The 127765-nt window shown below is 44.1% G+C and overlaps 3 protein-coding genes and 2 pseudogenes across 8 annotated transcripts; 4 read left to right on the forward strand and 1 right to left on the reverse strand.

The window, feature by feature from the left end:
* The first annotated feature begins 9701 nt into the window (after positions 1-9701).
* Positions 9702-62027, forward strand: LOC109867783 (receptor-type tyrosine-protein phosphatase beta). 3 transcript variants are annotated; one of them, XM_031801718.1, is made up of 37 exons: positions 9702-9800; positions 9897-9970; positions 15432-15836; positions 17857-19103; positions 20157-20433; positions 22349-22657; positions 22947-23207; positions 25058-25321; positions 30544-30819; positions 31064-31324; positions 32879-33145; positions 44607-44870; positions 45018-45281; positions 45540-45664; positions 45888-46026; positions 46308-46580; positions 46788-46929; positions 47429-47565; positions 47816-48079; positions 48879-49145; positions 49400-49699; positions 49890-50165; positions 50345-50494; positions 50653-50941; positions 52580-52686; positions 52827-52932; positions 53438-53518; positions 55271-55288; positions 55401-55482; positions 55958-56048; positions 56440-56516; positions 57752-57886; positions 58029-58151; positions 59832-59995; positions 60279-60414; positions 60535-60655; positions 61088-62027. In XM_031801718.1, exons 1-37 carry the CDS (start codon positions 9730-9732, stop codon positions 61108-61110), a joined length of 7866 nt encoding a protein of 2621 aa, XP_031657578.1. In that variant the 5' UTR covers positions 9702-9729; the 3' UTR covers positions 61111-62027. The 3 variants fall into 3 exon arrangements, with proteins under 3 accessions (XP_031657578.1, XP_031657579.1, XP_020312658.2); XM_031801719.1 differs by lacking the exons at positions 9702-9800; positions 9897-9970 and adding an exon at positions 14641-14793; XM_020457069.2 differs by lacking the exons at positions 9702-9800; positions 9897-9970; positions 15432-15836; positions 17857-19103 and adding an exon at positions 19519-20049.
* A 111-nt stretch (positions 62028-62138) lies between these two features.
* LOC109867344 (fibroblast growth factor receptor substrate 2) lies at positions 62139-75565 on the forward strand. Of its 3 annotated transcripts, none has more exons than XM_031801721.1 (7): positions 62139-62269; positions 63090-63189; positions 63335-63426; positions 63668-63854; positions 64214-65159; positions 65883-66046; positions 73925-75565. In XM_031801721.1, the coding sequence occupies exons 5-7, from the start codon at positions 65084-65086 to the stop codon at positions 75062-75064; spliced, it is 1380 nt and encodes a 459-aa protein (XP_031657581.1). In that variant the 5' UTR covers positions 62139-62269; positions 63090-63189; positions 63335-63426; positions 63668-63854; positions 64214-65083; the 3' UTR covers positions 75065-75565. The 3 variants fall into 3 exon arrangements, with proteins under 3 accessions (XP_031657581.1, XP_020312047.1, XP_020312046.1); XM_020456458.2 differs by having other exon boundaries at positions 65040-65159; XM_020456457.2 differs by having other exon boundaries at positions 62267-62827; positions 65040-65159.
* A 5126-nt stretch (positions 75566-80691) lies between these two features.
* Positions 80692-99227, reverse strand: LOC109867021 (nuclear pore complex protein Nup160-like; annotated as a pseudogene).
* Positions 93784-105145, forward strand: LOC109867836 (high choriolytic enzyme 2). Of its 2 annotated transcripts, XM_031801722.1 has the most exons (9): positions 93784-93789; positions 100274-100278; positions 100532-100610; positions 100798-100843; positions 101053-101205; positions 103161-103278; positions 104158-104336; positions 104522-104603; positions 104922-105145. In XM_031801722.1, exons 3-9 carry the CDS (start codon positions 100545-100547, stop codon positions 105046-105048), a joined length of 771 nt encoding a protein of 256 aa, XP_031657582.1. In that variant the 5' UTR covers positions 93784-93789; positions 100274-100278; positions 100532-100544; the 3' UTR covers positions 105049-105145. The 2 variants fall into 2 exon arrangements, with proteins under 2 accessions (XP_031657582.1, XP_020312756.1); XM_020457167.2 differs by lacking the exons at positions 93784-93789; positions 100274-100278 and adding an exon at positions 100123-100162.
* Positions 105146-114779: 9634 nt separating this feature from the next.
* LOC109867163 (cortactin-binding protein 2-like) overlaps positions 114780-127765 on the forward strand; it is a 108031-nt pseudogene continuing 95045 nt past the window's right edge.

A 127765-nucleotide genomic window follows, 5' to 3' on the forward strand; every position in this document is an offset into this window, starting at 1 on the left:
AATCATTTCGCTACACCCACAATAACATCTGCTAAATATGTGGATATGACCAATACATTTTGATTTGGTGTGTCATCATAATGGTCTGACTTGAGGTCAGACTCGCTCCGGTGGAACAGACCTAAACGTGGCCTTTTATACAGTGCTGAATTGAAAGTCATTGAAAAAAAACTAAAAGGTGTCATAATGCATTTTTTTTCTCGCAAACATGCTTTCTGAATTTAAAGTAGGCTAGAAGTACACATCTTGTTTTTCAAAAGTATCTGTAATCGGATAACAATATTTTAGCAGATAATGTAACTGATTATACTTAACTTTTTTAAAAATAATCCGATTGAAGTGCCTTTAGAAAGTATTCACACCCCTTGACTTTTCACACATTTTGTTGCATTACAGATAGAATTTTAAATTGATAAAATTGAGATTTTGTGTATCTGATCTACACACAATACCCCATAATGTCAAAGTTGAATTATGTTTTTTAGAATCTTTTTGAAAATAATAAAACATGAAAAGCTGAAATGCATCAATAAATATTCAACCCATTTGTTATGGCACGTCTAAATAAATTTAGGATTAAAAATGTGTTTAACAAGTCACATTATTATTTATTTTAATTTTTTATTTTACCTTTATTTAACTAGGCAAGTCAGTTAAGAACAAATTCTTATTTTCAACGACGGCCTAGGAACAGTGGGTTAACTGCCTGTAAGTGGCATGGACTCACTCTTTGTCCAATAATAGCATTTTAAATTATTTTTAAATTACTACCTCATCTCTGGACGCCACACATACAATTATCTGTAAGGCCCTTTAAGCACGGTGAAGTTATTAATTACACTTTGGATGGTGTATCAATACACCCAGTCACTACAAAGATACAGGCATCCTTCCTAACTCAGTTGCTGGTGAGGAAGGAACCTGCTCAGGGATTTCACCATGAGGCCAATGGTGACTTTAAAACAGTTATAGTTTAATGGCTGTGATAGGAGAGAACGGAGGATGGATCAACAATATTGTAGTTACTCCACAATACTAACCTAAATGACAGAGTGTAAAGAAGGAAGCCTCGACGCAATACAAATATTCCAAAACATGCACGCTGTTTGCAATAAGGCACTAAAGTAAAACTTAATGTAGCAAAGAAATTACCTTTATGTCCTGAATACAAAGTGTTACGTTTGGGGCAAATCCAACACAACACATCACTGAGTACCACTCTTCATATTTTCAAGCATGGTGGTGGCTTCATCTTGTTATGGGTATGCTTGTCATCGGCAAGGACTAGGTTGAAACTAAAATGTTTTGTTGTTTCTCTGTAATACTAACCACCTAGCACCTCTACAGTGTTGGCTTTAGCTAGCCAGCTAGCTAGGTTCCCAATTTCCCAGCATTTTAACCAGCTACCAAGCCATTTCCAGCTATCAATCAGGTTAGAGTAGCTTGTCTAACTATCTAGACAAAAACCAAAAGGTTGCTAGACTTCAGATCAAATCAAAGTTTATTTGTCACGTGCGCCGAATACAACAGGTGTAGAACCTACAGTGAAATGCTTACTTACAGGCTCTAACCAGTAGTGCGGGGGAAAAAAGGTGTGTGTGTGAGAGAGAGAGTAAAGAAAGAAATAAAAAAACGTTAAAATACATTTTAAAATAACAGTAGCAAGGCTACATACAGACACCGGTTAGTCAGGCTTATTGAGGTAGTATGTACATGTAGGTATGGTCAAAGTGACTATGCATATATGATGAACAGAGAGTAGCAGTAGCGTAAAAAGAGGGGTTGTCGGGTGGTGGGTGGGACACAATGCAGATAGCCTGGTTAGCCAATGTGCAGGAGCACTGGTTGGTCGGGCCAATTGAGGTAGTATGTACATGAACGTATAGTTAAAGTGACTATGCATATATGACAAACAGGGAGTAGCATCAGCGTAAAAGAGGGGGTGCACACAATGCAAATAGTCCAGGTAACCATTTGGTTACCTGTTCAGGAGTCTTATGGCTTGGGGGTAAAAACTGTTGAGAAGACATTTTGTCCTAGACTTGGCACTCCGGTACCGCTTGCCATGCAGGAGTAGAGAGAACAGTCTATGGCTGGGGTCTTTGACAATTTTTAGGGCCTTCCTCTGGCACCGCCTGGTGTAGAGGTCCTGGATGGCAGGCAGCTTTGCCCCAGTGATGTACTGGGCTGTACGCATTACCCTCTGAAGTACCTTGCGGTCGTAGGCCGAGCAATTGCCGTACCAGGCAGTGAAGCAACCAGTTGTTCATGCTCTCGATGTTGCAGCTGTAGAACCTTTTGAGGATCTCAGGACCCATGACAAATCTTTTTAGTTTCCTGAGGGGGAATAGGCTTTGTCATGCCCTCTTCACGACTTCCCCTAGAAATGACAAAATGTAATGAATAAGACTCACTTTCCTTTCAATCTTTTACCCAGATTTTTGCAGAGATGCAAAGAAGCATATTCAGATTCTTAAAAAAAAGAAACACCAGTCAGGAGGATACAGACAGCTCAATACGTCCTCATGTACTTCGTGCCACCTATAAATCAATTGGTGCATGATGCCCCGGAAGTGATGTTACAGCAGCTAATGCCACCCACCACCATAGCCGTGGGAAGTAGGGGTCCTGAAAAATCTGAATTAAAAAATATATATGAATAAAAAATATATTTATTTTTTGAAAATACAATCCTACAATGTGATTTTCTGGATTTTTCTTTCTCATTTTGTCTGTCATAGTTGAAGTGTACCTATGATGAAAATCACAGGCCTCTCTCATCTTTTTAAGTGGGAGAACTTGCACAATTGGTGGCTGACTAAATACTTTTTTGCCCCACTGTAAAAGGTATTTCACAAAAGTATTGCACTGGGCCTTTATTAGTATTAGCGGCCCGATATAGACTCTGTAGCGCAGCAAAAACATTTTTTTCCAGCATCTCCAAAAGGTTGTTGTAGAACTAAGAACAGTATCTTTCAGGATTCAATAGTTGGAGTTGTTGCCCTGCCCCTTTCTCTGAAATTGTCATTCTAATGGAGTCTAGAAAGAACAAAACCCTGTCCTCAAACATTTACGTCAAAATGTGCAAAGTTATGGGCAAAGATACAAAACATCCACATCAAATTAAATATTTTTCTTGATCAAATAACATAAAAAACAAGCTCTTTTTGTGCAATATTTATTTACCATCCTTACAAACCACTTAATGTAAATGTACATTACTGTAATGTACATAGGCTGGTCATCTAGGTTTGTACCTGTGACTTTCCATCGCCATTAATGAAAACAAAGCACAGTACAGTAGAGTACATTGAGACATCAAGTGGTTTGTGATAATGTGATGTGATGATGTACTGTAGCTCAGTTGGTAGAGCGTGGTGCTTGCAATGCTAGGGTTGTGCATTCGAATTCCCACGGGTGATAGTACAAAAAGTATGAAAATGTATGCACTCACTACTGTAAGTTGCTCTGGATAAGAGCGTCTATTACAATGGAAAAGGAATGAATAGACCATTTCAGTTTTCACATAGAAATAAGTTGCATTTGCAAGGTATTTCAAGAAACTGGAAAACATATCAAGCAAGTATTTTTATATTCCACAAGTATTATGAGATGATCTGTTTTGTACAGATAATTATTAGACGCATGTTACAAATGCTGGTAAACACTCAAATACATTGGGCCTTTACTATAGTCCTGTATTACTTTACTATAGTCCCCTGAACAGGCAGTTAACCCACTGTTCCTAGGTCGTCATTGAAAATAAGAATTTGTTCTTAACTGACTTGCCTAGTTAAATAAAGGTATAAAAAATAAATAATAATTAGCAGACCGATATAAACATCTTCAGTGCGGGCAAATATTTTTTCTGCATCCCCCTTCCCCAAATTGCAGCACCCCCACCCCAAACTACTTCCTGTGGTTATGCACACCACCCACCTGTCTGTAAACCACACAGTTGCTCTGGATGACCACTCTGTAAGGCACAAATCAAATCAAATGTATTTATATAGCCCTTCGTACATCAGCTGATATCTCAAAGTGCTGTACAGAAACCCAGCCTAAAACCCCAAACAGCAAGCAATGCAGGTGTAGAAGCACGGTGGCTAGGAAAAACTCCCTAGAAAGGCCAAAACCTAGGAAGAAACCTAGAGAGGAACCAGGCTATGTGGGGTGGCCAGTCCTCTTCTGGCTGTGCCGGGTGGAGATTATAACAGAACATGGCCAAGATGTTAAAATGTTCATAAATGACCAGCATGGTCGTATAATAATAAGGCAGAACAGTTGAAACTGGAGCAGCAGCACGGCCAGGTGGACTGGGGACAGCAAGGAGTCATCACAACTATTGCCCATTGTGAAAATGGGACCCCCTGTGGTAATATCTGTCAGGAACTTTCATCATTCAGTAAACTTCAACTGAATTTCCTCATTACCTCAGAGAGTTTCCTGAATAGTTGTGACCTTTGTGTCAGGATGGACGAGTGATGTCCATAGTTGGTCATGTGTCCTTGTGACTGTGTCCAGTGAGGAACTTGATCATTTAACTGGTACATAAAGTGCATCGTCTACTACCACAGCAACTTCATAGAAGTTGTCCAGGGTCATGTAGATTATATTTCTTTATGGTTAAGGTTAGGATTTGAGTAATTTGATCCTAAATCTGTGGTCTACCTCGGGCTGGTCTTTCCACTCAACTGTCTGAAGTTGTCCTCTCTGTCCTTGCATGCTAACAGTCTGGTATTCACAGCAAATTTTGAAAAGGTCTTTGATAAAGTAAGACTTCGGTGACTCTCTTTTAAAATGGGTCAAAGTAATGTTAAGCATAGTTTAAAAATGGCCTTTTTTCCTTTGTGCAGAACGCCATGTCTCATTTTCGAATTGAAAAGTTTTGTTGTCCTTGATGTCTTTTGTTTTTTGCATTATTGTTTTCTCTTTTCCTTTGTCTTTGTCTTTTTTTCTCTTTTGTTAATTATTTTGGTTGTTGGGGGGGTGGGGTCTTGGGTGGGTAATGGATTTATTTTACTTTATTACTTTTTTTCGGAGGGCGGGGCTGTGGAGCTAAGGTCTCGGATGGTTGAGAAGCAGCTCTCTGGGAACTGTGGGGTGGGGGAGATCTTGGAGGGCTGGTGGCCTGGAGGTTAAGTGCTTGTGCCTGTGGCTGATTGGTCGCTAATTCAGGTCCCCATTTTTGACCTTGTGGGAGATCTGTCAACGTGGCCTTGAGCAGGGCGTTGACCCTGGTTGCTTCCATGGGTCGCTCTGGATGGGAGTCTGTTAGATGACTGAATGGAATGTAAATGTTGAGCGGCTTTACTGCAAGAAGTAGATTGTATGTTTTAATATTTTATATATTTTTTAAAACCATTTAAGATAGACCTCAACCTTTCACATGAATGGTCAATAAGAGGAAGAAAATTTGGCCTGTGGATATGAACCAAGGGATGACCTGCATACTCACATGGATGTTATCAGGACCCCTAGACATGCTTGTGCAATTCTGCCTGATTATAAAAGGGGAAATGCTGGGACAGGAGTGCGTGTCAGGTTGTTTCCTGACGAGGATGTAAGGTGTGATCTGTGTGTTCTGTTTCAGTCATCAGTCTGGTTGGCCAGAGAAGAGGGGTCACCTCCTTTCCCAGTCGCCTCTCCCCACCTCCTCCCTCCTCCTCTCCCCTCCCTTCTTCTACCAACAGAGAATACCAGGAATGTTTTATTGACAAGTAATTAAGTTGTATTCTCACTTATAATGCAATATACACTACCTGTCAAAAGTTATACATTGTAGAATAATAGTTGAAGACATCAAAACTATGAAATAACACATGGAATCATGTAGTAACCAAAAAAGTGTTAAACAAATCAAAATATATTTTATATGTGAGATTCTTCAAATAGCACCCTTTGCCTTGATGACAGCTTTGCACACTCGTGGCATTCTCTCAACCAGCTTCATGATGTAGTCACCTGGAATGCATTTCAATTAACAGGTGTGCCTCCATAAAAGTTCATTTGTTTGAGCCGATGCATTGAACCGATCAGTTGTGTTGTGACAACGTAGGGGGGTTATACAGAAGATAGCCCTACTTGGTAAAAGACCAAGTCCATATTATGGCAAGAACAGCTTAAATAAGCAAAGAAAAACGTTGAAAGTTTCTTCAAGTGCAGTCGCAAAAACCATCAAGCGCTCTTATGAAACTGGCTCTCATTAGGAACGCCACAGGAAAGGAGTTACAAGCCTCAGAAATTGCAGCCCAAATAAATGCTTCAGAGTTCAAGTAACAGACACATCTCAACATCAACTGTTCAAAGGAGACTGTGTGAATTAGGCCTTCATGGTTGAATTGCTGCAAAGAAACCACTAGTAAAGGACACCAATAAGAAGAAGAGACTTGCTTGGGCCAAGAAACACGAGCAATGGACATTAGACAGGTAAAAATCTGTCCTTTGGTCTGATGAGTCCAAATTTGAGATTTTTGTTTCCAACCACCGTGTCTTTGTGAGATGCAGTGTGGGTGAATGGATGATCTCTGCATGTGTTTTTCCCAACATAAAGCATGGAGGAGGAGGTGTTATGGTGTGGGGGTGTTTTGCTGGTGACACTGTCAGTTATTTATTTAGAATTCAAGGCACACTTAATCAGCATGGCTACCAGAGCATTCTTCAGCGATACGCCATCCATCTGGTTTGGGCTTAATGGGACTATCATTTGTTTTTCAACAGGACAATGACCCAAAAACCTCCAGGCTGTGTAAGGGCTATTTGAACAAGAAAGAGTGATGGAGTGCTGCATCAGATGAACTGGCCTACCAAATTAAGATGGTTTGAGATGAGTCGGACCGCAGAGTGAAGGAAAAGTAGCCAACAAGTGCTCAGCATATGTGGGAACTCCTTCAAGACTATTGGGAAAGCATTTTAGGTAAAGCTGGTTGAGAGAATTGCAAGAGTGTGCAAAGCTGTCATCAAGGCAAAGGGTGGCTATTGGAAGAATCTCAAATATCAAATATTTTTTGATTTGTTTAATGCCTTTTTGGTTACTACATGAATCCATATGTGTTATTTCATAGTTTTGATGTCTTCACTATTATTCTACAATGTAGAAAATAAAGAAAAACCCTGGAATGAATCGGTGTCCAAACTTTTGGCAGGTAATGTACCTCAACAGCTCCTCAGCAGTGACAACATGTCAAATACTTCACAATATACACAATATCATTAGAACTAAGGCACATTTGTATCTCACATAGCAAGCTGCCTGTATAGCTGTACTATGTGGGATCTCTGCCCCACCATCACAGAAACAGACAGTTTGGTTCATCCATCTCTCTCCAGCCCCCCTCAGGGGTCATAGGTCAGGGTGTGTGCACAAGGTCACCAGGCTCTGATTGAACCAGGAAATGGCTAATTGCAGAGGAAAGGAGATTTCCTGAGCTGCTAGCATTAGCAGCCAAACCCTGCCTGGGCCAGACTGAATGACAAAGAGGAAGCACTTTATGACTCCCATTAAAGCAAATGTGTGTGTGTGTGTGTGTGTGTGTGTGTGTGTGTGTGTGTGTGTGTGTGTGTGTGTGTGGGTGTGTGGGTGGGTGGGTGGGAGCAAGTTGAAATAACATGGAGTGAGAAGGGACGGTCTGCCCAATCACAGGGCCCTGATAGCCTGATCACTTATGTAATCAGACAGCTGCAGACAGTTTTGTTATTGGACCACCATAGCATTGTATGTGGACAGTTTCCCATCCCAGTCCTTAGGGACCTCCAGTTGTTGTACATAATCACCAGGTTTCAACGGGTGAATAGAACAAATCATTCTGGCACACCTGGTAATACCTGATTCTACTAGTCCACTGAGCATCAAGCTGCTTCTCTCCCTGGCCTAGTGCTGGTATCATCTAGTCCACTGAGCAACAAGCTGCTTCTCTCCCTGGCCTAGTGCTGGTATCATCTAGTCCACTGAGCATCAAGCTGCTTCTCTTACTGGCCTAGTGCTGGTATCATCTAGTCCACTGAGCATCAAGCTGCTTCTCTTACTGGCCTAGTGCTGGTATCATCTAGTCCACTGAGCATCAAGCTGCTTCTCTCCCTGGCCTAGTGCTGGTATCATCTAGTCCACTGAGCATCAAGCTGCTTCTCTTACTGGCCTAGTGCTGGTATCATCTAGTCCACTGAGCATCAAGCTGCTTCTCTCCCTGGCCTAGTGCTGGTATCATCTAGTCCACTGAGCATCAAGCTGCTTCTCTCACTGGCCTAGTGCTGGTATCAACTATTCCACTGAGCATCAAGCTGCTTCTCTCACTGCCTCGTGCTGGTATCAACTAGTCCACTGAGCATCAAGCTGCTTCCCTCACTGGCCTAGTGCTGGTATCATCTAGTCCACTGAGCATCAAGCTGCTTCTCTCCCTGGCCTAGTGCTGGTATCATCTAGTCCACTGAGCATCAAGCTGCTTCTCTCACTGGCCTAGTGCTGGTATCATCTAGTCCACTGAGCATCAAGCTGCTTCTCTCCCTGGCCTAGTGCTGGTATCATCTAGTCCACTGAGCATCAAGCTGCTTCTCTCCCTGGCCTAGTGCTGGTATCATCTAGTCCACTGAGCATCAAGCTGCTTCTCTCCCTGGCCTAGTGCTGGTATCATCTAGTCCACTGAGCATCAAGCTGCTTCCCTCACTGGCCTAGTGCTGGTATCATCTAGTCCACTGAGCATCAAGCTGCTTCCCTCACTGGCCTAGTGCTGGTATCATCTAGTCCACTGAGCATCAAGCTGCTTCCCTCACTGGCCTAGTGCTGGTATCAACTAGTCCACTGAGCATCAAGCTGCTTCTCTCACTGCCTAGTGCTGGTATCATCTAGTCCACTGAGCATCAAGCTGCTTCCCTCACTGGCCTAGTGCTGGTATCATCTAGTCCACTGAGCATCAAGCTGCTTCCCTCACTGGCCTAGTGCTGGTATCAACTAGTCCACTGAGCATCAAGCTGCTTCTCTCACTGCCTAGTGCTGGTGTCGAACATGTACAACACCTGGGGGTTGAGGACCAAGTTGGGAAACTGTAGACACAACTTGAATAGTGTTGTCTGTCTGTCTGTCTGTCTGTCTGTCTGTCTGTCTGTCTGTCTGTCGGTCGGTCTGTCGGTCTGTCGGTCGGTCGGTCGGTCGCCGGGGGTCTGTGAGTCCAGAGCTCTGGGGTCTATGTAGACAGACCAGGGTTACACAGCATGTCTTCCTGTAGAGGGTGGAACTTCCGATCAATCAGCAGCAGGGTCATTTCTTGTGGGGTTAAGTATACAAGCTCACTCTACACGAAATGGTACTAAATCTTCCCATCCATCCATGTGTAGTGAAGGGCCCTAGCTAGAGAAGTAAGATGAATAGAAATTCTACTCATGCTTCAACACTGAGCAGGATAAAAGCATGTCATTTTAATCTAACTCATTGTGCTTATATCTTGCAGCCTTCTGGGCTCTGGAACAGCATGCTATTATCCAGCCCTATCTCTAGACCTTGGCACTAGAGTGGCAGGAACAGACTGGCAAGGCTGGGTACAAAAGAGAGGGGGAAATAAAGAGAAAGCGAGAGGGAGGGAGAAGGGGGGGCACCCAGGGACCGCCCTGGCTCAGCATAGGAGTGCACCAACACCCTTCCACCCCGTGGGACCGGGACCCACCACAGTCTCTTTGACCTCTTAGCTCTCTGCTCTCCCAGGCAGAACACAATGGGTGGACAGGGAGGAGACAAGTAGCATGAGACCTGGAGAGACCAGACCAGCCAATATCCCACACCAGCCACTATCAAGACGCACTTCAAGAAGTAGGTATGTTGCTTTATCTTACTTTTGGAAATCATTTGAAAATATGTTTTACAAAGGACTTTAGTTGTAAAAATAACCATATGATTTTATTTTTTACAGGTGCTTCTCCCTTTGCAGCATAAGGGATAGGCGGATAAGAGTACCTTACAAACGCATCACCATCATGAGTCAAGGTTTGCTATCGTACAACATTCTCTCTGTTACTGTACTGTCACATCCCTCTATTGAAACTAATACTACAGCCTAGCTCACTGTCATTAACAGCATGTTGTGATCGACTAAACTGAGCTGCATACCTGCCAGAAGGGTGATTTTGTGTCAGTCTGGACAAAGGGATGAGACACAAGCAGTGGTGGAATTAGGCATAGGCGACATAGGCAGCCGCCCAGGGCGGCATGGGGCGCCTGCACACAAAAAAAACATTTTTAAAAATTGAATGTAAAAAATATTCTGAATGGTGACATTTGCACGTCACGTCAATGATTTCATGTCACTGTGTGGGACTGTGGGTCAATTAACCTTTTTGGAGTGGTTGCCCTGATTCTAGTTTGTGAGCTAGACAGGCTACTGCCTGGGAAGGTCTCCCACTCAGAAGTACGAGATGAGGAAAGGGGGCGGGGGTAGGTTGACCTCAGGTCTCCCCACTGGAAGCCCGGGGTAGAGGGAGCGGGAGAATCTATCAAATAGCGCACCTCTAACTTTGTACAGTACTAATACAATTAGTTGTGGAATTTAGTTTGTGTGTTTCTTGTTTGAAGTGCAGTAGTGTAATAATCAGGTTCTCTTCTTTATAAATGTGTTATTATATTTGTGTATTGTGTGATATAGGATTTGTGCAATTTAGTTTTGTGTTTTTTTGTTAAAAATAAATAGAATAGAAATATATATACAAACATAATACTCATATGTATCAAAAAGAAGTAACAAATATAAACAAATTGTAGTGTATAAATAAAGTATACAAATAAAAATAAAGATAATTGAATTGTTACACTATTACCTAGTGCAATAATTAGATTCTCTTTATTTGTATGTATGTAATACAATTGGTTTCTATTTGTCTTTGTTATTTCTTTTTGATATGAATGACTCTTATTTCTGTATATATATTTCTATTTATATAGTTTTAAATGTTATGATTATTTATTTGGGTTGTTCCAAATGTCTGAATAAAAATTACAGTTAGTGCAGAATGGTGCTTTTTGTTGTGTGTTGGGGGGGACAGGGATGAGACAGGAAAATGAGTCACAGGGATGATACAGGAAAATGAGACACAGAGATGAGACACAGGGATGAGACACAGAGATGAGACACAGAGATGAGACACAGGGATGAGACAGGAAAATAAGACACAGAGATGAGACACAGGGATGAGACACAGGGATGAGACATAGAGATGAGACACAGGGATGAGACAGGGAGATGAGAAACAGAGATGAGACACAGGGATGAGACACGGGGATGAGACACAGAGATGAGACACAGAGATGAGACACAGAGATGAGACACAGGGATGAGACACAGGGATGAGATAAAGAGATGAGACACAGGGATGAGACAGGGAGATGAGACACAGAGATGAGACACAGGGATGAGACACAGGGAGATGAGACACAGGGATGAGACACAGGGATGAGACAGGGAGATGAGACACAGAGATGAGACACAGGGATGAGACACAGGGATGAGATAAAGAGATGAGACACAGGGATGAGACAGGGAGATGAGACACAGAGATGAGACACAGGGATGAGACAGGGAGATGAGATAAAGAGATGAGACACAGGGATGAGACACAGAGATGAGACAGGGAGATGAGACACAGGGATGAGACAGGGAGATGAGACAGGGAGATGAGATAAAGAGATGAGACACAGGGATGAGACAGGGAGATGAGACACAGAGATGAGACAGGGAGATGAGACACAGGGATGAGATAAAGAGATGAGACACAGAGATGAGACACAGGGATAAGACAGGGAGATGAGACACAGAGATGAGCAGGAAACCATAGTGGGACTTTAGGGACCCGACCAGAATATACCGGAAAAGTGAGGAGAGGACACACAAATAACTGGTAAAATCACAGACAGACAGAGGCCATGTAGGTCCAGATTTGTGACCTTGTGTTACAGTGAGTGTGAGTGAGATGGTAAGGGTAAAGATTTTCGGTTTGAAATTATGTCCGACTAGTTCGCTGAAACAATAGAAGCTGTCTTTGTATACTGGTTGGTTTGTGGATGTTGCTTTAGAGGAGTGACAGCCTTTAGACCTGGATTCAATCAGATTGAGCATTAACTAGCGCTAACCAGCGTTGGCCGGATCCATTTAGCTGATGTTTTGACGGTGTTTGAGGTGTAACTGTGGTATGAGCTGACGAATCGGGGAGCGGCTGCTGTTGTGTGTCACAAACCACTCCCTTACTTATTATCCCTCCTGCGTTAGTTCAAAATGGTACTAGATAGTGAAGGCTCTATCCATGGTAGAAATAATGACTCTCAAATGTCAAACCATTAATGTGAGGCTAATGCATGTTTTGATGTTAATTTCGATGAGGGGATTGTAGCCTGTCAGTCTAATTTAAGTGTTGAAACTTCATGGGATTGCATGGGATTTGTTGGATTATAGTCGGGATTGCTTGTGGATTTGACAGCTCTAAACACAGTTCCACCTCTGACACCACCACCGCTATGCAGATGTTGGCTAAAGCGGATCTGATTGAGATTCTGAGGTTCTTTTAAAAAGTTGTGAAGCAGAAATCGGCTCTGCAGTGCTGGGTGTCTGTGGGTTGTTGCGGTTTAGTTCAGATATTTAACAGCAGTATTTTCTGTAAGAATCACTGCTTACTAACTTTTTCTGTGTTGGAACCCTTAATAAGCAACAACAACAAAAAACTCTCACAGACTAACTGTTCACCTTTAAATTGGATACAAAATTAGATTTTTTTTAAATCAACAAACGTGAGCTTTCTAACAACGTGCCAATGAGTGAAGGTCCAGGACAAGTTAGTGCTTCATGTGTCGGTGACATTTGAAGGTTGAAGGTATGGTCGATGGAGGCTGACAGGAGGATGTAGAGGAAGGGTGGAGGAGATGTCCTGCTTAGAGAGAGAGAGAGAGAGAGAGAGAGAGAGAGAGATCTCTCCCCTGACTAGCACAGGATGTTAGGGAGGGGGGAGAGTGTTCCGCAGGGGAAAGAGATGGGGGGGTGGGGGTCAGAAAGAGGGGGTTGATTGAGGGCCCTGTCCCACAAAGGACCCACTCTTACTGGAGATAAGACCAGGAAAAAAGAGCAGAGCCTGAGCGAAGGCCCCAAAACTCTGCTGGCCCAGGAGATTCTCTGGGGCTCTCCAAGTGTTGTAACCCTTATTGTGAGTTTCTCATTATTTCGCTCTTTCTCTACCACTTCCCAGTCCATCCGTTTCTCTATTACCCTTTCACAATCAATGATTTTGTGCATGTAAACAAAATATGGAAGCATATGCAGTTTGGTTTCCTCAGTTTTGTGTTGTCACCCATAGAGATACCTTACCAATGTTTCAACTGCCTTGTATTTTAATGCTCATAGGCCAATGGTAATATGTATTTGTTTGTGTGTAGTGCTGGCATGATTTAAGTCAGCAGCATGCCAGCAGCATACCACCCTGCATACCACTGCTGGCTTGCTTCTGAAGCTAAGCAGGGTTGGTCCTGGTCAGTTCCTGGATGGGAGACCAGATGCTGCTGGAAGTGGTGTTGGAGTGCCAGTAGGGGGCACTCTTTCCTCTGGTCTAAAAAAAATATCCCAATGCCCCAGGGCAGTGATTGGGGACACTTCCCTGTGTAGGGTGCCGTCTTTCGGATGGGACGTTAAACGGTTGTCCTGACTCTCTGAGGTCATTAAAGTTCCCATGGTACTTATCGTAAGAGTAGGGTGTTAACCCCGGTCTCCTGGCTAAATTCCCAATCTGGTCCTCAAACCATCATGGTCACCTAATAATCCCCAGTTTACAATTGGCTCATTAATCCCCCTCCTCTCCCCTGTAACTATTCCCCAGATCGTTGCTGCAAATGAGAATGTGTTCTCAGTCAACTTACCTGGTAAAATAACAGATAAATAAAGTCTGTGAAGCCATGAGGTTCATCACTGTCTGTCAGCTGGAGGAGGCCAGAGGAACACTGTGGGCACATTGGGTTGAGCTAGTGATGGTGATCATTTGACATTGTCACTCATACCAGAAAAATAACTGGTACATTTGTTGTAAATAGCTGTATTATGTAATGATTTACTCTGTTAATTACTTTACCAGGTAAGTTGACTTCTAACACATCTGTTACAGCAACAATATTGCAATGCATTAAAAATAAAATAACTCCAATTGTCTTCCAGATTTGTTTTGAATTAGGTCTAAGTTTAGCATTTTTGGAAATTGTGACATTAACAAATAATTGACCTATATGAAATGAAATGGAATTTTGAATATGATAATAACTGGGTTTGGTGATGTGCTGTTGGCTTTACACTAAATAATAAAATGTCAACACTGAAAAATATAAAAGAATGTTCTTGTCATTTTTTCTTATGTTGTCAGTATTCCAAACTTGGGCAGCTACGCATCACGCCCATTGCATCGTATACCATCTATCCAGGGTATAGAAACATGTCCCCACATTGCATCGTATACCATCTATCCAGGGTATAGAAACATGTCCCCACATTGCATCTGTTTGCCTGCCATCTGAACACTTAAACATCTGCGATGTTCTTTGGTATTTCCGATAGAAGAGCAATTTCCCTGTCGATGTCCAGTACTGAAGGGTACTTTAATATGAAACCACAAAAACAATTGAATAGAAGGAAGCGCTGGTCACTGACTTTGTCCTTCCCAGAAGGCAACTTCCCTTCGACGCCTCAACTCATCTGAATCCAGCAGACGCGTTAAACCGTTACAACTTGTAGACTAAAATGGATACTTTGTTTTTCGTTATCTTTATACTTTTTCGATGCTCTTCGACAAGTAAGTAGTCTGTCTTTTAAAGTGTGAAGAGGTTGGTTAATTAACTTGCTGATTATTACAGTAGTCTAATAACCACATTTATTTTGCGTGAAGATAGTCAACAACGGAAACTTTAGTTCATCCTTGTCTATACAGGGAAGGGTCAGTCAGTGGACGAATTTTTTGATTGAGGTTATTCCAAATATTATGACCCAAGTAGGTTATCTCACTGTAACAATAAAGAGTTCATTCTTTGTCAAAGAAAATATTTATTTTATCTCATATTGACCATGATCGTATTTAACGGACAGCTTTAGCCTAATATATTCAGATGAGGAATTATTCGTTAATAACAATAACGTCAATTTTAACCAATTTTATTCAGCTACAACCAAAGAAAAGTACTAGTTGTAATCGAGTAAAACTGTTGCCTTTTGAGAACTGATTTAACATAATCATGGGAAATGTTTATAAACTATTTCTGTAAGCCTGTAGTTTTTTGTAGCCCGTAGGTATTTGAGAAATGTTGGGCATTATTCATTTCAAACATTACATTACTAAATTGCTTTCAAAATATTAATAATTTGGCATTAGTTCTTCATCCTTTCGATGATTGTTAGTCCCCGACTATTGACCAACTCTTTGTATCTCCCATTTAGACGGTTTCCTTATTGCGCACACACCAAAGAAACTGTGCCTGTCAACCCACAAAACGACTGTGATCCTCGGCAGATGCAATGTCACCAGTCCCTATCAACAATGGGAATGGACGAAAGATATGAAGTTGCATCACACACAATCAGCCAAGTGTCTCTGGGCCAACCCGAGCAGTGCAATACCTCGGCACGCGCGCCTGGCCACGATCAGCGACTGTGACAGCGCACCTGCTTGGAAATGCTACGACAAACGAGGAACTTTCGGGTTAGCGGAGAAGCCCATGTACCTGAAGAAACAAGGTATACGGGTTGTGATCCGAGGAGACCAGAGGTATTCCAACTGGACTAAGTATGATGAAATCTACTCTGGAGGGAGACAGGTGATTACCCATTTATGCCCGCTTAAAGGTGAGTGTTCTACTGAGGAATTGGGCTGCAAGTCTTCTGTTCGTTTTCATTCAGATAATAGTATATGTCTGTGCATTCAACTACCATACATCAATTATAAGTAGGCATGCCGATTTAGTAGCCTTGAACTTTATGGATATTTTGTCTTTCCTCATCTGATGTTTGAGAAGAGAACGTCTTGTAAAATGATAAGGCCCAACTACAGAATTAGTATCCAACAGTATCTCTACATAGACCCAACAAACTCGTTATGACATAATTTACCTAGTTTACAGTAATGCAACGAATTGTCATTTTTAAAAAGCAGAATTATCACACAGATAAGATCTGTATCTAAATGACTTGCACCATGTCAGCTTTGGACTTGTCTGACATTGGTATGGTGTGAATGCTTGAGGAAAGCAGAGGATGACACTCTTGGTACTGACTTTCCTGCACATTGTTGTCAAGTGTTTTATCAGCCCACTCACTCAGTCAGGAAGAACGTCAGCAGTGTTCTTCCTGTGAACTTAATGACCATACAGGGGACATAGAAGAGGCTATTAATTTCACACTTGAAAAAAAAACCTACACATGCTACAATGTAAGCCTAACTGGTATTGTTTAATGTTAATTTACACTAAATGTTTATTCAGGCCACCTGTTATCACATATAATAAAATGGTAACACTTAATTTTTTTTGATAGTCCATCTGTAGATGATCTACAGACAATCAGTAACATTTCAACTAACTATCTACTAGCCCTAACCCTTATCCTAACCCGAAACTTAACCCTTACCCTAAAGCTAGCCATAACTTAAACTTGAACCCTTACCCTAACGCTAGCCGTAACTTAAACTTGAACCCTTACCCTAACGCTAGCCGTAACTTAAACTTGAACCCTTATCCTAACGCTAGCCGTAACTTAAACTTGACCCCTTACCCTAACGCTAGCCGTAACTTAAACTTGAACCCTTACCCTAACGCTAGCCGTAACTTAAACTTGAACCCTTACCCTAACGCTAGCCGTAACTTAAACTTGAACCCTTACCCTAACGCTAGCCGTAACTTAAACTTGACCCCTTACCCTAACGCTAGCCGTAACTTAAACTTGAACCCTTACCCTAACGCTAGCCGTAACTTAAACTTGAACCCTTACCTTAACTCTAGCCACAACTTAAACTTGAACCCTTACACTAACGCTAGCCGTAACTTCAACTTGAACCCTTACCCTAACGCTAGCCATAACTTAAATTTGAACCCTTACCCTAACGCTAGCCGTAACTTCAACTTGAACCCTTACCCTAACGCTAGCCGTAACTTAAACTTGACCCCTTACCCTAACGCTAGCCGTAACTTAAACTTGAACCCTTACCCTAACGCTAGCCGGAACTTAAACTTTAACCCTTACCCTAACGCTAGCCACAACTTAAACTTGACCCTTACCCTAAAGCTAGCCGTAACTTAAACTTTAACCCTTACCCTAACGCTAGCCGTAACTTAAACTTGTGCTTTGATGTGGGTGTTTCCTCCTAGCGGGTGGTCCTACTAACTCTAGCCCTAGCCCTAACTCTAACCTTAACCCTTACCTTAACCATAACCTTAGCAAGCAGTTGCCTATAAACATAGTCAGTTGCTTATCAACAGATAGTTTGTCTGTACAGCATCTACAGATGGACTATCCAAGTAAAATGTGACCAATAAAACCAATACCTAGCTATTTATTTCACCTAATTTAACTTTTTTGTTAAAAAGATGAATAACATGACAATAAACCCTTTATTACCATGTTATTAACATATTGATAAGGCGTTGTGAGCATGCAGTGTGTTTCTTTTAGGAGGAAACACCCACATCAAAGTACAGCGTTGTCTGGAACTTACGGTCAAATTCTTTAATTTCCCATTTTAGAACACTTGGGCTGGGTTAGCGCTATTACTTATGGAACACATACAGTATCTTGAATTTATTTCAATGTTATCCAATAATATTACAACCATGTGTATACGTCTAGTCACAATAACCCCTCTTTCTTCTAGGTTCCACCACCATCTCAACCTCAACCCCCACAATGTGTTCATCCACACACCAACCTTTGGCATACACCCACGCCATCAGAACAGCCCCTATAACAATAATAAACACACACTCCTCGTCAAACACTATGAGGACCCATAGTAGGACCACCCGGCAGATCTCTAAATTAAGAGTCCCGGTTACATCGACCAATAGGATGGCGACAAATACGTCTGTGGTGGCGACTCACACTGATGACATCGTCAAGCCTCGGACAAGGACGGCCACAATGGGTCTCATTCCAAGTTCCATCCCAACGGCCGCCACAACATCACGGGCAGTTCTCAACCACAGCCATGATGTTCCCTCGTCCAGTCCTGCTTTGTCCACAACTGACTCTGCCATGGACCAAACGGTGAGTGCTGCCACCGAAAATGCCCTCCTCGACTCGAGGAACGAAGCCAAGACTACATCAGTAAACCAACCAACTTCCAGTTCCACCACACCTAATGTAGATGAGATGGTGTCAACTGCAGCTACCACTATGACTGTGGTTTCCTCTACAATTTCCTCAGTGCCCAACACAAGTTCTAAAACAGACTCAGCAGCTACTTCTACGGTATGGGTCGTTACCTCTGATGCTGAAGTCACAACTTCTGCTTTATCTATCTCGTCCTCTGTTTCAACCACTAACTCTGATTCTACCATCACACCTACCAGTACCACAGCTTTCCCCCAAACTAGGAAAGTACCCCCCAGAAAGTTTGTGGTTCCATCTACAACCAAAACCACAACTGTGCCGACTACAACAACCGCTGCCCCTACATCTCCTACTGTTGTCAGAACAACAAAGACTACAGCAAAATTCACAAGGAAAGTAGCCACACCCAATGCTGCCACAGCTTCACCCACAACATTTTCAACTCAGCTCACAACATCCTCAATTTCACCCACAACCTTTTCAACAGTAAAGACTATAGCAAAACCCACAATGAAAATAGCCCTGCCCACAACCTCTACAGCCCCACCTACTGCCTCTTCAACTCCACCCAATACCACTCCAATCACATCTACAACAGCCCCGCCGACAACATATCCCACACCACCCATAACTATAACAAACCCACCTACCACAACCACATCCACAACTACTACAGTTCCACCCAGAAGTACTACAACCACATCCACAACCACACCCACAGTAACTACAGCTCCAACAACAACTACTACAGTACCGACTACAACCACAGAGTTGACCTCCATCCCACAGGTGCGTGATGATGACAGTCACTTGAAATTAACATTTCAATCGATTTTGAATTTGTGAAATTCCATAAAGAACGCTCAAAATCATATTTGCATGCATATTTGTACAAGGAACGTTAAAGGCAGTGAAGCTTGGAACAGACCTTCTGAAAGAAGGGCTATAGTAATGGCAAATAGTAATATAGAATATATTAGTCATATTCAAATAGTCTTTCAACAGAGTAAATTCTGCAATCACAATAGTAGGCTATGAATTACACTCATGTCATGCCCTTTTAACCTACTGTATCCTATGGGTGTTAGTTTAAGTGGACCTAAAGTTCTTCAGACAGAGAAGGCAGAGAGATAGACAGGCAGGAAGGAAAGTAGGGTGGGGTATCACGGGGAGAGAAGGAGGCTACTCAAGGTGCTGCTGTCCAGACTCAAGTGAAGGTTAAGGCTGTGAGCAAGTAGACAGACTATTTGATAGGAACTTAGGCTACTGTAGGTGTTAGAAAAAGTGTATATAGAGGGCGGAAGTAGATGCTGATATGGAATACATTTCCCGAGCAGTCTGTCTACCTGACGCCGGTGATGGTGCAGCCTGAGCATTGAGGAAGGGTGTAGGAAAATAATGTGGACTAGAGATTGAAAGTGACGAGATGGTAGCGTGGGAAGAGACTGTGCGTGGTCTACATTGCACAGATTTTGGGCAACCACAAAATCACAACGAGATGCCATGCTTGGTTAGGCACGTGCCACCCCTGTAGCCGCCTCCAACATGCCATTGTGAAATTCAGAAAATAAATATACATTGTTATTTTATGGACCGATTATGACAACCAATGCTGGAATATATTTGATTTTTATTTATTTTTATTTATTGACCTAACGGATTTAAATCAACGACCGCAATGTTCAGATGTGCAACTATTATTTTGATCGTTTGTTTATGGTGGTGTTGTGTCGAGGTGAGTCATGGTTAAAGTCAATTTAACCTGGATTATTTTCCACTTGCTGCCTACTGTTGCTTAGCCTATCTTTTGGTTACATGTTGCCATTTCTGTGTTCCTTTCAGGCCGATACCACTAATGCTGTCAAATGTTCAGTCAACCTGACAGAGACCATCGCCAGGACGGATTCTATTGCACTCAAATTAATAACAACAGGAGAAGCTTGTAATTTCACCGTTTTTTATGAGAATAGTCGTTCCGATATCACGGATTGTGATCTATATGGGCAGTATAGTAATGTGTATATCTGCGATATAAGGGATTTAGAACCTGGGACGTTACACCACTTTGAAGTGATATCGAAGACTGATGGAGAGAGGAGAAACGTATCAGTGCGAACAGGTAAGCTAAGAGTTATAAACCAAAATTCGTTTCTGTTATATTTTAACCTATTTAATGGTATTCTATTCTAAATGTATTTTAGACTGTTAAATGTACTTTACTTTAATTCATCTTAAACGTCCTACAGTATCAGAACCCCCCCTCTCCCAGTATCATGCACTATATATGTTTTCTGTTGATTTTAGTCTATTTCTATTGTTGATCATGATATTCGAATGATTATATATTTCGTTAAAGATGAAGTTTTACACCTGATTAATTCAAAGATATCGAATTTGTCAGAACCACTTCAAACAGTTAGTAGTGGCATGACTCCTCTGATATCATAAACTCGCCATCATTAAATATATCTAACACATATGATATCATATTAGGACATCTTAGGTTCTAATGTATTGTAAACATCTAATTTATTCCAACAGCTCCTTTTGGTTGTCTTTCTGTTGGTGTTTTATTGCATAAACGTTGATACTTAAATTGTATGTAGGAACATTTAGAATTTAGCTTCCATATAATTTTACTGTAATATTTGATGTACTGTGAAATGGCTTGAAATTGTATATGTTCATTCATATCCTTTTGTATGATTTGATTTATGCTTACAGTAGTCAAGCCTTTGTTCTGCCCAGTATTGAACCATGTTGCACTGAATAGATTCTGTGCATCGCTTTGATAATGAAGAACATGGAGAATAGAGAACTATTGTGCCAACACCGCTGAAGTCCAGTACACTTTATCCTTTGTAAAATCCTTTGAACATTGTCAAGGCCACAACCTTAGAATGTCCTGCCAAGAACATGGAGCCAGCCCTCTGGTCATTGGTCTCACAGCTCTAGATTAGAACCAGGGAAGTTCTGGAACACACTGCTGCTCCAATCACCTAAGGTTGTAACAGTAGAGGTCAGTAACAATGCAGAGCATCTAATCTTAAGTGTTTGTTTCCAGACAGATCTCCTTCTCCCCAGAGCCACTTCCCGCCAAGCATTGTTTCTTTGTACTAACGGATACAGGAGGCCTCCATGTTTTGTTTTCACGGGACAAATAGATTAGACTACAGTGCACTCCAGAACTTTGCATTCAAAGTGTGGCCGAGACTTTTTTTCTTGGGTCTTTGTGTGTGGACTTTGAAATGTCCATTTTTGACAGTAGCCTACGAAGGATGAAATCCTCAAGATTAACAGTCCAAATCACTTGGACTTCCAAATCACTTGGACTTTATCCAGTACTGTTTTTATATTTACAGATACAATGTAGTTACTGTGTAATACAGTAGTGGTCTTGTAAAGTGCCCCAATGTGGCTCTAGGATTGGACGGACAATGTCCTTGCTGATTAGCCAATGTGATTCCTGGGGTTGCTCTGAAGAGCCCTCAGAGGGGAAGCATTATGAAGAAAGGGTCAAAGTTAATTGCTGAGCTGTGGGGGGCACCACTTACCCTGTTCTGCTCCTCTCTCTCCATTTGGTCTTTGTTTTTGTCGTTTCCTGTCAAGGCTCGCTCTCTCGCTCAAGACGCATGCAGGTCTCCCAGCGAATCGCCACATTCTTTAAAGAACCAAAACAATCTTATCGCTCTGCTCCATCGCAGGCAGCCACTACTGGCTTTCAGTGAAGCACAAAGACAGGATCCAGATATTCTTCATGACCTTTTCTCCTAGTTGTATAATATCAAGATGTTTAATTGAGGTTTATATAATATCGGCAAGATGCTGGCCCCTTGCTGGCCCCTTGTTTAAAGGATGTCTTTGTTGTCTATCATATTATTTATAGCAAAAATACTAACACATTCTCCCTCCCTCCCTCCCTCCCTCCCTCCCTCCCTCCCTCCCTCCCTCCCTCCCTCCCTCCCTCCCTCCCTCCCTCCCTCCCTCCCTCCCTCCCTCCCTCCCTCCCTCCCTCCCTCCCTCCTTCCCCCTAGATCCGGTTAGTCCGTCCAGGTTGGACGTCCTACCAGACCAGGTCCAGGCAGCTCAGTATAAGAGTCAGGGTCACGGTGGCTCCCCAGGCCTGCATGTATCCTGGCCTCGCTCTCGCGGGCTGGTCGACTGGTATGAGCTCACACTACAGGACACTAAAACAGGAGAGAGCCGCAATACTCGCATCATGGGCACTGCCGTCCCTCAGTTAGGCTTTACCGCCCTCACCCCTGGCACCCTCTATGGCCTCAGCCTGGTGGCAATAGCTGGGAATAAAACTGCCCCACCAGTGCTGGCCACTGCAACCACAGGTGAGGGACCATCTTGCTGTTGTTATGTGGTTTCACTGGTCCTCTATTTGCATGTAATTTTCAGGATTTCTACACCCAATGTGCTGATCACCTGATATTTATGATAAACAAATTGTGTACGATATTCTGCTGTCGGCTCTACTGCCATTCTACCATACCCCTATTCCTATACTCACTTCAGTGCCTCCATGTTTGTTTGACTTGGATAACATAGAAATCACTGATCTACTTTGTTACTTTGTTAGACTTCAACAAGCTGCTCACTGACCACTTTGTATTTTTCCCCCAGCTCCCTCAGCCATCAGCGGCCTCCAGCTCTTGGCCTCCTCCAACAGCCTGGGGGTTTCTTGGCAGCCCGGCCCAGGCAGGAGAGAACGTTTCAGAGTGCTGCTGAGGGAGCGGCAGGGCAGCCTGGTCAGGAACGTCACCCTGAAGAGTAGCGTCACCTCCCACATCCTTAATGACCTGTTGCCTGGGACACTGTACACTGTCACTGTGGTGACTGAGGCTGGAGGCCTTCAGAATGCTGTCTTCAAACAAGCAGTCACAGGTATGGTAACAGTCACAGAGGAAATGTGTCATGCTAGTTATGTTTGGGGGGTAAGGTTGCAGTCACAAAGGAAATGTGTTCATGCCTGTTCTGTTTTGGTGGTAAGGTAACAGTCACAGAGGAAATGTCATGCTAGTTCTGTTTGGGGGTAAGGTAACAGTCACAGAGGAAATGTCATGCTAGTTCTGTTTGGGGAGGGGGGTAAGGTAACAGTCACAGAGGAAATGTCATGCTAGTTCTGTTTGGGGGGTAAGGTAACAGTCACAGAGGAAATGTCATGCTAGTTCTGTTTGGGGGGTAATGTAACAGTCACAGAGGAAATGTCATGCTAGTTCTGTTTGGGGGGTAAGGTAACAGTCACAGAGGAAATGTCATGCTAGTTCTGTTTGGGGGGTAAGGTAGCAGTCACAGAGGAAATGTCATGCTAGTTCTGTTTGGGGGTAAGGTAGCAGTAACAGAGGAAATGTCATGCTAGTTCTGTTTGGGGGGTAAGGTAACAGTCACAGAGGAAATGTCATGCTAGTTCTGTTTGGGGGTAAGGTAGCAGTAACAGAGGAAATGTCATGCTAGTTCTGTTTGGGGGGTAAGGTAACAGTCACAGAGGAAATGTCATGCTAGTTCTGTTTGGGGGTAAGGTAGCAGTCACAGAGGAAATGTCATGCTAGTTCTGTTTGGGGGGTAAGGTAACAGTCACAGAGTAAATGTCATGCTAGTTCTGTTTGGGGGGTAAGGTAACAGTCACAGAGGAAATGTCATGCTAGTTCTGTTTGGGGGTAAGGTAGCAGTAACAGAGGAAATGTCATGCTAGTTCTGTTTGGGGGGGTAAGGTAACAGTCACAGAGGAAATGTCATGCTAGTTCTGTTTGGGGGTAAGGTAGCAGTAACAGAGGAAATGTCATGCTAGTTCTGTTTGGGGGGTAAGGTAACAGTCACAGAGGAAATGTCATGCTAGTTCTGTTTGGGGGTAAGGTAGCAGTAACAGAGGAAATGTCATGCTAGTTCTGTTTGGGGGGTAAGGTAACAGTCACAGAGGAAATGTCATGCTAGTTCTGTTTGGGGGGTAAGGTAACAGTCACAGAGGAAATGTCATGCTAGTTCTGTTTGGGGCTAAGGTAACTGTGGTGACAGTCCTCACAGGTATTATGGTAGGGACTCTGAAATTCACCTGTTGGAATAGTAAGACTGATACTTTTTTTGGTTGAAGTGTTCACCCATCCAACCACTAACCAAGTCTACTCCTGCTTAGCTTTTGTTATCCAGCAAAGAGGAGTAGAGTCCTAGGGCTTCAATGTCAGTGAGTTCAATACAGGTTCAGGGTGGAATGTTTCTCACACATTTATCTGGCTTAGTTTGCAGGGCTTTGTTTAACTTTCCAACACTGCACCCTTCTCTTTATACAGTCCCTACCACCACCATGGCCTTGCTCTCTGTCGGTCGTTGTTTCCAAGATATTTTAGGCTTCTCTATCCCACCCTTCCCTTCCTCTGTCTGCAGCTGGCTTGCCAATCAAGGCCTTCCTTCCCCTCCCAACCCACCACACAAATACGGCTAGCCAGTGACACACTGCACAGCCACTGAACACAATGCTAGATTTGGTATTTTTTATGGTACTTCGAGTTGGACAGGAACAATTGTCCTGGAAAGGTGTCAGTGTCCAAAAAGACCTGCTGTCACCTCCCTCAAATACATCCCTCTCAATCAACTTTTAAAAAACTGAATAAAAAAGTCCCTCTTTTCAGGTTTCTGAAACTCCCCCTCAAATGGAAATGGCTAAGAGGGATGCGTAGCCCATCTTTCAGCAGTGCTCCCACTAGACCAGACTCTGACACGTGTTGTTTTTCTTCCCCTAGTCCCCGCGGCGGTGTCAGACCTCCTCTTGGAGAACAACGGCAGTCTGGACTCATTGAGGGCCTCCTGGGTCACAGCTATGGGCAGCGTGGACACATACCTGGTCTCCCTTGCAACCCTTGGTTCAGCCGATCAGGACAGGACGCTGCCACCCAATGCCACAGAGGTGGTCTTCCGCGGCCTGACCCCTGGACGATCCTATCAGTTGTCTATGAGGTCAAAGGTCGGAGACCAGATGACTGAGGCTGTGACCATGGGTAGAACTGGTAAGTTGTTCTGGAGGGTCAATGTCACACCTCAGATTAAGTTTATGCCTATCTAGTTCCATATCAAAACTGTTTTGAGTGAAAAATTAGGGCTGGTCAAAAGCCACAAAAGCTAGGAAATACTAATGTGCACCACAATCCTTAACTTCAACTCTGCATCTTCAATGAAGATCTGGCTGCATGAACACCTCCATTAACCTCTCTCTCCCACCTCCCTTTACACTGCCTCCTCTCTCCCTCCTCCCTTTACACTGCCTCCTCTCTCCCTCCTCCCTTTACACTGCCTCCTCTCTCATTCCTCCCTTTACACTGCCTCCTCTCTCCTCCTCCCTTTACGCTGCCTCCTCTCTCCCTCCTCCCTTTACGCTGCCTCCTCTCTCTCCCTCCCCCCTTTACACTGCCTCCTCTCCCTCCCTCTCCCTTACACTGCCTCCTCTCTCCCTCCTCCCTTTACGCTGCCTCCTCTCTCTCCCTCCTCCCTTTACACTGCCTCCTCTCTCCCCTTCTCCCTTTACACTGCCTCCTCTCTCCCTTCTCCCTTTACACTGCTTCCTCTCTCCCTCCTCCCTTTACACTGCCTCCTCTCTAACCTCCTCCTTTACGCTGCCTCCTCTCTCCCTCCTCCCTTTACGCTGCCTCCTCTCTCCCTCCTCCCTTTACACTGCCTCCTCTCTCCCTCCTCCCTTTACACTGCCTCCTCTCTCATTCCTCCATTTACACTGCCTCCTCTCTCCCTCCTCCCTTTACGCTGCCCTCCTCTCTCCCTCCTCCCTTTACACTGCCTCCTCTCTCCCTCCTCCCTTTACACTGCCTCCTCTCTCCCTCCTCCCTTTACACTGTCTCCTCTCTCCCTCCTCCCTTTACACTGCCTCCTCTCTCCCTCCTCCCTTTACACTGCCTCCTCTCTCCCTCCTCCCTTTACACTGCCTCCTCTCTCCCTCCTCCCTTTACACTACCCTCCTCTCTCATTCCTCCCTTTACAACTGCCTCCTCTCTCATGCCTCCATTTACACTGCCTCCTCTCTCCCTCCTCCCTTTACACTGCCTCCTCTCTCCCTCCTCCCTTTACACTGCCTCCTCTCTCCCTCCTCCCTTTACGCTGCCTCCTCTCTCCCTCCTCCCTTTACGCTGCCTCCTCTCTCTCCCTCCTCCCTTTACACTGCCTCCTCTCTCCCTCCTCCCTTTACACTGCCTCCTCTCTCATTCCTCCATTTATACTGCCTCCTCTCTCATTCCTCCATTTACACTGCCTCCTCTCTCATTCCTCCATTTACACTACCTCCTCTCTCCCTTCTCCCTTTACACACTGCCTCCTCTCTCCCTCCTCCCTTTACAACTGCCTCCTCTCTCATTCCTCCATTTACACTGCCTCCTCTCTCCCTCCTCCCTTTACCGCTGCCTCCTCTCTCCCTCCTCCCTTTACACTGTCTCCTCTCTCCCTCCTCCCTTTACAACTGTCTCCTCTCTCATTCCTCCATTTACACTGCCTCCTCTCTCTCTCTCTCCTCCCTTTACGCTGCCTCCTCTCTCCCTCCTCCCTTTACAACTGCCTCCTCTCTCATTCCTCCATTTACACTGCCTCCTCTGTCATTCCTCCGTTTACACTGCCTCCTCTCTCCCTCCTCCCTTTACGCTGCCTCCTCTCTCCCTCCTCCCTTTACGCTGCCTCCTCTCTCCCTCCTCCCTTTACACTGCCGCCTCTCTCCCTCCTCCCTTTACACTGCCTCCTCTCTCCCTCCTCCCTTTACGCTGCCTCCTCTCTCTCTCCTCCCTTTACGCTGCCTCCTCTCTCCCTCCTCCCTTTACACTGCCTCCTCTCTCATTCCTCCATTTACAACTGCCTCCTCTCTCCCTCCTCCCTTTACGCTGCCTCCTCTCTCCCTCCTCCCTTTACACTGCCTCCTCTCTCCCTCCTCCCTTTACGCTGCCTCCTCTCTCCCTCCTCCCTTTACACTGCCTCCTCTCTCCCTCCTCCCTTACACTGCCTCCTCTCTCATTCCTCCATTTACACTGCCTCCTCTCTCCCTCCTCCCTTTACGCTGCCTCCTCTCTCCCTCCTCCCTTTACACTGCCTCCTCTCTCCCTCCTCCCTTTACGCTGCCTCCTCTCTCCCTCCTCCCTTTACGCTGCCTCCTCTCTCCCTCCTCCCTTTACACTGCCTCCTCTCTCCCTCCTCCCTTTACACTGCCTCCTCTCTCCCTCCTCCCTTTACACTGCCTCCTTTCTCCCTCCTCCCTTTACACTGTCTCCTCTCTCCCCTCCTCCCTTTACACTGCCTCCTCTCTCCCTCCTCCCTTTACGCTGCCTCCTCTCTCCCTCCTCCCTTTACGCTGCCTCCTCTCTCTCTCCTCCCTTTACGCTGCCTCCTCTCTCCCTCCTCCCTTTACACTGCCTCCTCTCTCATTCCTCCATTTACACTGCCTCCTCTCTCCCTCCTCCCTTTACGGCTGCCTCCTCTCTCCCTCCTCCCTTTACACTGCCTCCTCTCTCCCTCCTCCCTTTACACTGCCTCCTCTCTCATTCCTCCATTTATACTGCCTCCTCTCTCATTCCTCCATTTACACTGCCTCCTCTCTCATTCCTCCCATTTACACTACCTCCTCTCTCCCTTCTCCCTTTACAACTGCCTCCTCTCTCCCTCCTCCCTTTACACTGCCTCCTCTCTCATTCCTCCATTTACACTGCCTCCTCTCTCTCCCTCCTCCCTTTACGCTGGCTCCTCTCTCCCTCCTCCCTTTACACTGTCTCCTCTCTCCCTCCTCCCTTTACACTGCCTCCTCTCTCATTCCTCCATTTACACTGTCTCCTCTCTCATTCCTCCATTTACACTGCCTCCTCTCTCTCTCCTCCCTTTACGCTGCCTCCTCTCTCCCTCCTCCCTTTACACTGCCTCCTCTCTCATTCCTCCATTTACACTGCCTCCTCTGTCATTCCTCCGTTACCACTGCCTCCTCTCTCCCTCCTCCCTTTACGCTGCCTCCTCTCTCCCTCCTCCCTTTACGCTGCCTCCTCTCTCCCTCCTCCCTTTACACTGCCTCCTCTGTCATTCCTCCGTTTACACTGCCTCCTCTCTCCCTCCTCCCTTTACGCTGCCTCCTCTCTCCCTCCTCCCTTTACGCTGCCTCCTCTCTCCCTCCTCCCTTTACACTGCCTCCTCTCTCCCTCCTCCCTTTACACTGCCTCCTCTCTCCCTCCTCCCTTTACAACTGCCTCCTTTCTCCCTCCTCCCTTTACACTGTCTCCTCTCTCCCTCCTCCCTTTACACTGCCGACTCTCTCCCTCCTCCCTTTACGCTGCCTCCTCTCTCCCTCCTCCCTTTACACTGCCTCCTCTCTCCCTCCTCCCTTTACGCTGCCTCCTCTCTCTCTCCTCCCTTTACGCTGCCTCCTCTCTCCCTCCTCCCTTTACACTGCCTCCTCTCTCATTCCTCCATTTACACTGCCTCCTCTCTCCCTCCTCCCTTTACGCTGCCTCCTCTCTCCCTCCTCCCTTTACACTGCCTCCTCTCTCCCTCCTCCCTTTACGCTGCCTCCTCTCTCCCTCCTCCCTTTACACTGCCTCCTCTCTCCCTCCTCCTTTACACTGCCTCCTCTCTCATTCCTCCATTTACACTGCCTCCTCTCTCCCTCCTCCCTTTACGCTGCCTCCTCTCTCCCTCCTCCCTTTACACTGCCTCCTCTCTCCCTCCTCCCTTTACGCTGCCTCCTCTCTCCCTCCTCCCTTTACGCTGCCTCCTCTCTCCCTCCTCCCTTTACACTGCCTCCTCTCTCCCTCCTCCCTTTACACTGCCTCCTCTCTCCCTCCTCCCTTTACACTGCCTCCTTTCTCCCTCCTCCCTTTACACTGTCTCCTCTCTCCCTCCTCCCTTTACACTGCCTCCTCTCTCCCTCCTCCCTTTACGCTGCCTCCTCTCTCCCTCCTCCCTTTACGCTGCCTCCTCTCTCTCTCCTCCCTTTACGCTGCCTCCTCTCTCCCTCCTCCCTTTACACTGCCTCCTCTCTCATTCCTCCATTTACACTGCCTCCTCTCTCCCTCCTCCCTTTACGCTGCCTCCTCTCTCCCTCCTCCCTTTACACTGCCTCCTCTCTCCCTCCTCCTTTACACTGCCTCCTCCCTTTACACTGCCTCCTCTCTCCCTCCTCCCTTTACACTGCCTCCTCTCTCCCTCCTCCCTTTACACTGCCTCCTCTCTCCCTCCTCCCTTTACACTGCCTCCTCTCTCATTCCTCCATTTACACTGCCTCCTCTCTCCCTCCTCCCTTTACGCTGCCTCCTCTCTCCCTCCTCCCTTTACACTTCCTCCTCTCTCCCTCCTCCCTTTACGCTGCCTCCTCTCTCCCTCCTCCCTTTACGCTGCCTCCCCTCTCCCTCCTCCCTTTACACTGCCTCCTCTCTCCCTCCTCCCTTTACACTGCCTCCTTTCTCCCTCCTCCCTTTACACTGTCTCCTCTCTCCCTCCTCCCTTTACACTGCCTCCTCTCTCCCTCCTCCCTTTACGCTGCCTCCTCTCTCCCTCCTCCCTTTACACTGCCTCCTCTCTCCCTCCTCCCTTTACGCTGCCTCCTCTCTCTCTCCTCCCTTTACGCTGCCTCCTCTCTCCCTCCTCCCTTTACACTGCCTCCTCTCTCATTCCTCCATTTACACTGCCTCCTCTCTCCCTCCTCCCTTTACGCTGCCTCCTCTCTCCCTCCTCCCTTTACACTGCCTCCTCTCTCCCTCCTCCCTTTACACTGCCTCCTCTCTCCCCCCTCCCTCCCTTTACACTGCCTCCTCTCTCCCTCCTCCCTTTACACTGCCTCCTCTCTCCCTCCTCCCTTTACACTGCCTCCTCTCTCCCTCCTCCCTTTACACTGCCTCCTCTCTCATTCCTCCATTTACACTGCCTCCTCTCTCCCTCCTCCCTTTACGCTGCCTCCTCTCTCCCTCCTCCCTTTACACTGCCTCCTCTCTCCCTCCTCCCTTTACGCTGCCTCCTCTCTCCCTCCTCCCTTTACGCTGCCTCCTCTCTCCCTCCTCCCTTTACACTGCCTCCTCTCTCCCTCCTACCTTTACCCTGCCTCCTCTCTCCCTCCTCCCTTTACGCTGCCTCCTCTCTCCCTCCTCCCTTTACACTGCCTCCTCTCTCCCTCCTCCCTTTACACTGCCTCCTCTCTCCCTCCTCCCTTTATACTGCCTCCTCTCTCCCTCCTCCCTTTACACTGCCTCCTTTCTCCCTTCCTTAGTGCCAGACAAGGTGTCTCAATTGACCATGGTGGGCCTCAGTGACGGCAGCACTCTGAAGATGACATGGTCACCGCCTAGAGGGGAATGGGAGAACTACCGCATCCTGCTAATGAATGCCACAGTGGCTCTGGTCAATAAGACACTAAGCAGGCCAGTGAGACAGTACTCCTTCTCTGGGGCTTCCCTGGGGCTGGTGCCTGGCAGGCTTTACACAGCTCAGATCATGGTGGAGGCTGGCCCATTTGGCAACATTGCTCACTGCCAGGGAATGCTAGGTAAGTTACATTACAAATATTTTGATGCTAAGCTTGGTGTATATGTGGAATGTTTTTATGGGTCAAATTATATCCATGTAGGATGGCTCTTAAAATGAAATTGTCATGGCTCCTGAAGTTTATCATTTTTTGCCCTCTCTCTCTCTTTACTTGTTCACATCTCCTTCCCCCTTTTCCCTCACCCCCCTTTCCGTCCCCTTTCTCCCCCCTTTACTTATTTACTCATTCTCTCCCCCTCTCTCAGCACCTCGGCCTGTCCAGCAGCTGGTCGTCTGTCACAGTGATGAGACGTCTCTGAGCGTGCTGTGGTCTCTCCCCGTAGGGGAGTGGGACGGGTACACTGTGGTCCTGAGACAGGGGAACACCGTCGTGTCCCAGAGGACACTGTCCCGTGATGCCAGGGAGTGCACCTTCAACGTCCTCACACCCGGACACCAGTACGCCATCACTGTCACGACCAACAGTGGGGGCCTAAACAGCTCAACTTCAGTGATTGGACGAACCAGTGAGTCACGTTTCCCAAGGGATATGAATAATGATGTTTTTGCCCCAGTATGGTTATGTTCTAGACTAGACACTAGAACTCTCAAACTCAACTCTGGACCTCGATGTCAATTCCACAGCGTTTTTTCTTTATTTAGTATTATTCTTTTCTTTATTTAACTATGCAAGCCAGTTAATAACAAAATATTGTTTACAATGACGGCCTACCGTGGCCAAACCCTAGACCGGATGACGCTGGGCCAATTGTGCGCCGCCCTATGGGACTCCCAATCACGGCCAGTTGTGATACAGCCTGGAATCGAACCAGGGTCTGTATGGGCGGCAGGTAGCCTAGTGGTTAGAGCGTTGGGCCAGTAAACGGAAGGTTAGATTGCTGGATCGAATCCCCGTGCTGATAAGGTCAAATCTGTCGTTCTGCCCCTGAGCAAGGCAGTTAACCCACTGTTCCCCGAAGACGTGGATGACCATTAATGCAGCCTCCTGTACCTCTCTGATTCAGAGGGATTGGGTTAAATGCGGAAGACACATTTCAGTTGAATACTTTCAGTTGGACCACTGACTAGGTATCCCCCTTTCCCCTAGTGACGCCTCTAGCACGGAGATGCAGTGCCTTAGACCGTTGTGCCACTCGGGAGCCCAAATTGTTAACCTCGGGAGCCCAAATTGTTACCCTCTAATCAGGGACTGATTTAGACCTGGAACCAGGTGAATGCAATTAATTATCAGGTAGAAGAGAAAACCAGCAGGCTCCAGACCTCGTAGGGTAAGAGTTGAAAATTCTTGCACTGCTCCATTGCTCCACTGCTCCATTGTTCCACTGCTCCATTGCTCCACTGCTCCATTGCTCCACTGCTCCATTGCTCCATACAAGTTTTGTAGTCATATACTGTAACAGAGTTGTTGTAGTCATATACTGTAACAGAGTTGTTGTAGTCATATACTGTAACAGAGTTGTTGTAGTCATATACTATAACAGAGTTGTTGTAGTCATATACTGTAACAGAGTTGTTGTAGTCATATACTGTAACAGAGTTGTTGTAGTCATATACTGTAACAGAGTTGTTGTAGTCATATACTGTAACAGAGTTGTTGTAGTCATATACTATAACAGAGTTGTTGTAGTCATATACTGTAACAGAGTTGTTGTAGTCATATACTGTAACAGAGTTGTTGTAGTCATATACTGTAACAGAGTTGTTGTAGTCATATACTGTAACAGAGTTGTTGTAGTCATATACTGTAACAGAGTTGTTGTAGTCATATACTATAACAGAGTTGTTGTAGTCATATACTGTAACAGAGTTGTTGTAGTCATATAATGTAACAGAGTTGTTGTAGTCATATACTGTAACAGAGTTGTTGTAGTCATATACTGTAACAGAGTTGTTGCAGTCATATACTGTAACAGAGTTGTTGTAGTCATATAATAATGAGCTTTTCCCCCATTGACAGAACTGATGCTGTGTCTCTGACTCAATGACTCTTTATGATCTCAATTTCTCTGTAATGTCTCACATCTCTGATGGCCTCTCTATCTCTCTCTGTCTACTCCCAGCCCCAGCGCAGGTGACCAGTCTGCGTGTGACCAACGGTGGCAGCACGGAGAGCCTCCAGACCCAGTGGGAGCGGGCAACCGGAGAGCTGGACTCATACCACGTGCTGCTCATCCATGACAGCAGCGTGATCAAGAACGAGAGCGCCCCAGCCCACACCATGGCCTACAGCTTCCTGGCCCTGAAGCCTGGAGCCCTCTACAGGGTGGTAGTAACCACCATCAGAGCAGGACAAGCCTCCAGGCAGAGCGTGGCAGAGGGACGCACAGGTAGACAACTTTGTGATTACTGATTTATGTAGCCTACTTTAAATGTATAATGTTAAAATAGATACATTTTTAAATCATGTTTAGCTATCACACATGAATTCAGTTAAAGGGCACTGACAGTTTTAACTGTTTGTGTGACAAACACCAGTATGCAAAATAATGTATTTTATTATATTTAGGGTTGACAGGATATTATTCAGAACTCTTAGCTTTTATCTGATATGACAGGAATTTATAGGAACCACTGCTTCATGAATACTCAGGAAAGAAAAAGGTGTAGATTCATGCGCAGAGCGGCAGGTGTTTATTAAGCCGTTGCAGAAGGCAGGAATCGTGGTCACCGGCAGGCAATGGTCAAACACAGGTAGGCAAACAGGCAGGTAAATCAAAACGAAGACTGAGCTGGTTCTCACAAACAAGCTAGGATAAGGCTTAGTAGAGTCAAAACAACCAATACCTCACAAAGGCACGAACAGAATGAACTCAACTAAATAAGGAGCTGATGAGACCTTATGAGTAACTAACACAGGTGAAATCAATGAACAAAAATGAAAGACAGGGCTATGTTCCAGAACACAAAGAGACAGGGCTCCGTTCCAGAACACAAAGAGACAGGGCTACGTTCAAGAATACAAAGAGACAGGGCTATGTTCAAGAATACAAAGAGACAGGGCTACGGTCAAGAATACAAAGAGACAGGGCTACGTTCAAGAACACAAAGAGACAGGGCTATGTTCCAGAACACAAAGAGACAGGGCTACGTTCCAGAACACAAAGAGACAGGGCTATGGTCAAGAATACAAAGAGACAGGGCTACGTTCAAGATCACAAAGAGACAGGGCTACGTTCCAGAACACAAAGAGACAGGGCTATGTTCCAGAACACAAAGAGACAGGGCTACGTTCCAGAACACAAAGAGACAGGGCTACGGTCAAGAATACAAAGAGACAGGGCTACGGTCAAGAATACAAAGAGACAGGGCTACGTTCCAGAATACAAAGAGACAGGGCTACGTCCCAGAACACAAAGAGACAGGGCTACGTTCCAGAATACAAAGAGACAGGGCTACCTTCCAGAACACAAAGAGACAGGGCTACAGTCAAGAATACAAAGAGACAGGGCTACGTTCAAGAACACAACGAAAAGAACACAAGGTTGACGAAGAAAATAAATACAGAACCTTACACCGACTACACAGCAAACATGTCAAGGTCTTCCTTTCAAAGATTTCCCATCATGAACGGAAAACGATGGCGGGTCTTTTTTGTATGGTTGAATTCCAGCTACCTTAATCTGAGAACGTTTTCATTTAAATGAACAAAGAATATACAACAGAATATAAAGTTCTTAAAGATACTTCCAAACTGGGCACAATGGTGGGTTTTGCTGATGCATCTAATCCTTTATACATACACTACCATTCAAACGTTTGGGCTCATTTAGAAATGTCCTTGTTTTTGAAAGATAAGCACATCTTTTGTCCATTAAAATAACATCAAATTGATCAGAAATACAGTGTAGACATTGTTAATGTTGTAAATTACTATTGTAGCTGGAAATGTCTGATTTTTTATGGAATATACAGGAGTACAGAGGCCCATTATCAGCAACCATCACTCCTGTGTTCCAATGCCACGTTGTGTTAGCTAATCCAAGTTGATCATTTTAAAAGGCTAATTGATCATTAGAAAACGCTTTTGCAATTATGTTAGCACAACTGAAAACTGTTATCCTGATTAAAGAAGCAATATAACTGGCTTTCTTTAGACTAGTTGAGTTTCTGGAGCATCAGCATTTGTGGGTTTGATTACAGGCTCAAAATGGCCAGAAACAAAGAACTTTATTCTGAAACTCGTCAGTTTATTCTTGTTCTGAGAAATGAATGCTATTCCATACGAGAAATTTCCAAGTATCTGAAGATCTCGTACAGCGCTGTGTACTACTCCCTTCACAGAACAGTGCAAACTGGCCCTAACCAGAATAGAAAGAGGAGTGGGAGGCCCCGGTGCACAACTAAGCACTTGTCGTACATTAGAGTGTCTAGTTTGAGAAACAGATGCCTCACGAGTCCGCTATTTTCTATTCCTGCTTTTGTACCTTTTTCTCAGCTTCAGCTAACCTTTTCTCAGCTTCAGCTAACCTTTTCTCAGCGTCAGCCAACCTTTTCTTCCCTTTCTCTTCTCCTTCTCCAGGTTCTTTATCCTCTCCTGTTCTTACTTTTTCTCTTCCTCTGGTTGAAGTTTCTACTCCTTTTCTTTTTTATTTCTCCTCCTTCTCTTTATTCTCAAATTTTCTTCTTCAACCCTAAATTTCTCTTCCAGTTGTTGTTCCTTAATCTCATTCTCAGGGATCTTCAATATCTCCCTTTTCTCTTTTTTTCTCTTCTTCCAATTTACATTTCACCTCCTTTTCCAGGTATTTAATTCTCTCTTTCTCTTAGTTCTTTTCTTCCACCAACCTGAGTTTTTCCTTCTTTTCTTTTCCTTCCCCAACTCCTCCAGGATCTTCATCCTCTCTTTTCCTTTCTTTATCTCTTTGTCAAATGTCTCCGCTAATCTTAAATCCCCTTCAGCCTTCAAGTATGATGTTGATGTTTCCAAAATGGCGTAGCAGTTCAGACGTCTTTGTCTTTGTCTTGTCGTGTCCCGTGTATATATCTTTTATTTCCTTTGTATATATTTTTTATATTTTTAACCTCCGTTTTAAAATACTCTCCTGCTACCCGCCTCACCCAATGTGGTATGGATCTGCAATTTTCTATACTTTAGCACCGGAACCCCCAACAGAAGCTAGCTAGCTAACTAGCTACTAGCTAGTAGTCAGTTAACCTTAGCCCGGTCACCTCCTGCCAGTCTGCACAGCACGATTTTTCACCTTTTCATCGCACCTGGATCATCGCAGCTAGCTAGCTGCTATCTGAGTGTCTACCCCCTGGCTAACATCTCTGTCTCGAAGCAAGCACCAGTGAGCATGGAACTAGCCTCGTGCTAGGCCCATCTCCCGGCTAGCTGAACAGGGCCACCCGCCACTCCTTGGGCTACAATACATATTTTGCCAATTAGCCTGGATCCCTTTTACTGCAGACACAGAGCCCGGCCGATTCCATCACCACTGGTCTACCGATGTAATCCGCCCGAGGGTTTTCAGCAGACTTTTTCCGTCGCGACGTCACCCTAAGGCCCTTCTGCTAGTCCGCTAGCTGTCTGAATCGCCATGTCTCCAGCTCACCTAGCTACACACTGGTCCCTATGATCACTCGGCTATGGATGCCTCTCCCTATTGTCAATATGTCTTGTCCATTGCTGTTTTGGTTAGTGATTATTGTCTTATTTCACTGTAGAGCCTCCAGCCCTGTTCAATATGCCTTAGCAATATGCCCTTTTGATTCACCTCCCACACATGCAGTGACCTCACCTGGTCTAAATGATGTCTCTAGAGACAACACCTCTCTCATCGTCACTCAGTGCCTAGGTTCACCTCCACTGTATTCACATCCTACCATACCATTGTCTGTACATTATGCCTTGAATCTATTCTTCTGCGCTCAGAAACCTGCTCCTTTTACTCTCTGTTCCGAACACACTAGGCGACAAGTTCTTATAGCCTTTAGCCATACCCTTATCCTACTCCACCTCTGTTCCTCTGGTGATGTAGAGGTTAATCCAGGTCCAGCAGCGCCTAGCTCCACTCCCATTTCCCAGGCGCTCTCATTTATGACTTCTGTAACCGTAAAAGCCTTGGTTTCATGCATATTAACATTAGGAGCCTCCTCCCTAAGTTTGTTTTATTCAGTGCTTTAGCACACTCTGCCAACCCAGATGTCCTAGCCATGTCTGAATCCTGGCTTAGAAAGGCCACCAAAAATCCAGAAATGTCCATCCCTAACTATAACATTTTCTGACAAGATAGAACTGCCAAAGGGGGCGGAGTTGCAATCTACTGCAGAGATAGCCTGCAGAGTTCTGTCATACTATCCAGGTCTGTGCCCAAACAATTCAAGCTTCTACTTCAAAAATCCTCCTTTCCAGAAACAAGTCTCTCACCGTTGCTGCTTGTTATAGACTACCTTCTACCCCAGCTGTGCCCTGTACACCATATGTGAATTGATTTCCCCCCATCTATCTTCAGAGCTCGTACTGTTAGGTGACCTAAACTGGGACATGCTTAACCCCCCTGCCATCCTACAATCTAAGCTATATGCCCTCAATCTCACACAAATGATCAATGAACCTACTAGGTACAACCCCAAATCGGTAAACACGAGCACCCTCATAGATATCATCCTGACCAACCTGCCCTCTAAATACACCTCTGCTGTCTTCAACCAGGATCTCAGCGATCACTGCCTCGTTGCTTGCGTCCGTAATGGTCTGCGGTCAAACGAACACCCCTCATCACTGTCAAACGCTCCCTAAAACACGCCATTCTAATCGACCTGGCCGGGGTATTCTGGAAGGATATTGACCTCATTCCATCAGTAGAGGATGCCTGGTTATTCGTTAAAAGTGCTTTCCTCACCATCTTAAAAAAGCATGCCCCATTCAAAAAATGTAGAACCAGGAACAGATACAGACCTTGGTTCACTCCAGACCTGACTGCCCTTGACCAGCACAAAAACATCCTGTGGCGTACTGTATTAGCATCGAATAGCCCCCGTGATATGCAACTTTTCAGGGAAGTTAGGAACTAGTATACACAGGCAGTTAGGAAAGCAAAGGCTAGCTTTTTCAAACAGAAATTTGCACCTTGTAGCACAAACTCCAAAAAGTTCTGGGACACTGTAAAGTCCATGGAGAATAAGAGCATCTCCACCCAGCTGCCCACTGCACTGAGGCTAGGAAACACTGTCACCAGCGATAAATCCATGATAATTGAGAATTTCAAGAAGCATTTTTCTACGGCTGGCCATGCTTTCCACCTGGCTACTCCTAACCCTGCAACCCCCACAGCAACTTGCTCAAACATCCCCCATTTCTCCTTCACCCAAATCCAGATAGCTGATGTTCTGAAAGAGTTGCAAAAATCTGGGCCCCTACAAGTCAGCTGGGCTAGACAATCTGGACCCTCTCTTTCAAAAATTATCTGCCACAATTGTTGCAACCCCTATTACTAGCCTGTTCAACCTCTCTCGTATTGTCTGAGATCCCTAAAGATTGGAAAGCTGCCACAGTCATCCCCCTCTTCAAAGGGGGAGACACTCTAGACCTAAAGTGTTACAGACCTAAATCTATCATACCCTGCCTTTCTAACACGGAACCCAAACCGGCTGCGCGCGTGCGCCATCATGCTCTATCGTGCATACATTTATTTTGTCCCCTACACCAAACGCGATCACGACACGCAGGTTAAAATATCAAAACAAACTCTGAACCAATGACATTAATTTGGGGACAAGTCGGAAAGCATTAAACATGTATGGCAATTTAGCTAGTTAGCTTGCACTTGCTAGCTAATTTGTCCTATTTAGCTAGCTTGCTGTTGCTAGCTAATTTGTCCTGGGATATAAACATTGAGTTGTTATTTTACCTGAAATGCACAAGGTCCTCTACTCCGACAATTAATCCACTGATAAAACGGCCAACATAATCGTTTCTAGTCATCTCTCCTCCTTCCAGGCTTTTTCATCTTTTAACTTATATGGTGATCACATCTACACTTTCATAATATTACCACGACAACCGGCAAAACAGTTCGTCTTTCAATCACCCACTGTAAAGGCGTGCGTAACTGTCTGCAGGGAAGTCAAGGAGAGGGACCGACCTCGGCGGAAGTCGTGATACCCACGTGGGTATAACCAATGAGGAGATGGCACGTGGGTACCTGCTACTATAAACCAATGAGGAGATGGGAGAGGCAGGACTTGCAGTGCGATCTGCGTCAGAAATAGAAAGGAGTCCTATTTTAGCCCTTGGCATCGCAGACGCTTGTTAGCGCGCGCGAGCAGTGTGGGTGCAATAATTGAATAACATGGATTTCTACATTTATTTTGTCAAGCTCGCGCACGCGACGTGTACGTTCTGGCCAGCATGTTAGGTCTTCGAAAACCAAGTTAACAAACAGATCACCGACCATTTTGAATCCCACTGTACGTTCTCCGCTATGCAATCTGGTTTCCGAGCTGGTCATGGGTACACCTCAGCCATGCTCAAGGTCCTAAACAATATCATAACAGCCATCGATAAAAGACAATACCGTTACCTGGCATAGGACTAATCAGCTGTTTGATTCATCTAGCACACTTTCGATTGTCTCAAAGTTTAGTTCAGCAGTGTTGGATAAACTTTTTCCAATGTCAAATAAACGCGACTTATCATTCAGTTATGTTTGAAATGTCATCGCACTGCCTCAATGAACTCTTCCAGTCTCCTCACCTCTGTCCAGAGTGCCTTGGTCTCCAAGTCCACCTTGTCCTCCAGCCTTCTAATGACCACACAAAGATGCTGGTTGTCATTCTCCTGCTTCCATTGGCTATTCTTCTGCAGCTCCTCATCATTCTGCTGTTTCTTCTGGCCATCATGGTGTCCTGGTCACTCTTGAGGACTTTGATGGCCTTCCCCATCAGCGTTACCTTCTCTCTTAGGAGAACCTCATTCTGAGACTTGTTGGACTGCCTCTGAACAAGATTATCAATCAATCAATCACATTTATTCATAAAGCCCTTTTAACATCAGCAGATTTCACAAAGTGCTATACAGAAACCCAGCCTAAAACCCCAAACAGCAACAATGCAGATGTAGAAGCACGGTGGCTAGGAAAAATGTTTAATGTATGGAAGGAGAAGACCATGTTCAAAAGGAAAATAAAGAAACCATGCTTTAGTACCAAATATTGTAGCATAAAATTGCACAACAATGATGATGCTCAGAGCTTATAAAACGGATACATAATAATGAATTAAACCTAAAATAAGTTGTACAAAAAAATCAAGCTCTTAGTACAGTAAGGAGTTTTAGTCTCTTTGGACCAGGCAAACAGAAACAGTCCATGATGACTGTCTTGTATGTGGACAACCCGGTGAGGCAAATCAATCAATGCAATATACAGTACCAGTCAAAAGTTTGGACACACCTACTCATTCCAGGGTTTTTCTTTATTTTACTATTTACTACATTGTAGAATAATAGTGAAGACATCACAACTATGAAATAACACATATGGAATCATTTAGTAACCCAAAAACTGTTAAACAAATCAAAATATATTTATATTTGAGATTCTTCAGTAGCCACCCCTTGCCATTGTGACAGCTTTGCACACTCTTGTCATTCTCTCAACCAGCTTCATGAGGTAGTCACCTGGAATGCATTTCAATTAACAGGTGTGCCTTGTTAAAAGTTCATTTGTGGAATTTGTCATTATGGGTTATTGTGTTTGTAGTTATGAGGAAAAACATGAATTTAATCATCCATTTTAAAATAAGGCTGTAACCAACAAAATGTGGAAAAAGTCAAATGGTCTGAATACTTTCCGAATGCACTGTAGATGGAACTGACTTATTCAAGAGATGAAATGGCAAATAATTCAAACGGTTTGATCATCCATTTGTTGGATCATCCATTTGTTGGATCATCCATTTGTTGGATCATCCATTTGTTGGATCTTCCATTTGTTGGATCATCCATTTGCTTCATGTCTTTTATGAGTAGCCTAATCTGCACTCCAACACAACAGTTGGAACCTATCATGAGAATTACAATTATGACATTATTTTATTTTGAACACATGATAGTCAATGAAAATGTATATCCTTAGAGTTAGAATCCCTTGAAAATTCTAATTCTATGTGCATACCTATTATGGCATCACAACAATTATTAGTCGACACAGCTGTAGGGTAGGCCTAACCAATGATATAGGTCTACACCCAATGTTCCCTCTAAACTGCACACGTGCGTGGCCGCGCTCCTCCTCCAAACACTGCCGGGCAGAAGAAATGGCAGGCTGTGCAGAGATGCAAGAGATTGAGCTTCACTGAGTTTGCCCCATTACTTTGCACTATACAGATCAACATTTTTTCTGTGATCAAATCAACATTATATCAGCCCCTTTTCAATGCAACAAATGAAAACAAATCTAACTTTGCAACATTTAGTCTGTGATTTTATTGTAGTCAGAGCCGGAGCCAATGGAGTACAATTTTATTGGCGGGGGTAGACCACAAGTGGTGTTTCAATCACCTGTGAGTGAATGCGCTTTTCAGATCAGTTCACATTTGTTGATATTCTTTGCTAGTTAGTGAGTTATTAGCCCAATTATTTTGTTTTGGGCAACAGACATATACAGCAAAATGCACCATTTGGACCCAGAGTATATCACCTGAAAGTATTAATTAAAACGCTTGTTTCCAAAGTGGTCCTCGATGGTAAAAACAAAAACACATATAATGATTAAAAGACGAGACAAAATTACAAAGAACCATAAATACATTCATTTATATTGGCATCCTAAAAAGTGGCACTATTCTCTGCACTTCACCCTAAACTTAAAAATCAATCATTTTCATTTCACATTCAAATAATCTATAAATTGCACATCATACCGATCCTTCAAATAATACATCTGACCAGCAGTAGGGGCACAAGGGGCCGTGGAGTGGTTTCTCTTACTTAGACAACTTTGTCCAAATGAAAAACTTTACCTGCTTTTTAAAGCTATTTTTACTTTTTATTTGCTTGATCTCCAAGGGAAGGCTATTCCATAGACAAATGCCTGTATGGAAAAATGTGCTCCTCGCAGTACTGTTTACTCCTGGGATTTCACAAGACATAACACTAGCTCTGGTATTGTGACTGTGTTGGTTATAGACCATATCAATGTGGTTTTTCATGTAACCTGGGGCACGATCATTTAAGATCTCAAACATATGATTAAATTTAAGATGGTCCACTCTGGACTCCAAAGGCAACAAGCCCACCTCCCGGAACTCCTGTACCCCTATGTAGGTCCTAGTGGTGGCATTCAGCATATACCTGATAACATTATTTTGCATGACCTGCATTATCTTTTGCAGCTTTTTTGATAGCCCATTATACCAAGCAGAGCAGGCATAATCAAAATGACACTGAATCAAGGTTGAGGCAAGCAGTTCCTTAACTTTAATGTTAAAATATCTAGTGTTACTGTCACTCCCTGACCTTAGAGCCTTTTTATTTCTCTATTTGGTTAGGTCAGGGTGTGATTTGGGTGGGCATTCTAGTTTGTCTGTTTCTTTGTTGGCCGGGTATGGTTCCCAATCAGAGGCAGCTGTCTATTGTTGTCTCTGATTGGGAATCATACTTAGACAGCCTTTTTCTCACCTGTCCTTGTGGGTAATTATTTATTTTCTGTGTGTGTTTGTGTGCGCCACAATTGCGTCATGTTCGGTTTCTGTTAACCTGTTTTTTTGTGAAGGTTTCACTTCATTAAATATGTGGAATTACATGCACGCTGTGCCTTGGCTCATCTATGACAGGGAGTTTGAAGACAGTGAACGTGACAGAATTACCCACCACAAAAAGACCAAGCAGCGTGCGCCAACTTGGAGGATGAGCTGGACCGGGGAGGAGATTATGGCAGGGGACAAGACCCGGTCACAGAAGCTCCAAAAAATGTTTTTGGGGGTGCACACGGGGAGATTGTCGGAGTCAGCGTTTAGACCTGAGCCAACTCCCTGTGCTCACCGTGGGGAGCATGTGACCGGTGAGGCACCGTGTTATGCGGTGATGCGCACTGTGTCTCCAGTGAGCATTCACAGGCCGGTGCGCTCTGTGCCAGCTCCCCGCATTTGCCGGGCGGAAGTGGGCATCCAGCCAGGACGGGTTGTGCCAGCGCTACGCTGGAGACCTCCAGCGTGCCTCCACGGCCCAGTGTATCCGGTGCCTGCTCCATGCACCAGGCTTCCAGTGCATCTCCCCAGTCCGGTGAGAGCTGTTCCGGTTCCACGTACCAGGCCTCCAGTATGTCTCCCCAGCCTGGTAAGCCCTGTGGGAGCTCCACGCACCAGGCTTCCAGTACGTCTCCTCAGTCCGGTGAGACCCGGCTCCACGTATGAAGCCTCTAGTGATGATCCATGACACGGAGCCTGTCGTGATGATCCATGGTGCGAAGCCTCCAATGATAATCCATGGCCCGGAGCCTCCAGTGATAATCTATGGCACGAAGCCTCCAGCGACGGTCCCTGGTCCGGAGCCTCCAGCGACGGTCTCCAGTCCGGAGCCTCCAACGACGGTCCCCAGTCCGGAGCCTCCAGCGACGGTCCCTAGTCCGGAGCCTGCAGCGACGGTCTCCAGTCCGGAGTCTCCAGGGGCGGTCCGCAGTCCGGAGTCTCCAGCGGCGGTCCGCAGTCCGGAGCCTCCAGCGGGGGTTCCCAATCCAGAGCCTCCGGTGATGATCCACGGTCCGGTTTCACGGAAGCGGAGGGATTTGCGTGCGGAGCGGGGGCTACTTCCCGAACCGGAGCCGCCACCGAGGATAGATTTCCACCCGGACCCTCCCCAATAGAGTCAGGTTTTGTGGCCGGAGTAAGCATAGGTCAGCAGGGGAGTTACTGCTTCCTACAAGAGCACAAAACGTGTAGGCTACATATCAAGCTGTCTTAATTCAAGGGACAGTGTTGTATTTTGAGACAGGCTTGATTGTAGGCAGAGGGGTAGCCTACATTATCTAATTCTCTGTATGGTAATAATAATTCATAATATTTTGTAAAGTGGTTTCTTGCATCTCACAATACAATGCAATTTACAGTCACCTATTTGGCCCATGGTGTTACAGATCAAGTAAAATATCATTCATTAATGTCAAGCCCTTCATAATCTAAAAATGTTTTCTAAAAGTCTCATGCAATGTAGGCCTGCATTGAACACCACATATAGGTTACTGTAGGCTATATCATAGAAATCAAAACTATTTCCACGTGAAAATGTAATGGGATTTGCTCCATTGTTATTGTATTGTTCAAGTTTCCGCTCACAAGACCAAAAATTTGCTCAGTGCCCCAAAAACTTTGAGGGAACATTGCCTACATCTCACAATAATCTGAATAGCCGACCAGTGCCGATCACCTTCCATTCCATTCATGACACTCAGTCCATTTCTGTTAGGTCTCCCTTTCTTTCTTTGCCCTTTCTTTTTTCAATAACTTTCTTATGAATGGCACATGAACGCCTCAAGCTTGTTGGGGTCACCTATCCATTGAACACACGCTACCAACTTAATGTTGTGTTGTAGCTTTTAAGTTATGTTCCTTACATATCCCACAGTATTACTGAAGAGAAAACATGAACAACTGTTAATGTTCCAGTATTTACAAGAAAAATAAGCTATTAACCAAGTTTTTACTTTCATTGTATTCACATACATGTTTTATTCAGGCTTCCCAGCTGCAAATATGAACAGTGATACACAGAATGACTGACTCAGTTCCCCTCTCTCTCTCTCTCTCGCTCTCTCTCTCTCTCGCTCTCTCTCTCTCTCTGTCTTCCAGTCCCTGCTGCCGTAGGCGAGGTGACGGTCAGCAACAACGGTCGTATGGACTTCCTCAGCGTGTCATGGCGTCCGGCCAAAGGTGACGTGGACAGTTATCTGGTCACTCTGGGGGACCAGGAGAAGACGGTCCACACCCTGGCCGTGTCCAAATCCAGCCCAGAGTGTGTGTTCAAGTCCCTGGTGTCTGGACGGCTCTATAACATCTCCATCACCTCCAGGAGTGGTGCCTATGAGAATCACACCATCGTACAGGAACGCACACGTAGGTCTACCATGTCTGTCTGTCTGAAATGGGGCTCCTCTGCTTCAGTTTTCCATTTCGTGGTTTTAGTCATGAAGTGTCTAGTTAGACATGATAATACACTGGTCAATGTCTCAAAGTTCAATTCAATTGAATTCCTCTCCCCAGAGCCCTCTAGTGTCCAGAACCCCACAGCGATCCACTCGGCCAGGGATGACTACCTGAAGGTATACTGGCGCCATGCGGCTGGGGACTTTGACTACTACCAGGTGGTCATCAAGCACAACAACATCTTCCACCAGAACAAGACGGTTATGAAGAGCCAGAACGAGTGTGTGTTCAACGGCCTGGTGCCCGGGAGGCTGTACACTGTCATCGTCAGCACCTGGAGCGGGAAGTATGAGACCAGCGTGTCTACGGATGGAAGGACCTGTGAGTGATACGAATAGTAATCTGTTATATCTCTTCTGTTGTTTCAATGTACAATATGTGGATACAAGAGTGGTATTTGTCTGTAATAATAATTTGGCTAGCTACATTCAGGTAATAACTAGTTGTGGTGAAACAGGTTCTTTGTGCATGCTTCTTTTTAACCTGTCTCCCTACGTTCTGTTCCTTTGTATACAAAATGAAGAGCCTCTCTGAGAATATTAAAGTTTTTCTATTCTATCTGGAATCTGTCTGTGACAGTCCCTGCGGCGGTGAGGTCACTAGCCCTAGCTGAGCGGGGAACGGAGGACCTGCGTGTCACCTGGTTGGCTGCTCCGGGGGACGTTGACCACTACCAGGTGCAGCTCCTCTTCAACGACATGAAGGTTAGTCTTCCTGGTCCAGTCCAGTACCTGGTTAGCCTGTCTTCATGTTTACAGTACTTTTATATTCGTCATATTTTCTTGTGTGATTTTTTTATATTTCATTGTTGCTTTATTTCTATTTGTGACTTTGGGTGTTTTTAAAAGCAAAATGTATTAATTGAATTTTGCAAAATGTATTAATAATTCATGTATAATCAATGTATTATGTATTATTATTATGAAGGTGTTCCCGCCCATCACCCTGGGCAGCAGCGTGGGGGAGTGTGTCCTCTCCTCCCTCACCCCGGGACGCCTCTATAAGATCCATGTTTCTACCTTTAGCGGCCCCAACCAGAGGGCCCAGTTCATAGAGGGCAGGACAGGTAAACCAAAACAACAGACTTGCTGGGTTCAAATACTAGGTTACATTTGTTTTCTTTCAAATACTTCTGTTTGATTCAAGTCTGCCTGGGGTGCCCGATGGGCAGAATTTGTTTGCACTTTTGGAACTTCTCCATTGAATTGGGGTAGCAAAATAGAACAAAATGCCACAGAATCTAACACAAACAAAACATAAACTAACAACAATGTCCGTCCCACTTCCACCCCTCTTTCTCCCTCTCCTGCTATTTCTCCCTCTTTTCGTTTCTCCTCCTGTCTGCAGTCCCCAGCAAAGTCAAGAATATCCACGTGAGTAACAATGGCCAGAGCAGCAGTCTGAAAATCAGCTGGACCCCGGGGCAGGGTGATGTGGACAGCTACTCCGTGTCCCTATTGCTGGGTGGACCAGAGGCACGCAGGCTGGAGACGCGGCCCGTACCCAAACACCAGAATGAACTAGGGTTCAGCTCCTTGCAGCCTGGGCAGCTGTACAGTGTGACCATTAGATCTATCAGTGGCATACTGTTGAATAACAACACGGCCAGCGGACGCACCGGTGAGGAGGCTAGATAAGGACTTCATAACACGTTCATAACCCATACATACTGCATTCATAAGCAGTGCATTGGCACATCAACTTTTGAAGGGTAATTAACAGATAGTGATTGGCTGGTGTAATGATGTGTGACATTGTCCCCTACATGGAGATACAATACTGTATGATAGTGTGCTCTATCTAATTCTGTGTCCCCTCTCCCTTCAGTCCCTTCTGCAGTGACGGGGCTGCAGGCTGACAACAGACACACCACCTGCACTATACAGGTGAGCTGGCAGGAGGCCCGGGGCGTGGCAGACGGATACAGCCTGCAGCTCCTGGACGACAGGGGACACCTGGTCACCAACAGGTAACCAACACACCTGGGTTCACCAACACCTGGGTTCACCAACACACCTGAGTTCACAAACACACCTGGTCACCAACAGGTAACCAACACACCTGGGTTCACCAACACCTGGGTTCACCAACACACCTGGTCACCAACAGGTAACCAACACACCTGGATTCACCAACACCTGGGTTCACCAACACACCTGGTCACCAACAGGTAACCAACACCTGGGTTCACCAACACCTGGGATCACCAACACACCTGGGTTCACCAACACACCTGAGTTCACCAACACACCTGGGTTCACCAACACACCTGGGTTCACCAACACACCCAGATTCAAACGGTCAATACTTTGAGGCTTGATTAAGCCTCCTACCTCTTGGGCCAGATGGGCAGTGTTTGCCATTTTGGGACTATTCCATTGGTTCAATTGCAGTAACAAAATGGTGCCTAAAAAAGTGTAACAAATATAATGCACAGACAACACAGTACTCATTTTCGTAACCAACAGCTCCCAGGCATCCTCCGGCTCCATGCCGCTCCAGCATCGCTTCGAAGGCCTCACCCCAGGGAAGAGGTACCGCGTCCTGGTTTACACCACCAGCGGAGGGGTCCACAGCGAGGGCGTCACCGCTGAAGCACGTACACGTAAGACTTCATGGATTCATCTTCACTATGTCCCACACAAGTTCGTCAAGGGGTATTAATATGTGTAGTGCAGGTTGTCCAAGCCTCCTCCTGGAGAGCAATCGGTTATGTAGGCTTTATTGTAAGATTACACAAATCATACAGGAAGTCTTAGTAAAACAGGGAATAGAGAATCAGAGTCACTGTGAAGATGTATAGAGGCAATATGGAAGGAAGATATATGTGGACCTGAGTAGTGTTGTGCTCCCAGGTCCGGCGGCGGTCAGTGACCTCTCCATCCAGGCCAACAGCAGCAGCAGCCTGTCCTTCCACTGGTCTCCCCCGCAGGGAGAGTTCGAAGGTTACGACCTCTACCTGTACAACGGAGATGACACGCTGTACGACCGGCGTAGCGGCCAGCCCAGCACACTGCAGGTCTCCTTCCAGGGCCTGAGGCCTGGTGCCCCCTACAGGATGGTGGTGTTAACACGCAGCGGGGAGCAGACCAACGACTCAGCTATCTGGGCCAGGACTAGTGAGTGAGCTGTACTGCTCCTGGGGTACTGAGATGTTGTGGGCAGCGGTATGGGAAGGGTTGGGGGTTCCTGAGATGCTGTGGGCAGGGGTATGAGAAGGGTTGGGGGGTACTGAGATGCTGTGGGCAGGGGTATGAGAAGGGTTGTGGGGTACTGAGATGCTGTGGGCAGGGGTATGAGAAGGGTTGGGGGGTACTGAGATGCTGTGGGCAGGGGTATGAGAAGGGTTGGGGGGTACTGAGATGCTGTGGGCAGGGGTATGAGAAGGGTTGGGGGTTCCTGAGATGCTGTGGGCAGGGGTATGAGAAGGGTTGGGGGGTACTGAGATGCTGTGGGCAGGGGTATGAGAAGGGTTGGGGGGTACTGAGATGCTGTGGGCAGGGGTATGAGAAGGGTTGGGGGGTACTGAGATGCTGTGGGCAGGGGTATGAGAAGGGTTGGGGGGTACTGAGATGCTGTGGGCAGGGGTATGAGAAGGGTTGGGGGTTCCTGAGATGCTGTGGGCAGGGGTATGAGAAGGGTTGGGCAGTACTTGAGAAATTGATTTGGATCACTACTGAATGTCCTCAAAACATAATGCATAATGTGTTTCTCTCACAGAAATGACGTGGTAACAAATAACTAACTAGAGAACTAACTGGAGAACTAACTAGAGAACTAACTAGAGAACCAACTGGAGAACCAACTGGAGAACTAACTGGAGAACTAACTGGAGAACTAACTGGAGAACTAACTGTATGTCTCACTGACTTTACATCATGATTTGACACTGTCCAATTGTCCGTTCCGCCTCTTCAGTCCCGGCTGCAGTGACCTCCCTCCAGGCACAGAGTCGTAACCAGTCGGAGATGTTGTGGGTGTCATGGAAGCGGGCGGTGGGGGAGCTAAATGGCTACCTGCTCTCCCTCTACAACCCAGATGGCTCCCAGCAGGCAGAGGAGACATTAGGGCCAGACGCCATGGAGCACGTCTTCCCCACGCTGATCCCCGGGCGTCTCTACCATGCTGTCATCCTCACACGCAGCGGAGAGCTCACCAACAGGGCCACCGCTCATGGACGTACCGGTAAGACATTAGGACAAGTCATGTTTATTTAAAGGACATTGCACATGCACCTTAATTGGGGAGAATGGGCTTGTGGAATTAGTGGAATGGTATCAGATACGTCAAACACATGGTTTCCAACACAATTACGACATACACTATTCTAAAATCAGTTTTGAGGGTCGTTTTTAAGGTAAAATAGAGCCTGGGTTTGACAGTATTTGCTTGAAGTTGCTGATCTGCCTTCCTTTGTGTGTCCATCTTCTCCTCCTCAGCCCCCAGACCCCCTACCTCTGTATCATTTGGTGGAGTCACCAACACCTCCCTGGAGCTGACCTGGAGTGGTCCTGCAGGCAGCGACTATGACGACTTTGACCTGCAGTGGGCCCCCAGGGACCACCTGTCTGTATTCAACCCCTACCACACCCGGACCTCCGGGAGCCGCATTCTGAAGGGGCTATACCCAGGACGCCTGTACAACTTCATCCTGCGTACCGTCAGTGGGGCTGGTGGTGGTGTTGGTGGTGGTGGGAGCTCTGCCTACAGCCCACCCATCTACAAGAGCATTCGAACAAGTAGGCTATACTGTACATTGTTCAAGTAGTGCAAGACTGAGGCGAGGTAGCTAAAGTTGTTGCTTGGCTGGAACAAAATCCTGTGCACGGTACAGCTCTGACCACTGCACTAGAGAGAATATAGTGTGACCGTGGCATTTTGATCTCTGTTCTTACCTCTGGTGTCCTCTATCGTTTATCCCATCCATAGAGCCAGAGCGTGTCCAGTACCTGCACTGCCGCCCCCAGAACTCCACCTCCATCTCCTGCTCCTGGGCCCCTCCGGAGGCCGACTTTGACTCATACACTATTGAGTGCCTCCAGGACTCCCACGCCCTGGTGTACTCCCAGAGGACAGGCCGCGACAGAACCCTCTACCACATCACCCAGCTGGAGCCACACAAGCGCTACACCGTCTCCGTCAAGGCCATCTCCGACAGCATGACCAGCGAGGCCGCCGAGGACAGCGTGGTCACCATGATCGACCGTGAGTACCGACGGACTTGTGATTGCCATGTGGTCGGGGTGGCCATGTGATGATGAGCACAGGGATAGACATGATATGGTCAACGTCATTGCCATTAGCTGTTACAGTGTGTATGTATGTCCCTCTTGTAATTCTACAGTCATCATGACTGATTGTAATCATGATACTTATCCTTTTAGGTCCACCCCTTCCTTCCCTGACCACTCGGGTTAACGACAGGGCTGCTCTTGTCACCAAAAACACCATATTGTTCAAGTTTAACTGCAGCTGGTTCAGTGATGTCAATGGAGCTGTCAAGTTCTTCACAGTGGTGGTGACCGAGTCTGAAGGTATAAGGGGACTGAAGTTAGAACAAACATTGTACAAGTGTCAGTATGTCAGTGGATGGATGGGTGGATGATGTTTATTCTCCCTCAAAAGGACTTTCCACAGCAATAGGTCTGAGTCTGTTACTAAACCTCCTCATATGTGTGTTTTCTCCCTCCAGACGATGGAAACCTTCAACCAGAGCAGCACCACCCTCTGCCCTCTTATCTGGACTACAAATCCAACAGTTCCATCAAGGCCTACCAGACCAGCTACTTCCCTAGCCGCTGCACTGAGGGGCCAGGAGACAGCGGGACTCAGAGCTTTGAGATCAGCCTGGGTACAGGCATGGACACCCTCGGGGGTGGCTGTGACCACCTACAGGCCCAGGACAAGGAGCAGAACCCAGACACACACAGAGACCACAACCCATTCTGTGATGGCCCACTAAAACCCAAAACTGCATACAGGTAGAGTACAGGGTTCCTCCCAAATCAATCAAGTATTCTCCCGCAGTCTGGGCAGATCTGTAGTTTCTTTGTTGCTGATTTCTGCCAGCAGGATTTCTCCCTGTTGTGTATGATGATGTCATACCGCTGCTGGACAGCTAGATTTCTGCCAGCAGGATTTCTCCCTGTTGTGTATGATGATGTCATACCGCTGCTGGACAGCTAGATGTTAGACCGCTTCTCCCAAGTGCCGCAGCGGTCTAAGGCACTGCATCTCAGTGCTAGAGGAGTCACTACAGACCCTGGTTCGATTCCAGGCTGTATCACAACCGGCTGTGATTGGTAGTCCTATAGGGCAGGGCACAATTGGCCCAGCGTCGTCCAGTGTCTGGCCAGGGGTTGGCCGGGGTAGGCCGTCATTGTAAATAAGAATTTCTTGTTAACTGACTTGCCCAGTTAAATAAAGGTTAATAGTGAAATGTTCCTTTATCTGTAGTTGATCGAATTGGATAGTTCCAAGTAGTTGGTATGCAGATTTTCAGTAGATGTTCAATAACTCAACAACATTTCAACTAACAAACCTAACCCTAACCGTAGCCCTAACCCTCATTCTAAACCTAACCCTAACCGTAGCCCTAACCCTCATTCTAAACCTAACCCTAACCGTAGCCCTAACCCTCATTCTAAACCTAACCCTAACCGTAGCCCTAACCCTCATTCTAAACCTAACCCTAACCGTAGTCCTAACCCTCATTCTAAACCTAATCCTAATCCTAACCGTAGCCCTAACCCTCATTCTAAACCTAACCCTAACCGTAGCCCTAACCCTCATTCTAAACCTAACCCTAACCGTAGCCCTAACCCTCATTCTAAACCTAACCCTAACCGTAGCCCTAACCCTCATTCTAAACCTAACCCTAACCGTAGCCCTAACCCTCATTCTAAACCTAACCCTAACCGTAGCCCTAACCCTCATTCTAAACCTAACCCTAACCGTAGCCCTAACCCTCATTCTAAACCTAACCCTAACCGTAGCCCTAACCCTCATTCTAAACCTAACCCTAACCGTAGCCCTAACCCTCATTCTAAACCTAACCCTAACCGTAGCCCTAACCCTCATTCTAAACCTAATCCTAATCCTAACCGTAGCCCTAACCCTCATTCTAAACCTAACCCTAACCGTAGCCCTAACCCTCATTCTAAACCTAACCCTAACCCTCATTCTAAACCTAACCCTAACCGTAGCCCTAACCCTCATTCTAAACCTAACCCTAACCGTAGCCCTAACCCTCATTCTAAACCTAACCGTAGCCCTAACCCTCATTCTAAACCTAATCCTAACCGTAGCCCTAACCCTCATTCTAAACCTAACCCTAACCGTAGCCCTTAACCCTCATTCTAAACCTAACCCTAACCGTAGCCCTAACCCTCATTCTAAACCTAATCCTAACCGTAGCCCTAACCCTCATTCTAAACCTAATCCTAACCGTAATCTTAGCAAGCATTTGATTATCAACAGATAGTTTGTTAATAGTAAGACCATCTGTAGATCATCTATATGGGACTATCTAAATAAAATGTGACCTGTAATTCAACTCTGTTATTGTCATGCAGTGGGACGATAATGAGATGTCATGGTTGTCTCTCTCTTCTCTCTAGGCTCAGTGTGCGTGCGTTCACCCAGCTCTTTGACGAGGAGCAGAGCAGATACAACCCACCCCTCTACACAGACACTTACCTGTCCCTTCCCCTGGTAACAGAAGCAGGTGGGACACTTTTCACAGACCACTCTGATTGGTTTATGGTGTGTGATGCTGATGTTTGATTGGTAGCTAATTAGAAATGCTGGTGAGTGATGGGTCCTCTGTGAGAAACACCATTGATTGGTTGCTTCTTCCTCTCACAGAGCCCCTGAGCGGTGTGATCGAGGGCATCAGTGCCAGTATGTTCCTCATTGCCATGATGGTGGGAGTCACTGCACTGCTCATCTGCAGACAGAAGGCTCGCAAAGTGTCAGTTCCTGGCCCTCCCTGCCTCATATACTTTGACCTATACGCTGCATACTAGCATGTCCCTGGCTTGGCCTGAATTTGTATTTTGTATTTATTATGGATCCCATTAGTTCCTGCCAAGGCAGCAGCTACTCTTCCTGGGGTCCAGCAACATTAAGGCAGTTATATACAATTGAACTTATTGCATTTCATAACACTTTTCACATCACATTAAGTGTGTTCCCTCAGGCCGCTACTCTACTACCACATATCTACAATACCAAATCCATGTGTACGTGTGTGTAGAGTGTGTGTCTTATCATGTGTGTCTGTGCCTGTGTGTGTGTCTCTCTTCACAGTCCCCGCTGTTCTGTAAGGTGTATTTTTATCTGTTTATTCAATCTGATTCCACTGCTTGCTTCAGTTACCTGATGTGGAATATAGTTCCATCTAGTCATGTACACTACATTCTAGCTTGCACTCTACATACTACACCTGTATGCTGACATCCAAACTGTGATTACAGGAGTGTGCAGGAGGGGCCAGTGGTCCGAATGAGCATGAGGAGAGAGAGGCCCACCTCAGGAGTGCACATGGGCGTCAGGGGGTAAGATGAGAGGCCATATGTGATCAGTTCTATTGGGGTTTTATGTATTATACAGTGGGGCAAAAAAGTATTTAGTCAGCCACCAATTGTGCAAGTTCTCCCACTTAAAAAGATGAGAGGCCTGTAATTTTCATCATAGGTACACTTCAACTATGACAGACAAAATGAGAAAAGAAATCCAGAAAATCACATTGTAGGATTTTTAATGAATTTATTTGCAAATTATGGTGGAAAATAAGTATTTGGTCACCTACAAACAAGCAAGATTTCTGGCTCTCACAGACCTGTAACTTCTTCTTTAAGAGGCTCCTCTGTCCTCCACTCGTTACCTGTATTAATGGCACCTGTTTCAACTTGTTATCAGTATAAAAGACACCTGTCCACAACCTCAAACAGTCACACTCCAAACTCCACTATGGCCAAGACCAAAGAGCTGTCAAAGGACACCAGAAACAAAATTGTAGATCTGCACCAGGCTGGGAAGACTGAATCTGCAATAGGTAAGCAGCTTGGTTTGAAGAAATCAACTGTGGGAGCAATTATTAGGAAATGGAAGACATACAAGACCACTGATAATCTCCCTCGATCTGGGGCTCCACGCAAGATCTCACCCCGTGGGGTCAAAATGATCACAAGAACGATGAGCAAAAATCCCAGAACCACACGGGGGGACCTAGTCAATGATCTGCAGAGAGCTGGGACCAAAGTAACAAAGCCTACCATCAGTAACACACTACGCCGCCAGGGACTTAAATCCTGCAGTACCAGACGTGTCCCCCTGCTTAAGCCAGTACATGTCCAGGCCCGTCTGAAGTTTGCTAGAGAGCATTTGGATGATCCAGAAGAAGATTGGGAGAATGTCGTATGGTCAGATGAAACCAAAATATAACTTTTTGGTAAAAACTCAACTCGTCGTGTTTGGAGGACAAAGAATGCTGAGTTGCATCCAAAGAACACCATACCTACTGTGAAGCATGGGGGTGGAAACATCATGCTTTGGAGCTGTTTTTCTGCAAAGGGACCAGGACCACTGATCCGTGTAAAGGAAAGAAGGAATGGGGCCATGTATCGTGAGATTTTGAGTGAAAACCTCCTTCCATCAGCAAGGGCATTGAAGATGAAAAGTGGCTGGGTCTTTCAGCATGACAATGATCCCAAACACACCGCCCGGGCAACAAAGGAGTGGCTTTGTAAGAAGCATTTCAAGGCCCTGGAGTGGCCTAGCCAGTCTCCAGATCTCAACCTCATAGAAATCTTTGGAGGGAGTTGAAAGTCCGTGTTGCCCAGCAACAGCCCCAAAACATCACTGCTCTAGAGGAGATCTGCATGGAGGAATTGGCCAAAATACCAGCAACATTGTGTGAAAACCTTGTGAAGACTTACAGAAAACGTTTGACCTCTGTCATTGCCAACAAAGGGTATGTAACAAAGTATTGAGATAAACTTTTGTTATTGACCAAATACTTATTTTCCACCATAATTTGCAAATAGATTAATAAAAAATCCTTCAATGTGATTTTCTGGATATTTTTTTCTCATTTGTGTGGAAGTGTACCTATGATGAAAATTACAGGCCTCTCTCATCTTTTCAAGTGGGAGAACTTGCACAATTGGTGGCTGACTAAATACTTTTTTGCCCCACTTTATATATATATAGAATAAAATAGGTGTTTTCTGGCAGGATAAAAACTCACAAAGAAATTACCATTAATGAGTTTCAGCCATTTACATATATCTCCCTTTTCCCCCCAGTAATCGTCGTATTTCAAGGTATGTTTAAATGCATTTGTTATTAGTTTCACCCAATTACTGTAAGTCCTTTTTGGTTTGTCTTTTGCTCTACTCTGTTTTGCTCAAAATGTTTTATCTGTTGATCCTGCAGCCCCATCAAGATCATGCACTTTGAGTCCCACTACATTAAACTCCAGGCTGACTCCAATTACCTACTGTCGGATGAGTACGAGGTAAGACTGGATCACATTCACTGTCAGTTGGGCAATCTCGTTCACACATATTAGTTGGGGCGGCAGGGTAGCTTAGTGGTTAGAGCGTTGGACTAGTAACCGAAAGGTTGCAAGTCCCCGAGCTGACAAGGTACAAATCTGTCGTTCTGCCCCTGAACATGCAGTTAACCCACTGCAAGGGGTTAACATAGGCTGTCATTGAAAATAAGATTTTGTTCTTAACTGACTTGCCTAGTAAAATAAATAAATATTAGCATTAGAGTACATTTAGATGAAATCTGAATATTCCTATTACCTTTACTTTAATAAAGAAAAACAATATAGAAATGTGTATATTTATATTTATTTTCTGATAACTCTCCTTTAATTTAAAGTTGTGAAATGGTAGATTGATTGTGAAATGTTATGGAATGCATACAGTATTTACGTACAGTAGGTATCTATGGTAACCCTAACATGCCACTTCCTGTGTAAGGACCTGAAAGACGTAGGAAGGAACCAGCCCCTGGACACAGCCCTGCTGCCAGAGAACAGAGGGAAAAACCGATACAACAACATCCTGCCCTGTGAGTCAAACAAACCATGCTATTTCATAGGGTTCAAATACATAGACAAAAGACAAGGGGATTGAGAGATTTATTTACTGTCTGCAAGGAGTTTTGTCTGCAAGGCTCATGTACAGTAGTAATGCTCTTTACCTTATTTTAAAATGTATTATGTACATGGTCATGTATGTGTCATAACAGTGGAGGCTGTTGGAGGGAAGACGGGTCATAATAATGGCTAGAATGGAGTTTATGGCTGGAATGGAGTGAACGGCATGGTATTAAACACGTGTTTGATACCATTCCATTTACTCCATTCCAGCCATTATTATGAGCCGTCCTCCCCGCAGCATCCACTGTGTCATACTAAAATGCCAACTCAATGTCTTTGTACACGGCCTGTGTTGTGTAGACGATTCGACCCGTGTGAAGCTGTCCTATGTGGATGATGATCCGTGCTCTGACTACATCAATGCCAGCTACATTCCTGTAAGTTATCCAAACACACGGACAAATCCGAACCAACTGCCACTCTGGTCAAATCCCCTCTGTTGCGTGGTGTCGGGGATGGGGCGCTGGAGGTGGTTGGTTGGGGTCGGGGTGGAGCATTGGAGGTGGTGGGGTATAATGTGAACAAAGACAGTACTGCATGAACTCAGTTAGTCATGGCAGGATTGATTGTTTAATTCTCAGCCTTATTCCTCAGTTAGTATACCTGGGATGAGCTACTTACTTTGCTCCCTTTTTTTATTTATTTTATTTATTTTTATTTTACCTTTATTTAACCAGGTAGGCAAGTTGAGAACAAGTTCTCATTTACAATTGCGACCTGGCCAAGATAAAGCAAAGCAGTTCGACAGATAAAACGACACAGAGTTACACATGGAGTAAAAACAAACATACAGTCAATAATGCAGTATAAACAAGTCTATATACAATGTGAGCAAATGAGGTGAGAAGGGAGGTAAAGGCAAAAAAGGCCATGATGGCAAAGTAAATACAATATAGCAAGTAAAATACTGGAATGGTAGTTTTGCAATGGAAGAATGTGCAAAGTAGAAATAAAAATAATGGGGTGCAAAGGAGCAAAATAAATAAATAAATTAAAATTAAATACAGTTGGGAAAGAGGTAGTTGTTTGGGCTAAATTATAGGTGGTCTATGTACAGGTGCAGTAATCTGTGAGCTGCTCTGACAGTTGGTGCTTAAAGCTAGTGAGGGAGATAAGTGTTTCCAGTTTCAGAGATTTTTGTAGTTCGTTCCAGTCATTGGCAGCAGAGAACTGGAAGGAGAGGCGGCCAAAGAAAGAATTGGTTTTGGGGGTGACTAGAGAGATATACCTGCTGGAGCGTGTGCTACAGGTGGGAGATGCTATGGTGACCAGCGAGCTGAGATAAGGGGGGACTTTACCTAGCAGGGTCTTGTAGATGACATGGAGCCAGTGGGTTTGGCGACGAGTATGAAGCGAGGGCCAGCCAACGAGAGCATACAGGTCGCAATGGTGGGTAGTATATGGGGCTTTGGTGATAAAACGGATTGCACTGTGATAGACTGCATCCAATTTGTTGAGTAGGGTATTGGAGGCTATTTTGTAAATGTGTCGAGCATAAGGCTACAACAAGCCTACAGTCCTAAGCAGCTTTTTCATCTTCTCCCCAAACTTTCCTAGTGTAATAAAGGTCAGATGAAAAACAACATGTAAATGAAATCTCTTCTTCTTTCAGGGGAACAACTTCCGTAGGGAGTACATCGCCACTCAGGGCCCACTTCCTGGAACCAAAGATGACTTCTGGAAGATGGTGTGGGAGCAGAACGTCCATAATGTTGTCATGGTGACCCAGTGTGTGGAGAAAGGCAGGGTGTGTAGAAGGAGCAGTCATTTTGCTTCGTCCGGGCCAGTGTTGTCCAGTGGGAGTAGCTGCTATCATGTTCTAATAAACAACATGTCATTACAACATTGTTACTAGTGTAATTACAATGTTATTATCCATGTGTTTCCAGGTAAAGTGTGATCACTACTGGCCCTTCGACCAGGACCCTCTGTATTACGGAGACCTCATAGTTCAGATGTTGTCTGAATCTGTGCTGCCAGAATGGACTATCCGGGAATTCAAGATCTGTAGCGTGAGTGTGGATGACACTCACTGATTTTAAAAATACCAGGTTGTTATGTAGAAAGTTATATATTGTGTGTTGGCCTTGTATACAGTTTCATACATAGTAGTGATTGGATTTTAACATATTGAAATATGACCATAATTGTCTTCACCTAATGCTGTCTTGATGTATCATATGTGACAGACTACAGTATAGTAAATCAAATCAAAAATCAAATCAAAATTTATTAGTCACAAGTGCAGAATACAGTGAAATGCTTACGAGCCCCTAACCAACAGTGCAGTTTAAAAAATATTTATAAGAATAAGAGATAAAATGAACAAGTAATTAAAGAGCAGCAGTAAAAAATAACAATATATACAGGGGTGTGCCGGTACAGAGTCAATGTGCAGGGGCACCGGTTAGTTGAGGTAATTTGTACATGTAGGTAGAGTTATTAAAGTGACTATGCATAGATGACAACAGAGAGTGGCAGTGATGTGGAGAGGGGAGGTGGGACAATGCAAATAGTCTGGATAGACATTTGACTAGATGTTCAGGAGTCTTATGGCTTGGGAGTAGAAGTTGTTTAGAAGCCTCTTGGACCTAGACTTGGCGCTTGCCGTGCGGTAGCAGAGAGAACAGTCTATGACTAGGGTGGCTGGAGTCTTTGACAATTTTTAGGGCCTTCCTCTGACACCGCCTGGTATAGAGGTCCTGGATGGCAGGAAGCTTGGCCCCAGTGATGTACTGGGCCATATACACTACCCTCTGTAGCGCCTTGCGGTTGCCATACCAGGCATACCAGGCTCTTGATGGTTCAGCTGCAGAACCATTTGAGGATCTGAGGACCCATGACACATATTTTCAATCTCCTGAGGGGGAATAGGTTTTGTTGTGTCCGCTTCACAACTGTCTTGGTGTGCTTGGACCATGTTAGTTTGTTGGTTATGTGGACATCAAGGAACTTGAAGCTCTCAACCTGCTCCACTACAGCCCCGTCAATGAGAATGGGGGTGTGTTTGGTCCTCTTTTTCTGTAGTCCACAATCATCTCCTTTGTCTTGATCACGTTGAGGGAGAGGTTGTTGTCCTGGCACCACACGGCCCTGTCTCTGACCTCCTTCCTATAGGCGGGCTCGTTGTTGTCGGTGATTAGGCCTACCACTGTTGTGTCATCGGCAAATTTAATGATGGTGTTGGAGTCGTGCCTGGCCGTACAGTCATGAGTGAACAGGGAATACAGGAGGGGGCTGAGCACGCACGCCTGAGGGGCCCCTGTGTTGAGGATCAGCGTGGCGGATGTGTTGTTACCTACCTTTACCACCTGGGGGCGTCCCGTCAGGAAGTCCAGGATCCAGTTGCAGGGGGAGGTGTTTAGTCCCAGGGTCCTTTGAGGGCACTATGGTGTTGAATAAGTAGCTAGCTGTGTGTACACTCTTAGAAAAAAGGGTTCCAAAAGGGATCTTCGGCTGTCCACATAGGAGAGCCCTTTTTGGTTCCAGGAAGAACCCGATTTTGTTCCAGGTAGAACTCTTTTGGGCTCCATGTAGAACCCTCTGTGGAAAGGGTTCTAAATGGAACCAAAAATTGTTCTTCAAAGGGTTATCCTGTGGGGACAGCTGAAGAACCCTTTAAGGTTTTTTCTAAAAGTGTAGTCAGCCCCTAGTAAGTCTCTCTTTCCAGCTGTGTCCTGTCTTCCATGCAGGAGGACCAGTTGAACTACTCCAGGGTGGTGCGTCAGTTCCACTACACGGTGTGGCCTGACCACGGCGTCCCAGAGACCACCCAGTCACTCATCCAGTTTGTCAGGACTGTCAGGGACTACATCAACAGGACCTCCGGGTCTGGGGCTACCGTGGCTCACTGCAGGTGGGTCCCCAACTCCCTAGGTCCCCCATTCAACACAAAACAACACTCTAGGATACATTGAGATATAGTGTATTGTCTTCCCTGAAGAAACGGTTATAGCTACAGCATGCAGTAATGACCAGGGTTGAGGTCAGTTCAATTTCAGTTCAAAAGAAATTGACTGAAATTATGTAGTCAAATTATATTTACCCTCTCCGTTTGGGTAGTGTGACTAAATTTTATCTGGCCTCCGACCCTCTCTCTCTTTCTTTCTCTCTCTGTCTCCCTCTCCTCCCTATGACAGTGCTGGCGTGGGCCGCACAGGCACCTTCATATCCCTGGACAGAGTGCTGCAGCAGCTGGACACCAAGGACACAGTGGACATCTACGGAGCTGTCTTCGACCTGCGTCTCCACCGCTCACACATGGTTCAGACTGAGGTGAGACTGTCTGTTGGGGTCCACTGGCTGTGTGTGTGTGTGAACCCCAGAACCCATGTTATGTAATAATATATTCTGTAATAACAGTTATATTTCTGGATGTGGTCATTTTCTTTCCAGTGCCAGTATGCTTACCTGCACCAGTGTGTGAGGGACGTCCTCCGAGCCAGGAAGCTTCGCAGTGAGCAGGAGAACCCCCTCTACCCCATCTATGAGAATGTGAACCCTGACCCCCAACGAGGTAAGCCCTCACATTCCTTAGAACTCTCTATATTGTAGTTTATAATTGGAAGACATCACAGATGATCTATTCTTTCAAATATTAGCCTGGTACATGGTCCAGTCTGTTTGTGCTTAGCCAACTCCTGTCTGTGTTAGTAATATAATATACTCCATATAGCAAATGCTTTTATCCAAAGCGACATACAGTTATGCTTGCATACATTGTATGTATGGGTGGTCCCGGGAATCAAACCCACTATCCTAGTGTAGCAAATGTGTATGACATGGCAAAGATAGTAGAGATGGCTACAACACATACAGTGTATAAGACCAGGTTACTTAATAAGCAACTCTTTCAAACACACAATGCAGCTATGGTAGCACATATCTATGAGGTTTGGTAGTTGGCTGTCATCACAAATTATATTTTTGTTTTGTTTTTTGCCTACAGATATGGTATATGCCAGTTATTAAAGATTGTAAGGACTACTGAAGGAGAGAAAAAAGAAAACAGTTTGTACTTTCACAAGTATAGCACTGCAGGGATACGTGGCAATTTTATTTTTCTACTATTTTTGTTGATTGTTCTTTTCAGATATTATGAAATATAGTAAAATGTATAGCTATTTAATTATATCAAATAATATGAAGTTTAACTGAATTGTATATACATGTCTTATATCTGTGTGTTTATGTATATGCTTTACATTTGCATTGTTGGCATTTGTACACAGTTTTTAATTTTTTTGTTGTTAAGCTATCATTTGCACATTATTATGTGGCACAGACCAAAAAACATTATACACTGAAAACTGTAAAAAATCTAATAATACATCAATCAAATTCATATAACAGTATTCACATATTCAATAAGTGTATAGGCTACTGTAACTTTCACAAGTCACCTTTCTGAAATGTTAGACAAAAATTATTTCTGTTTGAAGTTACACTTATTTTCATAAGCACTGAGGACATACATAAATATATGATATATGTATGTAGATGTATACATGTATTTGTAGATATTGTATAACTGTGATATATCGCTTGAATATAAAAAAGGATTATCATATGCGTTATGAAAGCACACTGTGTATGTTGTGTAAATCCACATTTGTGTGTAGCCTATGTAAAAATAAGAATGATGTATTTTATCATCATGTCATGGAACTACAAATCACACATCTGCAAATCCACAACCCTACATTGTCAACATGACTGTAATCATATGAGTGAATGATTGGATTCTGTGAATCGTTACACAAATTATAGTAATTACTGAATGCAGTTTTCCTATGTTGCAATCAATGTAAGCCTGTAATAATATCAAGATGAGGGAATTAATATATTCTTCAAGTGTTTCAATAAAATACTTACATAACTGAAAAATATATAATTGATATAATGTTTTATTCATATTATTAATGTATTCATTGTCAATATTGATGTATGCTGGAGTCATGACTTGGTGGTATGCCACCAAGAGTAACAAACCTCATCCCCGCGCGTGCGCAGTTCACCACATCGAAAATGATTGCCTCAAACTCTCGGAAGTTTAGCCAAGTTGCTGTGATGTAGCTGGCCAGCTAGCTAGCTACATATATAACGTTAGCTAAAAGACGGTGCGACTAAGGTAAAATAGCTTATTATATTGTTCCACTCTATATCGAGACATAAAGGATTATACATGGAATTACACCAATTTGCGTTCGAAAACAAGAATGGTAGCCACCTTTGGAAGAAGTTGTGATTGTTTTTTTTTGGCGCTTTAGCAACCCAGAGGAAGGATGGTGGTGTTGAGCTAACACAACAGGCTAACGCTAGCTTAATATGCTATAGCAGAGCTAGCTAGCTTGGTTCCGATCGTTTGTGTCTGAAACGTTTGGAAGAACTACCCCATCCATTTGCCAGGGACTCGTATGTATCCGTTAATGTATTAGCAAAGAGATGCATTTGATTCAGCTTAGTTTTTGACCAATTACTAATTAGCTAGCTAACGTTAGTTATCTTGGCTGGTAAAGTTAGGACATAACCACCGTCCTCACGAGTTCGGAGAGCTAGCTAACTAGTTAGCCAGAAAGCTACACATGAAGGTGCTACGCTAGTTTGTCCACACCACGTCTAACCAATAGATGAAGACACTATCGCTAAATTAACAATTCTATTAGTCATACCGTTTCATATCAATAAGGTAACTAAGTCAAAAATCTGTAATCAAATCTCATTTAAAAAAGCTTTGGCCCATGCTACTACAATGGAGTTAGCCACCGTAGCTAGCTAATGAGCTTTCCTAGCTAGCGAACGTTACATTTTTTTAAACTTGGAAGACACAAAGGCTAACTGGCTAGCTAACTCCAATTGTATCACACACTAGCTTGCTAGATCATCAGTTGTCAAATGTATTCGTCCAGCTAGCTACCTAACTTTGCTGACAGTAAACTAAATGTGTGCAGGGCAGGCCCACATTTTATGTTGGCATAGCAGGTAAAGCATCATGACTGCTCCTCCTCAGCCTCGGAGGAAAGAACCAGGGATACTGGTGGCTGGATCTAGGTAAGAAAGAAACCCTCTGTTAATAAAGAGTTTGTCACTTTGTCTCTTTCACATCAATCACATGTAGCTAACTACAACTCCATGATGTTCATTCACTCACTGACACTGTATTGGCTCTAATGGTTTCACATTCCTTATCCCCCAGACATCAGATGGTGCTCTGAAGAAGCCATGGGAAGCTGCTTGAGCTGTCCAGAGAAGGAGTCAATCCCAGATAATCATCAAACCAAATTTAAGGTTGGTCTCTTTATCTGTTACAACAATCCTACTTCAATGGTGGGCCATTGCCGAGCTAAGTCAACCCAAATTCTAGGTATGACAGATTTCGCAACATGTAAAAAACAATCTGTGGACTTCCCACCTGAATTAATGGGAAATATTGTTTTCACAATGAATACCATCTTCAGTGCATTGCAGTGTAGACATGTTTGTGTTGACTGACACAGAGTGTTTTCTAAAGTTATTGTTCTGTTGCCAGGTGATAAATGTGGATGATGATGGGAACGAGCTGGGCTCGGGCGTGATGGAGCTGACAGAGGCAGAGCTGGTCCTCCACACCCATCGCCGTGACGATGTTAGGTGGCCTTACATGTGCCTGCGTCGCTATGGCTACGACTCCAACCTCTTCTCATTCGAGAGCGGCCACCGCTGCAAGACGGGACCAGGTCAACTAATAGAGATTTCCATTCCACACAATTATTGTTTTAACTTATTTTCTTTGTTGATTCTTTATTTGTCACTCCAAAGCTAACTAACGTATGTGGTGCCTCAGCTGCCTGGGCAGGAGTATACATACAATGGTGTAATAATGTTGAAAATGTTATACACCGTGTTGTGGATCTAACATGAACCATGGTAAACATCAGAATACATTGAATCATATCTGCAACTAGGTCCATTAGGCCCCAACAACATCAGCTTTGTTGTTGATATATTGACTTGGACCTGTCATTGATTATGCTGCAATGCCAATGACACATATGTCTGTGTGGTTATTTTTGGACTCCATCCATGCTTTCAAAAGGATGAGGACTGGTGGTGAGAGAGAGGGAGGGGTGGGGGTTGTGACAGGGGGGTGGTTACTATGGGTTCCGGTAAGTCACACTCCTTGTGTTCCCACCTCATGCTGTGATGATGAATGACATAATACTGTGATTACCAGAAATATTAGTCAGAAATATAATCATTATGGCATCGTTGACTTAAGTATGGATTGGATGTCCATTTTACTGATTCTATTTCTGTGGTTACAGTATTGATGCCTGTGTCTGACTCTGTGTGGTGCTGTGAGAGGGAGTTTTTTTGTTTGTTTTGTTGCACAAGTAGAGCATAGCTGTGTGTTCTGTGTTTTCTCTTTGTGCATTATGCAGTGTTAGTTTGTCTATTGTTATGCTGTATTTATGGTAGTTCAAATCAAATTTTATTTGTCACACATACACATGGTTAGCAGATGTTAATGCGAGTGTAGCGAAATGCTTGTGCTTCTAGTAATTCCACAACTACTACCTAGTAAAGGGATAAAGAATGTGTTCCTTATTGATATTTTGCTATCTTTTCCTTGTCCTTTATCTCTACCACTCTGTTGCCTTCCCCTACCTAGTCCATTTAGATCAGTGATCACAAGGTAGACAAGGGCATAGGTTCGAAGACCCGATAAATGTACAAACCTTTTGTAAACATGAAGGTCTAAGCAGTGCTGATAGTGGTTGTGCGTCTCAATTGTCTGTATTGCGGTCGTGCGCCCATATGTGATTCCTGGGTTGTTTTTTGACTGCAATTTCACTGTTTTGACTGCAGTTTGACTGTGTTTTATTTGTTTCTTGTCTTTGCATTTGTTTGTGTATTTTTAGGGATCTTTGCCTTCAAGTGTGTGCGGGCAGAGGAGATCTTCAATATGCTGCAGGAGGTAATGCACAGCCACAGCATCAGTGTGGTGGAGGAGGCTGTGCTGGAGGCCAACCACCAGTCTGGTAAGACCTTATTCATCCTACAACTAGAACTGGCCCAATTATGAATACTTCTTCCCATACTTGCAATGACCTGAAATGCCCATTGCCATATATACAACACGGAAATATATATGATTTCCATGTTGCCGGACATTTGAGAAATGTACTGGACCTGCATTGGGTGCGTAACCTGATTAGGGTATCCCCCCCCACCCCAGTGCTCAGAATGACAGAAATCGCATTTAGAATAAGGTCATTCATATTAGCAGAACATGCAAGTCTAGGATGCAACAATGTGCGGTCCGGTCCTTCTTACCCAATTCTGATGTGCTCTTTGAACATGTTAGAATAACTGTCCACGTTTACTTTTCCTCAGCCATTTAAAACAAAACATTTTTTTTTACCTTTATTTAACTAGGCAAGTCAGTTAAGAACAAATTCTTATTTTCAATGACGGCCTAGGAAAAGTGGGTTCGTTCTGCCTTGTTCAGGGCAGAACGACAGATTTGTAACTTGTCAGCTGGGGGATTCGAACTTGCAACCTTCCAGTTACTAGTCCAACACTAACCACTAGGCTACCCTGCCGCCAATCACTAGAATATGTCAATCTACTATAGTTGAAAAGTTTAGGCTACGTACTCTTTTGTTTAGCTTGTCGAGAAAGAAATGGCCTGTTCCAAATAGTCTCTGGGACATTGTCCCCACTGACCCCCCCCAGTTCTTCCCTTCTCTATTTCTATCTAGCTCTGGGCTACTCTGTCCCCACCGTGCCCAATGGTGTCACCCGGATCCCTTCGGTGGGCGACACCCCCTCGCACCCCTCCACGCGCCACCCATCTGTGGCTAGCACCCGCCTGCCCTCGGTGGGAGAGGAGTCCTCACACCCCCTGCTAGTGGCTGATGATGCGGTGAGAGAGCAACTCAACACCAAACTATATATTTTTTCTGGATAAAAGGAGCTTAGGTGGAGGCCTACATTTACCTCCACTGTACTCACATCCTACCATACCCTTGTCTGTACATTATGCCCTGAATCTATTCTACCACGCCCAGAAATCTGCTCCTTTTATTCTCTGTTCCCAACGCATTAGATGACCAGTTCTTATAGCCTTTATATGTATCCTTATCCTCCTCTGTTCCTCTGGTGATGTAGAGGTTAACCCAGGCCCTGTAGACCCCAGTACCACACCTATTCCCCAGGCGCTATCATTTGTTGACTTCTGTAACTGTAAAAGCCTTGGTTTCATGCATGTTAACATCGGAAGCCTCCTCCCTAAGTTTGTTTTACTCACTGCTTTAGCACACTCCGCCAACCCTGATGTCCTAGTCGTGTCTGAATCCTTAGGAAGGCCACCAAATATCCTGAAATTTCCATCCCTAACTATAACATTTTCTGCCAGGATAGAACTGCCAAAGGGGGCGGGGTCGTAATCTACTGCAGAAATAGCCTGCAGAGTTCTGTCATGCTATCCAGGTCTGTGCCCAAACAGTTCAAGCTTCTACTTCTAAAAATCCACGTTTCCAGAAGTAAGTCTCTCACCGTTGCTGCTTGCTAAAGACCCCCCTCAGCCCCCAGTTGTGCCCTGGACACCATATGATTGCCCCCCATTTATCTTCAGAGTTCATACTGTTAGGTGACCTAAACTGGGATATGCTTAACACCCCGGCCGTCCTACACTCTAAGCTAGATGCGCTCAATCTCACACAAATTATCAATGAAACTACCAGGTACAACCCCAAATCCGTAAACACGGGCACCCTCATAGATATCATCCTGACCAACCTGCCCTCTAAATACACCTCTGCTGTCTTCAACCAGGATCTCAGCCTCATTGCCTGCGTCTGTAAATTGGCCTGGGTATCCTGGAAGGATATTGACCTCATCCCGTCAGTGGAGGATGCCTGGTTATTCTTTAAAAGTGCTTTCATCACCATCTTCAATAAGCATGCCCCGTTTAAAAAATAACTAAGAACAGATATAGCCCTTGGTTCACTCCAGACTGCCCTTGACCAGCACAAAAACATCCTGTGGCGTACTGCATTAGCATCGAATAGCCCCCGTGATATGCAACTTTTCAGGGACGTTAGGAACCAATATACACAGACAGTTAGGAAAGCAAAGGCTAACTTTTCAAAACAGAAATTAGCATCCTGCAGCACAAACTCCAAAATGTTCTGGGACACTGTAAAGTCCATGGAGAATAAGAGCACCTCCTCCCAGCTTCCCACTGCACTGAGGCTAGGAAGCAATGTCATCACCGATAAATCCACGATAATCGATCATTTCAATAAGCATTTTTCTAGGGCTGACCATGCTTTCCACCTGGCTACCCCTACCCCGGCCAACAGCAACTTGCACAAGCCCCCACCCGCTTTTCCTTCACCCAAATCCAGATAGCTGATGTTCTGAAAGAGCTGCAAAATGTGGACCCCTACAAATCATCTAGGCTAGACAGTCTGAACCCTCTCTTTCTAAAATTACTAGCCTGCTCAACCTCACTTTCGTATCGTCTGAGATCCCTAGCGATTGGAAAGCTGCCGCGGTCATCCCCCTCTTCAAAGGGGGAGAAACTCTAGACCCAAACTGTTATAGACCTACAGTTGAAGTCGAAAGTTTACATACACTTAACTTTGTGCATGACACAAGTAATTTTTCCAACAATTGTTTAGAGATTATTTCACTTATAATTCATAGTATCACAATTCCAGTGGGTCAGAAGTTTACATACACTAAGTTGACTGCCTTTAAACAGCTTGGAAAATTCCAGAAAATGATGTCATGGCTTTAGATGCTTCTGATAGGCGAATTGACATAATTTGAGTCAATTGGAGGTGTACTTGTTGATGTATTTCAAGGCCTACCTTCAAACTCAGTGCCTCTTTGCTTGACATCATGGGAAAATCAAAAGAAATCAGCCAAGACCTCAGAAAAACAAATTGTAGACCTCCACGAGTCTGGTTCATCCTTGAGAGTAATTTCCAAATTCCTGACGGTACCACGTTCATCTGTACAAACAATAGTAAGTATAAACACCATGGGACCACGCAGCCGCCATGCCGCTCAGGGAGGAGACACGTTCTGTCTCCTAGAGATGAACGTACTTTGGTGTGAAAAGTGCAAATTAATCCCAGAACAACAGCAAAGGCCCTTGTGAAGATGCTGGAGGAAACGGGTACATAACCTGAAAGGCCGCTCAGCAAGGTAGAAGCCACTGCTCCAAAACCGCCATAAAAAAGCAAGACTACGGTTTGCAACTGCACATGGGGACAAGGATTGTACTTCTTGGAGAAATTACCTCTGGTCTGATGAATTGTTTGGCCATAATGACCATCGTTATGTTTGGAGGAAAAGGGGGGAGGCTTGCAAGCCGAAGAACACCATCCCAACCGTGAAGAATGGGGGTGGCAGCATCATGTTGTGAGGGTGCTTTGCTGCAGGAGGGACTGGTGCACTTCACAAAATAGATGGCAACATGAGGGAGGAAAATGATGTGGGTATATTGAAGCAACATCTCAACACCTCAGTCAGGAAGTTAAAGCTTGGTCACAAATGGGTCTTCTAAATGGACAATGACCCCAAGCATACTTCCAAAGTTGTTGTAAAATGGCTTAAGGACAACCAAGTCAAGGTATTGGAGTGGCCATCACAAAGCCCTGACCTCAATCCTATAGAAAATGTGTGGGCAGAACTGAAAAAATGTGTGCGAGCAAGGAGGCCTACAAACCTGACTGTTACACCAGCTCTGTCAGGAGGAAAGGGCCAAAATTCACCCAAATTATTGTGGGAAGCTTGTGGAAGGCTACCTGAAACATTTGACCCAAGTTAATGCTACACTAAATTAGTTTTTAGTATGTAAACTTCTGACCCACTGGGAATGTGGTGAAAGAAATAAAAGCTGAAATAAATTTTTTGGGTACTATTATTCTTTTCACATTCTTAAAATAAGTGGTGATCCTAACTGGCCTAAGACAGGGAATTTTTACTGCAATTAAATGTCAGGAATTGTGAAAAACTGGGTTTAAATGTATTTGGCTAAGGTGTGTGTTAACTTCCGACTTCAACTGTATATCCATCCTGTCCTGCCTTTCTGAAGTCTTTGAAAGCCAAGTTAACAAAACAGATCACCGACCATTTCGAATCCCACCATACCTTCTCCGTTATGCAATCTGGTTTCCGAGCTGGTCATGGGTGCACCGCAGCTGCGCTCAAGATCCTAAATGATATAACCGCCATCGATAAAAGACGATACTGTGCAGCCGTATTCATCACCCTGGCCAAGGCTTTCGACTCTGTCAATCACCGCATTCTTATCGGCAGACTCAACAGCCTTGGTTTCTCAAATGACTGCCTCGCCTGGTTCACCAACTACTTCTCAGAGTTCAGTGTGTCAAATCGGAGGGCCTGTTGTCCAGACCTCTGGCAGTCTCTATGGGGGTGCTGCAGGGTTAAATTCTCGGGCCAACTATTTTCTCTGTGTATATGAATGATGTCGCTCTTGCTGCTGCTACCCTCGTAAAAATCCTACCGATCCTTGACTTCGGCGATGTCATTTACAAAATAGCCTCCAACACTCTACTCAGCTAATTGGATGTAGTCTATCACAGTGCCATCTGTTTTGTCACCAAAGCCCCATATACTACCCACCACTGCGACCTGTATGCTCTCGTTGACTGGCCCTCACTTCATATTCGTCGCCAAACCCACTGGCCGCAGGTCATCTATAAGTCTTTGCTAGGTTAAGCCCCACCTTATGTCAGCTCACTGGTCACCATAGCAACTCCCACGTGTAGCACGTGCTCCAGCAGGTTTATTTCACTGGTCATCCCCCAACTCCTACTTTGGCCTCCTTTCCTTCCAGTTCTCTGTTGCCAATGACTGGAACGAATTGCAAAAATCACTGAAGCTGGAGACTTATCTCCCTCACTAATAATTTAATAATCAGCTGTCAGAGCAGCTTACCAATCACTGCACCTGTACACCGCCCATCTGTAAATAGGACACCTAACTACCTCATCCCCATATTGTTATTTATTTTTGTTCTTTTGCACCCCATTATCTCCACTTGCACATCTATCATTCTAGCTATTCTATCATCTATCATTCTAGCCACTATGGCCTATTTATTGCCTTATTTCCCTAATCTTACTACATTTGCACACACTGTATATAGATTTTTCTATTGTGTAATTGACTGTACGTCTGTTTATTCCATGTGTAACTCTGTTGTTTTTGTCGCACTTTATCTTGGCCAGGTTGCAGTTGTAAATGAGAACTTGTTCTCAACTGGCTTACCTGGTTAAATAAAGGTTAAGTAAAAATATAAAAAAAATAATAATAATAATAATGAACCCGAACAACGTTGGGCCAATCTCAGCCGGGTGTGATAGTCTGGAGTCGATCCAGGGTCTGTAGTGACGCCTCTAGCATTGAGATACAGTGCCTTACACCGCTGCACCACTCAGGGGCCCCTTTTTATTCTCAAAGATATTGTAAAAAATATATAGGTTCATTATCTTTCTGCATACTTTATAACTGGATTTAGTCGTTGATTTATTATTTTTGTTACACTGTTTGGACTTAAGCGACCTGAAATAACACTTAGGCAGCCAGCACAAAAAATGTAATGGCAGAGAACTCCCTTCAAACACATAAACATCTGAGGGAATAGAATAAGGCCAGCACACTGAAATACTCCAGCCCTTATAGCTTTATATACTGAGTGTACAAAACATTAGGAACATCTTCCTTATATTGTGTTGCACCCCCTTTTGCCCTCACAACAGCCTCAATTCATCTGGGCATGGACTCTACATGGTGTCAAGTGTTCCACAGAGATGCTGGCCCATGTTGACACCAATGCTTCCCAAAGTTGTGTCAGGTTGGTTGGATGTCCTTAGGGTGGTGGACCATTCTTGATACACATGGCAAACTGTTGAGCGTGAAAAACCCCATCTGTGTTGAAGTTCTTGACACACTCAAACCGATGCGCTTGACACCTACTACCATACCCCGTTCAAAGGCACTTAAATCTTTTATCTGGCCTATTCCCCTCTGAATGGCATACACACAGTCCATGTCTCAAGTCTTACAAATCCGTCTTTAACCTGTCTCCTCCCCTTCGTCTACACTGATTGAAGTGGATTTAACAAGTGACATCACTAAGGGATCACCTGGATTCCCCTGGTCAGTCTGTCATGGAAAGAACTGATGTTCCTAATGTTTTGTGCACAGTGTAGATGAAACAAGACCTCTCAATAGAAATGTTTGAGTTGTTTGGCAGAGCACATTTTGAGGTCTCCAAGACCAGGGGTTCTCAAACCTTTTGTGTCTGGGGATACCTTTTTGTGAAAGAAAATTCAACAGGGACCCTCTCAAAATCAAAACACAACTTGTGTTCGATAAAAATGGCATATAAGGAGTTTTACTATGACTCCGGCAGTGCATGGCTGGACGAACCAAGGCTCGGGCCATGGGAAGGAACATTTCAAAGGCCTGCGCCAGAGCATTAAAAAAAACTGTTTTCAAGCTAATTTCCTGCGTTCTATACATTTTGTCATGGGGCAAAGACATTTTTTGTTGTTGCAGATTTAAAGCTGCTATCTTAAAATTTGACACATTTTACCATGACGGAGAATATTTAGCAGTTTTAAAGTTTAAACTACAGTGCATTTCTTTTTTTTTGGGGGGGGGGGGGGGGATACAGTTGGATAATGTATAATTGGGGGAGTTACTATGGATACCAATATCCCTGTGAGCCTCCCAGGCCCATGTTGCTCAGGGTTAAGAACATACATTGTAGATGAATAATATGACCAGGATCCAACTTTTTTTCTCTCACTGGGATATCTACTGTCCCAGACAGGGTTTAGTTTTTAAATGCAGGGCCTCTCTATATTAATCTATTAATAGGCTAGATTTGGTTATAATGACTCAGTGCATTCGGAAAGTATGTTTCTACAACCTGATTGGAATCCACCTGTGGGAAATTCAATCTATTGGACATGATTTGGAAAGGCACACACTTGTCTATATAAGGTCCCACAGTTGACAGTGCATGTCAGAGCAAAAACTGATCTATGAGGTCAAAGGAATTGTCTGTAGAGCTCCGAAACAGGATTGTATCGAGGCACAGACCAGGGGAAGGGTACCAAAATAATTCTGCCGCATTGAAGGTCCCCAAGAACACAGGGGCCCCTATCATTTTTAAATGGAAGATGTTTGGAATGTCCGAAATAATCTTCCTAGAGCTGGCCCCCCTGCCAAACTGAGCAATTGTGGGAGAAGGGCCTTTGTCAGGGAGGTGACCAAGAACCCGATGGTCACTGACAGAGCTTCAGAGTTCCTCTGTGGAAATGGGAGAACCTTCCAGAAGAACAACCATCTCTGCAGCACTCCACCAATCAGGCCTTTATGGTAAAGTGGCCAGACGGAAGCCACTCCTCAGTAAAAGGCACGTGACAGCCCACTTGGAGATTCTCTGGTCTGATGAATCGAAGATTGAACTCTTTGGCCTGAATGCCAAGCGTCATGTCTAGAGGAAACCTGGCACCATCCCTAACGGTGAAGCATGGTGGTGGCAGCATCATGCTATGGAGATCTTTTTTAGAGGCAGGGACCGAGCAAAGTACAGACACAGCTTGAGAGGATCTGCAGAGAAGAATGGGAGAAACTCTCCAAATACAGGTGTGCCAAGCCTGTAGTGTCATACCCAAGAAGACTCGAGGCTGTAATCACTGACAAAGTACTGAGTAAAGTGTCTGAATACTAATGTAAATGTGATATAATTATTTGTATTTTTTTAAATATATTTGCATACATTTTGAAAAACATTTTGTTTTTGTAAAAAAAAAATATATTTTACAATAAGTCTGTAATGTAACAAAATATGGAAAAGGTTAAGGGGTCTAAATACTTCCCAAATGCGCTGGATGTGAAAATGGCGCGTTTCTGTTTCCTAGTAAAAAATAGAGTATAAGTGTTTCCAATGACAAACCAATTAGTAGGACATTTTTACTCATAATTGGTTCAAATCACACGATGCACACGGATGTCATTGGAAACACTTATCTTCCTCTATCTAACATAGAAACACACTATTTGCACATATGTTGCTGTTGGGGTGGTGCTGGAGATGATGAATATGAAATTCCCATTAAGCTGTTCTGCTTTCCAAACAAGATATGGACCTTGCTACAGTAGGCTAGCCAAGACAAATGCTAGGTGTCTTTGTAGCTTTCTTTTGGCAGACTATCAACAGTAGCCACTACTGAAGGTTTACTTCTATAAATCACTTTCCCTAAAATAATATCAGTAGGTAGATTGATGGGTGATTATTTTTGTTCTGGACAGCTCGCGTGTGCTGTGTCAAGGAATCCAACTCATGTACTGTTTGAGTGCTTGAGAAGTTGTGACTCGTGGGAGCGTGGTGGTGCGTCAATGAATGGCCAATCATATTGTTAAAATACAAATAGCATGACTTTTCCGTGTGTAGTCTAGTCTTCAATGGTGGACTGCGACAGAGCAGGTAAATGTGGAACTGGAATGTTACTGGTTATTGTTTTTACTGGCCCCGGCCATAATGTTGGACTCTGATTACATTGTGTTGTATTACACCCACTAAACTTATTCCATGGATCCCTTGGCCTAACTAATGTTTATTTAAATTGAGAACCCTGTCCTAGACTAAAGAGAACATCCACTGTGACATTGATTGGTAATATGTAAAAGCTGCCGAGTTGGTGTGATGACGATGTTATATTAACCCAGTCTCCTGATCCGTCTACAGATCCACACCTATGTGAACACCACAGGTCTGCTGGATGACCAGCCTAGCCCTCTGACTGTTCCAGCCCCCCTGGACAGCCCCGACTCAGGCCAGTCCCAGTGTTCCCCTACACCCCCCCCTCCACGGGTAGCCAGACCAGAGCCTCTGCCCCCCATGCCCCAGCTCCAGGAAGAGCCCCAGGTACTGCTCGAGCCCCTGGGGGTGCGCTTCGTGCTGGGACCCACCCCTGTGCAGAAGAAGATGGCCAAGGGGAAGCAGTCTACTGGGGGTGGAGATGGAGAGGAGGCAGAGGAGGACCCAGAGTCCCCGGATCTCGGAGAGGGGGAGACTAACAGCCACACCGACACACACTGTGCCACAGAGGCCCCAGCCCTACTGGAGGGCCAGTCTCAGCCGCCCCACACACACTCCAACGGCACCTCTGTCGGGGTTACTGCCCCAATAACAGCCCCCCGCCCCCACCGCACGCCCCCCGACACCCTGCAGAATGCCAACAACTCAGCCCAGCGACGCACGGCCCTCTTGGACTATGAGAACCTCCCGGCTCTGCCGCCCGTCTGGGAGACCCGCAAGCCCAGCAACGAGGAGGTGGAGAACAATGGAGGTGGCCAGGGGGGGCTGAAGACGCCATCCCTCAACGGCTACAACCACCACCACTCCTACTCCCACCCCCTGTCAGCCTACCCCTCTCTTTCGGCCATGGAACCCTCCCACAACTACGTCAACACAGAGAATGTGACGGCTCCTCTCAGCGCCCGCTGTGCCCCCGACATGGTACGCCGCCGCACCGACGGACCCACCATCTTCAACTTTGACTTCCGCCGGCCATTGGGGCTGCTGTGTCAGGAGCCTCCCAAGACGCTCAACTACATCGAGGTGGAGATGGAATCTACCACCACCTCTTCATCTGCAGCTGCCAAGGGTGCCTCCTCGGACACCAGCAATCCCCACACACCCCGCACCCCCACCTCGCCGCTGCCACCTACCACCCCCACGCGCCGCACCGAGCTCTACGCCTTCATTGACATCGAGCGCACCGCCGCCATGTCAAGCCTGCAGAGGGCTCGGCCGCGCGACGACGGAACGTCGAGGAAAACACGGCACAATAGCACGGAGCTGCCCACCAAAAGCACTGTCTGACTGAACAGATCCTCCTGGCACCTTTTTCTACTATGAACCCCTTTAGAAAAAAAATGTGAAGGCAGTCTACACGGGGGACTTTCTTAATAAACACAGGCCATGGAGACATTGTAAATGTATTCAAAAAGACTCCAGAAATAGGTCTTAAATGAGATTTAAACAGACTTTCTGTTGTGTGTGGTTGGTTACCAAAGTAGGTACTTACTTGCAATATACCAATTTATTCCTATGGTAATATAATACCTCTTCTCCTTCACTCATTCTACAGTGCATTTGGGTTGTTTATTATGTTAATAAGACTGGACTGCATTCCTCCCCCCCCCCCCCCTCTCTGGTACAAATCAGAATTATTGAACAAAGCATTCCATTTAGACATTTTGAATGATTTGATTCACTACATGCATTGCTGCTGTAATTTCAGTATCTGAGGATTACATGGTACACTACATGTTTCTGACTGTACACTAGATCCTGGAACAATAAATGTCTGTTCTGTTTTTATGTATTCAACCCATCAGTTGCCCCCCCCCCCCCCCCAACTCTAGTCCTAGATGACCTAGCACTGATTCTAGTACTAAACTAGATATGAATATACGGCATGTTTCTCTGTCTAGGCATTGCTGACGTATGCCAGATCTTATAATGCCCGGATAGGTATTTTATGTATTGGTAAAACACACAGGTTCTAACAATCTGGTGCACGACGGCACGCCACCATTGGCTGATGCACGCAGCGTCGGAGCGGGGAACGCAACCCAAGTTTTGATGCAGTTTTGAGACTTGGTATTGGGTATGAGTCGATGTGTAAATGACAGGATGTGTTTCGATATCCCTCTTGTTAATTCTATTTCAACAAATAAGATTATGCCATCTGATATCTGTGCAGTTCTAATTTGGCTGTCAGCCCTTCAATTTATAATATTCTTTAGCGACAAGGTTCTTTTTGTGGGTATTTATAGTGGAGCTGTCCCATCACAAAAAAAAATTGAGCCAGTCAACTCACTAGCCAACTGATTGTTCAAGATGTCACCAATAGTGAAGGAGCTAGGCACAACAGGGTGCCTTTAAAAAAAAATGTTTTTTTACAATATGACGTTTAGGGCTCTGTTCGATATGTATCGCGGAAGTTCGACGTTAGTGTGGTGGAAACTTCAAAGCAATGTTTCTGCATTTAACGTCAACGCTGCATATGTCTGCTCAATTGGAAATGACCGTTACATTGCTATTTGTAACACTTCAGCAAGCCTTTAAGAGCTACTGCCCCTAAAAACCAACTAATCGATTTGAAAACGACCAGAAACATGTATTAGTGTCAAAATAGTAACTGGGATCATTTTTGACAAAGTCAGTCCCCTTTAAAAGGGAGTTTGGGACACCACCGGACCGCTCATTATTATCTTTTGCGCGGGTGTAGGTGAACAAGCAGCTGACCCGCACCACTAGTTTGAGTCCCCTGAGAAGGAAGCTATCATGCGGAATATGTGGTTAGAGTTCGTTGGTCCCCAGTGGTGGTGAGGACTATATACATGTAGCTAGACCATAGACTGATGGTCATTATTGCTAACTAGCTGACGAACGTTATTCTGCCTCAATACCACTCCGATTTGGCTTGGAAACACAAACGTTTCAAAAGAAGGCAAATCATTAGTAGGACACCCTTTTTGTCGTGATTGTGATGTTGCCAGATTGACTTTAGATGCATTATAACTTTACCCAGTTTACTAAAATTGAGGGGACCGCCATATTTGAGCTATTTATTTATTTTGCTAGCAACAGTAACGTCAATGGCAACTTCTCGAAAGTAAATTTGACATATGGCAAAGTTGTTTCATACTAATTATTTAGCAGTGTCATCGTATTTCCATGCCACTATTACATTATCCTCCGAGGTGCAATCCATGTCTTGGGCACAAATAAATATTGAATGCAGCTGGTCGTACTAGCTAACTAATGTATGACCACAACAGTGTACTAACTAGCAACAAACTCCAACATGTCACAGTTGGTTGCATAGTATAACTGCGCCACCGGCCTGAATCCAAGCCAATCTGGAGCCAATCAGTCTACCATCCAAATTAGATTACGTTATTTCTCGAGCTATGTTTATAATTGAGGGTTGGTGGATTACGTAAAGGGACATTTCCATTCCCTATATAACACAAGACACTGCGATAACATTCACCCCCCACTGCCTCACCTCATGTAGTCAATTCTCTAATCAGACACTGGGGGTACCAACCATACTCTGGAAATCTTATTTTTACATTGCCAAAACCTCATCATCCCTCAATAACTTCAAGCGAAGACTGGGTCAGCCTGCTGAACCAAACTACTCAGTAATCTCCTTCATATAGCCCAACTCACACACACATTTAAACAAAACATATGTTTATTTTGTGATTGTTTCAGGTCATTTGTACATTTGATTAGTGTGTTTTAACTAACCTTTTATTTTTGTATCTAGTTTTTTTGTGGTGAGGTGTTTATTTCAGCTCTTCTAAAACCTGCACACGGTTTATTTTTTAAATATCTGTATTGTTTATCAGTTTTCTTTGATGCAAATCAATTCAACCTTAAACTAAATGATAATTATTGACCCAGTTTTTATTTAAGACAAAGTGCACAGTTGAGTGCGAAACTGATCCCCTGGTTATGAACAGATGCTGGGACCTACCAGAAGGAGAAAAGCTAGGTGTCATAAAATGTCCAGCAATGTGATTGCAATGGTTTAGTGACCGCCAAAAACAATTTCCTTCACTGTTCACTTGCTATTTTCAAAGGTTGTCAGCTACGACCTCAGAATACCTCACAAGTACCCTTGTGACACCTCCGGTGTCACCCTCGACTCCAATGAAAAGGACACGCCATCAGATTGGTTCGTCAACAACAGGTAAATGTATTATGTGAAAAGTTGCATTAGTAAATACCCGGCTTGATAAGAGTAGGTTAATTACCCAGCCAAGCAGATACTAGTAGTAATTGTGAAGTGCAGTCTTGACTTGTTCAAACCTCAACATTTTTTATTTAACCTTAATTAGGCAAGTCAGTTGAGAACAAATTCTTATTTACAATGATGGTCAAACTCTAACGACGCTGGGCCAATTGTGCGCGACCCTATGGTACTTCCGGTTATGATACAGCCTGGAATCAAACCAGGGTCTGTAGTGACTCCTCTAGCACTGAGGTGCAGTGCCTTGGGAGGCCATAGTACCGGTTTGTGTCATATTAGCTATCCAACCTGCCATTTGTAATAGAATAGTGACTGTGTGTATGTGTGGCACCAGTACATGGACACTTGCAAGATGAAGTCCATTCTGGATACTGACCTGGCATTCTGCATGAACATTTTACTAGACAAAAAAATATTTAATTGAATGGTATCAGTCAATATGTGGAGGAAGAAAACCTGTGTATTCTGCAACCAGGATCAGGAAACTCGTTGTTTACAGGACATCACACAGATGTTTGCCAAGGTAGCCTATTACCACCAGACAAAATGCAGATAGTCACAGTATCGGCTGGGAATGACGATGAAAGATGCACATTGGTATATTAGAACACTGCTTCTATGGTAATATGTAAAGGGTTGTTTATTCTACATTTGAAAGCTATCAAAACGCTTAGTATAGATTATCTTCATAAATTGCGTTCTGATATTACTCTGTAGGCTACGGACCTATTCAAAGCTTTCTCTGGCATCTCACCATACATCTGCCTGTAGTTATTGAACCTGCAAGAGGTTGATATGTTGTGATTGAGAGGGGGGGAAACCACTTTGGGAAAGGTTCTGACAGATGGGTGTGTCTTGGTGGTGGCAAAGACACACCCCCAAGCCAACTCATGTTTGGCTTCTATCTTGGCGCTGGAATGTATTGTCCTGTGTGGCTCAGAATGGTGCTTGCAACATCAGAGTTGTGGGTTTGAGCCCTACAGGGGACTAGTATGAGAAAGTAGTCACTCACTACTGTAAATCATTCTGCTAAATGACTCAAATCTTTAGCGGGCGTTTTACGGGCTCCTGACCAATTCTGCTATTTTGTCTTCAACATAATGTTTCTGCCATCGTTTCCTATGACCAAAAAGACAACTTCTTAATACTAAGAAACTTGACTTGCATTGTAAAAGTTCAGGCAGTAAAGTACAAAACATGTTTCAATGATTATCACAATGTACCGCCAGAAAAAAAACAACATTAAAATTGTTAGTTGGAACTCAATCTACACTCAACGGACAGTTTATTAGGTACACCACCCGTTCACAAAAATGGATGGCTCCTAAAGCCACATTAAGCAGGCACAGAGGCATCAACGCATTCAGTTACTGTTTGATTTAACTAAGTGACTGAGCATAGTATGACCATTGGTGCCAGGCATGCTGGATCCAGTATCTGCCAACCTCCTCGGCTTTTCACGCACGACAGGGTCTAGGATTTACAGAGAATGGTGCATCAAACAAAAAAGCATCCAGTCAGCAGCAGTCCTGCGGGTGAAAAACAGGTTGATGAGACATGTCGATGGAGAATGGCAAGAATCGTGCAAGCTAACAGGAGGGCCACAGACATAACGTCGCATCTCGGAACGCACAACTCATCGATCCTAGTCACGGATGGGCTATTGCAGCAGATGCCCACTCCTATCAACTGGGCACAAAAAAAAATCCTGGTTCCCGTTGCACCATGCTGACGGCAGTCAAGATTTGGAGTAAACAGTATTAATCCATGGACCCATCCTGCTGGCAGTGGTGTACGAGTATGGGGAATGTTTTCCTGGCACACGTTAGGTCCCTTGATACCAACAGAGCAACAAACATTTGAAACCTTGTAGAACCCATGCCCAAAGAATTCAGGCTGTTCTGGAGGCAAAGAGTGGTCTGACCCAGTACTCGATTGGTGTACCTAGTTAACTGGCAAGTGAGTGTATACAGTAGATGTAAATGCAGCAAGCAGGTAAGACTCGTCACTTTTTCCCCATTCCTCTTTTCCATATTCTTGAGCCCTCATTCTCAACGTTAGCCAGAAATTAGACAACACAAAATGTCTACCACAAAACAATCTGGCAAAGTGCGTACGAATAAGTCAGTTTAATTTACCCTTAATACAAAAATACATGTATTTCCCTTCTTCCATTGAGTCTGTTTTGTGTTCCACAGAGTCATGGCCATAGTGACAGCACCTGGAGGGGCAGTGGGGCCAGGCTGTACCCGATTCTCCACCCACCTCCTAAAGTGTGCACCTCCATCTTCCCCGTCATGGAATTAGCAATGGCGGAAACATCCCCCAGCCAATTCTTACACCAATCCAATGCTTTGAAATCCATGACTGAGTGTGCAAGTGCACACTTTGGTAGCAGAGTAGAATCTAGATGCAAGCAGTGCTGTGTTTTGACTGACAGACGGTGCTTCTACTGGGCCTGGAGCCTTCTCCTCGTCGTCTGGTCCACCAGTTTGTGGTAGTCATTCAGCTTGTCCTGCAGTTTCTTGTACATCTGAGATGGAGAGGACAAGTAATGAGGAGCGTGGTGGTGCATGTTAACTTTTAAACTGAGGACAGTCATGTCAGGTTTGATGTCAGTCAGCACAGGTTGTCAAACCAATTTCAAAAACAGTATTTCGAATCAACTTACTCTGGCGTTGTTCTGGGTCTCGGTGAGCGACTGGAGGAGCTGGTCGATGGATGTGTATGGGAGCCACACCAATGGCGCTGTGGCTGAGAGGGACCTCTGTACAACACACCATTACCAGAGAGAAACAATTAAAGGACAAACATTTGACTTTTCAATCCATTATATTGACATTTTAGACCCTTCTCTAGAGATAAGAAACAAGTGTGTTCAACTAAGCTGGGTAAAACAACCATGCATCATAAACATGGGAAGTGACGTACACCGAGTGTACAAAACATTAGGAACACCTTCCTAATTATTGAGTTGCATCCCTTTTGCCCTCACAACAGCCTCAATTCGTTGGGGCATGGACTCTAAGGTTCCAGGCTTCATTCTGATTCTCCTCTCCACCGTACTGTAACTTTATACACCTGAAAATACAAACCGCAAGCATCACCACACCACTATCAACCCACAGGAAGGAAACCCCTGTATCTACATGTTAGTTCAGATAAGGCAAGACTGATTACTTTTGTGTGATCACTACGGGTTGAATACTAACTTCATGCATCGTCAACGAGAGATATGCATATAAATTCAGGTCACTCCATGCAGTTGACTCTGCCCTAACTGAGCCTGTTACTTGGAAGGCAAGTCCCTTGAAGACTGAAGTGAGGGAGAGTTTGAAGGTCTGGCAGAGAGAGAGGGCACAGTCGAACAGTCCTGATTGGACCAGTAGGGACACCATCTCCACTGCAGAGGCGCTGCCTGCAACACCACACACAGAACTGTTACATTTCTGGTGTTCGATTAGGGGTTTCGTTTCCTTACAGGAATAATGTTCCCCCCTCTAAATGATCACATTGAGGTATCAAGGCAAAACATCATTGGCGATGGCTTACTGACAAGTCACTTTCCATTCACTTTTGGGAATATGTTAGTGTTTGTACCTGCAATGGCAGCGGAGGGTGGGTGATGCTGAGCCAGGCGGCTACGGGCAAGGGCGTACTCCTTCTGAAGGTCCTTTAGCTCCAGGATGTCTATCTGACCACTCACTGCAGGGACACGGATGTTAACTCAAAATGACAACGACAAGGTTCCAATTTAACAAGGTTTACGCAACCGTATTAGCACAATACACAGTTGCCATTGCACTCAGGCCAGGATCATCAACTACGTAGACACGGGCACAGGCACACTAATAACAGAGTGATAGCCCCGTAATAACAGAAATATAGAGATACTTAAAACATTAACTTAACGGACAAACAATTACAATACTGTAGAATTTAAAGAGCATGTTATCATACACATTTCACACCATGTCCCAAACATAGTGGTGTAAAGATGGTAATGACCAAAAAGGAACATTTATAGCAGTAAATTATAATCACCACAAATAGTTATCTATGCCTATCGTATCTCACCTGGACCAGTAGTAAACTCTCCATCGTAGTTCCTCTTTGGTGATGCAGCGGGTCTCTCATACACCGCTCCAGAGGTGGGTTGGACAATCCAGGCGTAGTCAGATCTGATAAGCCGTAGACAGTTAGGCCAGGCAACAGTTGACCTGTTTCTGTAGACCCAGTTGAGTCCTCACCTCCCGGCCCAGACGCATGCCGTACTCAAACATCACCCTACCCGCTGGAGGACACAGATAGGGCCAAACACATCAAAATTAAACACACAATGGAGAGTGAGTAAAAAGAAATACCGGTAGCCTCATTTCTAAACAAAGTGCTAATATCTGACAGAGTCCCAGGCTCCTCTCACCTTCCCTGTAGTTGTGTCTGTTGATGTGGAAGGCGTAGAGCAGCTCGTAGTAGTTGTGGGACATCAGGTCCACTGCTCTGGCTCTATGATGCTGACCACCTGCAGCCAGAAAAGAAACAAGGTCCAAAACTTGATCTGATTCATCTAATACATTTATATAGTCCATAATGCGCTCTAACCAAATGTAAAGAGAATGTACAGTCGTGGCCAAAAGTTTTAACAATGACATTAATTTCCACAAAGTTTGCTGCTTCAGTGTCTTTAGATTTTTTTGTCAGAAGTTACTATGGAAAACTGAAGTATACAAGCGTTTCATAAGTGTCAAAGGCTTTTGACAATTACATGAAGTTGATGCAGAGTCAGGGGTGGCAGGGTAGCCGGGTAGCCTAGTGGTTAGAGCGTTGGACTAGTAACCGGAAGGTTGTGAGTTCAAACCCCCGAGCTGACAAGCTGGCAAGGAGCTGACAAGGTACAAATCTGTCGTTCTGCCCCTGAACAGGCAGTTAACCCACTGTTCCCAGGCCATCATTGAAAATAAGAATGTGTTCTTAACTGACTTGCCTGGTTAAATAAAGGTAAAATAAAAATAAATACATTTGCAGTGTTGACCCTACTTTTTCAAGACCTCTGCAATCCACCCTGGCATGCTGTCAATTATCCTGACTGATGGCAGCCCATTCTTGCATAATCAATGCTTGTAGCTTGTCAGAATTGGTGGCCTCTTGAGGATTGACCACAAGTTCTCAATGGGATTAAGGTCTGGGGGGTTTCCTGGCCATGGACCCAAAATATTGATGTTTTGTTCCCCGAGCCACTTAGTTATCACTTTTGCCTTATGGCAAGGTGCTCCATCATGCTGGAAAAGGCATTGTTCGTCACCAAAATGTTCCTGGATGGTTGGGAGAAGTTGCTCTCGGAGGATGTGTTGATACCATGCTTTATTCATGGCTGTGTTCTTAGGCAAAATTGTGTGCGAGCCCACTCCCTTGGCTGAGAAGCAACCCCACACATGAATGGTCTCAGGATGCTTTACAGTTGGCATGACACAGGACTGATGGTAGCGGTCACCCTGTCTTCTCCGGACAAGCTTTTTTCCAGATGCCTCAAACAATCGGAAAGGGGATTCATCAGAGAAAATGACTTTACCCCAGTCCAATCCCTGTACCTGTTGCAGAGTATCAGTCTGTCCCTGTTGTTTTTCCTGGAGAGAAGTGGCTTCTTTGCTGCCCTTCTTGACACCAGGCCATCCTCCAAAAGTCTTCGCCTCACACCTGCCTGCTGCGATTCCTGTGCAAGCTCTGTACTGGTGGTACCCTGATCCCGCAGCTGAATCAACTTTAGGAGATGGTCCTGGAGCTTGCTGGACTTTCTTGCGCGCCCTGAAGCCTTCACAACAATTGAACCGCTCTCCTTGAAGTTCTTGATGATCCGATAAATGGTTGATTTAGGTGCAATCTTACTGGCAGCAATATCCTTGCCTGTGAAGCCCTTTGTGCAAAGCAATGATGACGGCACGTGTTTCCGTGCAGGTAACCATGGTTGACAGAGGAAGAACAATGATTCCAAGCACCACCCTCCTTTTGAAGCTTCCAGTCTGTTATTCAAACTCAATCAGCATGACAGAGTGATCTCCAGCCTCCTCGTCAACACTCACACCTGTGTTTACGAGAGAATCACTGACATGATGTCAGCTGGACCTTTTGTGGCAGGGCATTTGCATGGCAAAGAGGGACTTTGTAATTAATTGCAATTCATCTGATCACTCTTCATAACATTCTGGAGTATATGCAAATTACCATCATACAAACTGAGGCAGCAGACTTTGTGAAAATGAATATTTGTGTCATTCTCAAAAACTTTTGGCCACTACTGTATGTGTGTCTACCTCATCGTGCAGGTTGACGTAGGAGAACTGGACCAGGTCCTGAAGTTGAGAACGCTCACACAGAACCACAACAAGCTGACGCAAACAGTCTAACTGGCTGCTGGAGTCAGGGTTCTGTGTGAGGGCTTCGTAGGCTTGGCTGTTGTGTCCTAGGTCCAGGTGATGCTTGAAGATGCGGGTCCACAGGGCAGCCTGACTCCTGGGGTCATTGACGGCCTCCGTGATGGCCAGAGTGGCTAGATGGATGACCAGCTCTGGCAGACCAACGTCCTCCAGCAACCGCAGCACCTAACACACACTTGAGAATAAGAAAAAACCCCACAAAAAACCTAATTCCACACACACACATCCAGATTGAAAGGGTTCGTAGGGCATGAGCACCCGACTACATTTAATAAATAATCCAATAATATATTATTTAAAGAACGGGTTCCCATAGTAACCTTGTTGTGGTACTGTAGTCTTGGTGCAGCCGCAGCTTCATCCTCGGCTCCTGTCAATCTCAGAAGAAACTCCTCCCTCTCCACCTCTGCCGCCGCCTCCTTGAAACACTGCAGTGCCTGGACACAACATGCCACAAATGGGGGTCAGAAAACAGCTACTGGTGCTGCTCTGTCACACCTGTGAAGCAACAACTTTCAGCCACTACACCTTCTGTACTATCGCAACAACTCGCAACCCTTAAAGTGGAACTGACTGCATTTGAGCAACATGATATCTGATTAACATATGTTAATGTGAACCTCCAGGAAGCATGACACTTTTTAAAACATTTTCTGACAAGTGAGCACTTAGTATACGTAAACTTAAATGAGCAGATCTAAGGCATTTGTGAAAGTTCTATAGCAATATAGAGTGGGAAAGCAGCCATGCGTTTGGACAATTAACTGCAGTAAATATAACATCCCTCATCCAGGACCAGCGTCTACGCAGACCGGTGCGCCATAGCCAATCAGAGCTACAGTAGGCCTTTATTTGCCTCAGGCCTGCCATCATTCACAGTGAACTGGACTGTGTGTTTACAGGCAATTACAACAGTACGACTTTTGATCATTAGAATGCAGTCGCCAAAAGCCTCAAAATACACCTGCATGGATTTCTGCAAATATGTCAATACCACTTGGGAGTCCTCTTACATTTGGGAACTTTACAGTCCTATTGATCAAACAAGGTAGGCTCTCTCTCCCTCAGTTATGGACATCAACATAAAGATCAACAACTAATGCTAGCCAGAGAAAGATGAGCTAACATCTAACGAAGGAACATTAGATAAACCAAAACTTCAACTAGTTGGCCGTCAAAATTGCACTGATAAATGATAGGGAATTGTAGCCTTTTCGTTCTTCTGCAGCTTACCTGCTAACGCATGCTTGTCCCAACCAAGCACCCAAAGCTAACTGATTGTATTGTCATTCCCAGCCTTTGTTACATTCATCCTTTTTTAAATCCAAAATATTGAGCCTTTGAAACTGAAACGGTGCATCCCGAATGTAGGCAGCAAACATTGTACCAGGACAGCTGTGATTTACAACCTGATAGCAATAGTTTGGCTGGCTTGCTAGCTAGCTCCAGACACAAATGAGAGAATGCCTTACTCTGACCATTTTACTTAACCTAACAGAGCTGGTTAGGCTGTTTACAGGTTATCCAGAGCGTTCATGACTAACTTACTTTGCCTACGTTTACTGACACCAGCCACATTCAGCAGATGTTGATGTTCGTAAATTCATCAGTTATTCTGAGCTCTGGCATACTCAGATGAGTGCTCTGAAATTGGAGTAGATAGCCAGAGTGAATTTGCGAACGCAAGAGATATGCTAACTGGATAACAGTCGTTCAAGTTCTTGCTAGCTAACCAAATTACACCTGCATCTCTAGCTGTGTATAGCCACCATAAAACTATATGAGGGGAAAAAGTCATTCGACCCACTCCTCCAATGACATGACATCTTCCTAGCAGCTAGCTAACATTAGGCTCCGTGTTTTTAGCTTGTTGCCTATTAGCCACATTCTGACCGACTTGTGATCATCACCCTTGTTAGTTTGATTGTATTGTCATTCCCAGCCTTTGTTACATTCATCTGTTTTTGTACAAAATTATGAGAGATTGAAACACTGCATCCCTGAATGAAGGCAGCAAAACATTGTACCAGGCCAGCTGTGATTTACCTGATCGCAATAATTTAACTACCAAGAAATGTACTGGTGAATTATATACACTGAACAAAAATCACACACAACATGTAGTGTTGGTCCCATGTTTCATGACCTGAAATAAAAGATCTCAGAAATGTTCCATACACACAAAAAAAAAACATTTTCAAATTTTGTGCATAAGTGTTTACATCAATGTTAGTGAGCATTTCTCCTTTGCCAAGAAAATCCATCCACCTGACAGGTGTGCCATATCAAGAAGCTGATTAAACAGAATCTTCATTACACAGGTGCACCTTGTGCTGGGGGCAATAAAAGGCCACTAAAATGTACAGTTGTGTCACAACAATGCCACAGATTTCTCAAGTTCACCACCAGAAATTTTGCCTGACAATTTAATATTAATTTCTCTACCATAAGCCGCATCCAATGTAGTTTTAGAGAATTTGGCAGTACGTTGAACCGGCCTCAACTGCAGACCACGTGTAATCAAGCCAGCCCAGAACCTCCACATCTGGATTCTTTACCTGCGGGATCGTCTGAGACCAGCCACCCAGACAGCTGATAAAACAGTAGTATTTCTGTCTGTAATAAAGCCCTTTCGTGGGGAAAAACTCCTGATTGGCAGGGCCTGGCTCCCAAGTGGATGGGTCTATGCCCTGCTAGGCCCTCCTATGGATTGTTGAGGCAAATAAAAAAAGGTTCCATCTTAAAGTTTTTGACTGATATGATTGTCTGTTCCATATGTGAAAAGTTAAACACCATCAGTACCACCACGGCCCAATGAGACGCACATACTCCTGAAGGGAGAGAAAAGGAGGGCTTAAGAAAATATTATATTTAAAAATGCATCAGTTGGCTTTTTAATTAAATCTGCTTCAATCAATAAATACATATTTATTGTCCCAATTAGGACATTGGTTATGCAGTCAAGGTAAAAAAAAAACGAAAACATGATGCAACACAAATAGTGTGTGAGAGAGTTGTTGAGTCCGTGGGAAGCGTCTCACCTGTAGTTGTGCGTACTGGCAGTTGCCCATCGGACACTCAGGGAACTGGAAGCTAAGGTTGTTGGGCCAGCTATAAAGATAGTGTTAAGGGCCAACCTTGACATTATTTACAGTGCACCTCATTGCAACCCTCTAAGGCTAAAGTCAAATCTTTGCCTAAAGCACATCAAATGTAGCTTCGCCTCACTTTAATAGCATAGTATGTGCTAGCCATGTGGTGTGTAATAATCTTGCGTAAAGCATATTAACTCTAGCCTCGACTAGCCTAGCCGTGTATGAGGACAGAAATAACATTGCCTAAATATCCATTTTTGGGGCTCGCCCAGCTTAAAAATATGCCAGCTGTGTAGATAACCTTTCCTAGGGAAACATCAACTTTTGCTTAGCCAAGCACAGTCCTGTGTGTGTGGTAGGATACAGTTGCCGAGCCAGCAGATTGACCATGCTGGAGACCATGTGGGGCCAGTGGAGCAGGGCTGTGCTGCTTGGAGTAGATTTGGGTAATGATGGCCTTCCGCGCTATGCTCTGGTAGAACAGCTCCACCACCGTCTGGGGGCTCCGGACTAAGGGGAAAAGAAAACGGAGTTGGATACAGGGATGTGATCAGGAAAATTCTGACAAAAGTATGATATTGGTTTGGGTTATCTAGGCATATTGCAATGGATGAATAGAGGGCAATGTCAGAAAAGCAGGAATTCCTGATTAAAACAGGAAAAAAGTAATCGCTTAGAGAGACGGAGGCGACACATAGGACCTGACCTGATCTGTTGCTAGCCATAGCTGGAGAATCAGACAGCTCCAGGACTGACAGGTGCTGTAGGTTGGCATCTCTGGAGGGAGAACACAATGTCAACCAGGCAGAATTCACTGACTTCAATACCGTGTGTTGTGTTGCGATGGAATGTGTGTGTTTGTGTGCGTGCGTACATGAAGTCAAGAGGCACGGTGGTGGTCAGGCTCTGGGTGATGTGTTTGAGGAGATAGGAGGAGGAGAGAAGCTGAGAGGAGCGGGGGATCAGGTCCTGTTGTAGCTGGAGCAGCTGAGGCCCTCCACCCGGGAACGCACACAGTTAAGTCAAAAGAGCAGACTGACGTGCGTGTGTGTGATGTAGGGCGGGCCATATTTAGTCGACTGGTCAATTGTTTGTTGGTCGACTAAGATTCCTTCAGTCAAGCAGTAACAACAAAAAAATATTTCACGGTGTACAAGACACCCGTCTGATAGTACGCCTGTCTATGTGGAGGCCGTGAGGATGGCAGTCAATCACTAAGACACGCGCTATTGAAATTGTATATGGTTATATTACCTAAGAACAATGGTGCAACACTAATACAAATATTTTATAACAAATGCACTTTCTCCCGCGTTGGATAGTGGTCGCTCTCCACGGTTCTGAAACATCAATGCGCTGTTGAATTGGCGCCTTTTCCTAGATCATGTTGCTGTGTGCATAATATCAAAGTTAACCAGCATATTGGTGTTGAGAACAAAGCGGCGGAGGCAGCAGTTGGAGTTAGCAGAAGAGAAAAAGCCAACTTAATTAGGTCTATAATGAATAGCTTAACTTAAACACACCTGGCTTTATAAATCATACATAAACAGAATAAGATAACAGAATAAGACAGATCCTGCTTCTGTTTTGTGTTTGTTTAATAGCCTACTGATTCTGTGAGCACTAAGCCTCAGCCACTACATGTCTGTCAAACAATTTCACAAATGTGGCTGTTTTAAAATCTTTGCCATGCTGTAATAAAGGCTTTACACTTTCCCCCCCCATTAAAACAGCCTCTGGTATTACTTACAATTTATTTAGTGTTGTTTACACTTCCAAATATTTATAATAACCCTCCTTTTTCTTGATATTATTGTCATGGTCATCATTATAATAAGTAATGTCATCAATAGGCTTAGTATAGCAGCCTTGTATGACAACCATCGAGCTGTAGGCCAAAGAGCACATCCTGTTTCGTCTTAATACTGTAACTTAGGCATGTATTTCAATTAGTGATGCACAGATATGACATTTTCGGCCAATACCGATATTTTCCTTGCCAAAAAAAACGATACCAATACTTATTTTAGCGGCCTTTTAAGTATTCTAGTACAGTTAAATAGTTAACACGGACGCAGCAGTCTAAGGCACTGCATCTCAGTGCAAGAGGCGTCACTACAGTCCCTGGTTCAAATACAGTCTATCACATCCGGCCGTGATTGGGAGTCCCATAGGGCGGCGCACAATTGGCCCAGCGTCGTCCGGGTTTGGCTGTCATTGTAAATAAGAATTTGTTCTTAACCGACTTGCCTAGTTAAATAAAGGTTTATATTGTAAAAATTATATTGTAATCCAACAGCACCTGTTTGGCACACATAATATGCATGCAGTGCTTGCTCCTTACCTTCTTTTTCTTTACCCAGTATTTTCCACAACTAGTCATTTATTCCACACATCCGACTTTCCCTTTACCCCCTGAACAACCAGTAAAGATTCCCGTTGCGAGTTGGTTCGTCACGTCCTTTGTATTCATTTTGCTGTCACATGTGTTCCGAGTTTGTTATAACAAATGTATTAATGGGATTATGATATGCTATAGGTCAGGCCCCATTGGTCCCGTGCATGCAATGCATATGTGTGTCAAGTAAAGAGAGCAAAGGTTTGAGGATATAGGGAATGCTTTTCTTAAACAAATGAGGGATTTTGGTAACAAAAATTCAGTCAGAAATGGCTGTAATTATGTTGCAGCTTCAGCAACATGGACAGCGTGATAAACACTTACGTTTTGTAGTGTTAGCTGCAGCATGGAGGAGACAGACAATGGGTGCTAGTCACATGGTCACTCACAGCAAGTCTGCAATTGCGGTCTGTCTGCAATTGACAGTCTCTGGTCATTAATGTGTCTTAATTATTTCAAACAGTGTGCTTAGAATTAGACAAGCTCAGTGCATATAGTTGGTTTGATTAAAAAACAGGCTGTGTCTACAAAAATAAGTTGTACAATTCCGATTGGTCGAAAGAACAGTCTTCTCTCAGTCAACCAAGATTTGTTTTTGTTGGGGTCAGCCCTAGTGTGATGCGTTTGTATTTCTGTCTCCGTGTGTGTGTACTACTACTTACATTGTCTCCTAGACGTAGGTAGAGCTGCTGCAGTATGAGCAGGTCCCTACAGAACAGGGCTCTGGTCATGGCCATCTGACAGACAGCCTGACACACCACAGCTACCGCCACACTGCTACCATACAGCTGGGACAGACTGATCCGCCATGACAGGGACTGGCCTGCTGGGGGGCACACATCAGTTTAAACCGGTCCATTTTCACACAGACAGAGCTCAAACATTCAGTTTAAGTTCCTACTCAAATAATAATAAAAACTAAACTTACCGGTCAATGACACCATGTAGAATTATTTAGGGCAAATCTGTGTTGATATACAGTACCAGTCATAAGTTTGGACACCTAATTCAAAGATTTGTATTTATTTTTACCATTTTCTACATTGTAAAATAATAGTGAAGACAAACTATGAAATAACATATGGAATCATGAGGTAAGCGAAGTTCAATCAAAATATAATTGTAGATTCTTCAAAGACACCCTTGACAATTTTGCACACTTGGCATTCTCTCAACCGGCTTCACCTGTAATGCTTTTCCAACAGTCTTGAAGGAGTTCCCACATATGCTGTGCACTTGTTGGCTGTTCTCTCTTCACTGTGCGGTCCAAGTCATCCCAATTCAAATAAATCAAAAATATATTTGTCACGTGCGCCGAATACAACAGGTGTAGACCTTACAGTGAAATGCTTACTTAGACTCTAACCAATAGGTAAGTAAATAAAACAGTAAGAAGACAGGCTATATACAGTAGCGAGGCTATAAAAGTAGCGAAAAATAGTGCAAAAAAGGTATTTGGTGAATAGGTGGCGTAAAGAAATAAAAACAATAGTAAAAAGACCGTGAAAAACAATAGCGGGGCTAAATACAGTAGCGAGGCTACATACAGACACTGGTTAGTCAGGCTGATTGAGGTAGTATGTACATGTAGATATGGTTAAAGCGACTATGCATGTATGATGAACAGAGAGTAGCAGTAGCGTAAAAGAAGGGTTGGCAGGTGGTGGATGGCAGGACACAATGCAGATAGGCCGGTTAGCCAATGTGCAGGAGCACTGGTTGGTCTGCCCAATTGAGGTAGTATGTACATGAATGGGTTGAGGCTGGGGGATTGTGGAGGTCAGGTCATCTGATGCAGCACTCCATCTTGGTCAAACAACCCTTACACAGCCTGGATGTGTGTTTTGGCTCATTGTCCTATTGCAAAAAACAAATGATAGTCCCACTAAGTGAAAACTAGATGGGATGGCGTATCGCTGCATAATGCTGTGGTAGCCATGCTGGTTAAGTGTGCCTTGAATTCTAAGAAAAAATCACTGACAGTGTCACCAGCAAAGCACCCCCACACCATAACACCTCCTCCTCCATGCTTTACGGTGGGAAATACACATGCAGAGATCATCTCGTTCACCCACACTGCGTCTCACAAAGACACGGCGGTTGGAACCAAAAATGTCACATTTGGACTCCAGACCAGAGGACAGATTTCCACCGGTCTAATGTCCATTGCTCGTGTTTCTTGGCCCAAGCAAGTCTCTTCTTCTTATTGGTGTCCTTTAGTCGTGGTTTCTTTGCAGAAATTCAACCATGCCTCTGAGCTGTGTCTGTTACTTGAACTCTGAAGCATTTATTTGGGCTGCAATTTCTGAAGTCTTCCTTTCCTGTGGCGGTCCTCATGAGAGCCAGCTTCATCATAGCGCTTGATGTTGGTTTTTTTAAATGTACTTGAAGAAACTTTCTTGAAATGTTCCGGATTGACTGACCTTCATGTCTTAAAGTAATGATGGACTGTCATTTCTCTTTGCTTATTTGAGCGTTTCTTGCCATAATATGGACTTGATCTTTTACCAAATAGGGCTAACTTCAAAACTGACTGGCCCAAATGCATTAAGGAAAGAATTTCCACAAATTAACAAGGCACACCTGTTAATTGAAATGCATTCCAAGGGTTTATTTCATGAAGCTGCTTGAGAGAATGCCAAGACTGTGCAAAGCTGTCATCAAAGTAAAGGGTGGATAATTTGAAAAATCTCAAATATATTTTGATTTGTTTAACACTTTTTGATAAAACTATGAAATAACACATGGAATCATGTATTATGTTTTCACTATTATTCTACAATGTAGAACATTTTACAAAATAAAAACCATGGAATGAGTAGGTGTGTTAACTTTTGACTGGTACTGTATATTAGCCATGGCTCCGAGTCAGTCTCCAGTTCCATCTCTCTGATCAGCACGGCCATAGCTGCCAAAGGGTTATGGACGTCCTGTAGTTTGTTATGGATGTCCTCGATCACATTCTCACTACGATGGGAATGAAAGATGCATAACAGTCAGTCACGAAACTCCACATAGCACGGCAATGCCTGCATGTGAATGACCCATAGGAGGTCAAGAATATTTGTTGCTTGAAATTATTTTTCCTATGACAATATTTTCCCAAATCATGAATTGACTTTCAACTGGCCTCCATAGACAGTACATAGTAATTTTCAAAAACTGTTGAGGTGTGCGCGTACTGACTTCTTGTTGGCCAGTAAGTTCTCCAGCACCATCTCCGCACGGGCCCTCTCAGGTGACTGGAGATGTTCCAGGGCTTTCTCCATCTTGTAGGCCATGTCCCCCGGCACCGTGTCACTCACCAGCCTCAGACACTGCACCAGCACGTCACGACTAACCTCCGGGTCTGGACATAGGGAACATGGTACGAGGAGAAACTGGGATGAGTTAGGGAGTCCTGCAGAGCCAAAATGGCAAACAATGTCTACCTTTTCAACAAGGAGAAACAAATTCACATTGAACCACTTAAAGTGTGAATGGCTACACTTGACAAAAACCCAGTAGGTAAAGAGCTCTCTGGATCTAAAATGGCTACTATACATTCTCAGACACAGATGAATGAGAGAGGTCTTTACCCTCAGCCACGGGTGTCTCTTACTCTGAGAACAGGTACTCATCAAAATACAGGTACAGGTGCTCCACAGCAAAGCAGGGCACCAGGAATGACACAAAGCCCTGGATCAAACAGTCACGTATTCACTGCAATCCAGCAAAATTATTTTAATATGAAACATTAAAAAAGTATGTTTTAAATGACCAGGTTTCCTTTGTCCCCTTTTGGGTCACATGGTCCCAAATCAACTAAACATATGCAAGAATGTAGTGTAATGTAGTCTCTCTTCCAATCTGTACCTTCTTCAGCACACAAACTATGTGTGTATGTGGGTTGAGCAGCAGGCCCAGTGGTGTGGCCAGACCCTCCTGGTACTGTAGACAGCAGGCATAGAACTTGGACCTGAACTCCACCTGTAGCTGCCTGTACTCCTCCTGGCTGAACTCAAACTCTGTCACACTGCTTTGCAGCTAGAGGTGGAGAGAGTCATACATGTAGGAAACGCAGCAGAAACAAGCTGAGGAAAAAGTCAGAAGGAGACAGTGTGTGAGTAAGATGGCGAGAGAATACGCAGAAAGCAGGGAGCCTTGTCTAGATTACCTCCTTCTCCACAGCGACCGTCACCTCTTTCTTGAGGGTCTCCCATGGGAGATCAGTGATTCGCTCTGTGCCTCTCCTGTAAATCTGAAGGGCTTTGACTATAGCAGAGGCAGTGAATCTCAGGGGGGAGAAGAGCATGTCCAGGTAGGTCTCCTGTCATAACACAATAGATAGGACAAATGATATTTTTTTCTGATGTGGTTAGGCACAATAGTGACAATATGGAATAAGAGGATACTAATAAATTGCAATGATGTTTGGATAGAGGGTGAAGTCATCAAATCAGGTTATGATTAATCAGTTAATTTAATAAATTAAATTCAGATTAATTAATTCAAATCCCATTTGATATCAGTGATGAATGATGTGGTGTTGTCTTACCCTGGGGTCCTGGTCTGCTCCGATGTGGACCTTTTCCTCAGGGCCAGGCTGCACAAACACCTGGTTCCACTGACCTGCCGTGGAACTGTGACGTCACAATGGAGGTAAGCAGAGTAGGAAACAGCACTTCAAATTATATTCATTTCCCCCCAGAAAACCAAATTCACAATGTTACAGAGATCATCTCTTGATATAGGCATACAAGTCCATTACACTATCCAAAGGATAATCAAAACATGTCATACTCACTGTTCAAAGTTGATGTATTTCACCACGGTTTGGTTGGTATCGTCCAGCCACAGGCCCCAGATGTCCGTAGAAGTGAGAGCAAAGTCCACCAGTGTCTCCTAATCACACCAGGACACACAGGAGAGGAGTCAGGCTGACAAAACATTGTATTACTGATGATACTTTCCACACAATATCAAAATTCCAGACCCATTCCAAACCGACAAACATTCTTCCACAAAGACAACCCCTACCCACTCTCTCACACACACCCTCCACACCTCTCCTTCAGTTACCTGTGGCGAACAGTGAGGAGATGTGGTCCAGGCTGTAGCAGTTGTTGTCTGTGGCCACCAGCTGCAGCACAGTGAACTGTCCCCTGGAAGGTACGGCCAGGTAGATGGCCAGACACAGCCCCGTGGAGGAGAAGGCTAGCCGCAGCCGATGGCCCTGTCCTGGGGAACGCTTCACCCCCCGGGCACGCTGGCATGTATTCCAACATGTCAGCCTCCATCAGACATGCCTGGTCCTGTAGGGTGAGGGAAGGAGGGACTTCCCATGTTAGCAAAAAACAGCTTGTTAGAAAAAAAATGCAATTATTTATTTTGTTGATATCCAGGTTACTATTCCTCATATTTTAATCAATTAGGCCTACTTTTAGATCCAAATGAAAAAGGACATAAAGTTGCAATCCGTTGGGGTGAAACTGCTCTGTCCATTTGCGATATTACAACAGAGACGTCACTTTAACAAAAAATGACACTTTCCCTCAGCAATCATTGCACATGGGATAGAACGGCAGAGTATGTATGTACTACCATTTATTTTGTTCTACGTTTCTTGGGGAGACCAGTGGCACTGATTCACAGATCTCAGCTTTAACAGGATGTTTATTTTATTTAACTAGGCAAGTCAATTAAGGCAAATCCTTATTTACAATGATGGCCTACCCCGGCCAAAGCTTAACCCGGACAACCCTATGGGACTCCCTATCACGGCCGGTTGTAATACAGCTTGGAATCGAACAAGGGTCTTTAGTGACGCCTCTAGCACTGAGATTAATTGCCTTGGACCGCTGCGCCACTCGGGACCCCAAAATAGTCATGCTTCTGACCACAGAATTCAATAGAACAATCTTTCTATGGGACTGACCCTATAGGACCACATGCGTAGTTTATGGTACTGACACAGAGCCAAGATGAAGGTGTCGTCCTCCAGTTCCCTTACTGCCAGACTCAGGGCCAGGTCCCCGCTCACCTCTGGACAGGACACACACGGAGGGTTACACATACACACGAACAAAAGAACCAGGGTTGGTTTACACAATGGGGCGATTACACGGACCCAGACTCAATCTATTCATGAAGTAAAAAACACGTCTTTAACCTGATGGCAGTTGGCATCCAGCCAGCCAGCCTCTGCATCACAGCTTGTCTACAGCTCCAGAATGGTCAATCTGGCCTGTGTGTCGTGTGGGGGCAGTGTGACGACCCCTGCAGGTGATGCAAGGGCGTAATGGGCCTCTCCCTGGTGGCTGAGCCAGGCTGCTGAGGCGGTGGGGCCTACTGTCTGGCCCACAGGGCTGGGGATGACTCCACTCTGGGCCGGGTCCTGCAGACTCATTTTCCCCACGTCTGCAAATATGGACTGCATCTGGAGCTCTGTCACCAGCTCCTGTAGGAGAGAGGTAAGAGAGAGAAATTATATTATATTTGTATACAGCACAGTGTGCTGGGAAAAGGTTGTGTTGCTCTGTCTGTCAGAAAAGTAAGAACATTGATTACGTCAACCAATTAAAAACAGAATATTTCACACAAATAATTTCTCCCCACTCCACTGCGTCGGACATACGATTCATGCATTTTGGTTTAGAAGCACCCTAAAAAGAGGGACTTACACTGCAGTACATGCATGTGGGGTGTGGCAGCACCAGCCGGTGCACAGTCTGGTTGGTGACGATGAGGAGGGTGACATTGTTGAGGGTCTCCTGGATGTGTACGCCTCCGGGCAGCAGAGGGCAGTGTGTGATCTTGAGTTTAACAGCACTGTTCAGTAGGTTGGTGTCCAGAGACTGCTCCACCAGCTGCACTGTATCCCCGGAGGTGGACCTGGAGAGAAGACGTAGATGAGACAGCAAGTCAAAGCCAGATGGCTTTGGGATGTGCTGGGTGGATGGGAGGAAGTCACAGGATTGTTATAGGGGATACGGGTGTACATCTGTGGATTAAGCAAATGAGGGGTTCAGGTCAGGTCAGATCCCCGCACGTGCAAGCAGTTGATCCCGACATCACTTGGGTACACTGCAGCATCCACCGAGAGGCTCTTGCTGCCGAGGGAATGCCTGACAGCGTGAAATATGTTTTAGACACTTTGTGAAAATGGCTAACTTTGTTAAAGCAAGGCCCCTGAACTCTCAAGTGTTTTCTGCACTATGCAAAGATATGGGCAGCGACCATGTAACGCTTTCACAACATACAGAAGTGCGCTGGTTATCAAGGGGCAAAGTATTGACATATTTTTTTTAATTGAGAGACGAGCTGAATTGTTATCGGTGTTGAAAAATCATAATCGGTCGACCTCTAGTCTCCATCATTGTATGATTTTTTTGTGTGCAAATTAACTTGAGTTGACAATGTCATATGTGATATAGCGAAGCACCTGAGTGAGTTGGGTGCACAATTACGCAGGTACTTTCCCGAAACAGATGACACAAACAACTGGATTTGTCATCCCTTTTATGCCCTGCCTCCAGTCCACTTACCGATATCTGAACAAGTGAGCCTCATTGAAATTGCAACAAGTGGTTCTGTGAAAATTGAATTTAATCAGAAGCCACTGCCAGATTTCTGGATTGGGCTATGCTCAGAGTATCCTGCCTTGGCAAATCGCGCTGTTAAGACACCGATGCCCTTGCAACCATGTACCTATGTGAGAGTGGATTCTCGGCCCTCACTAGCATGAAAACTAAATACGGGCACAGACTGTGTGAAAAATGATTTAAGACAGACTCTCTCCAATACAACCCAACATTGCAGAGTTATGTGCATCCTTTCAAGCATACCCTTCTCATTAACCTGTGGTGAGTTATTCACACCCTTCTCATTAACCTGTGGTGAGTTATTCACACCCTTCTCATTAACCTGTGGTGAGTTATTCACACCCTTCTCATTAACCTGTGGTGAGTTATTAACAATTAACAAATAAGATTTTATATGTAAGATGGTTAAATAAAGAGCAAAATGATTGATTATATTATTTGTGCCCTGGTCCTATAGGAGCTCTGTCACTTCTCATGAGCCAGGTTGTGACAAAAACTCACTCATTCTTATGTTTAATAAAGGTATCGTATAGTGTGTGTGACAGGCTTACAATGACAAAACAAAAACTAATTTGAGAGCGCGCTGACCCTGGTGCAAGAGGGGGTATGCAGCTGAAGGTTGATTGTTTGAAGTGGTACGGGACTATAAAAAGTTTGGGAACCACTGTTCTAGACGATTCTGTGCTTTCAACTTTGTAGCAACCGTTTGGGGAATGCCCTTCCCTGTGCACAAAGTGAGGTCCATACAGAAATGGATTGTCTAGATCGGTGTGGAAGAACTTGCCTGGCCTGCAGAGCCCTGACCTCAACCCCATCGAACACCTTTGGGATGAATTGGTTACACCGACTGCGAGCCAGGCCGAATCGCCCAACATCAGTGCCCGACCTCACTAATCCTCGCCGCTGAATGGAAGCAAGTCCCCACAGCAATGTTCCACATCTAGTGGAAAACCTTCCCGGAAGAGTGGAGGCTGGGGGGGGGGGGGACCAACCTCATATTAATGCCCATGAATCTGGAATCAGATGTTCAACGTGCAGGTGTCCACATACAACCCATGACCAATGGTATATAAGAACATACATAGCAAGCACAACATGCAGGTAGCCTAGTGATTAGAGTATTGGGCTAATTAATAACTGAAAGGTTGCATGATCGAATCCCCAAGCTGACAATGTAAAAATCTGTCGTTCTGCCCCTGAACAAGGCAGTTAAGACTGTTCCTAGGCTGTCAGTTGAAATAAGAATTTGTTCTTAACTGACTTGCCTAGTTAAATAAAGGTTCAAAAAACCTCACCAGTGTAGGAATCTGTTGCTAGTGATGGACAGGAGTTTTCCACTTCCCTCACAGTGAAAGCCTCCTGTGCTGTCTGGGTATATCACACTGCCAGGAAGAGCATTCAGACCTGTCGAGAAACCACACATGACAGTCTCAAACTGTTTAGGTCTGACAGGTGGTTGACCACTTGTTAGGTCTGCACCATCACAACGCTCTCTTTGCCCGATAACTAAAAGACAGCTGTCAATAAACGAGGAAAACCAGACTGTGGAAAGCTGCTAACAAACAACTCATGCACCAGGATACCGATACTTGAGAATGATTTCGGCATAAGGTGTAGCTAAAGCGGCGTACAGTACGGTTAGCTAACTTTGGTTTAGGTTGGCGCTCGGAGGTAACAAATGCACCTGCAGAGGATACCGTTATCATACTAACTAGCAATATAGCTTGTTGGCCACACGCCAGCTACATGATGTCAATAGTTTTACTTACAGTGCCTTCAGAAAGTGTTCACACCCCTTGACTTTTTGCACATTTTGTTGTGTTACAGCCTGAAATGAACATGTATTACATTTTTATTTTTTTTGTCACTAGCCGACACACAATAACCAAAGTGGAGTTATGATTTTAGACATTTTTATAAATGAATAAAAAATGAAAAGCTGAAATGTATTGGGAGTCAATAAGTATTCCATCCCTTTGTTATGGCAAGCCTAAATAAGTTCAGGAGCAATGTTTGACTTGGGCAGGAGCTCACCGGAGCTGAGTACCGGCACCTCAAATTTCTACTGATTGAGCTCCTGTGCCTCTTAGAGAATATTAGCTCAAAAATATTGTGGAGCTCCTGCACCTAAATATAAACAGTACCGGTACCCAAAATGAGTACTGCCACCTATATCAGAACTTCTAAGCCTATTCACAATGATATTGGGCTGGATGCTGATAGGAAACTTGCTGAATAACCAGAGAAATTATAGCCAAAGCCTTTCTTTTAGGCTATTTACAGAAATAGATGTCCTCAATACTTTGCTAGCAATAGCCAACAAGTAATCCACAGGGGTTTCATGATTATTATTGGTTTCGTGATTATCTTACTGACAGAACTCAGGCCATGGGTATTTGCAAAATATTAAATAGCATTTTCAAGGAATAGAGAAGTTAGGAAAGGCTTTCTAACTTTTTCTGATAAGTCTGAGAATTAGCCATATGTCATCGAGACAACATATCTGCATCTTATCAGCAGAAAGGGGTGTTTTCAATGTCATTGCCAAACTCGTCCAAAAATGGATAATGTTCCGGTAGATTCCACTATATAAGGTGCAGTGTCTGGACCAGTAAACCAACTTCACTTCATTTCCCGAAAGGTAAGAGTGTTGTTCATGTGCTTTGCATTCTCTAGCTATGTCATGCAAGCTACATGTGTAGGATCTTAATTTGACCAGTTTCTCAGCAGGAAAATAATCCTGAGGCAAAAGGAAAGGTGATTATAATTAATGGACATTTATGTAGGCGTTGATACATTTTATGTTAGAGCAAATCAAGTCTGACATTTTTAAGTGGAAATTACAAACTTTAGAAGCATTACAAGCCTTGAATATACTACATATTTGCATTTCCTGCAACAACAATGTGATCAAATTAAGATCCTACACCTGCACTACAGGAAAGTTACAGTAAGTCAATTACTTTCTGTGGTGGTATTCAGAGTTATTGACAGTGTCTAACCCTGGCAGGTTGTTTGTTGACATGTCTGCATTGAAGTACACTCTGGGCCTTCTGGCCCTGCTTGTAGTGGCCGCCTGGGCCGAGGAGGTGAGTAAAACTCTACTAAACTCTCTACTGTATGTGTTGTGTGTCTGCATCCATGCATGTGTGTGTGTCGTCCATGTAAGTGTGGACGTATGCTTATTTTGTGAAACAACCTAACTATTCATAGTAAGACGTTTGCTGATTTGTCAAAGACATTATTTCTCTCTGTCTTTGCTGCATGGTGCCATAGGAGCTCTCTGTCTCTGAGCTGCTGGAGAAGGCCAACAGGAATGTTGGTAAGACAGTTTTTAAATTGTGATATACAATACCCGCCAACACTTTCAGATTACATTATGAGTGATATGAAATATGAAATAAAGATGTATTAGAAAAAAAACATTCGCATTGCATTGCTTTTAAGTCCAGGACTAGGCTTAAATCAGTATCAGGGAAACTGATCCAAGGTGTCACTCTTTGACGTCCTGTCCTGTCCCCGTCCCTCCAGTGCATACCCGTAACGAGCCCTTGATTGTGGATGACATCGCCTACGTCAACGAGGCTGAGAGGAACGCTGACCCCTGCACATCTCGCGGCTGCATGTGGCCCAAGTCCAGCGACGGCAGAGTCTATGTGCCCTACGTCATCGCCAACCAGTACTGTAAGTACCATGTCATGATGATATCTTATTTAACGATGTTGGATATTAACTGGAGCTAGTTTGCTAGAGCAGGAAAATAATCCTGCAGCAACAGCAAATGTGGATTGTAATTCATAGATTTTTTTTGTAGGGTTTGATCAAACAAAAAAGGCTCAAATCAAGTCTTACATTTTAAAGTGTAAATTATAAACTTCAGAAGCCCTTTTACACTACATATTAATGTCCTACATCTGTACATGAGTCCCAAACTACTGTATAAAGCTATATAAGTAGGCCATATAAGTAACAACTAATCATTACTGGCCAGGGTTGGGTAGGTTACTTTCTAAATGTAATCTGTTACTAATTACCCATCCAAAATTCTAATCAGTAATGTAACTTTTGGATAACCCAAACTCAGTAACGTAATCTGATTACATTCAGTTACTTTTAGATTACTTTCCCCTTAAGAGGCATTACAAGAAGACAAAAAAAAGTATGTTACCAATTGAACAACATCTATTGCAGGCTAAATCTATGTTAAAGTTTAAATAGCTGGCCACATATGGAAGTTACATTCTACTTTATGGGTTGGTTATGTAGGCTTCTTCTAACCCATCGCTTTCTACTACATATAATAATACAAATAAATGATATCTTTACATTAAAAACTAAGTCTATCAGTATTCCAGTCTTTATAATACATGTTATACCCCTTGATCTTCAAGAAAATGACTTGGAAATACTTGCCCCGCCTCTGTTTTGGTAAAAAGCTGAGGGATGGGCCTGGAGAAATGTAACTTCTCAGATAGTAGACAGAGCTATGGATGCAAGGACTGACCATCCATGATATAAACATTATTGTTTTAACCATGTTAAAAGTCTATACAGTGTTTCTTTACATTTAGAATATTTACAAACATCGATCATCGATTATCGAAACAAGATTATATTTTGGGATCTCATGGAGTGTGACAGTTGAACTAAACTCATACGGCATTTATAAGTTATATTTTTCAAGAATTCATGGATTTATATAATTTATTTGTTCAAAAAATTTATGTAGCAACTACAGATTATCCCTTTAAGTCTATCAAAAGTGTGCGAGTTTGAGCATGTGTCCATTAGGCCTATGGATTTGTTTTATCAACATGAATTATATTGAGCACTTAAAGCCCCACTTTATTCCATAGACTGCGATCAGCACTATGCAGCTATTGCAAGAGCGCATTTTTCACTGGTGTCAAAAACAATGATTGATAGGCACCGTAAATGTATTGAATTCAACCATTATTGGGTTCAAATACATATTTAGAATTGTGAACAGCCATCCACAACAACCAACCGTAAGGCACAAATAGCTAAATGAGAAAGCAGCAGTGTGATTCACATCAATGCGCTATGTAGACATCAATAATAAGTGATATCCGTATCGCCGTAGACTACACCACTGCTGTCATCCTTACCTCTAAACGTTTATTCAAATTGAATAATCTTTGGATGCCGACAGCAGTCGCACCGTTGGAAGACATAGCTTGGACTTTATCCTACAAAGCCAATTCCTGCTCTTTTCCCGCGATCCATTGAACAGATTTTGTGTCATCATAGTGGTCTCTGATTTGTGGTCAGACTTGCTCAGATGGAACAAATTTAAACTTGTGCCTTTTTTCAACTCTGATTTGAATGTCATTGAGAAAACAGAGAAGTGTCAATGAAACATCCTTTCTGAATTTAAAGTAATCCTCGAAGTAATCATCTAGTTTTTCAAAAATATCTTTAATCTGACTACTATTTTTGCTGGCAATGTAACGGATTACAGATACCGGTTTTTGTAATCCCTTACATGTAACGGATTACATGTAATCTATTATTCCCCAACCGTGTTACTGGCCATTAACTGTATTGTGTAGCAAGTTTCATGATAGAGTAGTCGTTTTTTAACAGTAGTTTTTCTTGTCCCATCTGTGTCCTGCCAGCCACCAGGGAGCTGGAAGTAATTGAGCGTGGTCTGCAGTCCTTTGCAGGCTTCTCCTGCATCAACTTCATCAAGCGCACCAACCAAAGAGACTACTTGCACATCCAGTCCCAGAACGGGTACGTGCACTATGGAATTACATATAATTCATAGGTCCTACTATTCTACATGAGGATCTTTATGACGTGCAGAACCAGGCTGAGTTAGGACCAATTATATATATATATATATATATATATATATATATATATATATATGAACCCTGGACTGCAGATGCTATGTATTGGCCAGTGAGAAGCTTTGAAGCCACTGGTCGGCCATATTGACACTCCCCAGTTGGAGCAGTCCTCAATAGGAATGATATAATTCTACAGTATTTCAGTTAAATATTTCAAGGACAAAATTACATGTATTTAAGTATTTTTTGTAGTGGGGACAGTAACATTAGTACTCTCTACTTCAAGGAAAATGTTTTTATATATTTGTATGTTTAGCTCACACAATATAATTTAAAATGATGCATTAAGCCGTCTGTAAAATAATAAATGTGTCTTCTTTTGGGGAAATCTGACCAAATTCACATAGAGATTTGAGTTATAGATCTGTCATTCTTGTTGTCATTCTTGTTGTCATAGATCTGTCATTCACAAACTGAAATAAGCCGAACTATTAGAATTTTAGCAACCAGGAAAAGGAGGAGCCATTTCTGCATATTGCATCTTTAATAAATGCATTTCTTTTGCTTCCCCCAAGAAATTACAATAGAGGTGGAGTATCAAGATTGCTGCGGGGGCCTTCAATACAGCACCCAGTGTCAGTCATCCAGGGTTTATATACATCATTGGTTAGGACAGTTCAGTGTGAGACATGAAACTGCATTATAAGGCATGCCACACTTCTGTTAACAGTGTGTGTGTATAAGTACATTTGTGTGGGTCTGTCAGAGACAATTAAAACTAATTGCACTGTTACAACTCTGTCCAACCCATTCACGGCAGGTGCTGGTCCTATGTTGGTCGTTCTGGCAATGCCCAGGTTGTGTCTCTGAGCCGATCCGGCTGTGTGTACCACGGCACCACCCAGCACGAGCTCCTCCATGCCCTGGGCTTCAACCACGAACAGACCCGCAGCGACCGTGACAATCACATCCGCGTTCTCCTCCAGAATGTCCAGTCCGGTAGGATCCCTTTCACATTCCCATGTACATACACAGACAGTCTATTATATTCTTTGAATGTCCACACGCACACACAAACATGCACATTACATATGCGGGCAAACACACACACTGTTGCATCGGTCACCAACCGTTGCATTTATTTATTAGGGCATGGTAAATCTAACATATTCTCTCTCTTCCAGGCATGGAGCACAACTTCAACAAGATTGCCACCCTGAACCAGGGAACGGCCTATGACTACAACTCCGTCATGCAGTACCACAGGTTAGTCACCATTGTTTTACCACTTTCACACCAGTAGATGCTTATTCAGTTGAATAATTGTCTAACCAGCCTCATAGAATTCTAATTATGTACAGAGCCTGTGGTTTAACAGTAAGACACCCGGCTCCTAGCACATGTTATTTATGTGGAATTTAACTTTATGTTCAATCCGATTCTTGGTTCCGCCCTTCCTACTGTGTCCCTTTCATCTATCTGACCGATTCTACTTCTAACCTGTCTAGATAAGCGTAATATAATAATATGGTAAGCCTACCCCCACTCATCCCAAGTGTTCATGATGGTGTGATGTGATTGCAGGTACGCCTTCTCCAAGAACAACCAGCCCACCATGGTTCCCATCCCCAACCAGAACGTGGAGATTGGCAACGCCTCCCAGATGAGCCAGAGCGACATCACCCGTCTCAACAGGCTGTACAACTGTTAAACAGACACCTTGTGTTTCTGTCCTCTCACAAGGTTGTGTCAATGACTCAGTGTTGATATCAGAGTAAAGTTCAATAAACCGGCAAAAATATACGGTATTTTTGTTTCATCATTTTAAAGTCTTAATATATTTTTCTACAGCGTGGATTAAAGTCCTGGTTTAAAATATTATTTGAAATCATATTAAATAGCCTACTTTACCTGGGCTTGATTGAGCATGCGTGGCCCAATGGAACCAAGGAAATAGTCTCCAAACTGTAAACCCCGCCCACCTGGGACAGTTGGGAGGCTAGAGAAAACACTCAAAGCATTTGAAACATTTTAAATAGTATTTGAACCCAGAGGACTGGTAGATACAGCTGTTTGCACCAATCAAACTGTTGGACACTAGCCCTGCTCTATCACTAGCCCTGCTCTATCACTAGCCCTGCTCTATCACTAGCCCTGCTCTATCACTAGCCCTGCTGAGGTCCCAACTGCAGTCACACCCAATGCTGACCAAAAGGGGGCAACACATTACCACAGAGCTTTGGCAGTAACTGTCTATTCAAATCAAATCAAATTGTATTCGTCAAATGCATCGAATACAACAGGTGTAGACCTTACAGTAAAATGCTTACAAGCCCCATTGTAAAAAGAAAATACGTATAAGAGTAAGAAATAAAAGTAACAAGTAAACAATAACAATAGCGAGACTATATACAGGGGGGGTACCGGTACAGAGTCAATGTGCGGGGGTACCGGTACAGAGTCAATGTGCGGGGGTACCGGTACAGAGTCAATGTCCAGGGGTACCGGTACAGAGTCAATGTCCAGGGGTACCGGTACAGAGTCAATGTGCAGGGGTACCGGTACAGAGTCAATGTCCAGGGGTACCGGTACAGAGTCAATGTGCGGGGGTACCGGTACAGAGTCAATGTGCAGGGGTACCGGTACAGAGTCAATGTCCAGGGGTTCCGGTACAGAGTGAATGTCCAGGGGTACCGGTACAGAGTCAATGTCCAAGGGTACCGGTACAGAGTCAATGTCCAAGGGTACCGGTACAGAGTCAATGTGCAGGGGTACCGGTACAGAGTCAATGTGCGGTGGTACCGGTTAGTTGAGGTAATATGTACATGTAGGAAGAGTTATTAAAGTGACTATGCATAGATGATAACAACAGAGAGTAGCAGCGGTGTAAAGAGGTGGGCGGGGGGGGGGCAATGCAAGGTCTGGGTAGCTGGGTAGCTATTTGATTAGGTGTTCAGGAGTCTTATAGCTTGGGGGTAGAAGCTGTTTAGAAGCCTCTTGGACCTAGACTTGGCCCTCCAGTACTGCTTGCCGTGCAGTAGCAGAGAGAACAGTCTATGACTAGGGTGGCTGGAGTCTTTGACAATTTTTAGGGCCTTCCTCTGACACCGCCTTGTATAGAGGGCCTGGATGGCAGGAAGCTTGGCCCCAGTGATGTACTGGGCCGTTCGCACTACCCTATGTAGTGCGAGCAGTTGCCATACCAGGCAGTGACGCAACCAGGATGCTCCCAATAGTGCAGCTGTAGAACCTCTTGAGGATCTGAGGACCCATGACAAATCTTTTCAGTCTCCTGAGGGGGAATAGGTTTTGTTGTGCCCTCTTTACGACTGTCTTGGTGTACTTGGACCATGTTAGTTTGTTTGGTGATGTGGACACCAAGGAACTTGAAGCTCTCAACCTGCTCCACCTCAGCCCCATCGATGAGAATGGGGGCGTGCTCGGTCCTCTTTTTCCTGTAGTCCACAATCATCTCCTTTGTCTTGATTGTGGACTACAGGAAAAAGCGGACCGAGCACGCCCCCATTCCCATTCCCTACCCCGGCCGTCCACTATTGATCCCATGGATGAGTATACTACTGTGTCATCAGACTCCCCATCTCCCACATTAGAATGAATTTGAATCCAGACGATGTTTTAATGCATGAACATTTTAGACACAATTTTCCCAGGCTCCAGAGTGACAGGTGTCTAAGGCACTGCATCTCAGTGCTAGAGGTGTCACTACAGACCCTGGTTTGATCCCGGGCTGTATCACAACCAGCCTTGATCGGGAGTCCCATAGGACGGCACACAATTGGTCCAACGTAGACCGGGTTAGGGGAGGGTTTTGCCGGGGTAGGCCGGCATTGTAAAATAAGAATTTGTTCATAACTGACTTGCCTAGTTAAATAAAGGTTAAATAAATAACATATATTCAACAGAACACATCACCATCCCTGATTTTAAATGCTCAAACTGTTTAAATGTTTGTAAGGCAGAGAACCTACTATCTGTATTACTTAATGTAAGCACAGAGTTGTTGGCACTTCAAGCACACACCACCACCACCAGTAAGTAGTCTGGATAACCAGACCCTAGGTCAGAGCATTTTTAAATTGTGGAAGGCGGATGTCTAGAGAGACTAACCAGTAAGTGTGTGGTTGTGATGAAGAGCTAACTAGATGGATCAGTATATCTTCATTACCTGCCTAAGCCAAATATAGGTTATCACTTTCTGTGAAATTATAGGTTATAGGGCTACCGTAATTACAAATAAGAGTTTGATGGCTGTCTGCATTTTGACTTGGATCCCAACGGACATGTTTCATAAACACAATTCTTCCATTCTTCCGTCTACTTGAGAAAGAGACACAGACTCTAATTAAAAAGGTTGGTTCTGAAATGCTAAATAGAGTCAAAGTTGAAATCTGATAAGCTTAGTGTTACACATAACTTTATTCAGGATCATTGATCTACACAATAGTATTTGTGGGCCAACTCCTGAATGAGTTTGTCTGTAACATGTAACTTCCTGGTAGGGTTGACTGCCATGCCATGTTGGTGTTCAAGTCATCAAGTTTCTACATCCATTTGAACTGATGTCGGGGACCGTTTTTGAACAAGGGTGTCTTTCTCTCTGACGCTTGGTGCCAGTATCACATTCACAACCCCTAGGCTAGGAGTCAATATGAAAGCCTGAGTGGGTGGTTGGGAGGGGGGGCGAGGGAGGGGGCGGGAAACCCTCTCATGTTCATGTATGTCAGAAGGTAGCCTAGCAGTTAGAGCTGTGGCCCAGTAACTGAAAAATCTGTTGATGTGCCCTTGAGTGAGGCACTTAAACCTAATTTGCTTCAGGGGTGCCTACTACTATGGTTGACCCTGTAAAACATCACATTTCACCGCACCTATTCGGCAAAGGTTTTTATAACTAACCCAAGATAGACCACAGCCTGTCGTTTCCAATAAGATAAAATGAATCATAGTGGGCAGACCAAGCAAGGAGGTGGGCAGAGCCAAGCACAAGCAAGCGAGATCCTATTGGCGCATTCTAGCATGTATTTGCATATTTCTGTTAGGCAACGCCTACTCTGTGAAGTGCTCTTGTACAATAATTAAATTCGACCTTGCACTTCTAAAATAAAAAAACTTTTGCAAAGGGTAAAGTGTCCAAAACATATTCAAGTCTGTTCATAACAGATTCTAGTTTTGGTAATAGAAAACTGTATTGAGATAAAATGTTTCATCGAGGAGAAAATTTGCAGAATGTCAGAAAAAATCCATCTCGCTCCATCTTCTCCCACTGCCGGCCCCTGTGCTTCCTCTCATCACCATATTTGGTGGTGCGTGGAAATGCCAACCGGATCCTTCAAATTTATACATCCGATTAAACATCTGGCTCATTGTTCTATCGGTGAATCTGGTGAATGTGACAGTATGCATATATATTTTTTGCCCATACTTGCCATAGTGCAGACCTAACATTTTCCACACCTCCTTCCAAACAGAATATATGCTGGGATCTCTCCCTGACAGTCTTGCTGCATGCCTCACACGTTTATCTCCCTTGCAACCTGTCTTCATTTTCTATTCCTTTGTGGTTTGTCATATAATTTCAAACCAGTTTGTGTTTTGATCTGTAGAAGTATATGTAGATCTTGCAATGGGTAATTGCTATGACAAATACCATTTCTTATTTACAAAATGCCCTATTATGGGTAAACACACTCCTGCTCCACTTGTTCGACCTAATCCACCTGCTCCTCCTGCTTCGCCTGCTCCTCCTGCTCCTCCTGCTCCTCAAACAGAAGATGTTGGCCCAAAGTTTTAGAGAGAGAGGAAAAAGCGCGGGCAGAGAGGACAGTGGTGACTGTTGTTCAGCCGCGGGCCGCGGTGGTGACGCAACAGAGAGGTCTGCTTCAGCCATTGGCATCCACTCAGGACAATCAGGAAGAGATGTGGCCCAGTTCCGTTCTCTATCCCCTCCGCCTCTTCTCCCTACATCCCCTCTTCCTTCTCTCTCTCTCTCTCTTTCTGTTGGTCACTAGTCACTATCCGGACCCTCTGTATCTCCCCATTTGAAGCTCTCGCCAGGACATGAGATTCATCCGGGACAGAGTAATTTTATCTGGGCCGTCGGGTCTGTCTGCCGAATGACCCAAACGCACGAGCACACTGGTACCCCTCATCCCACTCCTTCCCACCTCGTCGCCAACAGGAAACTATTGTGCCTACTGTGTGTCCCGACAATGAGCGAGTCACTGTGAGCCAAGTCCCAAAAGAGGGTTGGGGGGAGAGAGGAAGAGGGGCATGTAGCCTAGCCTCAGGTCAGTTCCCCATAGCTGGCCTCATCTATCACTATCAGTCCAGTCCACACATCTCCAGTTACAGAGGCCTCTCTCTCTCTCTCTCTCTCTCTCTCTCCCTCTTTCCCTATCTCTCTCTCTCTTTCTGATTGCTACTTCCTCTGTGGGCTGTCCTGAGTGTCCTCACATCCCCCAGGGAAGACACTCCTTATACTGTGTGTTAGAAACATATCTAGGATCAGATTTACCCTCCTCGAATACTTACCTTAGTAACGCAACACTGATCTTGGGTCAATATGTAGGGGCATGCATGAGGACTTCATTTAATACCCTCTTTTAGGTAGGATATCAATTACACAAGGCTTAAAGCCTGTGGGGCTTGAGACCAGTTTTGGTTTACTGCATATAACGTGTACGACAACACATTTCCTATGATGCATTTATCTCCATCATAATATTGCTCTACAAAAAATGATAAGCATCCCATAACAACTTTCTATATTGTTAAAAGCTTGAGTTAATTGTTAAGCCCCTGTGCTGTTGTTTACCTCAGCTTAAGGCTAATAGTTCTGCAGTACATTGCATGAGCATATTGTATGAGCGTCATCTAAAATAAGGCTTCGTTAGATTACCATTCACATGGGCTCCTCCATGGGAGGTAGGGCATGTCTACTTCTCCCAAATGGCATCCTATTTCAAAGGTAGTGCACTCTAAAGTGAATAATGAGCCATTTGGGATGCAGCTCAGGTCTACTGTTCCCTAACCCCCACTATCCAGACCTGGCCAGTCCCATATCAATAGTTTATGCTGTGATGCCCCTGGCCCCCTCCTTGCCCCTGCCTAAGCCTAGCATCCGCCTGGTCCTGGGAACACTGGACGGCCAATTAGCCTAAACATGATTAGCCAGATTTGGCCCCGAGTCAGTTTTCAATTAGGCCTAGTGAACAGGAATAGTAGCCCCCTTCAGCGGTTTAAAAATAGCTGTTTTGTATATCTTACAGCAGCGCCGGAGTCCACAGTTTACACACAGTTAGTTACACACAGAGGGTAACTGTCAGTAACAAATGAGAACAAATTTTCAGCCCCAACTTTGATCATTAGACAATGCCATGATAGGGTCATTTTGCCAAGATCTTGAAAGTATGTAGAATACAGTCCAATTAGATGATTGTTGTGATAACTATATTTTGTATATCTTTTGTTTATGCTTTCATTCCTTTACGTTTCAGTTCCTTTGACACTAAGGAAGCAATAGAGCCATAAACAAAGTCCCCATACAACCATCACCATCATACAACCATTCAACCATCACCACACCATCACCACACCGCTCATTTGGAAAGAAATGCAAATATATATTTTGTGAGTGTGCGTGCGTTGTTAACATCTGCCTAAGTTATTGCCCAGATCTTCCAGTCTGGACAACCAGACGACGGGTCCGGAACGGCAATCCAAATCTGGACATCTGCTGCCCATCCTTGTGTCGGCCTGTTACGCTTGTAGAAATCCTACCCGGGTCGACCACCAGAGGGGGACTGCAACGGCGATCACCAACCGGACATCCACTGCCCATCCTTGTGGTGGACTGCTCCACTTTCAGACAGCTTACCAAGGTCAACCACCAGAGGGGGACTGCAACAATGATCCACAACCAGGACATCACATGGTCATTATTTTTATGTTGGTTTGCAACTTGCAGGATAATCACAAGACTGAACCCACCAGAGGGGGACTGTCACAACGTGGCCTTTTGGGTGTATATCGTGGCTCCCCCCCCTCCTTGTCTCTCCTTCTCTCTCACACGTCAGGTTTTACAATGGTCATAAATAACTGGTAGAAACTGCCATGCAGTACTGAGGGAGAGAGTCTACCAGAACAAAGAGTTTCTCTTTCTTCAAAACTCCTAATCTCCAAAATGAGAGAACTAAACAATGTTTCTACTTTTGAGAATGTGGGAATGGTCCGTGGACACTTAAGGGACAGTCGTGACGAGTGTGCTTCATTTGGTGATCTCATGAAGGACAGGAAACACACATAACTATAACTCTTAAAGTGTACATTTCCCAGCTGTCAGGTTTACATCAAAATATTGTGAAACGTATGTGATTAAACATGAAACTACTTGTGACAAGATGTAATGTGATGTTAACCTTCTAAATGAGAGTATGCATTTTCATACAAAGATTAACTAGTCAGTGGCCACACCCCCGTGAGCCCAGACATCACATTAGGCGTCATAGAACCGCCCATTTTTATGTTTGAAACCCACTTCCTACAAAATATACATTAAGTCAGCGAGCGAGTCCCCATGTTGGAATGGCTACAATTCTATAGACCACTAGACCATACAGCTGTAGTTTTGGCTACACTGCTGGAAATAGTTCAACTCTGAGACTATCAATCACTAGAGAATAAGAGCAAATCTTAGACGTATAATTACTAGTCTGCAGCTAGAAATTACGTAAGTCTAGTACGAGAATACCTACAACCGACATTTCAATGATTATATTTCCCGCTCTTTCTCAGTCCCCACCCCTTTCCTTGGTCTACCAAGCCGTCCTATCGGCTTTGTCCACTAGGGACTTTTTCTTTATATCATGTAGTAACCCAAATATCTACTGTCTGTTTGTTATGTAATTTTGAGTGCTTATTTAGTTAGTTAGTAAATAAATAATTAAGCCAATTTGTATGTCGCTGATTCATGATTTAGGCTAGGGTTCATGCAGATATCCAAGGGTTTGTGACGTTCAGTAATGAGAACTGATGCTAATACATTAATGAGAATGACTAATTGATCAGATGTTGAATATCTGAAGAGTTATATTCGGAAAATTATAACTCTGTAATTCTCAACATTTTCCGTGGTGCCCTGACTTCCTAGTTAATTAATGTTTACATGATTAGTTTAATCACGTAATAATTAAACCTAGCGAACTGATTTGATATAAATAAGTCTTGACATTTAATGATAGTCCAGACATGACAACTGTAAATCGGCCACTCAAGAATATTCACTGTCTTCTTGGCAAGCAGCTCCAGTGCACATTTGGCCTTGTGTTTAAGGTTATTGTCCTGCTGAAAGGGGAATTAATATCCCAGTGTCTGGTGGAAAGAAGACGTAATCAGGTTTTCCTCTAGGATTTTGCCTGTGCTTAGCTCCATTTCATTTCTTTTTTGTCCTGAAAAACTCCCCATTACTTAACGATTACAAGCATACCCATAATATGATGCAGCCACCACTGTGCTTGAAAATATGGAGCGTGGTACTCATTAATGTGTTGTATTGGATTTGCCAGAAACATAACATTTTGTATTCAGGGCAAAAATGGAATTGCTTTGCCACATTTTTTACAGTATTACTTTAGTACCTTGTTGGAAACAGGATGCATGTTATGGAATATTTGTATTCTGTAAATGCTTGGTTCTTTTCTCTCTGTCATTTACTGTAGGTTAGTATTGTGGAGTAACTACAATATTGTTGATCTATCCCCAGTTTTCTCCTACCACAGCCATTCAACTCTGTAACTGTTTTAAAGTCACTCTTGGCCTTATGGTGAAATCCCTGAGCGGTCTCCTTCTTCTCTGGCAAATTAGTTAGGAAGGACACCTGTATCTTTGTAATGATTGGGGTGTACTGATACACCCTCCAAAGTGTAAATAACTTCACCATGCTCAAAGGGATATTCAATGTGCAAAGGGATATTCAATGTGTTCAATGTGCATGAAAAATCATGCTAAACACTATTATTGCACACGGAGTGAGTCCATGCAACTTATTATGTGACTTATTAAGCACAGATTTACTCTTGAATTTATTTAGACTTGCCATAACAAAAGGGGTTGAATATGTATTTTTTCAATACATTTCAGCTTTCATTTATAATTCATTTGTAAACGTTTTGAAAAACATCATTCCACTTTGACATTATAAAGCATTGTGGGGTATTGTTAAACATAATACATTTTGAATTCAGGCTTTAACACAAAAATTTGGAAAAGTCAAGGGGTGTAAATGCTTTCTGAAGGCACTGAGCCCCTTTCATCCAAACAGTCCCCATAATCTCCAACTAATGACACGTTTCCCTTCAGCACCCTGATTGAGAAAGGGGATGGATGGAAAAGATTATCTCTGCATGACATCTCCAGCAATGTCCAGCGATCTGCATCTGATTTAGACATGAGTTTTGGATTTGACGCATGACAGGAGCCAGGACAATAATAGGCTATGTCTGCGAGCCAAGGGCCTGGGCCACATCTTAAATGAACAGCGCACAGACTGACTGGCAGCTGTCCACTTTGATTGCACCTGTAGGTGTGGTAATTGAGACAACCCAGTACTGTACTATATACACTTACTTCTAACTATGACATACAGTATGAAGCTAAGAGAGTCTGTGGAACAGAGAAATGGGACACACTGTGGAAGTGACATCACCAAGGTATTCCACTGTGCGTGTAATTTCAAAGCAGCAATGGCACCAGCTATAAAAGAGTCCAAACACAAGCGCCCGTCAGTAATTATCGCAGGCTTATTGTACATCATCACAATACTATTTGACCCAAATAGTGTATCAAGGCAATAAATAATCAGGCAGCAGGGATCAACTCTGTAATCCTAAATGGTACATCTGGAAACCCCAGTATAACTCATTCATATCAATGGTCGATCATCTGTCGAGACTGCAGAGCCATTATTGACAGCATTGAAATAAATGGTGCCAGAAATTATACATGATCTATCGATCCAAAGGCATATCTCAGGCCGCAGATCTAGATTACAAGCCTATAGGTCTTTGGGCCTACATTTAATAAAAACGTTTTGGCTATGAGGTAATAATTGCAGGAAAATATAACCTGTAAAAAAGGTGTATATCCTGGATATTTTAGCTGACATTATGCACTTTGAATATTTGATATAATTATACAAAACAGTGAATGATATAGGCTACTATATCTATGGTGCATTCTTAGGCATACGTTATCCCAATAGGCCGAAACCGTTACTCTGACTGTCGGCATGTTAATATAACTCATGACAACACAACATGAAGACCATCCTTCATCAGGCTATGTTATTCACACATCCACCGATTCCACACAGTCATAGGAAGGGTAAGAGGTAGCCTAGGTTGTAAGCCTTGGCATGTTGGGTTTAGGCAGAAATAGGACACAGCCTTGGCTACACTTGTCCCCACCTCAACATTTTTTGTCACTCTTTAGCCACCGCGCAACGCACCTCCTTTCAAATTGAGAACGTATTCTCATCTGGAATACGCCTAGGGTCCACGCCTACTGCCCTTAACCAACCTGCGCTCCCCGAAATGCCATGGCTGGTCTAGTCTAGACTGTCTCATCCGCGGAGACACATTTTTCTCTCGAGTGTTTTTACAATTTGAGGCTACAGTCGTATGTGAAATTTGCATTCAGCAGCGTAGTAGTTAAAGTGGCACTGAATGCGTTGTTTTATGTTCTGTGTGTTGCCCGCACTCCAGCAGACCGCTACAGTAGGAAGATGGCGTCGGAGGGAGCGAGCGGGGAACAGCGTCCTCCGATACAAACACTGGCAACAACAGTGCTTGGAAGTGTCGAAGCGGTAAGACCTTCTCATATTATAGCCAGGTCTATATGTTTCTATATTTGCATGATTCGTTTTGGAATAAAGGCACCGGGCATAGGAATAATGAATACAGAAAGACGGTGCATTTCTCTATGAACCTGAGTGTTCATCTTGAAGCAACAGCAAGATGTTATTCTTGTGACAATGTAGCGAACAGCAAAACAAAGGTTCTCAGATTTTTTTCCAAATAGACTATATACATATGATCCAAGTCTGTTATGAGAATTAAAATCAAAGGAATTGGGTTAATATATTTCTCACACCTCAAAAAGCTCAGTCTGTTGGCACGGCCGATATGGGGAAGCGTAGTTGGCTATAAAGCACTGATTTGCGGTGTTGTAATACAGTTGGTACAGTGTGGTTAAAACGGTGGTTTCAATGTGTAGGCAACTTACATTTGAAACACAATTTAGGCTATTGGTTTGCGCTGGCTCGTCTTCTGAATAGGCTACGAGATAGGGCGCTGCTTTTGAGATGGCTGTTCAATGCACAATGCTGTAATTCTTCTCTATATCAAAAGCTCTAAGTTGAAACAAAATATGTTAATGGTTGGTTTGTGCTTTGTGTCATTGTGGCTTTAATGTGAATATATTGTTATCTGATGTAGCCTACATGCAAATTTGCGTTTGGAAAATATTGCCTTTATGGTTAGAAAAGAAAGGCCTATCTATATAGGCTATCCTATGAGGACCCCCAAACCAAACCACTACAATCCAATATTCAGCAGCACTTGTCTGAACATAAAGCATTTTTGGCTATTTGCACTCAAAAAAACGTTTCCGTATTCTGTAGGCCTACTAACACTTTAGATTTGACCTGTGACCAATAGAACAGTATTAGAAATGTTGAATCTTAGTGAAAGTGTTTGTTTGTCTGCAGTCTCCTGACTAATCAGGCTGAGTTGCACTTGTTTACACTCATCTATCTGGGACTTCTCACACTGGCCCCTCGTCTTGCAGACAGGCAGGTTACAACATGCAGCAGCTTGCTTCCCCTCTGTGCAAATTAATCAATATTTTGCCCCGCGGGAGGGGTCCGTGGTACCTTTCCCTGGTTGTGGTATGCTTGGATGGTTCCATGTGCTCTGTTCAGTCAGACCATTGCTGTCTATTGACCAGTCAGTCAATTCATGCAGAATAGGCACTGGGCTGGCCAGTCTCCCATTAGCCACTTGACTTTACCATGAACTACGCCTATTCTATATATGTTTATATGTAATTGAGCATTTCTTAAGCATTTGCATATTCTTATAGGGCACAGGAAATACAATAACTGTTCTGGGTTTGAGGTTCAAAGGCTATTGAAATTATTGACTGGAAGATCCCCTTGGGGTGGGAGGAACGAGACAGGCAGGTAGCTGTTGAAATGGGAAGAAGAGAAGAGATGTGGGTGGTGGTAGAAGAACAAGGGTCGTTCCACCTCAAAAAGCACAAGAAAGAGGAGTTTCCACACCTACCATCTCAGAATGTTCTGAAATCGGTTGTGTTGTTAGTTGCACTTTCTTTTTTTTTGTGTTGATTGCACCCAAATTGGCCATTTTAATGTATAGGATTTAGATAATATTCAATAAATATAGTACCCAACATCCGATTTGGACCAAACTTCTTCCTACCAATGAGTAAGACAAAAAAATTAAACCCAGCTACGGACACTCCACACCAATCAAAATCAAATCAAATTTTATTTGTCACATGCGCCGAATACAACAGGTGTAGACCTTACAGTGAAATGCTTACAAGCCCTTAACCAACAATGCAGTTTTAAGAAAATACCTTAAAAAGTAAGAGATAAGAATAACAAATAATTAAAGAGCAGCAGTGAATAACAATAGCAGGGTGAAATACAGGGGGTACCAGTACAGAGTCAATGTGGAGGCTATATTCAGGTGGCACTGGTACAGAGTCAATGTGGAGGCTATATTCAGGTGGCACTGGTACAGAGTCAATGTGGAGGCTATATTCAGGTGGCACTGGTACAGAGTCAATGTGGAGGCTATATTCAGGTGGCACTGGTACAGAGTCAATGTGGAGGCTATATTCAGGTGGCACTGGTACAGAGTCAATGTGGAGGCTATATTCAGGTGGCACTGGTACAGAGTCAATGTGGAGGCTATATTCAGGTGGCACTGGTACAGAGTCAATGTGGAGGCTATATTCAGGTGGCACTGGTACAGAGTCAATGTGGAGGCTATATTCAGGTGGCACTGGTACAGAGTCAATGTGGAGGCTATATTCAGGTGGCACTGGTACAGAGTCAATGTGTCAATGTGTGGGGGCACCGGAGTCTATGTAATTTAGGTAATTATTTACATGTGGGTAAGAGTTATTAAAGTGGCTATGCAAAGATAAGAACAGAGAGTAGCAGCAGCGTGGGGGGGGGGGGTAGTCTGGGTAGCCATTCCCACCCTAACAACCAGTATTCAGAATCAGTTCTGTATGTTTGGAGTATTGCTTCTCTGTACTATGTAATGTAATTGTACTCCTGCACAAATCAACTCTGTACTGGTACCCCGTGTATATAGCCAAGTTATCGTTTCTCGTTGTGTATTTTTTTTCTGCATTGTTGGGAAGGGCAAGTAAGCATTTCTGTTAGATTGTTAGTCTACACCTTTTGTTTACAAAGCATGTCACAAATACATTTGATTTGATTTGATTTGTTGTTCCTGATATACCGCCTCACCATTTTATCCATTTTGCTGGTCTCTTGTGTTTATTACATATTATACAACGGGTGGGTCTAATCCTGAATACTGATTGGTTATAACCGCATTCCAGACGGTGTCTATTCCACAAATTGCCACCGGCTAAATCTATGATGTTAAAATGCCTATTTACTCTGTTCTATCTGACTGCGCAATCCTCTGTCTCATCAACCCAGCCAGGTACTTTATAAACTCGATCTCCACTATAAAAAGCATCTTGACATTATCTCTTTTAGACTAACATCTAGTTTTCAACAGCGGAGATTTATATAAACCTTGCTGTCTGTCTCTCCGACATTTACAACATTGTTTCAATATTCAAATTCAATCTCCTGCTGTCCCATAGTAATGAACGTGTCGGGAGTCAGGATGAGACAGACAGGCGGCGTTTCTCAGCCAGTCGAAATCATGAATCAGCTGTCATAATTTGAATGGATATATACAAAAAAATATTTATTGAAAGAAGGTAAAACGAAATGCAGCTAATTTGCAGTTTTTCCAGCTTTTCAGTTCTGCTACCGCACGGGAAGCGGGACCGGAGGGCCAAGTCTTGGTCTAAGACGCTTTTAAACAGTTTCTACCCCCAAGCTATAAGAATCCAGAATATCTAATCAAATGGCTACCCAGCCTATTTGCATTGCCCCCCCCCCCGCCCCCCTCTTTACACCGCTGCTACTCTCTGTTGTTGTCATCTATGCATAGTCACTTTCACCGGTGCCCCTGCACATTGACTCTGTACCGGTACCCCTGCACATTGACTCTGTACCGGTCCATAGATACAGAACAAAAAGACTGAACGACTGGATCACGTCCATTGATACGTCCATTTAATGAAAAAATAAAAATAAAAATGTCAATCATTATTTGAATATGTTGGTAACCCGTTGTATAAAAGTGATAATGCCCTCGAAGCCGGTGTTTAGAAGATATATTGGCACAGTTTGCCAGCCCTCGAATTCATCTTGGGCCTAACAACACGCATGCCAATATATCCTCCAAACATTAGCACTCAAGAGTGCAACATTTCCTTTGTAGCTTTGGGTCGAAAACCAATACATTTGGCACATGATGAAAGTAAATTGTGTGATCGCCCTCACAATTCAAGTCTTCACAATTCAAATTAATAGACAATTAGTATGCAATTAGTAGGCACTGCCTACTCATAATTAGTTTAAATCACATGATGTACACCGATGATTTCATTAGAAATACGTATATGTTCCTCTATCTAACACAGAAACGTGCAATTTTCACATGAACTCAAAAAAAAGAAACGGCCCTTTTTCAGGACCCTGTCTTTCGAAGATAATTCGTAAAAATCCAAATAACTTCACAGATCTTCATTGTAAAGGGTTTTAACACTGTTTCCCATGCTTGTTCAATGAACCATAAACAATGAATGAACATGTACCTGTGGAACGGTCGTTAAGACACTAACAGCTTACAGACGGTAGGCAATTAAGGTCACAGTTATGAAAACTTAGGACACTAAAGAGGGTTAGGGTTAGGGTTCTGACATGGCCAGCGAAGAGCCCAGATCTCAATCCCATTGAGCATGTCTGGGACCTGTTGGGGGCTGGTGAGGGCTAGGGCCATTCCCCCCAGAAATGTCCGGGAACTTGCAGGTGCCTTGGTGGAAGAGTGGGGTAACATCTCACAGCAAGAACTGGCAAATCTGGTGCAGTCCACGAGGAGATGCACTACAGTACTTAATGCAGCTGGTGGCCACACCAGATACTAACTATTACTTTTGATTTTGTTCAGGGACACATTATTTCATTTCTGTTAGTCACATGTCTGTGGAACTTGTTCAGTTTATGTCTCAGTTGTTGAATCTTGTTATGTTCATACAAATATTTACACATGTTAAGTTTGCTGAAAATAAATGCAGTTGACAGTGAGAGGACTTTTTAAAAATGTTTATGTTGTTTATGTTGATGTTGACGTTGGAGTTGCGTTGGAGATAATGAATATGAAGTCGAAAAATATTTGACAGTTTCCTTTAATCTGTGTCCAAGAAACGTCCCCTTTGTGTATGTTTTTTCCCATCAAAAAGGTCTGGATTAGTTACTGTTAGACTATTCCTGGTGGACAAGCAAACCATTGGGCTACAGCAGTTAATGGGTTCCATGTGATGGTCTTCAATGGTAAAAGTCCCAACACACACTGTATAGTGTTTTACAATGGTAATGGTATTGGGTTGGGTTTAATGGTAAATATAGCTGGTAAATATAGCTGATATAGCTGATTCATGATATTTATTTTTGTTGAAAAACACAATACTGCCATGCAATGTATTGTTTTGTTAGGGTAGTCCCTAGCCCGTTTCTCCATCAAGGTTTTGGGCTTGTAGGAAAAGTAAAAGTGATAGCCCTCTCAGTGAGCTGCCACTGTTGGACCATTCAACGGGAGTTGGGTTGAAGTATTAGGTTGCTAAGAGACGGACAAACTGAATTGCTTTCATGGAGGACTGACTTGACTTGTGAGGATGACCACACAGTTTATTTTCATCATGAGCAAAATCTATTGGTTTTCTACCCAAATTAGCACACTAAAATGGATAATAGAGTGTGGTGGTATAGCAGGAGCAGAGGCATCCAGTGGTAAAAATCGGGTACTTCCACACTTCTTTATGGTAACTTCAATGACAAATTTATCTGAACAGGGCAAAAAAAAACATCACCAGATTCACAGGGAATATATTACATAGTGTGAAGAAGCAATACTCCAAGTCACAGCTTTATTTTATACTTGTCAAACATAGAGAGCTGATACTGTATACTGGTTGTTGCGGTGGGATTGGTGTGGGGTGTGTGGTTTTTGACAAAAAATGTCTTACTCTTTGGTAGGAAGATGTTTGGTACACATCTGATGTTGGGTAATATATTTATTGAATAGGATCTGAATCCTATAAATTAAAATGGTCATTTTGTGTGTAATTAATTAGCTTAAATTTAAACAAAATGATGTTTCAGGAATGCCAATCTTACCTGTTTCCAACTACAGAAACGATTTCAGAACCATCTGAGATCGTGGGTGTCATGACTTGCTGAAATGACATGAAATGACTCAGAAGGCAAGAAAAGCAAGAGAAAGTAAGAAAGTAATGGAAGGGGGCAGAAAGAAAGCAAGAGAGAGATGGAAGGAAGGAGGCCAGAGATAGAGCAGTGAGAGAAGGGGAGGGGGAGGGGGTATGTACACCGGAGACGTTTCTAAATTGGTCTTCATTTCAGTGATTCAGCTGGCATAGCTCAGAGTACCGTGTCAGTGTCAGCCAAGCCAGCCCGCCAGCCCAGCTCTACTGAGCGTGTTCAGTGCACACTGCACTCCTTCCCTTGCTTTTACGGCCCAGAGGCTAGTTTACACTTAGCGTTCAGCTGAACAGGTGCCTCGAGGACAGCACATCAACCAACCATCCGTCCTCTCCAGTAATATGGGTCAGATCATTTGACCTGTTTGGGCTAGAAGCAAGCCGTTTTCTCTGTAGTAATGGTGCAACCATGACACTAACGAATATGCACTCTTGTTTTTCTCTAGGGACTCGGAAACAATGGTACAGCGAAGCCTTATGATTACAAAAATTCTTATCTGGAATATTTTTTTCTAGGCTCATTGTACTCCCAAAGTACAACTCCTGGTGGCACAGCAAAATATTTAGTCGCATTATAGAGTCCTGCCTGCAACACCCTCTTTTGTTGGCCCTCGGTTAGGGAGTTTCTTTTCTGAAGGGCCCTTGAGGACCGGTTCACTTGGTTTAGAGAGGGGTCAGAGGTTGATGAATGGTGGTGGTAGGGCCACACTGGTCAGTGATACTGGTATCATCACAGCCCTAGTTTCTAAGCATATGCAGTAACATTTTCCAATGTAACAAAAACACGAGGCCTTAAAGCTTGAAGCTGGTCTTCAGTCTTGTCCTCTTCAGTGTGTCCCAATGGGAAGTGACATAGTCCTGATTAACTCCAGTACAGTGAGGAGTTAGCTGAATACTAGCCAGGCTCCTGCCCTTTGCAGGCAGCACAGCACACCACGTCTGCTTCCCAAATGACCCCCTATTCCTTATGTAGTGAACTACTAGGGCTCTGGTCAAAAGTAGTGCACTATATAGGGAATAGGCTACCATTAGGAACTTAACTCACGGCTCTTGGAACAAATTAGCCTTAGCTTCCCTCACCTGCTCACTGTGCAGAAATGCAGGAGGGAGAAATGCCAACCGAGTACATTGACGAAGACCGGGGGCCCACATGACAGCATCACATATAGGCTTTGGTTGGGATAGTGTCATGCAAGCCTTCGAAGACTTCCAATTCTCCAAATGGCTCACTGGCAGCAGCACAGCATGGGGAGAATGCTGCGTAGGGGTTGGGAATTCATTTGAAAGCTTGAAACAGAGTGAATCAATCGCTGGATTCTTCACTTTTAACCCCATCCTAGCTTGGTTGGGGCTGTTCTGAAGGAAATAGATTGCCATACTTTCTAAGGGCTTCAATCTTACTGTAACTTGGTTTACTTGCTTGCATGACTAAAATGATTTTACGGTATCTCATGTAGAGGTCGACCGATTATGATTTTTCAACGCCGGCACCGATTATTGGAGGACCAAAAAAAGGCAGACACCAATTAATCGGCTGTTTTTTAAAATGTATTTGTAATAATGACAATTACAACAATACTGAATGAACACTAATTTTAACTTAATATAATGCATCAATAAAATCAATTTAGCCTCAAATAAATAATGAAACATGTTCAATTTGGTTTAAATAATGCAAAAACAAAGTGTTGGAGAAGAAAGTAAAAGTGCAATATGTGCCATGTAAGAAAGCTAACATTTAAGTTCCTTGCTCAGAACATGAGAACATATGAAAGCTGGTGGTTCCATTTAACATGAGTCTTCAATATTCCCAGGTAAGAAGTTTTAGGTTGTAGTTATTATAGGAATTATAGGACTATTTATCTCTATACGATTTGTATTTCATATACCTTTGACTATTGGATATTCTTATAGGCACTTTAGTATTGCCATTGTAAAAGTATAGCTTCCTCCCCTTGCTCCTACCTGGGCTCGAACCAGGAACACATCGACAACAGCCACCCTCGAAGCAGCCTTACCCATGCAGAGCAAGGGGAACAACTACTCCAAGTCTCAGAGCGAGTGACGTCACTGATTGAAACGCTATTAGCGTGCACCCTGCTAACTAGCTAGCCATTTCACATCGGTTACACCAGCCTAATCTCGGGAGTTGATAGGCTTGAAGTCATAAACAGCGCAATGCTTGAAGCACAGGGAAGAGCTGCTGGCAAAACGCACGAAAGTGCTGTTTGAATGAATGCTTACGAGCCTGCTGGTGCCTGCCATCGCTCAGTCAGACTGCTCTGTCAAATCATAGACTTAATTATAACATAATAACACACAGAAATATGAGCCTGTGGTCATTAAAATGGTCGATTCCGGAAACTATTAATTCGAAAACAAAACGTTTATTCTTTCAGTGAAATACTGAACCGTTACGTATTTTATATAACGGATGGGCATCCCTAAGACTAAATATTGCTGTTACATTGTACAACCTTCAATGTTATGTCATAATTATGTACAATTCTGGCAAATTCATTACGGCCTTTGTTAGGAATAAATGGACTTCACACAGTTCGCAACGAGCCAGGCGGCCCAAACTGCTGCATATACCCTGACTCTGCTTGCATGGAACGCAAGAGAAGTGACACAATTGCCCTTGTTATAAGAAATTCATGTTAGCAGGCAATATTAACTAAATATGCAGGTTTAAAAATATATACTTGTGTATTGATTTTAAAGAAAGGCATTGATGTTTATGGTTAGGTACATTGGTGCAGCGACAGTGCTTTTTTCGCAAATGCGCTTGTTAAATCATCACCCGTTTGTCGAATTAGCTGTGATTCAATGAGAAATTAACAGGCACCGCATCGATTATATGCAATGCAGGACACGCTAGATAAACTAGTAATATCATCAACCATGTGTAGTTAACTAGTGATTATGTTAAGATTGATTGTTTTTTATAAGATAAGTTTAATGCTAGCTAGCAACTTACCTTGGCTTCTTGCTGCCCTCGCGTAACAGGTAGTCAGCCTGCCAGGCAGTCTCCTCGTGGAGTGCAATGTAAGGCAGGTGGTTAGAGCGTTGGACTAGTAACCAGGTTGCAAAACCCCCGAGCTGACAAGGTAAAAATCTGTCGTTCTGCCCCTGAACAAGGCAGTTAACCCACTGTTCCTAGGCCGTCATTGAAAATAAGAATGTGTTCTTAACTGACTTGCCTAGTTAAATAAAGGTGTAAAAAAAATAAAAATAATATATAACATTTCAAAAATAATAAAAAAAAAAAATGGCATATCGGTGTCCAAAAATACCGATTGTTATGAAAACTTGAAATCGGCCCTAATTAATATCGGCCATTCCGATTAATCGGTCAACCTCTAATCTCAAGCCATTAGAGTCTTACGATGTCTTGTTATCCAGACACAGTATTGGAACGCCTACTATTTAGGAACACTTTGAACTCCAGCAGCCTGCTGAAAGACCAGGCTTGTTTCATAGGTTATATATTCTGTCTGTGATTTAATGGATCTTTATGAAGGAGGCTGCTGGATCGATGATGAACATGGAGAAACATTGGCAGGGATTCAGAATTATGATAGACAATCACGTATCTGTGGCAGGGTGATTGAATGTCACCAAATTGAACAGGTACAAACGCATCTGCCATAGCAGAGATAAAATAGAGCGCTTTGTGACTAGAGGCTAGGAGCTCGTCTCTCCCTCCCTCTCCAGTTTTTATTTTTGTTTATTGGTTTATTGAACAAATAGCTGTGCAAAAACAAAAGCTCAGCTGAAAGAAATTAGAATGAAAAATGGAATTGGATGTTCTTCTATCTCCATCCCGTAACAAACACAGCTGATTAATCAAATTGCATTCTAAACTGAAGAGCATGATTAGGTGATTATTGGAGTCAGGTGTGTTAGCTGGGGCAAAACTGTGACACCAATCAGAGGACTGGAGTTGCCCACCCCTGTATCTAGTGCTATAAGAGTGGGTTTCTCTGCAGATGTTCTTGCCAAGTAACTTTATCACCTCCAATCTTATCTCAGTGCACCTCTCAGCCTGTGAGGTTGCATCATTTTCATTGTACACCTATATGAATTTAGTTAAGCTCCCAATATCATCTTAAGTTGTGGAAGGAGGATGACAGACAAGTTAGTCTTATTCAATCAGAACAACGAGTCGTCAGTCTGTCATCTGTCAGTCAGTTTGATAGTGTCGTCTCTATCATGGAATGTAGACGAACCAGAAGCAGCCACCGTTCCAATGTTCTCTCTCCTCGCCAAAAACTCTACCGGTAAACCCAGGAATGTATAGCCAGCCATTTCTCAGAGAGGTTGGAAAAGCTTTTAATTGATTGATGACGCAAAAGCAGAAAGTGGTCTGGTCACTCACAATTACCTCTATCCTCCATCCCAATCCATCTGTCCGTTGTCCCTGTGGGTCCAAATGGCCAAATCAGCTTTTAATGATGTGGCTAAATGTAGTTCGACCTTAATGGCCTCAATGTACAGCCAGACATTCAGCTTCATTATAACAAACCTTAATGAGACCCATCTGAGGAGTGTTGTTAGTCATCATGCACATTTCTAACTCTACTGTTTTGTTGCTGTTGATGCAGTTTTCAGTAAGTTGGTGCTCTAAAGTTTCATGTCCCTCTTTGCCAAAACATTTGTCATTTCCCTTGGATTTGATTACAAACATGCATATTTATGAGTGTTTTCTAAGAAGAGAGTATAATATTGTATAAAAATGTGTGTCCCAGTTACATTTAAAAATCAACTTTTTAATACATCTCTCACTGTTTTATATGTGATAAGTAAGATGTATTTATTTGTGTGTGTGTGTGTGTTGTAGAAATGTGAGTTTAACATGGATAATCTGAGCAAGCCGGAGCTCCTGACCCTGCTCAGCATCATGGAGGGGGAGCTGGAGGCCCGGGACCTGGTCATAGAAGCCCTGAGGGTAAGTCTGGATCACACACACACACACACACACACACACACACACACACACACACACACACACACACACACACACACACACACACACACACACACACACACACACACACACACACACACACACACACACACGCACACACACTTGTATTCAGCATCTACTACAGTGTTTACTTGTTTGAGATATGGATGATAGTTGTGTACACGTATTGTTGTCTTGGCCTCTGTTCTCTGTGTTTTGAACTACGTGGCTCTAACACAGTTCTGTCATGTTTATACTAGCAATGGTATTGTGGCCGTGTGGCATTACTCAGACAGGGCGTGTAGCTCAGGGAGCTGTTTCATCCCACTGTAGTAAACATGTAATGAGTGTTGAAGTAATCAGACCTGCAGGTGTGCTACTCACTACTTTCTCAACGTGGATGAGATTTCAGATCATGGCATGTAGATAATGTGGACGAGGTTATGTGAACAAATTAGGTTTTACATTATGGATGACAAGGTTACTGTATGTGGATGGATGAGGGATGAGGTTATGTGAACAGATGAGGTTTTACATTATGGATGACAAGGTTACTGTATGTGGATGGATGAGGGATGAGGTTATGTGAACAGATGAGGTTTTACATTATGGATGACAAGGTTACTGTATGTGGATGGATGAGGGATGAGGTTATGTGAACAGATGAGGTTTTACATTATGGATGACAAGGTTACTGTATGTGGATGGATGAGGGATGAGGTTATGTGAACAGATGAGGTTTTACATTATGGATGACAAGGTTACTGTATGTGGATGGATGAGGGATGAGGTTATGTGAACAGATAAGGTTTTACATTATGGATGACAAGGTTACTGTATGTGGATCGATGAGGGATGAGGTTATGTGAACAGATGAGGTTTTACATTATGATTGACAAGGTTACTGTATGTGGATGGATGAGGGATGAGGTTATGTGAACAGATGAGGTTTTACATTATGGATGACAAGGTTACTGTATGTGGATGGATGAGGGATGAGGTTATGTGAACAGATGTGGTTTTACATTATGGATGACAAGGTTACTGTATGTGGATGGATGAGGGATGAGGTTATGTGAACAGATGAGGTTTTACATTATGGATGACAAGGTTACTGTATGTGGATGGATGAGGGATGAGGTTATGTGAACAGATGAGGTTTTACATTATGGATGACAAGGTTACTGTATGTGGATGGATGAGGGATGAGGTTATGTGAACAGATGAGGTTTTACATTATGGTTGACAAGGTTACTGTATGTGGATGGATGAGGTATGAGGTTGTGGTACAGATGCGATCGATGATGTGGTTAAAGTGAAGCCAGTTTGCATTGAGGTTACTAGCTGACCTCCTTGGGGCTAAGTAGCAAGTTATTTCTGAAACAACCTTTCAAGACTGTCTCTCTCTCTCTCTCTCTCTCTCTCTCTCTCTCTCTCTCTCTCCCTCTCTCTCTCTCTCGCTCTGGCTCTGGCTCTTGCTCTCTCTCCCTCTCTCTCTCTCGCTCGCTCTCTCGCTCTGTCTCTCTCCTCCTCTCTCCCTCTCTTTCTCACACTCTTGCTCACTCTCTCTCTCGCTATCTCTCTCTCTCTCACTCTCGCTCTCTCTCTCTCTCGATCTCTCGCTGTTTCTCTCTCTCTCCCCCCTCCCGCTCTCTCTCACTCTCACTCTCTCTTTCCTCCACCCCCCCCTCTATCTCTCTCTCCTCCTCTCACTGTCTTTTCCCCTCTCTCTCCCCTCTCTCCCCCTTTCTCTCCCTCTCTCTCT

This window comes from Oncorhynchus kisutch, linkage group LG22 (genome assembly GCF_002021735.2).
Source record: "Oncorhynchus kisutch isolate 150728-3 linkage group LG22, Okis_V2, whole genome shotgun sequence".
NCBI lineage: Eukaryota > Metazoa > Chordata > Actinopteri > Salmoniformes > Salmonidae > Oncorhynchus > Oncorhynchus kisutch.

Excerpts from the sequence above, each read along its gene's own strand:
- LOC109867783 (XM_031801718.1), top strand. The coding sequence starts at position 9,730 with ATGAGACCTGGAGAGACCAGACCAGCCAATATCCCACACCAGCCACTA. Across the intron at positions 33,146-44,606 it reads CGTGGCAGAGGGACGCACAG|TCCCTGCTGCCGTAGGCGAG; the intron begins GTAGACAACTTT and ends TCTGTCTTCCAG. Across the intron at positions 57,887-58,028 it reads AGTGTGTGGAGAAAGGCAGG|GTAAAGTGTGATCACTACTG; the intron begins GTGTGTAGAAGG and ends ATGTGTTTCCAG.
- LOC109867344 (XM_020456458.2), top strand. The coding sequence starts at position 63,361 with ATGGGAAGCTGCTTGAGCTGTCCAGAGAAGGAGTCAATCCCAGATAAT. Across the intron at positions 63,855-65,039 it reads CCGCTGCAAGACGGGACCAG|GGATCTTTGCCTTCAAGTGT; the intron begins GTCAACTAATAG and ends GTGTATTTTTAG. Across the intron at positions 66,047-73,924 it reads TGCTAGTGGCTGATGATGCG|ATCCACACCTATGTGAACAC; the intron begins GTGAGAGAGCAA and ends ATCCGTCTACAG.
- LOC109867836 (XM_031801722.1), top strand. The coding sequence starts at position 100,545 with ATGTCTGCATTGAAGTACACTCTGGGCCTTCTGGCCCTGCTTGTAGTG. Across the intron at positions 100,844-101,052 it reads GAAGGCCAACAGGAATGTTG|TGCATACCCGTAACGAGCCC; the intron begins GTAAGACAGTTT and ends CCGTCCCTCCAG. Across the intron at positions 104,337-104,521 it reads CCTCCAGAATGTCCAGTCCG|GCATGGAGCACAACTTCAAC; the intron begins GTAGGATCCCTT and ends TCTCTCTTCCAG.